The sequence below is a fragment of the Myxine glutinosa genome, chromosome 9 (assembly GCF_964187855.1).
Source record: "Myxine glutinosa chromosome 9, kmMyxGlut1.1, whole genome shotgun sequence".
In the NCBI taxonomy this organism is placed as follows: Eukaryota; Metazoa; Chordata; class Myxini; order Myxiniformes; family Myxinidae; genus Myxine; species Myxine glutinosa.
The window spans coordinates 132,295,975-132,407,695 of record NC_136269.1 but is presented as its reverse complement, the minus strand read 5'-3'; the positions used below and the strand labels follow the sequence as shown (position 1 = coordinate 132,407,695).

Here is a 111,721-nt window from a genome sequence, read left to right as displayed (position 1 = left end):
GCCCGCGGGCTGGCAGCGCCAGGTGTTTGACGCCGTCCACGGCCTGTCCCACCCGGGCGCGAGGGCCTCCCAAAGGCTGATCGCCGACAAGTTCGTCTGGCATGGCCTCCGGAAGGCCGTCCGCGGCTGGGCCAGGACATGCCTCGCGTGCCAGCGCGCCAAGGTGCACCGGCACACCCAGGCCCCGTTGGCCCCGTTCACGGTGCCGGAACGCCGGTTTGACCACGTCCACGTGGACCTGGTGGGACCTCTGCCCCCCTCGCGGGGTTTCACCCACGTCCTCACCATGGTGGACCGCACCACCCGGTGGCCGGAGGCCGTGCCCTTGGCATCGACAACGGCGGCCGATGTCGCGCAGGCTTTCATCGCCACCTGGGTCGCCCGGTTCGGCGCCCCCTCAGACATCTCATCCGACCGCGGCCCCCAGTTCACCTCGGAGCTCTGGGGGGCGGTTGCGCCGGGGCTCGGGGTCCGGCTGCACCGAACCACGGCCTACCACCCCCAGGCTAACGGCCTGTGTGAGCGATTTCACCGCTCATTGAAGGCCGCGCTCCGGGCCACCCTCCGCGACGGCGGCTGGGTCGACAGGCTCCCCTGGGTCCTGCTGGGCCTCCGGACGGCGCCCAAGGAGGACCTGCGCGCATCCGCGGCGGAGTTGGTCTTCGGGCAACCGCTGCAGGTGCCGGGCGAGTTCCTCCCCGACTCCACGGCACCATGGTCCGCGGCACAGCAGCGCTCCGCTCTGCAAGAGACCGCCCAGAGGTTCGCCCCGGTGCCAACGGCATGCCACGGGCACCCACCGACGCACGTCGCCCCGGAGCTTCGCACGGCGGAGTACGTCTTCGTCCGCCACGATGCCCATCGGACACCACTGCGGCCCCCGTACGACGGGCCTTTCCGCGTGCTGGAGACCGGGGCGAAGCACTTCACCCTGGACATCGGCGGTACTCCTGACCGCGTTTCGGTAGACCGCCTCAAGCCGGCCCACCTCGATGTGGACCATCCACCGCCAGTGGCCCGACCCCCACGTCGGGGCCGCCCTCCTGCGGGCGGACCCCCGGCACCGCCCAGCCCCGCCGCCACGGCGCCCCCCGGTCCTGCACCCATCCCAGGGGCAGCCAGGGGCATCCCACCTGGTATCCCTGCACCCCAGACGCCGCCGATCGCCAGGGGGCGCTTCGGCCGGGTCATTCGTCTGCCCCGCAAACTGGCCCTCCAGGTGCGCGGGAATTCTGGGGGGGCACGTGTGGCGGACACAAAAGCCCACTGGCGTGGTGACATCATTCCACGCACCAAGTGGGCGGTGGCCACGCCCGAGGGGTAGGCGTGGCCTCAGGATATACACCGGGCGACCAGCCCGGAAGAGTGGTGTTACAGTGTAGTCTTACAATAAAGACGTTCATATGTTACCGCTTGTCCGCTTCCTCCTTGCTCACAAGCAGCGCGCGTAACGCCGCGCTTTAGAAATACCTTTTTCTTGAGGACCAAATAAAATTAAAATGCAGGTTTAGCTCCATTTCACCGGATATTATTTTCTCTTTCGAATTTTTTATTTTATTGACTCGTTCCTCATGTTCGCTTACATTTTTATGCCTCCGTTGACGAAGAGGCTGGATACATTATGTTTTGAGGTTGTCCGTCCGTCCGTCCGTCCGTCCGTGATAGGTTTTCGTTACCGCAATAACTTGAGAACGGCTGAAGGGATCTAGGTCAAACTTGGTGCAGGTACGTATGTATATGAGGTAAAGATGAACTGATTCGAATTTGGGGTCAAGAGGTCAAAGGTCAGAGATCATGTTAGGTAAAAATTCTGCTACCACAATAACTTGTGATCCAGTGATGGGATTCTGACCAAACTTTGGTACAGGTATGTATAATGATGTAAAGATTAACTGATTAGAATTTGGGGTCAAGAGGTCAAAGTCTGTAATCGGTCTATAACTCGAGAACAGCTAAAGTGATCTAATTCAAGCTTGGTACAGGTATGTATAATGATGTAAAGATTAAATGATTAGATTTTGGGGTCCCAAGGTCAAAGGTCAGAGGTCATGTCAGGTAAAAATGTGATAACTTGTGAACAGCTCAAGGGATTTAAATTAAAATTTGCTACATGTATGTATAATAATGTAAAAATTAACTGATTAAATTTGGGGGTCAAGAAGTCAAAGGTCAACGGTCAGGTCAGGTAGAAATGTGATAACTTGAGAACAGCTGAATGGATTTTTAATCAAACTTGGCACAAGTATTTTAATGATGTAATAATGTGAGTGGAGGCATATCGGTCGACGTCGTGACGTCGGAGAATGTCGTTCTAGTTCTATCTGCATGTTGCCTGGTAGACTCGGGCACACAACTTTGTTCGGAGTTACTTTATCTGGAATAATTTTACTGTAGAGTCGAAAAAGGAAACTTTGGAACTTGAATCAGAACTTCACAAAACAGAGTAAGTGAAGACAAAACTGTGGCAAAGGCAAAAGTGGTGGTGGTGGCCCTAGGCCTAGAGCAAGGGAAGGGAACGCATTCCTTGGATCAAGATCACCCTCCATTAAAGCTAACACAATTTAAAAAAATTTAGCTTATTTCTTTACGAAACCATCTTTGGCGTCATCTCTGTTTGTTTTTTTTGGTTTTTTTTGTTTGTTTTTTTGTGTGCAAAATCGAGGCTCGTGTAAGAGCTAACATCAATGACAAAAAACAAACGGACACATAAGATGAAATAAAGGGAGCGGGAGACAAGATGGGGGAAGAAGGGGAAGCACACAAGTACAACATTTGACAGGAGGGACATCGGGAGATCTGTGGGAGGGAGAGGGCTTGGGCGGAGGAGGCGTGAGACGAGGGGGGGGGGGGGAAGAGGTTAAAAAAAAACGCATGGACACTTCCAGAGCTGTTCACCAGCAGTCATGTAATCCCAACCTTCTACAATATCACCGACCATTAACTTTGAACAGTGAGTTTGTAGCACTAATTATGATCAGGGAAACTTCGATTTACTTACAAACACATGTTGTATTTCCTCCCAAACCAACAGTAACATCTCCTCAGGAATTCTCCCCCGAGGATGGACCACCACACAGCCTCGTACAGGCTTTCCATAATGTGGTGGCCGTCACCGTCCTTCTCCATCTCAGATGGCACACCCCCTCAGCTCCCGTCAGTTCCGCTCCCCACTGAGCATGGCCAACTCTCCAGCTCTAACAAACTCCCTGTCTCCTTTGCTTAGAGTCACCCGTCCACAATGATTTTTGACTTCTTTCACAGCCTCTCTGAAAAATCCAGTGTTCACACTCGTCAGTAGCCGAGTTACAACCTCTGGACTTAAAGCACCAGCATTACAACTTGCACGTGGTTCCTGAAAGGGATTAGAATGAACACTGGCTGTTGACCTTCGGCTTCTGCGAAGGGCAGGGGCAGGCACATTCTGTAATTCCTGTATCTGAACGCACAGTTTGTGTGTCGATTTGCATCCCCCGTCCCTCCTCCACACCCTGTGTGCCCGTGGGTTCCCAAGATTCAAGGCCAACACCCTCTGTGGACTGACTCACCCTGGAAACGTCACCTCTTCCACAACAACAAAATCAGCATCAGGAGAATCCGACTGAGGCATGTCCTTGTAATTGACAGTAGGAGGGTTACTCCCTATATTCCGCTGATGAACAGTACCCCTTCTTGGTACTAGGATAGGTCCCACACAGGTCCTTACATTTCCCTGATACACTCTCCGGACTAGCCCCCCATGCACAGGTTCAACTGCACGAGTTGTACCCTGTATTTCAACCACTTGTTATCCTGTGAGGCCCCAAGCATCTTGGATTTTGGTCCTCCCCAACGGTCTGTTTACCATATAGACAAACTGACCCACACGCAGCGATGGACGGACAGTACAACTTGTCTTTCTAAGCAGGAATCCTTTCAGCTGCTTTCTTTTCAAAGTACTCTCTCACTTTGGCATGTGCTTCCCTAAAACACTCCTGGTGCATCACTAGCCAGTCATGTTTCTTATCCACCACTTCTGCCTGACATACCAAAGCATCAACAGGAAGATGTGGATTTACACGAAACAGCAGAAGGTCTGGTGAGCAAGCAGTGGTGGCATGGGGGGTCGCATTGTATACGTGGAGCAACTCAGGCTGATGGTTGCCGGCGGAGGGGGGGTTGACTCAGCCTGTCATCCTTCTGAGGTCGGCAAATTGAGTACCAGTTCATTGGTGTTGCAAGAGGCGACTAACAGGGTTGGCGGCAGGAAGGGCATCCGGCCATAAAACATTGCTTCAAAAAAGGGCACCATGGTGCCCCAAAAAGGGCAACCCCTACTCTGTGGGGGAAAATGGCCTCTTAAGATGTTCTTCATTAAATAAATCACTAAAGCTGCGATGTCCCCAGCAGGAACTCCCACAAGGTTCAGTCCATTCTTCGTCTGAAGACCTCACACGACCTGCGAACATCTCGACCCAAATATACGATTCACTTTTTGTGATACACATTTGTGTGATACACATTTGAGAGATTCAATTATACCTGCACCCTGGCAGGTGCTTTTGTTTCATTCCTATCGCCTCTTCATTCGAAATTGTTCGAGACCAAAGAGAAAATAAAATCCATCAAACTGCTCAGTAATAACCGCCAATGCAATAAGTGGTAGTTTGTATGCCTCGACGATATCCTTCATACCTGTAAGTTATAACTGACACGTTCATATTTGACAGTTATGAATGATCGTCCGGACGAGGCTCGAGAGGTAAAATAGGACATTTTGTGAGCAAAGCCATGACGGGTCACGAGTGCTCGTTAATCTAATGCGTCGTCTATGTGAGGGATCGAACTGCTGAGTCCAATCCAAACATCGATCGAGAATCTCGATGAACCGTTAATTATTCACCAACTCAACTGATTCGTAAACCGAGGGCATAAAAGGGAGATTTGGGTATAAAGGGGAATTCAGGGCAACAGGTTGTTGCCGTGCGGGAGTATTCACTTCTTGGACATTGTAGGTATATTTTTTATGTAATATAGTTATTATTGGAAACATGTTATCGTACGTGTGAAGTTGTTATTGTAAATATAGAGATGTTATTGTAAATGTAGGTATATTTTTATGTAAATATAGTTATTATTGGAAACATGTTATCGTACGTGTGAAGTTGTTATTGTAAATATAGAGATGTTATTGTAAATGTAGGTATATTTTTATGTAAATATAGTTATTATTGGAAACATGTTATAGTACGTGTGAAGTTGTTATTGTAAATATAGAGATGTTATTGTAAATGCAGGTATATTTTTATGTAAATATAGTTATTATTGGAAACATGTTATAGTACGTGTGAAGTTGTTATTGTAAATATAGAGATGTTATTGTAAATGCAGGTATATTTTTATGTAAATATAGTTATTATTGGAAACATGTTATAGTACGTGTGAAGTTGTTATTGTAAATATAGAGATGTTATTGTAAATGTAGGTATATTTTTATGTAAATATAGTTATTATTGGAAACATGTTATCGTACGTGTGAAGTTGTTATTGTAAATATAGAGATGTTATTGTAAATGTAGGTATATTTTTATGTAAATATAGTTATTATTGGAAACATGTTATCGTACGTGTGAAGTTGTTATTGTAAATATAGAGATGTTATTGGAAATGTAGGTATATTTTTATGCAAATATAGTTATTATTGGAAACATGTTATCGTACGTGTGAAGTTGTTATTGTAAATATAGAGATGTTATTGTAAATGTAGGTATATTTTTATGTAACTATAGTTATTATTGGAAACATGTTGCTGTTATCGTATTCTATAGACGTTATTGTACATGTGGAGTTGTTATTGTTAGTATAGAGATGTTATTGTAAATGTAGGCATTGTTGGAAATAAGTTGGTATTATTGTAAAGTTCAGATGTTGTTGCACATGTACTGGTGTTGTTGTGTATATATATATATATATATATATATATATATATATATATATATATATATATATATATATATATATATATATATATATATATATATATATGTATATACATATATATATGTATATATATATATATATATATATATATATATATATATATATATATATATATATATATATATATATATATATAGTAAATATGTTATTGTAAGTGTAGGTATTATTGTAAAATATGTTATTGTAAGTGCAGGCATTATTGTAAAATTTATGTTATTGTATCCATGTTAGTAGAAGTGTAGGTATTATTGCAAATATATGTTATTGTATGTGTAGGTATTATTTTAAATATATGTTATTGTAAGTATAGGTATTATTGTACTTATGCAGATGGCGGTAATATTGCAAATATACAGACTTGGCATTTAATATGGAATAATTTTTTTTTATTGACTTGGGTTTACTTTCTTAACTCAGTATATCAATCTGGTGAGTTTCTTTTACACTTTGGTGATTTATTTGTTAAAACAACCATGTCACTGATTGTCTGTCGCAGCAAGAAGTCAACAACAGGATTATATCACAGGTGGCGTGGCAAAATGTACGGACAGGTGCATTTGATGATTGGCTTCACAGTCGGGTATACAAGGGTTGTTGCGTTCTGTATTAGTGGAAAACAACTGCTGCACGTCTACAAAAGTTATTGCCGCTTCCTCTGGAGATGGTCCGTCAACTCGACAATGCTGTTTGTCATGGAGTGGTGGCTTTCCGAAATTACGGCATGAAACAGCGTGCTATTGCTCGGCAGTATGGCATCACTCAAGGTCAGGTGTCAAAGATCCTGAAACGAAATGCTCAGAGGGTTGTCCCTACTCCAATACCGAGGCCAGGACGTCCCCGCAGAACCACAAGGAGGGATGATCACCAGCTGCACCGGTTAGTCCGCAATGGCCGTACCAAGTCAGCTAATCGGCTTAGGGCTGAGTGGCAGCAACTGACAAATGTGCCTGTATCCAGAAGGCTAGTCAACCAGCGACTGGTTCAAGCAGGCTATCATGCCAGGCATCCCCTGAGAAAGCCACGCCTGACCAGACAACACCGCCAGCGCCGATTGCAGTGGGCCAGAGAGCACCGTCAATGGTAGCCAGGACACTGGAATCACGTGATCTTCAGTGACGAGTCTAGATTTCTGGTCTATCGTCAAGATGGCCACGTCCGAGTGCGCAGACAAGTGCATGAAGCCGACAACAAAGATTGTATAGTGCCAAGAGTCCAAGCTGGAGGTGGTGGGGTAACCGTTTGGGCTGCTTTTCATGCAGGGGGAAAAACTGACCTGGTTGTTCTGAATGGAAACCTGAACCAGTTCAAGTACAGGGCCATTCTGGAAGAAACATTGCTTCCATTTGCTCGTGCAGCCTTTCGAGGAAACTTTGTCTTCCAAGATGACAATGCATGGCCTCATCGTGCTCGCATGATCCAACACTTTCTTGCTGACCGTGGTGTGGAGCATATGGAGTGGCCTGCCATGTCCCCGGATATGAATCCGATAGAGAACTTGTGGGCAGAATTAACGCGTCAAATCGACCACTTGGACCAGCAGCCGACCTCTGTGCGTGAATTGCAGCAGGCTATTGTCACTGCATGGCAAGCGATTCCTGTCCAAACCTTGGCAAATCTCGTGAACAGCATGCCTCAACGTGTACGTGCTCTCCTGAATGCTCGTGGGGGTTACACGAAGTACTGAACTGTAATTTTACTGTCAATAATCCCAGTCGTAATTTCACTTTTGTTTTTGTTAAAAAAAAATTCGCTAATGTGCAAAATAAAGAGATACTTCTGCTGGAAAACGTACAGAAGTTTAACACAGTACTGTCCATGAATTGAGTTCGATATCAGTTTACATCACTTTCAAGGATCAATTTATTTGTTTCGAAATGTCAAATGTGGTTTTTGTTTCTTTTAAAGGTCACATTAACAAAATCTAGAATAATTTCAACATAATTCCAATGAATTTTTGGTTCTAAGACATCTTGAAAAGTAAGTTCACCCCCACAAAAAAAATATTCCATATTAAATGCCAAGTCTGTGTATATTATTATAAATGTAGGTGTTATTGTAAAATATATATGTTATTATAAGTGTCGGTATTATTGTAAAATATATATGGTATTGTAAATAGACATATTATTGTAAGTGTGGGCATTATTGTAAAATATGTTATTATAAATATACAGGTTATTATAAGTGTAGGTATTATTGTAAAGATATGTTATTGTAAGTTTAGGTATTATTGTACTTATGCAGATGTAACTATTATTGCAAATATATATGTTATTATAAGTGTAGGTATTATTGCAAATATATATGTTATTATAAGTGTAAGTATTATTGTAAAGATATGTTATTGTAAGTTTAGATATTATTGTACTTATGCAGATGGAGGTATTATTGCAAATATATATTGTTGTGGATATGAGGATTGTGTTTTTTTATTGTGTTTTTTTATTATTGCTTTATTCTGGACCCTCCTGCCTCCAGTCTGTGTATAAAGGTCAAAGGGCGTTCCCGTAGTTAATCCCATAAAACATACACGAAGGACACCATATATCCCTGTTCAGTAGTTATATCCTTATTATGTGTGTTAGTGTTAGGCTGTGTCTTCCATTCATTGACACTCCATTGCACTGCATTAAATAAAGTAGATCCCTCCGACATGGCATCTTCAAAGTGCCAGGTTTGCCAGGTTTGCTGCAATTGCCAACTGCATTTGGGTGGTTTTCTTTGTTCGCCATTGCTGCCCTTTGGCTGGGGCTAGCTCGAATCGCCCCAAAACCACCATTGGCCACGAGGTAAGGTCGGGGAAGGACACTGGAATGTCCTTCATTCTGTGTCTGTGAAAATTTGTGAAAAGCGTGTCTCCACCTCGTCATAGAGGGGAGGAGTGAACCAGCCCTTGCCGACCAACCCAGAACGAGGGGTTGGCTTTAGAGGGCGGAGAAAGAACGTTTGGGGGAGGTTCGCAAAAGGGTCAAGGGTGGGGCTTATATAACCCGAGGAAGACGCCCCCAGAGAGAGTGGAGGAGGGAGGAGATCAGAACACAGACAAGCCTGAAGAGAGTCCTGGAGTTTGTGAGAGAGGGAGAGAGAACCCGTCACGCCAGACCCCCCACCAGCAGCGTTGGCTCCACTAAGCAGCTCTGACCCATTACCCCGCGCACACGACAGGATCGGTGGCATCGGCGGCCGTCGAGGTCCAGCCCAACGTCCCGTGCGGGATCAAGCTCCAGCCAGCTCCGTGCCTTCCTCCCCCTCCAGCCACCCACCTCCTGTCATTCCTGCCTGCAATTTCCTCATTCGTGTACGTGAGTTTGTTCTGTTTGTCTTGTCCCTGGGTTAATTAAGACTGTAGGTAAGCTAGCATTGCACTGTGTCTCCTTGATTCCTTCTGTCTTTATTTTATTATCTTTCCTTCTTCCTTGGTTTCTTTGGTCCTGCACATAGTAATAAATGATATTCGTATTGCAAAACCTTTTTGTCTTCTTCTTCTCCTTCACATCCGTGTCGCTTTTGTCTTTTCCATATTGAATAATTGCGGCGCGATTTTGGCCAACATTCAGGAATTGGGTTAGTCGGGGTAACTGTTAGGGCCGCGGCGCCATCCGCTCGGCAAATTAACATCTTATCCGCGGTCCGTAACAATTGGTAGTCAGGAGTTGGGATTCGAACCTGGGACTAAATTTATTTAGCCCAAATTTTGGACACAATTGTACAATTGGCCGTAACAATTGGTGCCAGGAGCGAGAACGCACCTGAAGCGCTTCGTGCGCTCAAATTACGAGTGGGCCGAAATTTGTTTTGTAAAATCTTAAATTGAACATCGTGCCATGGATAGTCAAGGCGATCGGATGCAGGTGGGTGAGCTAGAAGAGGGGTTAGGGGTAACCCAGGACGAGAGGGAGGAAATGGAGGAGAGCAATGAGGAGGTGGTTGAGGAGGTATCAGGTGCACAAAATGGCGCTCTCGCGCACGTGGTATCAGACGCACAAAGTGGCAGCTCGCACGAGCGCGGGGTAGCCGCGCCCGCTGCGCAAATAGGGGGAATTGATGTGCGGGACCTCATGGCGCAGATTAATGCAGCCATACTAATGGCGAATATGGGGCTAGAAGCCAAAATGGGAGAAATGGGGGGCCAAATGGGAGCAATGAGGGACGAAGCGAGGGGTACCGGTGAACGGTTAGACAATAAATTTGAGGGGTTAGACAACGGGATAAAAGGGGTGAAAAATGGGTTAACGGGGGTGGAAGATAGAATGGCTGCCCAGGAGAATCAGATAGAGGAGGTGAAAAATGGTTTAAGGGGGCTAGAAGATAGGATGGAAGGTAAATTGTGGGAAGTAGGGGAGCAATCCGCCCGGGAAATCAAACGGATGGGGAACCAGATAGAGGAGGTGAAAATCGGGTTAGAAGGTAAATTGGATGCTCAGAGGGATGAATTGGGACAGATGAGGGTGGCATCTACAAAAGAGATGGAGGAGATGGGGGAGGAAATACGACGAGGTGTAAGCGAGGAGGTCTCGGGGGTACGCGAGGAGGTAAGGCGAGGTGAGAAGCGTATGGAGAAAGAGGTGAGGAATAATACGGCTAGGTTACAGGGGGGCATAGAGGACCTGACGCAGGAGGTGGAACAGCTGACGGTGGGACAGATGGAGTTAGTGGAGCAGGTACAAAGGAACACTGCGGTACTAGGAGGGTTAAAGGCGACACAAAAAGAACTAAAAGACGGCTTGATAGCGACGAAGAGGGAATGTCAGATGGTACGTGAGGGACTGACAACGAGGTTGGACGAGGTGACAGAAGTAATGGAGACAAAGGACCGGGAGGTGAGGACGCACATAGAAACGGTTAAGGTGGCGTTAGAGGAAGAGATAGAGGGGGCGCACCGGGAAATGAAGGAGGTAAAGGAAACATTAGAGGAGGTGGAAGAAGGGGTGATTGAAATTAAGAAGAGACGGAGGGAAACTAAGAGGGAGATAAAGGAGGAGGTGATGGAATATGTGCAAGGTCGGTGCTCAAATCGTGATGGTGTGCTCGCTGACCAAATAAAGAGTTTGCAGGTGGCGAAGGAGGTGCGGAGACGAGGTGCCAAGGTGAGTGGCGATATATTCGGAAATGTATATGATGTGAGGGGAGCTTCAGTCGGCTTGGGGGTTGCTTTGGATCCGGGTGTTCGTGAGAGGCCGTTGGTGAAGTGTGCGACAGGTACGGAGTACGAGAGAGGAGGTGTGCGAGAATGTCCGACTCTGGGGTGTGTGAGGAAACAGTGCGCGCCGAGGAGTGAGTGTGCTGTCGAGAGTGAGTTGGTCGTAGCGCGTGTGCGGGGGGGCACATGGAAGCGCGTAGTGGGGAGTGTTACAGGGGATGTAACGGAAGCATGCACACCTGTGGTGAGTGTTACAGAGGGTGTAACGGAAGAGTGTGCGCAAGAGGATGCACGAGAAAGGTGTGTAACGGACGGGTGCATGAGGAAAGAGTGCGCTGTCAAAAGTAAGGGTGAGTGCGCGACCGAGTGTGGAGGTGAGAGTAGTGAGAGTGACACGGAGCGTGAGTTGGTTGTGGCAGGTGAGAGAGGATGTACACCTGGAATGGAAGGATGCACACATGGAATGGTAGAGCGTGTGTGGGAATGCACACTGGAATTGGTAGTGAGGCACGTGGTTGGGTGTGCAAGTGAGAGCACACCTGTGGTTGTCACAGAGGAGGTGACCGAGGAGGGGGCGCGAAGAGGTGTGTTGGTGAGGTGTGCGAACGACGAGTGTGTGCAAAGGTGTGCGGTCAGGTGTGTGACCAAGTCTGTGAGCGAAAGAACGAGTGCAATAACGAAGTACGCGGGGTGTACGGGCGGCGTTGGAGCACCGAGCTCGGTGAGGGTGAAAGGGGTCGCGTATGCATGTGAGCATGCAGGTGAAGCATCGACGGTAACCGGGTTAGCGGTTAGAGCGACGTATAGCCGAATCGGGCCCTCGGGGCGCGCCGGGCAGCTTTGCGTGCCGCGGGGATCCGCGGCGGTTTCGAAAGAACCGCCGTGTGAGATCCACGCCGGGCCGCGCTTTGAACGGCCACGTCCGTGCTCCACTAAGCGGAGCGGGCGGCCCTGTAGGAAGGGTCGTCACGACAACCCTTTGTGGTTGAGGCGTTCCGGCAGGTCGAAATCGGGCCATTGGACGGCTCCGTGCCGAGATGGTGCGTGGGATCTCGGCCCTGGTAAGCCCCCGTCCCTGCACCGAATGCCGGACGCATCCAGCCGCCGGCACCAAGCAACCCGCATTCATTGCTCGGCTTTGCGAAGCCGAGCTTTGGAGATGAATTGGCGCACCGAGAGGCTCTAGTGAGTAGACGTGTGATGAGGATAGTGTTTTGGACCCGAAATTAGAAAAACAAAATTTGATGATTGGCAAAGGATTGGCAGAGTGATGATTGGTAATGGTAGAGTGATTGGTATTGATTGGCAAATTTTTAATTAGCTGGAATTTGGTGTGCAAAATTGGTAGTGGAAGATGCCCGATGTGGTGGGATGGCAACTCTGCCATCTCTCGCAACGGGGGCAAAGGAGCACTAGGTTATGGGGTTTATGGCAGTGAAAACTAGCCCGGGAGGGTTAGGATATAATGATAGGGATCTAGAGAAGATTGACAATAGGTAACGGTAAGGTTTAGGTAGTGACAATGATACCTGTAGTGGGGACGCAGGTAGATTAGTGTGGATGATAATGACGTGGTATGTGTTTAGTTTAAAGGGAAGACGGGGAGCACTAAGTTAGCAGGGCAACAGGTAGATTAGATGATGCCGTGTGTGAGGAACAGGTGTGATTGCACAGGTGTGCAACTGAACAGGTGTGTGGAGCAGTGTATGAGTGAGAGAAGGTGATTGTGCGTTGTGTTGACCAAATGGTCCAGGGACCAAGGAGGGTGCAGGTGGCACCAGGTGAGATTGCACAGGTGTGCAACTGCAGGTGTATGGAGAATGGTTGTGTGGAATATATGGAGTGTGGAGTATATGGAGTATTGGAATGGATGGTCGTGGAGTGAGTATGGTGGAAACTGTGGAGTGGAGTGGATGGTGCGAAGGTATGGATGGGGGAAAGGAGGATGGACCCCATCACGAATACCCGGGGAGAGTAGTGTAAGTGTTAGGTAGAGGGTCCAGGTAAATTGTGGTTGGATATTGGCATCTGTGGTGCGGGTAGTTGCACAGGAGTGTAGTGATGGGTGCATTAGTGTTGTGGAAATGGCTGGGCGTGTAGCCTGTTAGTGTGTGTAGTTGGTTGGGCACTCCACCACTGTGAGGATGTCGGCCAGGTGAGGCCGCAGGTGGGCTCTGGGAGCCGGCAGAGTTGTTGTGGATGGGGCCCGAGGATCCGGAGGACGGACCCGGGTAGCCCAGTGCCAGAGGGCACCGAGGGGTGACAGAGCCAGGAGGGGCCTTCCCCAATTAGATAGGTTAGGGTGAGGAGTTAGGTAAGCTCGGGTGGCAACTGCAATGGTGGAGGTGTGCAGGTGGGTAGGCCTGCTGGGAGAGCTACACGCCCCAGTCCTGAAATTGTGCAAGGGCACAGGGAGTTGCATCGGGGGAGTGAGACCCCAAATTGAGAAGCACCACAGTTTGGTCAATGGGAATTGGTTTTTAGAACCCATCATGTAAGTTGGCCAATGGATTGGCAGGGAAAGACCCCGGGTAGTGTAAAGTGTATTAAAGTCATTTAGAAAATAGTTAGGATGGAGATCTCCTCGCACCATCTACATCCACTCACCTGGGATGACGTACCTCCACACCATGCCAGGTTGTTTTTATTATTTTTATTGTGCAAATGTTTGGAATGTGAGATGCATCATGACGTGGGTGTGACATCGTGCTTGAAGTTCCATCTCTTCCTCCTTATGAGGATTGATGATGAATTGAGTGATGGCAAATTTTGGTTAGACGGATTGTGGTGACGAATTTGGTATAGAAGAGATATGGGGAGACGTGACAGTAGTGACGAATTTGTAAAGGTGTAGATTTTGTAAATATGGGGTAAGGGCAAGGGTAGAGTAGGTGACAGGGGGGGTGACGTACGGTAGGGACGAGCTTTTCTCCGCCCCGTCTCCATACGCACCTTGCCTTGCATTGCCTGTATTGATGTGTACCCTTGAGTCCTTACCCCTCGCTCATCTGTCTTTTCCTCCCTTTGTCTCCCACATGAGGACTGTGCGCCACTGGGCGCCGAGGGGAGCGTGCGGGAGTCCGCCATTGTGCGCCCGGAACTCCCAGAACCAGCTGTCTGCATCGATGCACCACATTATGGACCACATGTCTGTGGCTGAGCACCACTTATGGACCCCATGGGTTGGGGCATGGCCCCTCTGCTGGAACCGGCCATGAAGGCCCGAGATCTTGCTGGCGGACCTTGGTCACAGGGCACCTATGCCCCACAGGTGAACCACACTAGTCGGCCCTGTGGGCCATAAATAAATAAAAATGGACACGTTGGGTGCATTTTATTATTGCAAATAGGCCGCCAGCAAAGAAGATGACAACCTGGAAGATAGCAATAGCCAGCAGAGGGAGCCGAAGAGCAAGAGACCACCAGCAGGGTTTGTTTGGTTATTTTTATTGAGAATTGTAGTGACTATGCACCGATTGGTGCTTGAGGGTGCTTTGGTGCGTTTTTGGGTGCTTTCCTGGTGCATCGATGCAGGGCAGACTGTCTCCCCCCCCCCCCCCCCCCCAAAGAACGATCACAGGTCCTGGGTTGCGTTTTGTAAATAAAGTAGTCATTGTAAATAATGCGCCCCCACCGTAAATGTATAGTTTGAAGACAATTCCGCAATTCGGTTAGCTGTGGGCGTGAGTCTGTTAGGTAGGGTGCAATGGAGCAGCGGGACATATTTATTTATGTTTTTAAACTGTCACACTCAGGATCAGGTTAAATGTAGAGGGAACTACACCTACGTACCACACTAAAAGTTAAGAGGCCCGGGAGGTGCCTAAGAGGAGGAGGGTGCAGTGTTGTGGATATGAGGATTGTGTTTTTTTATTGCGTTTTTTAAATTATTGCTTTATTCTGGACCCTCCTGCCTCCAGTCTGTGTATAAAGGTCAAAGGGCGTTCCCGTAGTTAATTCCATAAAACATACACGAAGGACACCATATATCCCTGTTCAGTAGTTATATCCTTATTATGTGTATTAGTGTAAGGCTGTGTCTTCCATTAATTGACACTCCATTGCACTGCATTAAATAAAGTTGATCCCTCCGACATGGCATCTTCAAAGTGCCAGGTTTGCCAGGTTTGCTGCAATTGCCAACTGCATTTGGGTGGTTTTCTTCGTTCGCCATTGCTGCCCTTTGGCTGGGGCGAGCTCGAATCGCCCCAAAACCACCATTGGCCACGAGGTAAGGTCGGGGAAGAAGGGCATGTCTCCACCTCGTCATAGAGGGGAGGAGTGAACCAGCCCTTGCCGACCAACCCAGAACGAGGGGTTGGCTTTCGAGGGCGGAGAAAGAACGTTTGGGGGAGGTTCGCAAAAGGGTCAAGGGTGGGGCTTATATAACCCGAGGAAGACGCCCCCAGAGAGAGTGGAGGAGGGAGGAGATCAGAACACAGACAAGCCTGAAGAGAGTCCTGGAGTTTGTGAGAGAGGGAGAGAGAACCCGTCACGCCAGACCCTCCACCTGCAGCGTTGGCTCCACCAAGCAGCTCCGACCCGTTACCCCGTGCACACGACAGGATCGGTGGCATCGGCGGCCGTCGAGGTCCAGCCCGACGTCCCGTGCGGGATCAAGCTCCAGCCAGCTCCGTGCCTTCCTCCCCCTCCAGCCACCCACCTCCTGTCATTCCTGCCTGCAATTTCCTCATTCGTGTACGTGAGTTTGTTCTGTTTGTCTTGTCCCTGGGTTAATTAAGACTGTAGGTAAGCTAGCATTGCACTGTGTCTCCTTGATTCCTTCTGTCTTTATTTTATTATCTTTCCTTCTTCCTTGGTTTCTTTGGTCCTGTACATAGTAATAAATTATATTCGTATTGCAAAACCTTTTTGTCTTCTTCTTCTCCTTCACATCCGTGTCGCTTTTGTCTTTTCCATATTGAATATCTGTGGCGCGATTTTGGCCAACGTTCAGGAATCGGGTTAGTCGGGGTAACTGTTAGGGCCGTGGCGCCATCCGCTCGGCAAATTAACATCTTATCCGCGGTCCGTAACAATATGTTATTATAAGTGGAAGTATAATTGTAAAGATATGTTTTTGTAAGTTTAGGTATTATTGGACTTATGCAGATGTAGGTATTATTGCAAATATATATGTTATTATAAGTGTAAGTACCGGTGTGTACCCCGGTTTAGAATAGGTACACCGTATCCCTACGTGTCGTAAGAGGCGACTAAAAGGGTTGGCGTCAGGAAGGGCATCCAGCCATAAAAACATTGCCTCAAAAAGAGAACCATGACAATTTCAACTACATATGGGCAGGGTACAGCCCGAAGTACCCCGTGGGGGACCCCACTCCCTCTCGTCAAAACTCAAGGTGGGGAACCCGATCGAAGCAAGGGTGGAAATCATTCCATTTATGATGACGAAACGTCTGATGCCCGAAGTGGAGATCGGTTTTAGAGGTTTGGGACATGGAATGTAGGGACAATGACCAGGAGATCAGGAGAAGTGGTGGAAGTATTGGTCAGAAAAAGAGTGGACATATGTTGTGTGCAAGAGACGAGATGGAAGGGAAGTGGTGTGAGAATGGTGAAGGGTAGGCAGGGACAGAAATACAAGTTTATGTGGCAATGGTGCCCAGAAGGCGTGAATGGTGTTGGTGTCCTGTTTTCTGAGGAGTTTGTAGACAGTGTGGTGAGTGTGACTAGAGTGAGTGAAAGGTTGATGGTGAAAATGATGATTGGAAAGCTCTTGGTGAACGTCATCTCGGGATATGCTCCGCAGGTTGGTCAGAGCGATGAAGAGAAGGACAGGTTCTGGTGTGCTATCGAGAGGCTGATGGAAAACGTTAAAGAAGAGGAAGTTGTTGTGGTAGGAGGAGACCTAAATTGACATGTGGGAAGGAGTATGGACGGTTTTTAGGGAGTTCATGGGGGTTACGGATATGGTGTGAGAAATGGAGAAGGTGAAAGGATTTTGGAGTTTGCTGATGGAGCTGATTTGTTGATTTGTAATACTCAGTTCCAGAAAGAGGATAATAAGCTTGTTACATACACGTCAGGTGGGTCGACGACAACCGTTGACTACCTGATGGTGCGTAGGCGAGATAGGGGGCACCTCCGGGACACAAAGGTGATCCCGGGGGAGGAGGCTGTTTCACAGCACCACTTGGTTGTCGGCGACATAAGGGTGAAAGGTGCGAGGAGAGCTCGGCGGGTGAAGTACCAACCGAGAATGAAGGTGTGGAGCTTGAAAGAGGTGACAGTGAGGGAGGCATTAAAAGAGAGGCTGAGTAGGGTAGAGGATGATGTGGTTGAAATTGAACGTCGTTGGATGTCAATGAAAGATAGTCTGTTGGGAGCCGTTGGTGAGGTATGTGGATGGACAAAAGGACCACCGAGGCACTCGGAAACATGGTGGTGGGATGATGAAGTTGGAAAGAAGATTGGCGAGAAGAGGCAGAAGTTAAAGGAGTGGCAGAAGGCGAAGGGTATGGGGGCAGAAAAGGCAGAGCATGAAAGTTATAAGGCAGCCAAGAAGGCTGCAAAGAAAGAGGTCGCAAAGGCGCAGGAGGCATGCAGGAAAATGTTCGGAGAACGCTTGAATTTGGAAGAGGGTCAGAGAGCGGTATTCAGGATTGCAAAGCACATAGCGAAAGAGAGGTGTGATGTGATGGGGGTGAGTTGCTTGAAGGATGAAGTGGGACAAATCGTTGAGGACCCAGATGGAATTAAAGGAAGATGGAAGAGATATATAGAAAAACTGTTGAATGCAGAGAATGAATGGGATGGCAACATAGAGAGTAACCCAGTTTTAGGACCGGCAGAGAAGATAACTGAGAAGGAAGTTGAGGAAGCGATAAAAGCAATGAAGAGTAGAAAAGAGGGAGGGCCGACGGGAGTTGTGGGAGATATGTTGAAGGCAGCGGGAAATTGGGGTGTGAAGAGAATGACAGAGATCTGCAATCTGGTGGTGAAAGAAGGCCGCATCCCAGTGGATTGGGAACTGAGTACCCTCGTCCCTCTATACAAGGGGAAAGGTGACCCTCTGGACTGTGGCTCGTATCAAGCGATAAAGTTATTGGAGCGTGGAATGAAGGTATTGGAAAGGGTGTTGGAGAGGAGGGTAAGGAAGAAAGTGAAGATTGACGAAATGCAGTTTGGATTTACGCCAGGAAGAGGAACGACAGACGTGCTTTTTATTGTGAGGCAGTTGCAGGAGAAGTACATGGAGAAGAGGAAGAAGTTGTTTCTTGGGTTTGTTGATCTGGAGAAAGCATTCGATAAGGTTCCACGTGAAGTAGTGACATGGGCATTGAGGAAGTTAGGAGTGGAGGAATGGTTGATCAGAGTAGTGATGGCAATGTACAAAAGAGCACGCACAGCTGTAAGGACGAAGGACGGGAACAGTGGTGAGTTTGAGGTGAAGGTGGAAGTGCATCAGGGGTCGGTACTAAGTCGACTACTATTTGTAGCTGTGATGGAGGTGCTGGCTCGGAACGTAAAGGAGGGTTTACCGTGGGAGTTGTTGTATGCAGATGATCTGGTGTCAATTGCATAAAGTATGGATGGACTGAAGGAGAAGATGAACAAGTGGAAGGAATGTATGGAGACAAAAGGTCTGAAGGTGAATATCGGAAAGACGAAGGTGATGGCAAGTGGTAAAGCATGTGGTGAGGTGGAAAGAATTGGGAAGTGGCCGTGTGCTGTGTGCAGGAAGGGTGTCGGAGTGAATTCCATTCAATGTACAATGTGCGCTGAGTGGGTTAATCAAAAATGTCGTGGTCTGAGAGGGTCATTAACCAGTGTGGCAGCTACATTCAAGTGTAAGGTGTGCACAGATGGAGCTGCAGATGGAGGAAATGTTGAGTTGGATCTTGGAGACGGTATGAAGCTAGAAGGTGTGAAAACATTTTGTTACCTATGAGACATGCTGAATGGAGAAGGTGGATCAGACTCGGCAACGGTTGCTCGAGTGAGATGTGCATGGAAGAAGTTTCGGGAACTGAGTGGCGTGCTGATGAGGAGGGGAGTGTCACTGAAGCTGAAGGGAAAGGTGTATGCTGCATGTGTGAGAAGTGTTATGATTTATGGGAGCGAGACATGGGTAATGAACGTAGAGCAGCAACGAAGGCTGGAAAGGGTGGAAATGCGAATGGTTCAGTGGATGTGTGGAGTATCGTTGAGAGAGAGCAAGACCAATGATGAATTGCGAAAGATGATGGGAATAGAGCCTGTGATGGATGCTGTGAAGAGAAACAGGTTGAGATGGTTTGGTCATGTGTTGAGGAAGGATGAAAGTGACTGGTTGAGAAGAGTGATGGAAATGAATGTCGAAGGAAGTAGAGGACGGGGAAGACCGAGAAAGACTTGGCTAATGATGGTGGAAGAAGAAATGCGGGCAAGGGGGTTAACAAGGGGAGATGCAGAAAATAGGGCAAAATGGAGAAGATTGTCATGGGGACCGCAAGGCTAACCCCCGCTCTAGCAGGGAAAATGGCCTTAAAATGCCTGTTGTTGTATTATAAGTGTAAGTATTATTGTAAATATATGTTATTGTAAATATACATGTTATTGTAAGTGTAGGTATTGTTGTAAAAGATATATGTTATTGTAAGTGCAGGTATTATTATACAATATTATGTTATTGTAAGTGTAGTTAGTATTGTACATATATGTTATTGTAAGTGTAGGTATTATTATAAAATACATGTTATTGTAAGTGTAGTTATTATTGTACATATACAGGTGTTATTAGAAGTGTTGTATTATTGTAAATATATGTTATTAGTGTAAATATATATGTTCTTGTTAATGTAGGTATTATTTTAAATATATGAATGTAAAGATTCTCGGTTGGGTCCCCGTGCCCAATGTCATGTTACCTTGCTGATTGAAATCTGTGCTTGGGCGAGTCACGCACCACATGGGACATGACACATGGAACACATGGAACCACATGGAACATGGGACAAATCTTGTAGTCTGGCCGAGCAACCAGTGTTCGTGTGTCACCAAACTCTGAGCGGTTCACGACCGTGCCAATCTCTATCTCAAAAACATTTCTGGCCTAGCCACCAGATGGTACCATCATGAGTAAGCAGGATGAGTTAAAATCAAGGCAGGTGCAACAAATGCAGTTGTGTGATATAAACGAAGAAGAACATATACATACAATTATTGGAGTGACAGCGGCAATGTCCAGTGCTGATATAGCAAAGAGGGTGAAGAGTCACAGGCTTGTGGGGCAGGCAAGCGAGGCATGGTGCCGGCAATATATATAAATATATGGGCGGAGGTTAAGTTTTCACCCCTGACTATCTGTCTGTCTGTGCCGCGTGAATCTGTCTGGGTCACGATATATAGTATGCACGTTATTATTGCAAACAGGATGTCTCAAAAAGTTATGGACTGATTCGGACAAAACCTGGTGCACTGGTTCAGTTTATGATGAGGACTAATCAATTCGTTTTTGGTGAATACTCGAATCCGGATTTGGATTCGATAATTTTTTTAAATGCCAATGTGATTCTTCACCAATGAGAGATAGAGCCAAACTGATATATAGCATGATATCGCAAAAGTTGTGGACGATTTCAGACGAAGCCCGGTGGATGTATTGTGTCGATGACAAGAACAAGCTGATTCGATTTTGGTTGAGGTCTCGATCCAGATCCGGCCCATCAGTAAGATACAAAACGTAAACTGTTCAGCCTGCGGAGGTTTGCTCTCCATCGAGTGCCATTCTAGTTTTAAATGTATTACAGCTAGTACTGTAAATGTGTCAGTGTTATTGTAAATGTATAGGTAACGTAAATTTTCAAAAAGTGCAATCTTGAATTATTGCAGACTTTTTTGCAGTGATTGTTGAAAAGGTTTTATCGTTAATTGGTAGGTCTATAACAAAATGCATGGATTGTCAATGATAATATAATTTGCAACATGGTCCATGGACACCACAAGGTGAGGAGTTACTTTACTTTTTCCTGCATTGTTTCCCACAGTACATAAAATATCAGCACAGAGTCATGGGGACTCTCCATCTGCTGTGCCTCCTCTTCCTCATGTCCAATGTGCATGGGTCAGGCCCAAAGAACAGGCATCCTCATGATTGCCAGTGGACTGAGCAGGGGATACCTCAAAACTCCTCTGGTGAGAGCGAATCAATTGAAATGGATCGCAAATCTGAAAGCCTTGAGGAACAACCAACCCTTGCACCGGATGATGATGATATCGTGCCTGCATCGTACAAACTGGTCGAAATCCCCGACGCGAATGCGTGTCCTCAGGACATGAGCTGCCAACCACGGCGCTCCTCCCGCATAAAGCTCTTGACATCGGCCATCTCAATGTTTGGATTCGATCTCTACAAACAGATGCGTCGTGACAAGAGCGACCGTGGAAATGTTTTCTTCTCACCCGTGAACCTGCACACAGCACTGGCCGCGCTGTCCGTTGGAGCAAAAGGCAACAGCCTGAAACAAATCAATGCAAAACTAGACAACTGCGGATGGTTTAGAGGGCGCCTGATATTTGCACGAAGGAACCGGGCTCTCTTTCACCGGCTCTACCGCAAGCTAAACATCCTGCTTTACCACAAGCGGAAGGGTTACCAACTCTCCTCCAGTAATTGGGTTTTTTCAAAGCCTGGGTTAAAGATTCAGAAACGCTTTGTGGGCGTATCATCCCGGATATTCCGCTCCAAAATCGAAGAGGTGGACTTCACCAAGCGTGAGGAGGCCAAGCAACTTATGAACGACATGGTGAAAGAACACACAAATGGTACATTCCCAGCAGTGATCTCAGAGGTGGACCCGGAAGATGTTTTGCTACTTATCAACACCATATACTTCCAAGGTATGAGCTTTGTTCCACTTAACTCAACAAACTCCTCATGGTCTTTCTGTCTTCCACAGACTCCTCTCCGGCCTTGCTCCCCCAGCTCTATCTGTGCTCTGTCCCCCAAATATTCCTACAGGCCACACAGGATCTGCCAGCAACCCTCTTCTGGTGAAATTGCCAAAATCAAGACTCTGCTCACCTTCACTCTTTCATTCGTCTTTACTCCCACCTCTGGAACAAACTCCCTCACTCTCTTCAATCCCACTCCTCCCTCCAGGTCTTTAAAACAGCTGTTCACCACCATCTCTTATCTTCCCCCATCCAAAACCTTGATCTTTTCTACCCCCGCTAATTCACCCCAGATCCACTTTCTTTTTTTAAAATCCTCGACTTCTTTCTTTCCTGGAAGTTCTAGAAGTGTCCATGTGTTGTATACTTCCCCCCCCCCCCCCCCATTCCCGCCTTCCCATGCCTCCTTCCCCCAAGCCCTCTCCCTCCCACAGATCTTCCGATGTCCCTGTTCTCTGCTGTTGTACTTGTGTGCTTCGCTCTCTCTCCCCATCTTATCTCCCGCTCCCTTTATTGTATGTGTTGTGTGTCCGTTTTTTTTTTGTGATTGGTGTTAGCTCTTACACGAGCCTCGATCTTGTATACAAAAAAAAAGAAAAAAAGTCTTCTCTCTCGAATAATCAATCACTCAGGCCTTTATTGCCAATAAATGCGAGTCATTGTGAAGTCTCTCAGTGACCGTGTTCAAGTAATCAGAGACTCTCAGTGGAGTTTTGGATAAATCAAGTACAGGCCAAAGTCACGAGGAGACACATGTACTTTCACCTGCATAATACAAGACGATGGACAAATCAACATGTATGGCATGTAGGATTTGATCCCGAGATTCCAGTAGCATGAGCTATTGTACCTTGATGTTAATGCTAAAAAGAACAATCCATGTTTGGAATAAAAAGTAATCTGCTTACGAAACCTAATCTTCGGTCTGTGTAGCCGCTAATTGCTGAAGAAGTGCGAGGGAGCTTTTCGTGGAGAATTCTTGTGTATCGGAAATCTGGGCAATAACTGCTGGTTTGACCGACACCGCAAAGTAGATATTGGCAATAAACTCAAAAAATAAAGTCGAACAACCCATGATTAAAAATATCATTTATTTGTAATCACAAGGCGAGAAAAATATTTTTCGAGGCAAAAAACAGAAGTAAAACAAATTTCAACTTTTCAATGATTTTTCTCCAGGGAGCCCAGGGTGGGGGAACCGAAAGTCGAAGGAGCTCATGGTTCAAAAGGTTTAAAAAAAAACCCCACTGGTGATCCTACTATCTATACTATAATAGGGATGTTTGTCTGTCTGTGTCGCCATTTTTCTCAGAGATGGCCAAATACTTCTTCATCAAACGTTCAGAGGTTCATCAGTGAGTGCCGGACTGTTTTAGACAAAACAATATTTTTTGGAAAAAAAGTTGTATTTTTTAAATAATTGCTCTGTAGTGCCTAAATATTTGTAGCTATGTGCAAGGGTTTATTCAATGGTCCCCGACAACATTTCTTCGTGGGAGTAGGGAAGTGTTTTAGTCCCACACAAAAAAAATCGAAAAAACAAACAAACATTTGATTTCTTCAAAATACCAAATGAAGATTAGAATATCACTGAACAACGCCAGGTACCTCTGTTAGGATTAAATAAGGCAATTACCTGTATGTGTGTACATCTGAAAATCATAGAAAAAAACATGGCTGCGCCAATGTCCATCAAATCTTGTATACGTGTTGATATACATACTTGCTTACTTGTACATATTTGTATACATACTTGCATCATGATATACATACTTGCATATTGCATACTTGTATACATACTTGCATACTTGTATACATACTTGTATACATATTTGCATCGTGATATACATACTTGCATCTTGCATACTTGTACATACTTGTATACATACTTGCATCTTGCATACTTGTATACATACCGGCATCGTGATATACATACTTGCATACTTACCAGGGTGAAATCATGGGCACACAAACAAGAATCCTCCTCCCCTGCGAGGGGTGGGGGAAGAAGATGACTTACAATTTTTGCCTGTACATGTGACACAGTGCAAATGGTTTACTGAGCCCTGCTGCAGACAGAGGGGATTATTAGCCCCACCTCACCCACTATCCCCCCTCTCTCCTCTCGGCTTCTCCCGGAGGGAGTCTGTGTTTCTCATGGAATTAAATGCTGAAAATGTTCCTTCCAATGTTATCTGTAATGTGCGTTAACTTTCCTTGACCAACCCACTAAAGGTCGATGGCAGAAAGGATTCGATGCACAAGATACGGAAATGAGGCGATTCTGGCTGAACAGCCGGGAGCCTATACAGGTGGCCACCATGGAGCAGGAGGCGAAGCATTATTACGCCTTCGACAGGGAGATGCACTGCACACTCCTGCACCTACACTACCAAGGTGCTGCCAGTATGTTCATCATCATGCCAGATCGCACGGAGGATCTGGAAAAACTGGAGGAAGCATTGTCCACGGAGAAGCTGCACGAGTGGAGGACGATGATGACATTCGGGTAACCAATACTTTTGATGATCGGTGTAAAAACGCAGCACAAGGGTCTCGGTATGTGCAATTGCATAATTCATTTCAGCTTTAATTTTTTGCACGTCAGAGTTAGAGCAGAGATATAATAAAATTAACTTTTTTTTTTTTGTATACAAGATCGAGGCTCGTGAAAGAGCCAACATTAATCACACAAAAAATCAACCAGACACATAAAACACAAAATAAGGGGAGCGGTAGACGAGATGGGGACAGAGGGGGAAGCACACAAACACAACATTTGAGAGCAGGGACATCGAGAGAGATGTGGGAGGGGGAGGGCTTGGGGGGAGGTTGGAGAGGTATAAAACATATGGACACTGCTAGGGGTTCCAGGAAAGAAGTTGGTATTTCAAAAAAGTGTGCCTGGGGTGAATTAACAGGGGTAGAAAAGATCAAGGTTTTGGATGGGGGAAGATAAGAGATGGTGGTGAACAGCTGTTTTAAAGACCTGGAGGGTGGAGTGGGATTGAAGGGAGTGGGGGAGTTTGTTCCAGAGGCGGGAGAAAAGAGGAATGAAGGACTGAAGGTGAGCAGAGAGTCTTGATTTTGGCAGTTTAACCATAAGAGGTTTGCTGGCAGATCTTGTGCGACCTGTAGGAATATTTGGGGGACAGAGCACAGAGAGAGCTGGGGGAACAAGGCCGGAGAGGAGTCGGTAGAAGACAGAAAGACCACCAACCTGCCTGCGGTGAGTGAGTGAAAGGCCCTCGGAGTTAGCTTCATCGCAGGAGATTCCAATGATTCTGAAAGCTTTGGTTTCAACAGCGTGAAAAACACGAGTTTGTAGATGGAAGTGTTGTTGCTCAAAGCTTCTCCGAAGGTTGAAATGTTTGGAGCCAGATTGACAACTGCACAGAAGCATGATTGTTTTGTGTACTTTCATTTATTCAGTCCTATGCATCCGCCATATCTTCTCCTATTTTCCAACTGGATTCTGCTCCTTCTCTCACTTTGGCTCATCATGGAAAGTTGTCAACATTACTGATATCCACAAGAAGGGTTCCAACAGGCTTTCAACTCCAGATTGGACAACCTTTTCCATTATCATCATCATGATGATGCACTGTGCTCTAAGTGGAATGTCAGCGCTGTCAAATCAGTTTCCTGGCTCGGGATGCAATCCTGGACAAGTCGCCACTCGGACGCAGGATACTCGACAGAGGGTGGCAGGAAATATGTAATTTGTTTCGGGTGCTGACGATAGCTCACCTACTCTTCATGAAGAACTCCATGAGATCTTTAACGTCCACCAACTAATGCTGGTAGGCAGAATGCCCAGTTTAATGTCCATCTGAGTGACGGCACATATATTGATGCCTCGTCCTTTCTGTGAAGCACCAGGATGACATTTTGTAGCTAGACCGGTATTCAAACCCAGGCGAGACAGATCCGAGGCGAGTGTGCCATCCTACCAGCCCGGGCAATGTTGTGGCATCCGCTTACAAACCAAGTTGAAAGTCTGTAAAGCCGTATTCATCCCATCACTGCTCTATGCATGTGAGCCTTGGACAACATACAACCATCATCTGAAGAAACCTAACCATTTCGTCCCAACTGTCTGAGACGGCTGATGAAAATAAGATGGCAAGACAAAATCCCTGATCGAGGTCCATTTTGCCCATTTTGCCCCAAGATCTACAGCCATTTGCCCCAAACCCAGAGTTCACCTGAAGATCTACAGCCATTTGCCCCAAATCCAGAGTTCACCTGAAGATCTACAGCCATTTGCCCCAAATCCAGAGTTCACCCGAAGATCTACAGCCATTTGCCCCAAACCCAGAGTTCACCTGAAGATCTACAGCCATTTGCACCAAACCCAGAGTTCACCTGAAGATCTACAGCCATTTGCACCAAACCCAGAGTTCACCTGAAGATCTACAGCCATTTGCCCCAAACCCAGAGTTCACCTGAAGATCTACAGCCATTTGCACCAAAGCCAGAATTCACCTGAAGATCTACAGCCATTTGCCCCAAACCCAGAGTTCACCTGAAGATCTACAGCCATTTGCCCCAAACCCAGAGTTCACCTGAAGATCTACAACCATTTGCCCCAAACCCAGAGTTCACCTGAAGATCTACAGCCATTTACCCCAAACCCAGAGTTCACCTGAAGATCTACAGCCATTTGCCCCAAACCCAGAGTTCACCTGAAGATCTACAGCCATTTGCCCCAAACCCAGAGTTCACCTGAAGATCTACAGCCATTTGCACCAAACCCAGAGTTCACCTGAAGATCTACAGCCATTTGCCCCAAACCCAGAGTTCACCTGAAGATCTACAGCTATTTGCCCCAAACCCAGAGTTCACCTGAAGATCTACAGCCATTTCCCCCAAACCCAGAGTTCACCTGAAGATCTACAGCCATTTCCCCCAAACCCAGAGTTCAGCTGAAGATCTACAGCCATTTGCACCAAACCCAGAGTTCACCTGAAGATCTACAGCCATTTTCCCCAAACCCAGAGTTCACCTGAAGATCTACAACCATTTTCCCCAAACCCAGAGTTCACCTGAAGATCTACAGCCATTTGCACCAAACCCAGAGTTCACCTGAAGATCTACAGCCATTTGCCCCAAACCCAGAGTTCACCTGAAGATCTACAGCCATTTGCCCCAAACCCAGAGTTCACCTGAAGATCGACAGCCATTTGCCCCAAACCCAGAGTTCACCTGAAGATCTACAGCCATTTGCCCCAACCCCAGAGTTCACCTGAAGATCTACAGCCATTTGCCGCAAACCCAGAGTTCACCTGAAGATCTACAGCCATTTGCCCCAAACCCAGAGTTCACCTGAAGATCTACAACCATTTGCCCCAAACCCTGAGTTCACCTGAAGATCTACAACCATTTGCGCCAAACGCAGAGTTCACCTGAAGATCTACAGCCATTTGCCCCAAACCCAGAGTTCACCTGAAGATCTACAGCCATTTGCCCCAAACCCAGAGTTCACCTGAAGATCTACAGCCATTTGCCCCAAACCCAGAGTTCACTTGTGTAGAATTAAGGTTTCATGCAATAGTTGGGCTTATTAGCCATTCACGGGCACATCAAAACCCTGGGATGTAAATTACGGGTACCATCTTCACACTTGATGGACGAACACTCATTTATTTTGATTTGTCTTTCAGGATTGTCAGGATGTCACTTCCAAAGTTTAAGATCAAAACCTCATACACCATGAATGAGTTCCTCGAATCCCTTGGAATTTCAGACGTGTTCACGGCCGCAGCCGATTTATCCGGTATCACGAGCCAGATGAGGGTCAAGGTTGACAAGGTGAGGATAAGAACTACACTGGCAAAAATAATTTTCATCGGAAGAAAATGTTTTCTTTATAAAAAAAAAAAGTTTCTTCAAACAAGATAACCATGAGAAAAATTTCCTTGCAGCTAGAATAATTCAAGAAAACGTATTTTATGAAAATATATTCTCACGAAGAAAATTATTTTTGGTAGTGTAATGATGTCATTTCCAATCTCATGTTAGTTGGGTATTTTTCTTTCCTTGTTGTTTAACAAATGACTTAAAAGCAACAACAAAAAAATGTTTTTCACAATATACTAATCCGTGATATAATGTTATGGAGAAAACAGAACTTGAATTGCTATGGAAAAGCCCATTTTGGCTAAGGAAACACAATCCTCATGAATATATATATATATATATATATATATATATATATATATATATATATATATATATATAATTATATATATATATATATATATATATATATATATATATATATATATACACACACACATATATATATACACATATATACACACACACACACACACACATAAAATACACACATCACACATATATACACACACACACACACATAAACATATATACACACAAACAGATACACACACACACACACACACACACACACACACACACACACACACACACACACACACACACACACACACACACACACACACACACACACACACACACACACACACACACACACACAGTGAGGAAAAACCCTTTGCTGTTTCAAACAGGAAAGAGCTTACCTTATGTAGCCTTTCTTGGTTGCTTTATGCAGTGTTCTTTGAATCACATGGGTGTTTACTGTTTATATATAAATATATATATATTGTCATGTCCCCGGGGTTAAGACCCCTTGGTGACGGATGGCCAACCGAGCTTTAACTCCGAGGCATATACCCAAACTATGGCGGTATCCTTTGGCATGCAAGGGGGTGGAGGGTAGCAAGGGCTTACCTGCACGGATTTCACTGGGCGTCCTCAAACCACGAACAAATAAATGAGACTGAACACATGGGATTAAAAATGTAACAAATAAAGGTTTAATGAAAATAATGCAGGCAATAACAAAACGAAAGGTAAAACCAACTAATTCGTAGATTGAGGCACCTCCACTCGGACTCGTATACAACACAAGGGGATTATGAATTAAAAATAAAATGTGGTGTGGTGTGGTGCGTTGGCTGATACTCCGCCTGGTGTCCTTGACTGGTCTTGGAACCACCGCGTGGGAACCATACAAGATGGCGCACAGTCGCACCCGTAGCAGCCACCGACTCACGGAGCAATGGCCAAACTCCTGCCTCCTCCGATCGTCGAGATCCACCGGGCTCTACCACTCGCCTCTGTTGAGGGCACAGGGAGAGAGAGAGAGCAAAATGGGTCTGCCTTCCACGCAGCCAGGAACAGAGAGAGCGCGAATGTGACCGCCTGTGACCAGCCTGGGACAGAAAAAGGAGAGCAAAATGGCAGTTGCTTCGCCTTTTTGCTCTTGGTGCTCGAATGTTCGATGATGACGTCACACTCTGACCAATCACCAAGCGCTACTCGATCGTAACTTCATTCCTTAACCAATCGTTCTTCGGGGTGTGGCCTCACGGCCACACTTGGCGCCAATCGAGAAGATTTGGCTGGGTGGTGTAGTCATATCTGGGTACCCTCGGCGATTGCGTTGTTTTAATTAGGTGCTGATCGCATGGTTGGCCGAATTAATGTCATAAGAACAAAGGGAAAAATCACAGAGGCGATCACACACTGGGAATTTACCCCTATGCCCTAACTAATGAGCATAGCTCCACCCCTCGCATGGAGACACGTAACGCTTACACGGACATCCGGCCCGGACTTAAATACATGAGGTTTCTTCTTCGCGACATTCGGAGCACACTATCTTACTATAATTCACCAAATGTCTGTCCATCTGTTCGAAGGTACCGCAAAAACGGCTGAACCAATCGAAACGATATTTTGTGGGGGTAATCCTGGGATCTCCAGGAGTAAAATAGGCTATTTAGTTTTCCCAATTTCAGCTTTGGTCTCCAGTATTCTCAGGTTTGGTCTCCCACATAACATTCACATTCGCATAACGTCCATTGTGACGATGTTCTCATTGTGACGATGTATGTGTTCACAGTAGTGTTTGACGTGACGGTGTGAACGTAATTTCGTAATGTTTTTCGTTTCGAAGTCCTTTAATGAACGTTTAATGCCCTTCGATGTCCGGGGCCGCACGCGCGCTACACTGGACGGGCCAGCGTGTACCTTGCCCTTCGCCGTCAGGCTCGGGTAAACCGCTGAGCCCCATCCGTGATGGGGACTGGGGCTTGAGACAGTGTCCTTCATTAAAAGTATAATAAACGCTGTCTCCCTCGATCTTGCCCAGGCCGTAACAGCCATAACGTTTAATCTCGACATGAGAGAATTCCACATAGCTATTTGGGCGGTGAATACGCCAACAGATCGCTGTCTCCATCGATCTTGCCAAGACCGTAACTGCTATCGGCTCAAAATCCTTTTAACTGTTGATTTGGTACAGTTACACGTATTGGGAATTTGGTACACGTATCGGGAGTACATACGACATAGCGATTGTGAACACCATTATCGATCACGATCACGATCATCACGATCATAGTGTATCGATCACGATTTGAAACACGATGGAATAATATTTACCGATATGAACAGTGATGTGGCTTTTATTGAAATTCGAAAGATACTGTTTAGATTTTGATGATTTGCGTGTGATATGATTCAACGGATGTTTATATGAATCATTTAAAATTAAAAAAAACCCTTCAATTTCTGATATTTTGCCTTTTCATTTGGGCTTCCCAATTGGAGCCCCGCCCGTAGGGCGGGTACCGTTGCTAGTTCTGTACAATTCTACCTCAACTGAGGTATTTCATTACCTACCCCCACACACGTAACAATATATATATATATATATATATATATATATATATATATATATATATATATATATATATATATATATATATATACAGCAATACCCCGTTTTACGCCATTTCGACCGACGTCAAATCCGACTTTACGCCACTCTTCGAGAGTAAATTTCAGTTCAGCGAACGTCATTATGTGCAACTTTACGTCACTCCTACATCATCATCTCCTTTATCTCGAAGGAGGAGTAGACCATGCCAGGCTACAAAGTTGCGAAGGAGTGGCTAACGCTAATGCTTTGGGGTAATTACACCGGTGACTTCAAGCTGAAGCTGCTCTTGGTGTATCATGCGGCGAACCCCCGGGCGTCTCTTCCCGTCATTTGGATGAATAATATGAAGGCATGGGTAACCGTCATAATTTTTGAAGGACGGTTCATCAATCATTTCATCACGGCTGTCAAGAGTTATTGTCGAGAGAAGAAAATTCAATTTAAATTGCTGCTGATTTTTGACAATGCACCTGGCCATCCCACTAACCTCGGTGATTTCGACCCCAATGTGAAGGTGGTGTACTTGCCACCCAACACCACATCGCTCATCCAGCCTATGGACCAGGGTGTGATAGCGCTTTTTAAGTGCTACTATCTCCGCCGCACTCTTCGTCAGGCTGTCGATGCAACGTCGGAGGAGGAAGGCATCAACATCCGGCAGTTTTGGAAAAACTATAACATCTACCAGGCAGTGCTTAACATCAATGCTGCATGGTTGGAGGTTACGCAGTCGGCGATGAATGGGGTGTCGAAGCGTTTGTGCCCCCACCTTGTTAATGATTTCACGGGGTTTGATGCGCCAGTCAAGGCTGTGCCTAAAAACTTGGTTTCCCTCAGCGCTGACCTGGAGATGGAGTTGGAGGAGGAGGATTTCGACGGTTTGATCGAGGCAGACAAGCAGCCTTAAACTAATGAAAACTTAATGGCGTTGAAAGAAGAGCGCTGCGAAGAGGATGAGCTTCCAGAACCAGAGCCAAGGAAATTCACCGTAGCCGAAATGCAGAAAGGTTTTTACGGTGTTACGGTGTTTGTCTTCATTTTAAGGCATTTTTAAGGCATTACGCCCGGTTTACGTCAAAAACCGAGTTACATCATGGCTTATGGAACTAATTAATGACGTAGGCCGGGGTATTGCTGTATGTATATATATACATTACACTGTAAATATAATTAGGTTCAAAAAGCATTATATATAAAACATTATACATATATGTATAAATTTTGCCAAAGGGCAAAAAACTAAATATGTAAAGATATAATCTGGAATCTGTTTGCAACCTCATCGAACAGCATGGATTAAACTGTGCTGAAAGACAAAAATGAAAGATATTTGGGAAAAGGTGTAGCATCTTATGATATATATATATATATATATATATATATATATATATATATATATATATATATATATATATATATATATATATATATATATATATATATATATATAGTATATATATATATATATATATATATATATATATATATATATATATATATATATATATATATATATATATATACACACATCATATCATATACATCATATCATATATATATACCATATATATATATATATATATATATTGTTGCGGATCTGCCGCTGGCCTTCTCCCCTTACCAAGGAGGGATTAGTCCCCTTGTCTTTGACTAGCCTAGCGGGACCCGGGACCTATGACGTCCCTTCCGGACAGCGCGAAATAGGGTATTAGGACTAGAATTCGCTATTACCTAATTAATCTATTTCGCGCTGTCCGGAAGGGACGTCATAGGTCCCGGGTCCCGCTAGGCCAGTCAAAGACAAGGGGACTAATCCCCCCTAGGTAAGGGGAGAAGGCCGGCGGCAGATCCACAACAATTGGTGTCAGGAGTGGGATTGGGACCCGAAGTGCGCTTAACGCACTCGAAAATTATGAGTGACCGAAATTTAGTTATTAACATCTAAATTAAATTCGTGCCATGGCTAGCCAAGACGGTCGAATGCCGGTGGGGGTAAATGAGGAGGATGAGGAGTTAGAATCAACCCAGGACCCACGGGAAGAATTGGGAGAGGAAGAGGACGTTGATGAAGGGCTGGCAGTAGGGGAAGAAAATGGCGGCGCCTCGCGCATGGCGACGAAGCCCGCGCCCGCTGCGCAAGTGGGGGTTATGGACATACAAGCCTCCATGGCGCAATTCATGGCGCAAATACAGGCATCCATAGAACTGGAGGGGGACAGATCCACCCGGGAAAGGAAAGAAATGCGGGACGAAACAAGACGTAACGGGGACAAATTAAGGGCAGAAATGAGAGAATTTGGGGACAAAACCACCCGGGACATTTTAAAAAATGGGTGGCCAATTGGAAGAAATGGGGGGCCAATTGAAAGAATTGGGGGACAAATCCACCCGGGAATTGGAAGAGGTAAAAAACGGGCTGGAAAGCAAAATGGACGCCCAAAAGAACGAATTGGAAAAAATGAGGGTGGCATCTAAAAGGGAAATAGAAGAGATGGGGGAAGACATAAGGCACGGGTTGAGCGAAGAGGTCGCATTGGTACGCGACGAGGTAAAGCAGTGCGAGAAGCGCGTGGAGAAGGAGTTGAGGAAGAGTACGGCTAGGTTACATGGGGGTATCGAGGAATTGACGCGGGAAGTAGAGAAGCTGACGGTGGGACAGCAGGAGTTAAGGGAGCAAGTGGGTAAGAACACGGACGTGATAGGGGGGCTGAAAGCAGCACAAAAGGAAATAAGAAGGGAGGTAATAGCGACGAAGGAGTGTCAGGTGGTACACGAAGGGCTGACAAAGAGGTTAGATGACGTGGTAGAGATGTTGGGGACAAGGGAACGTGAGGTTAGGACCCACATAGAGACAACCAGGGTGGCTTTAGAAGAAGAAATCGTGGGGGCGCACCGGGAAATAGAAGGGGTGAAACAAAAGTTAGAGGAGGTAGAAGAAGGGGTGAGTGAAATTAAGAAGAGACGGAAGGAGACTAAAAAAGAAATAAAGGAGGAGGTGATGGAATTTGCGCAAGGTCTGTGTTCACTTCGTGATGACGTGCTTGCTAACCAAATAAAGAGTTTGCAGGTGGCGGCGGAGAAGCGAAGAGGAAGAAGCGCCGAGGTGAGTGGCGATAATGTTGGAAATGTGTATGGTGTGAGGGGAGGTTCGACGAGCTTGGGAGTTGGCATAGACCCGGGCGTTTGTGAGAGGCCGATGGTAAGGTGTGCGACTGTTCCGGAGTGTGTGGAGAGAGCATGTGCGCAGGGATGTCCGACCATGGGGAGTGCGAGAGGTGTTGGTGAGCCGGGGTGTGCGAGTATGGAATGGGTAGCGGGTTGCGACGAGGCGACCCAAGCATCGACACCGACCGGGGTAGTCTTTAGAGGGACGGGGGACGCACGCGAGCCCCCAGGGAGTTGGAATCCGGACGAAGGTGGGGTACACCTTGTGGGAGCACTGCGCGGCGCGGCGGCAGAGATTCTGACGGCCTTACCACCGGGTGCTATCACCCTGCCAGATCTCCGTGCAGCCCTAATTAATCGATTTGGCGTTGAACAGCAGAGCGAGCTTGTTAAAGCTCAGCGTGCGGTGCGAAAAAGAAAGCCCCAGGAGACCATCGGGGAGCCAGTGTATGACATTCGCCGCGCAGTGGCGATAGCACACGCAGACATGGCCGCGAGCTCCCAGGAAAGCTTGGCACTGGACCATTTCATCCAGGCCTTCCCGGACCCCGAGCTTCGGCAACAGCTCGCCATGTGGCGCCCGCGGACCTTGAGCCAGGCGGCCGACGCTGCGGCCCGTTGGGAAGCAGCGAGGCCCCTGGCGCGGGGGAGCGAGCACCACGCAGTGGTGGTGAGACAGGTGGGGCCCATGGCTGGTGGCGGCCCCCTGAGAGGGTCCGCCCCCGAAAGGGGCCCTGACCTGGAAAACATGGTCCGAAGGCTGGTGGACCAGCGCCTGGCGGGATCTGGACCACGGCAGGCGGCTCCGGAGGTGGCACATGGTAGGCCACGATCAAATGCCCCAATTAAGGCATACAGGGGGGGCAATTTGGAATTCCAGAGGCAGGCACCTTACCAGGTGAGGTGCTTTAATTGTAACCGGGGGGAGTGCCGAGCCCCGCGCTGGGACTGACCCCGGCAACCAGGACCATCAACTCCGCCTCGTACGGGCCGGACTAGCCGACCCCAGACACCCCCCCACCCCCCCCCCCCCCCCCCGCCAGGGCCCGGGAAACTAATATGTGCCGAGCATGCAGGGCCGTGTTCAGTAGTAGGGGATGGAGAAGAGCCCTCATTGACGCGACAGGTCATCTATTGTGGCCAAATTGGTACTGGTAGTTTGACAATTCGGTGCAAAATTGCCGGCGTGGGGGTAGACGCCGTAGTGGACACAGGAGCTAGCGCCACGATCATCAGCCCTGTGATCCTTAATTTGAGTGCAGACGGCTGGGATAAAATCCAGCATCTGGAAAATCATAGTTTGCAGTTGGCTACCGGGGTAACGGCCCCCATCATAGGGCGTGGTTTTGTAACCCTCAAGTTGGGGTCGGTAAAGAGGGAGATAGAAATTTGGGTGGCAGAAGTGTGTGACCCATGCCTAATCGGGTTGGATTTGTTGATTGCCAGCGGTTGTAAAATCGATTTGTGCCGGGGGACCCTGCAAGCGGGAATAGATGAGCTGCAATTGGGTGGGGTGAGCACGGCCGAAAGGACGAAGCTGGAGGCTTCTGAGGCCGTGACCATTCCCCCAAGGGCCGAGGCCATAGTGCCGGCCCGATGGCTAGCTCGCCCAACATGGCAGGAGTCCTGCGGCCTAGTCGAACCGGTGGCAGCGCAGTCCATTCCGGGTTTAGTCGTGGGCCGCACCCTCGTAAAAACGGATGGCCCGGTGGTGGCCGTCCGAGTAATTAATATTAGTACAGAACCATGCACTAGAGGATGGGGCACGAAGATAGCCGGCTGCACCCCAGTTAATAAAGTCGTGGCAGTGAGTGGCGAGAACGTACAGCCGAGCCGGCCCCGGAGGGAGTCTTTAGTGAATAGTAAGAATTGGCCCGATCCCATTTGTGAGATGGTAAATCGAAGTAGCGTAGAGTTGGAGGAGACCCAGAGGGAGGCCTTACACAAATTAATTGAGACACATTTGGATATCTTCTCCTTGTCCTCCGAGGATATTGGACGTACGGGCCTGGTGAAACATCAGATCCACACCGGTGAGGCCCGGCCTATTCGTCAGCCCGCCCGACGGCTCCTTTGGAGCAAGAGGGAGGAAGCTGATGAACAGGTAGAAAAGATGCTCAATGCAGGTATCATTAAGTCCTCGGGAAGTCCTTGGATGTCACCTGTTGTGTTGGTCAAAAAGAAAGATGGGACCACGCGTTTCTGCGTGGACTATCGCCAACTAAACAACGTGACACTCAAAGACTCATATCCCCTGCCAAGAATTGACGATACCCTCGATGCCGTTGCGGGCTCAAATTGGTTCTCAACCTTGGACCTCAAGAGTGGGTATTGTCAGGTGGAGATTGATAGGGCAGGGAAGGAGAAAACGGCATTTTCGACAGGTAAGGGGCTGTATCAGTTCACTGTGATGCCGTTTGGTTTGTGTAACGCCCCCGCCACCTTTGAACGATTGATGGAGCATGTACTGGGCGGCATGCCATGGCAGTCATGCCTGGTGTACCTGGATGACGTCCTGGTGCATGCTAAAACATTCCCCCAAGCCATAGCTAATTTGGACCAGGTGTTTGGGTGCTTCCGGTCCTTCCGGTCCCTCGAGCGACGGGGCTTGCTTCGATCTCTCCACGGCATCAAAGTTTGAGTGTTTTCCCGTTCGTTTCTTTGTCAAATTTCCGCTGCGTATTTTGTTGTGTATGTGTTATTGTGTTTCTATTTGGTTTTGGTTTTGTATTTGTTGCAAATTTGTGTGTAATTAGTCGTTTCTTTGTTCGCGCCTCGTGCGCCTCGTGTCTCGTGCGGCCTCCTCGTCTCGACTTGTGCCCCGCCCCCTATATCTCGTTTTTCTTTCACCTCTGCTCCTGCTTTCTCAAATCCACGTTCTCACTTAGAGACTTTTCCCAGATTGTTTTTCATGGTTTTGTTTAAATATTTATTTAAATATGTTTAAACCGCAGCCGTGATGCTGACGCCGCCCCCCCCCCCACCCCCCATAATTTCCATGTTTTAAACGTTTCCCAGTGTGTACCCTGGATAAGAATAGGTACGCCGTATCCCTGCGTGTCGTAAGAGGCGACTAAGAGGGTTGGCGTCAGGAAGGGCATCCGGCCATTAAAAAAAAACATTGCCTCAAAAAGAGAACCATGACAATTACAACTACATGTGGGCAGGGTACAGCCCGAAGTGGAGATCGGTTTCTGAGGTTTGGGACATGGAATGTAGGGACAATGACAGGGAGATCAGGAGAAGTGGTGGAAGTATTGGTCAGAAGAAGAGTGGACATATGTTGTGTGCAAGAGACGAGATGGAAGGGAAGTGGTGTGAGAATGGTGAAGGGTAGGCAGGGACAGAAATACAAGTTTGTGTGGCAAGGGTGCCTGGAGGGCGTGAATGGTGTTGGTGTCCTGTTTTCTGAGGAGTTTGTAGACAGTGTGGTGAATGTGACGAGAGTGAGTGATAGGTTGATGATGGTGAAAATGATGATTGGAAAGCTCTTGGTGAACGTCATCTCGGGATATGCTCCGCAGGTTGGTCGAAGCGATGAAGAGAAGGACAAGTTCTGGTGTGCGATAGAGAAGCTGATGGAAAACGTGAAAGATGAGGAAGTTGTTGTGGTAGGAGGAGACCTAAATGGACATGTGGGAAGGAGTATGGATGGTTTTGACGGAGTTCATGGGGGTTACGGATTTGGTGTGAGAAATGGAGAAGGTGAAAGGATTTTTGAGTTTGCTGATGGAGCTGATTTGTTGATTTGTAATACTCAGTTCCAGAAAGAGGATAATAAGCTTGTTACATACACGTCAGGTGGGTCGACGACAACCGTTGACTACCTGATGGTGCGTAGGCGAGATAGGGGGCACCTACGGGACACAAAGGTGATCCCGGGGGAGGAGGCTGTTTCACAGCACCACTTGGTTGTCTGCGACGTAAGGGTGAAAGGTGCGAGGAGAGCTCGGCGGGTGAAGTACCAACCGAGAATGAAGGTGTGGAGGTTGAAAGAGGTGACAGTAAGGGAGGCATTAAAAGAGAGGCTGAGTAGGGTCGAGGATGATGTGGTTGAGCTTGAAAGTGGTTGGATGTCAATGAAAGCTAGTCTGTTGGGAGCCGTTGGTGAGGTATGTGGATGGACAAAAGGACCACCGAGGCACTCGGAAACATGGTGGTGGGATGATGAAGTTGGAAAGAGGATTGACGAGAAGAGGAAGAAGTTCAAGGAGTGGCAGAAGGCGAAGGGTACGGGAGCAGAAACAGCAGAGCATGAAAGTTATAAGGCAGCCAGGAAGGCTGCAAAGAAAGAGGTAGCAAAGGCGCAGGAGGCAAATGTTCGGAGAACGCTTGGATTCGGAAGAGGGTCAGAAAGCAGTATTCAGGATTGCAAAGCAGATAGCGAAAGAGAGGTGTGATGTGATGGGGGTGAGTTGCTTGAAGGATGAAGTGGGATAAATCGTTGTCGACCCAGATGGAATTAAAGGAAGATGGAAAAGATATATGGAAATGCTGTTGAATACAGAGAATGAATGGGATGGCAACATAGAGAGTAACCCAGTTTTAGGACCGGCAGAGAAGATAACTGAGAAGGAAGTTGAGGAAGCGATAAAAGCAATGAAGGGTAGAAAAGTGGGAGGCCGACGGGAGTTGTGGGAGATATGTTGAAGGCAGCAGGAAGTTGGGGTGTGAAGAGAATGACAGAGATCTGTAATCTGGTGGTGAAAGAAGGCCGCATTCCAGTGGATTGGGAACTGAGTACCCTCGTCCCTCTATACAAGGGGAAAGGTGACCCTCTGGAGTGTGGCTCGTACCGAGCGATAAAGTTATTGGAGCATGGAAAGAAGGTATTGGAAAGAGTGTTGGAGAGGAGGATAAGGAAGAAAGTGAAGATCGACGAAATGCAGTTTGGATTTATGCCAGGAAGAGGAACGACAGACGCGCTTTTCATTGTGAGGCAGTTGCAGGAGAAGTACATGGAGAAGAGGAAGAAGTTGTTTCTTGGGTTTGTTGATCTGGAGAAAGCATTCGATCAGGTTCCACGCAAAGTATTGACATGGGCATTGAGGAAGTTAGGAGTGGAGGAATGATTGATCAGAGTAGTGATGGCAATGTACAAAAGAGCGCGCACAGCTGTAAGGACGAAGGACGGGAACAGTGGTGAGTTTGAGGTGAAGGTGGGAGTGCATCAGGGGTCGGTACTAAGTCCACTACTATTTGTAGCTGTGATGGAGGTGCTGGCTCAGAACGTAAAGGAGGGTTTACCGTGGGAGTTGTTGTATGCAGATGATCTGGTGTTGATTGCGGAAAGTATGGATGGACTGAAGGAAAAGATGAACACGTGGAAGGAATGTATGGAGACAAAAGGTTTGAAGGTGAATATCGGAAAGACGAAGGTGATGGCAAGTGGTAAAGCATGTGGTGAGGTGGAAAGAACTGGGAAGTGGCCCTGTGCTGTGTGTAGGAAGGGTGTCGGAGTGAACTCCATTCAGTGTACAATGTGCGCTGAGTGGGTTCATCAAAAATGTAGTGGTCTGAGAGGGTCATTAACCAGTGTGGCAGCTACATTCAAATGTAAGGTGTGCACAGAGGGAGCTGCAGATGGAGGAAATGTTGAGTTGGATCTTGGAGACGGCGTGAAGCTGGAAGGTGTGAAAACATTTTGCTACCTCGGAGACATGCTGAATGGAGAAGGTGGATCAGACTCGGCAACGGTTGCTCGAGTGAGATGTGCATGGAAGAAGTTTCGGGAATTGAGTGGCGTGCTGATGATGAGGGGAGTGTCGTTGAAGCTGAAGGGAAAGGTGTATGCTGCATGTGTGAGAAGTGTTATGATTTATGGGAGCGAGACATGGGTAATGAACGTAGAGCAGCAACGAAGGTTGGAAAGGGTGGAAATGCGAATGGTTCGACGGATGTGTGGAGTATCGTTGAGAGAGAGGAAGACAAATGATGAATTGCGAAAGATGATGGGAATAGAGCCTGTGATTGATGCTGTGAAGAGGAACAGGTTGAGATGGTTTGGTCATTTGTTGAGGAAGGATGAAAGTGACTGGTTGAGAAGAGTGATGGAAATGAATGTAGAAGGAAGTAGAAGACGGGGAAGACCGAGAAAGAATTGGCTAAAGATGGTGGAAGAAGAAATGCGGGCAAGGGGGTTAACAAGGAGAGATGCAGAAAATAGGGCAAAATGGAGAGGATTGTCATGGGGACCGCAAGGCTAACCCCCGCTCTAGCAGGGAAAATGGCCTTTAAAATGCATGTTGTTGTTGTGTTGTTGTTTGGGTGCCTCAGACAGGCAGGGTTGAAATTGACCCGAGTAAGTGCACTTTGTTTGCTAAAGAGGTGGCCTATCTAGGTCACGTCATTGGTCGCGAGGGGGTAAAAACAGACCCAGGATTTTTGGGACTCTGCTCCTACTACCGGCGTTTTGTGGCAAAATTTGCAGAGTTGGCCCGGCCCCTTCACCGGCTTACGGAGAAGGGGATGAGATTTAATTGGACAAGGGAGTGCCAAGAGGACTTCCTCGCATTGAAGGGGTGTTTGACATCCGCACCCATTCTTGCGTACCCCACTAGGGATGGGACATTTACCCTGGACACGGATGCAAGCCAGGAAGGATTGTGCGCAGTTTTGTCCCAGACACAGGAGGGCGTGGAGAGAGTGATTGCGTATTGTAGTCGGGCCATGAGTTGGCCCGAGCGAAATTATTGCGTCACTCGTAAAGAGTTATTGGCTATGCTGGCTGCCATGAGCCATTTCCACTCGTACTTGTACGGGCAGAAATTTCTGGTTCGAACTGACCATTCCTCCCTGCAATGGCTCCTCCGGTTCACGGAGCCGGAGGGCCAAATTGCAAGGTGGTTGTAGAAGTTGCAGCAGTACGATTTTAGTGTGACCCATAGGGCCAGGAAGGCCCAAGGGAATGCCAATGCACTCTCTCGACGTCCTTGTTTTTTTTGTTTTTTTGTGTATACATAATCGAGGCTCGTGAAAGAGCTAACATTTATCACACAAACAAATCAAACAGACAAACAAACAAAGTGTATAAAAGGGGGAGCGGTAGACAAGATGGGGAGAGAAGGGGAAGTACATAAACACAACATTTGTGAGGGACATCGGGAATGTGTGGAAGGGAGAGGGCTTGGGGGGAGGCAGCGTGGGAAGGGGGTGGGGGGGAGCAGTACAAACACAAGGACACCAAGGACTTCCAGGAAAGAAGTTGGTACTTCAAAAAAGAGGATTTGGGGTAAAATTAGCGGGGGTAGAACAGATCAAGGTTTTGAATGGGGGAAGATAAGAGATGGTGGTGAACAGCTGTTTTAATGACCTGGAGGGAGGAGTGGGATTGAAGGGAGTGGGGGAGTTTGTTCCAGAGGTGGGAGAAAAGAGGAATGAAAGAGTGAAGGTGAGCAGAGAGTCTTGATTTTGGCAGTTTAACCATAAGAGGGTTGCAGACAGATCTTGTGCGACCTTTAGGAATATTTGGAGGACAGAGCCCAGAGAAAGCTAGAGTTTGGGGGAAAACTGTAAATTTTGTGCGAGACACGAGGAGAGGGAACAATTGGCAGACTCCACCCCTACCCTCGTAGTCCGTGCAACCCGGGTGAGAGGGCCAATCTTGCCACTAACCGCCGATGAAGAATTTCGAACTTTGGCTTGGAGCACGGCCCAGCGGGAGGATCCCGTACTGGGACCAGTGTACGAATGGGTTCGATTAGGAAGAAGACCTAATGGGGAAGAGGTCACCCCCCTCGGGGCGCCAACAAAGGCATATTGGGCTCAGTGGCAAACCCTGGAATTGAAAGGTAACATCTTGTATCGCAAATGGGTAGAGATTCCCTCTGAGAGAACTTCCTGGCTGGTGATAGTCCCAGAGAAATTCAAAAACACCATATTACAGCAGGTGCATGGTACCCGCCCTGGCGGCCATTTGGGCAAGACAAAGACAACATCTCGGGTCCGCCGGAGGTTCTATTGGGTAAATATGGGGCACGATATACAGGACTGGTGTCGGAGATGCAACGCCTGTACTGCTAAAAAGGGACCAGCACGGAGGATGAGGGCCCCCCTTCAATTACACCAGGTGGGGGCCCCCCTTGAGCGGGTGGCTATGGATATTCTAGGACCACTACCCCGCACCCACCAAGGTAATAAGTACATCCTCGTTGTAATGGACTACTTCACCAAGTGGCCGGAGGCCTATGCCCTCCCCAACCAAGAAGGCAGGGTGGTGGCACAGGCCTTCGTGGAAGGATTTGTATGTCGGTATGGGATTCCGGAGGAGCTGCACACCGACCAGGGTCGAAATTTTGAAAGCCAATTACTAAAAGATGTGTGCAGCCTCCTGTCAATTAGGAAAACTAGAACAACGCCCTTCAGACCTCAATCTGACGGGATGGTGGAAATATTCAACCGAACCCTGGTTCAACAATTGGCATTGTTCACCACCACCCGTCAGGACGACTGGGACGAACATCTCCCGTATTTGTTGATGGCCTACCGAACTAGCCAGCACGGGGCCACCGCATGCAGTCCAGCGTTGCTCATGTACGGGCGGGAGTTGCTGGCTCCCGCCGACCTGCTATGCGGTCCCGTGCCAGAGACCTCTAATAGACCGCCGGGGGAGGGCAATGCACGTCACCTGGAGGAAGGCATGGAGAGGGTCCATGCCTTCGCACGCCGCCAGCTTGAGCTGGCGGGTGCCAAAATGAAGCGCAGGTACGACCACCGGAGCCAGGGGAGTCAGTACTCTCCGGGGATGAAGATTTGGTTCTTCAATCCCGGGAGGCGGAAGGGCAGGTGTCCCAAACACACCTCACCCTGGCAAGGCCCGGGGGTCGTCCTGGCGCAAATTTGTGATGTGGTCATTAAGATCAAGATGGGGCCACGAGCCCTCCCTCGGATCGTCCACGCCGACCGGGTAAGACCCTACACCGGCGAGCAGGCGCCCCCATGGATCGCCTCGGCTCTAGAGGCCGAGGCAGGACCCAGTACCTCTGATGACGGGGGCTCATAGTGCAGAGGCCTGGGGGGTGATAGTGATGGGAAATGGTGTCCAGTGTAGAAGGATGGTAAATCTACCATCCCTCACTTTGGGGCACATGAGCTCTAGATTATGGGGTTTCAGTGAAAACTAGCCGAGGGCGGGCTAGGATATTGTTAGGGATTTAGAGATGACAATAAGAGACACAAGATTTAAGTAGAGACATTGGTACAGGTAGAGGGGACGTAGAGAGATTAGATGGATGTTAATGACGAGGGAGTGCTTAGTGTAAGGGAAGACGGGAAAGCACGAGTATTAGGGGGAAAAGCAGCTAGTTAGATGATGCTGTGTGTGTGTAGTAGTGTGGAGAAATTGTGGGTGTGTCTTGGGCTTGAGCAAATGAGGAAATGAATGGGAATCACTGTGCTTGGGCTTGAGCAAATGAGGCATTGGTCGGGGATGACCAGAGGTAGTGTATGAGTGGTGTATTGAGGACAGATGGAGTTGTGTTGGAGTGTATGGAAAAAGGTGCAAGAGCACAAGAAGTGTGCAAGAGGACTTGGGGTGTGGAATGAATGGTGTGGAATGAGTGGTGTGGAGTGCATGGTGCGAAGGAGTGAATGGGGGAAGATGGACCCCTTCACGAATACCCGGGGAGGGTAGTTTAAAGTTAGGTAGAGGGTTTAGGTAAATTATTGGATATTGACACCTGTGGTGCAGGTAGTGGCAATGAAGTGCTTGGATGGGTGCATGAGTCTGTGGAATGGCTGGGCGTGTGGGCTTTGTTGGTGCATATGGTTATTGGGGCACTCCGTCACTGGTAGTCTGTCGGCCAAGTGAGGCCGCAGGTAGGCTCTGGGAGCCAGTCAGAGTAGTGTTCAGTGGGGCCCGAGGATCCAGGAGAAGGACCCGGGTAGCCCAATGCCAGAGAGGGCATCAGAGGGGTGAGAGAGCCAGGAGGGGCCTTCCCCGATTTAGGGTAGTCGCAAGGAGCAAGGTAAGCTCGGGTGGCGACTTCAGTGGCGGAGGTGCGCAGGTAGGTAGACCTGCTAGTGGAGCCACACGACCAAGCCCCGAAATTGTGCAAAGGCACAGTAGTGAAAAATTGCGGAGTGAGACCCAAATTGGATGGCATCACAGGATGGTCAATGGGAATTGGTTTTTAGAACCACATAGTTTAAAGATGCCAATTGGCAGGGCAAGACCCTGGGTAGGGTACCTGAGTTAATGTTATTAGAGTATAGTTAGGATGAGGAATCTCTTCGCACCATCCACATCCACTCACCGAGGGAGTCGGAACTCCACACCAGGTTTTGTAAATGATTTGAGTGGGTGAGACGCATCTCGATGGGATGTGAAATTGTGTGTAATTCCATCTTTTCATTCTTGGGAGGGATTGGACGACGAATTTGTCTTAGAGGGGGATATGGGAGACAAGACGTAGTGACGAATTTGTAAATTGTAAATACAGAGAAGGGCAAGGGTAGTGTAGGTTGACATGGGGATGGGGGGGGGGGGGGGGTACGAATGGCTAGGGACGAGCTTGCTCTGCTCGGTCTCCCGCGCCCCTCATGTTGCATTGCCTTGTATTGTGTGTACCTTTGTGCCCTTTCCTCTGCCAACGGTGCTTTGTCTTCCTCCCCACCCATGGACCCATTTTGGAGGGCAGTGTGCAGGAACCCTGAACTGTGCAGCTGCAACTGGCTACACTATGCGGTGCTCCTGCTACCTTTTGCTGCACCAATACACCTTATGGACCACACGTTCTGTGGCCTGGCATCTTTGCTGAGCGGTCATTTGCTGCAAACGTTACCTTGCACCTGCGGACCACTGGCTTTAAGTGGCGTCAATGTCATGCAGATGGACCTAAGATTGGCCCTGCTGGTAAATAAAAACGAACACTGTTTGTACATTATATTCTGGTGTGTCAGGAAAGAAGACCTTTAAGTTTTTATTATGGCACACCGAAGACGAAGCAGGAAGCAAGAAGATGCAGCCAAGCAGCAAATGTGACAATTAATATGACATTTGAAATGGTGAACTGTGCATTTTTGTGTATTGGTGTATTGGTGCATTGCTGTGTTTTCTCCCCTCCAAATTTCTTTCCACAAAAGAACAGGTCCTGGGTTATAGAGATGTAAATAATTCATTTAGTGTTGTAAATAACATGCTCCCCACCGGCTTTATGTGTAGTTTGAGAATCAATTCCGCAATTCGGTTAGCTGTGGGTGTGAGTCTGTTAGTTAGTTACACAGCTCAGTAGGTGGGACATATCTAGTGTTGTAAAACTGTCACATACAGGGTGTTAAGCCCAAGTCACACATAGGCGGATATTTTGGCGACTACTGGCGACTGCCGGCGATCAAGATTTTTCGGCGACTACTGGCGATTTCGGGCGGTCAAATATGGTCAGGCGGCAGTATGGCGACTGCAGGCGGCCACATTGCGACTGCATTGCGACGACGCCCCGAGTGGGATGGCGACTGTTGAAGATCGACGACGACTGCATTGCGGATGCACGGCGGCAGCGTGGCGACAGTCTGGCGGCTAGATTACGACCGATGGCGGATCGCGGCGACTGCATTGGGGCCGGATGGCGGTTTACTCCGACGTCGGCAAGACTGCAATAAGACCGCCGGCGATTGGAGACGATTCACACAACTTTTTAAATCTTTATATGTCTATTTTACATTTCACTTTATTCATTTCAATGATGTATGACATGAAGCATAAAGATGTTTGATGTACAATAAGAAAGTTAATAAAGATGTATTGTAATGTAATAATCAAACTTTTCTGCAGGGAGAGAGAATGGAAATAAAGTCCAACAAATTATTTCCACTGGTCCCAAGTCCCATAAATAAAGTTTCCAAAGGACCGAAGTCCCAAAAATAATGTTCCCAAAAGTCCCAAGTCCAAAGAATAAAGCCATATCCTTGTCGGCACCACAGGACCTCACTCCACGGAGACCCTCACACCATCCTGTCTTGCCATGGAATCGTGGTATGTCGTAATGCAGTCGCCAGGCAGTCGTATCTCTGTCGCCAATGGCCGTAACTCGGCCGCCACTAGTCCTACTGCTGTCGTCGTCAGTCTCCCATAGCTGCAGGGGAGACGTGGCAGTTCTTCTGTAGTCGATATGCAGCCGCAACAGTGTCGACCCGTAGTCAGGAAGATGCCGCAGGAAGGCCGTATGGCATTCGCATCTCTGCCGTGCTAGCTGGTGGGGCGATGCTGGGGCGATTGCGGAAGACTATGAGCGACTGGGTTGCGGCCGCTTTACGGTCTTATTACGGATACCGACGACAGCATGGCGGTTCCATCATGACAGCATGGCGGATCTTTTTTGAGGACGACTGAGCGCGCCGTTTTTAAACATTTAAAAAAATATTTGGCCCCTTTGCGGCTCTTGCTGACTGCAGCCGACCTGGGGAGGATAACCACGACTACAGAAGACCGTCCATTACAGTTTCATTACGATTGTCGGCGGGTGGTGGCGATTTTTCCAGTCGCCAGTAGTCGCCGACAAATCCGCCTATGTGTGACCTAGGCTTTAGATTAAAAGTAGAGGGAAACCACATCTAAGTGTCACACGTAATTTTTAAAACTAGTCCCAAACCTTTCTCAAAACCGGTCGTTCTCACCTGTGTGGGTTCGACTCGGGGACGAGTCTGGCAAGGGAGGGGGGACAGTGCTACGGGTTTGAGATTTGCACATATTGATCATTAAAGGTTAAAGGGTTGCCCCCCATAGTTAGTTCCACGAGCAACACGTAGGCCCACTTGTACTATTAGTTATGTCATAGTATGTGTAAGTATAGGCCATTTCCCCTATTAATATCTGTGTTGTGTAAAGACATGAGATTAGGTCCCGCTCATTTTGCGTCCACCCTCCAATTCCACCTCGATGGGCGTAATTGATCCCGCACCCCATTTGGCTGCCAGCTCAGTTTGTTACGCTTTGGCTGCCCACTCAGGTTGCTGCCCTTTGCTCGCTCACTAGTCGAGTAACACGAGGTAGGCCTGAGGAGGAGCGCGAGGTCGGGGAGGGGGTGCCATCAACGCAGAGCGTCAGAGGCGATGACGGTAAAAGCCACCAGCCAATCAAGGCTCGAGCGGCATGGCATGGGAGGGCGTGGAGAGGCACGTCTGGTGAGTTCGAGAAGGTTCGCGGGGCGTGCCTATATAACGCGGTGCACAAAGCCCTTAAACATGACTTGGTCAGGACTGACTCGCAGAGGAGAGAGAGAGCTATAAGGACTTAACAGCAGACCAGCAGTTTACCAGCAGCAGCTTGCTTACCAGCAGCTTACTTACCATATAACGTACGAGCCAGAGGAGAAGAAGAAGAGGCGTTGGCGATACGAGTACACGGCTGCAGCCAGACGTGCCGGTGGCGAATAGCGCCTACTTCAGCCACGCGGGTAGACGCGGATAAACCTGTGAGTGATTCACCGCCAACCGCCAGAGCCCACACCCTACCGTTCGCCCCGTAATTACCTTGTGCGTCCAAACGACACGCGGAGAGCTCCTGCCTTCTCTTCTTACCATCTGCACGGGACGAGCCGGAGACCAGAGGGAGCTGCACGGGAGTCATCCCTGGACGCGCGGACCATCATCCTCACCTGCAAGCCCCGTGTGTGTGTGTGTGTGTGTGAAACGGGCCCGTTTGTCCTGGGTATTAAGTAAGACTGTTTAAGGCTGCACTGTGTCCCCATGCATTAAAATGCATGTTGTTGTGTCCCCTTTTTCTGGAATGATTGTATTGTGTAAATAAACCTGTTATTCCTTTTTCCAATTCGATCACCTCTGTGATTTCGCCATTGACTAAGCATGGCACGAATAAGAACGCTAGAATCGGGTTCACCATCTAAACGACACGGATCGCGTGTACGCACCGCTCGGCGTCTCAACACGCGTGGTTCATGCGGGGCTTATTTCCTCGTTTCAGGGCAGCGCGAGTAATTAGGTAATAGCGAATTCTAGTCCTAATACCCTATTTCGCGCTGCCCGGAAGGGACGTCATAGGTCCCGGGTCCCGCTAGGCCAGTCAAAGACAAGGGGACTAATCCCCCCTTGGTAAGGGGAGAAGGCCGGCGGCAGATCCGCAACAATATATATACCATATATGCAGTTTTGGGAATAAAGGCAAACCCCCCTCTTAGTTAGTTGCACCACAACATGTAGCCTCGCTTAGTTCAGTTATTTCTTATTAAATGTAAGCAAAGTCTCCTTTCCTGTGTTAGTATGCGTTGGAGCAGGCAAGAAAAGTGTAGGCTTCATTGTTCATTGGGCTGGAATGCCATGTGCTACGCCCAGAACAAGTCTGGGAGGCCCGAGGAAGGAGCTGTAGGGGAGTGGCCGGTAAGCAATAAGCAGCCAATTGGAGCTCAAGGGGAGTGGCTAACAACGGCATCCAGGGGAGGTGCTTCGAACTTTCGGGTGGGACTCTGGGGAGCGGCTATAAAACCCTGCCCCGGTCCCCCAAAACTCTCTGTGGTTCTCTCTGTGATCGAGTCTCTCGGTGGTAACGCCCCCCCTCCGTGGCCAAGCTCCCAGCGCGCTATCTGTCTCTGAGTTCTCTGTCCCGGGATTCTGAAGGACTGTGCGTGTGATAGAAAGCACGAACTCTCCCTGCCCTGCGCTCTGCTGCCTGTTAATAGCGCTTGCGAGGACGATCTCTCCCAGGGCCACAGACGCCAACGATCTCCCTGCCCGGGGCTCCCTGCACGTGCCGCGAACATCCCAGGGACACACCCAGCTAGCTGACCGGGGCGAACAGCACCAACGGCCACACTTTGAGCGCGTCCTTCTTCCTTCCTTTCCCCGCGTGAGTGAAAGGGCCCTTGTCCTGGGATTAAGTTAAGGACGATAAGTTTCTGCCCTGTGTCTCTTTGCCCTGATCATTGTAAATTGTTCATTCTAATAAACCTGTGTTCTTTTGCATCCATTTGGCCGTTCACGTCATTTCACACTATTGGCTTCGCATTGTACGACATAAAACCGTTCAATCGGGTTCAATAATAATTAACGGCACGAGTCACGTGACACGCAAACCGCTCGGGCATATCAGACTAGCGTAACTCGTGCGAGGTCCAGTCCCCATTCTCGTGGCGGCGTGTGTATAGAAGGTACTTGGGGATTCGACCGGATACCCTTGCGCACGCTCGCTACGGGGGTGGCGGGTGGAATTGCTCCGCAATCCGCCCCACGAGTGTAAAGTGGGTAGTGGCCTCGTGGACTCGAAGGCCCGAGGGGGAAAAGGGTTTAACCCCCCCCCCCCTCTGTACATCGACGGGCTCGAGATCCGCAACAATATATATATATATTGTCGTGTTCCTGGTGATTAAAATCTTCCAAGGAAATGGATTTCCGAACGGGCTTTAACTCCGAGGCGTTCAGTCAAAATATAGCAGAGAATATGAGTGGGGGAGGGACGGTGGGTTGTGGGGGGGGGAGGGGAGAGACCGTAGAGCGATTACCTTCACGGATCCCACCGGCAGTCCTCAAACCTGCAATAAATCAACTCAAACCGACATGGAATTAAACTGTACAAAAATACCGGTTTTATTAAAGAAAATGCCGGTAATGAAATAAAACACGGCAAAATAAAACTATGATTCCTAAATGGAGCGCTCCCAAACAGACCCGAATACAGACAAAGGGAAATATAATTGAAAATAAAAATGTGTTATTTATTTAGGCACTTAGCTCAAATCAGCTGGTGTATCTCATCAGGAATCGTCAAAGATTGTCTTAGGCCTTGGCAGGAAAGGCACGTTCGTTGGCGCGAACTAGGCCTCACACGTGAAGCAAATGAGCAGGCGCGCAGCTCGCTCTTCCAGTCGTGCTTGTCCTCACAATCCCTGCACAGAAAACCACAGTTCCCGGCCCGTGGCTCTTCCTCCTCACGACCACCAACAAGATGTCCCAACACGGCCACTCGCGATGGTATCCAAAATCAGAAGGGGTGAGAAGATGTCGGCACACGACCGCCCATGATCAAATCCACAACGAGGACAGAGAGAGAGAGAGAGAGAGAGAGAGAGAGAGAGAGAGAGAGAGAGAGAGAGAGAGAGAGAAAAAAAAAAAAAAGACGCCACACAGGGGATTAATTTACCCATAATCCCTCGCTAATTAACAAGCCCCACCCCTCTGATGGGGACGAAGATATGCTCTTCCACGACACATGGTCTACCGGATCCCTACTTATGGTACATCGAGGTTTCTTCTTCTTCACGGCAGTCGGAGCACACTAATCTCTACACTCTACCTGACCTAAAGTATCCCTACCCCCCACAAATGTAACAATATACTATATATATGTATATGTATATGTATGTGTATATATATACAGTATATATATATATATATATATATATATATATATATGTATATATATATATATATATATATATATATATATATATATATATATATATATATATATATATATGTATATATATATATATATATATATATGTATATATATATATATATATATATATGTATATATATATATATATATATATATATATACATATATGTATATATATATATATATATATATATATATATATATATATATATGTATATATATATATATATATATATACAGTGGGGAGAACTTTATATTTTGCGTACTTACTTTTTCACGTGACTATATATATATATATATATATATATATATATATATATATATATATATATATATATATATATTATATATATAATATATATATATATATTATATATATTATATTATATATATATATATATATATATTATATATATATATATATATATATATATATATATATATATATAATATATATATATATATATATATATAATATTAATATATATATATATATATATATATAATATATATATATATATATATATATATATATATATATATATATATATATATATATATATATATATATAGTCACGTGAAAAAGTAAGTACGCAAAATATAAAGTTTTGACTTTTTCAACATATTTCAACATACAGCTATTTGATCTTCATTTGAACAATATTGACAGATAAAGGTGATATAATATAACAAATATCATGAAACATTTACATTTTGTAGTTCATTGTATAATTTAAGTAAACATAAGTGCAAATTTCGCATGTGGAAAAAAGTAAGTACACCCCTACATTTATCACTACTTCAAATACCTTGGGCTAGCAGCTAGGGTGCCGGCTTAGGATCCTAGGATCCTGGGTTCGTAATCCCGGTCGATCGCTGAATTAACACGGGGGGGGGGGGGGGGGGGGTTGACTCAGCCTGCTTCATCCTTCTGAGGTCGGCAAATTGAGTACCAGTTCACTGGTAATTCCCTGCTTGTCGTTAAAGGCGGCAAAAAGGGTTGGCGTCAGGAAGGGCATCCGGCCGTAAAACATTGCTTCAAAAAGGGGACCAAAAAACAACAACAACCATGGTTCCTGAAAAAGGCCTTTGTGGGGAAAAATGGCCTCTAAACGTGGTTATTATATTTATTATTAAATACCTAAAATTAGAATCGGGTGCACCAGCTCAGGTGCAAATGATTAGAACATCGTTAGAGAGGATCTTGGAGGAACCTGTCTTAATTAAACCTCAGACATTTCGCTCAGACCGAGTTGTTAGGGTTACTTACTTACTTTTTCTTAAACTTAAACTTTACATGGGGGTGTACTTACTTTTTCACGTGACTGTACATACATCTATCTATAATTCCAGTAATCTCTGTCTGTACGTTTGTCTGTGACCGCTGTTTCTCGACAACCACGGGTCCGATATACTTTTAACTTGCCAGGTATATTGCTGGGGACCCGAGGATGTGCCTTTTCAAGGTTTCATATTAATCGGACAATTACTTACCGAGCTATGTCCAAAAAACGATTCAACCAATCAGAGAGCAGCGAACGATCGCGTGTGCCGGCGTTGCGAATGGACCAAACCATTCCATGTAAATAGAGGGGGGGGGTTCTGTGGTCGTTGCGAATGGACGAAACCATTTCATGTAAATAGAGGGGGGGGATTGTCACTGTACTCGCAAGCCGTTCGCCGTTCGCTTTGGCGTTGCGAATGGACCAAACCATTTCATGTAAATAGAGGGGGGGGATATAATTTTAGATAGATATATAGTACGGGCATATATATAGTACGGGCATGCCCTAGTACATACAAAAGGTGTAGCAAATACAGTCTATTTTCGATTTTTAAAGGATCCAGTGATGGATTTACTTTGCTAAATAAGCAGGACAGTTGCTTTTGGGAGGATGAGAAGGGGTAGGTTGAAAAAAGAGGACCATAGGGAGAAAATGGTTATGGTTTGGAAGACTAATATGGGGAAGGTACACACACATGTTCCTGTGTTTGTACATATAGATCAGACCAAGTGGTGAGGATATTAGACTAACATGCCAGAGATTTTGGGTTTTTATTTGGAGGAAGGCAGCACTATTAATCATTTGGTCATTAAAATGTCAGCCGGCTCATTAATGCCATCCAGGGAGGGGATAATCTGCCTCCCCCACCTGGTCGGGTTTACATATTGTGCTCTATACATTGTGATTGAGTCATGCCCTCAAGCAACTGAGGATGGGCATCAAAGGGCTACCTATGAAATGGAAGTGCAATCTCCCACACTGAATAAATCCTACTATTCATTTGTAATTGGTCACTGGATTTGACAACAATACAAATTTTTATTATGGACCCTAGACATCAAAAAGCTCCAGCTTTCGAAGAAACATTTTCAAATGGAGCACCTCACCATCATTAGGCCATTTTAATTGCATCAGATGTGGCAAAAAATGCGAATTGTTGCTCCCGGCTATCCGGCTTGATGACAGAAAACGCCATTTTTTTTTTTTGCATCGGACCTACATAATTACCCATTTCTAGTGACTCCAATACTTAGGTGATGACTCTCCTGCATTTTGTCCGCCATTTTGAATACAAACAAGCAGTGCGTTGTATCATGAAAGCTAATAGTCAGGTTCACTGTTTTTTCGTTCAAAATCATGGTAGATTAGCAAACCTATACATTTTTGGAAACGTTATTACATGGAAAATCTGAAAATCAATGTTTACATTTGCCAATTCCGCCCAATTCGATTCGACCAATTCGACCAATTCGACCATTCGACCAATCGCTTCGATCGACCATTCGACCAATTCGATCGATTCATCGAATTCGATTCGATCGACCATTCGACCAATTCGATTTGCCAATCAATTTGACCGACCTTTGCTTGTGTGGAACGGACTGTGAAAACTATGCGGACTATATTGTCGGATACGACACACAGGACAGTGATGACGAACTCTAAATGGCATGTTCTGTAATCGTGTATGTTTGATGCCATTGACTGCCTGTGTATATTTTGTCATTGACTGCCTGTGTAGATGTGAAGTTATACTGACTGCATGTGTATATACGATTTTACTGACTGCCTGTGTATGTTTGGTGATATGAATTATTGTGACACATTTTGATGTTATTAACTGCCTGTACAAAATGATAACATGTATTTGATTATGCAACTTATCGCGAATATAAAGACAGTATTTTGCAATTCAAAACCTTTGATTCGTGTCATACCATTCCCCATAGCACTAATTTGATACTTTCATTGGATTCCTTGTCCCTGAAAATATAGGTTTAGTATATTTTAAAAAGTTTTTAGGGTAATTAGAGGCAGAAATAGAACAAAATATGTATTTTACAGTGGCCATTTTGAAAATCCAAAATGGCCGCCATACAGGTATCTCTCCAAATGTAAACATTGATTTTTAGTTACCTTCGCAAAAGCGGAAGGTTATGTTTTGATCGCTGTGTATTTATTTGTATGTCTGTGTGTGTGTGTGTGTGTGTATGTTATTCGCATAACTCAAAAAGTATTCAACCGAATTGCATGAAATTTGGTGGGATGATTGGTTATTATACGGGACACATTTGATTAGATTTTGGGAGCAATCGGGTCAAAGGTCAAGGTCAAGGTCACGAAAAGGTCAAAATCGTATTTTAGTACAGTACAGAACAGTAGCTGCGGCGAAGGTATGCGCTCTACCGAGTGCCCGTTCTAGTTTCCTTATGCTATAACCTTTCCAAAAATGTATAGGTTTGCTAATCTACCATGATTTTGAACGAAATATAATTTATTGACATGGTGAACCTGACTATAACATCATGTTTCTGAACAGATCTATCATGAAGCAAGTGTCAACGTGAATGAAGAAGGAACGGAAGCAAAAGCAGACACGACGATCAAAATCAAACCAATAAGCATGCCGCCATCCGTAATGATCGACAAACCGTTCCTTTTCATCATTGACGACATTGCGAGTGGAGCGCCTTTGTTCATGGGTCGCCTGAGTGACCCCCGTGAGACGTAGAAAGGTGCTATTTGGTTTCTCCACTCTCACCATTGATTGCAAGCTATGTATTGAATACTAGGCCCTTCAAAGCAGGCTGCTCCTGGATTCACCATGGCAACAATCAGGTGCAGTTATTATTTGTCAAAAATGTTTCTCACATCTAATGGAAATTGGAATAAAACTTGTGAAAAGGCTGAAGCTTTGTCGTCTTGTTTTTGTATTAATGTTTTGAAGAGAGTGTGTGGTTATCAATACATCATCACACATCATATAAGTGACAAGTTAGGTCAAATCTCCGACTGGTAAAGTACAAGGGTCACCCCAATACTGTCACCTCTCATAAAAGACAGATTAGTAACAACGACAAACTTTATTCATGCCATTATATATATATTGTTGCAGATCTCGGACGTCGGCTCTCCCCTTATCAAGGGGGGGTAGGGGGGGGTTTATCCCCTTGTCCTTTTATCTGGCCGACCTGAGTCCTGGAAGTTATACGTTCCTTCCGGTCGGTATTAGATCGGGTTATTGGTCGACCTAGTCCTAATACCTAATTCCTAACACCGGCCGTGAAGCAAGGAAATAACTCCCGCCCGAACCACGGCGTTAGTGGACACGCCGAGCGAAGCGAGCCGCGATTCGGGCCGTTAACAGGGACTAAACCCGATTATGGCGGTTCCGATCGTGCCACATTTACCAAATGAGAGAAAAGACGGATGCGATCGAATAAGAGGAAACCCAGAAAATAGGAAGAACAGATTGGCTTATTAATTATGTACAAAGAAAAAAGAGGAAACGAAAGAAATGTACAGGATAGGAAGAGGAAGAAGAAGCACACAAGGCAGCCTTAAACAGTCTTATTCTTAATACCCCGGACAAACGGGCCTGTCTCAGACACTCACACGGGGATTGTAGATGGTTGATGGTCACCAACGCGTCCAGGCTCCAGCCCAGCTCCGGTCCAACGGACGAAACCCGGCAGGCAGCTTTGCGTGTAGTGGAACGCGAACGGACAATTATATAGCGGGGGGAAGGCTGGTGTGCTGCGTACGTAATATGCGTACTATTCGCGCCAAACGCCCCCTCTCCAATGTCCTCTTAATCAGCGTGCTTCCTTGCAGTCCTCACAGTCCTCCCTTATGAACGCTCTCCCAACCAGTTCTCTTGCAATCACGACAGTCCTCTACGCGCAGTCCTCTTTAACAACGCACGTTTCCCAGTAAGTCCTTCTTTAATCAGCGCCAGCGAGTAAGTCCTTTCACAAAGCGCATATAACCACGAGTTCTTTAACCAAGCGCGCTCCCAACAAGAGTCCTCTGGTAAGTTCTTCTCAATGCGCTCTCTCCCAAAAAACCTGTGAAAGGGCTTTGCGTTCGCGCTTTTATAAGTCAAGCAGCGATCGCTACGCGAGCCCAAAAACCACGCCTATCAGGCGATCCGACCTCAGCCCTGGTTGGCTGGGCATCGCTTACCGGCCACGCCCTGATGGTGGGTTGACGTGGCCACACCTTCTTCCTGGCGCTCTGCCCCCTTTCTCGGGCCTCACCTCGTGGCTTATGGCGGCGTTTGGGCGGAAGCCCAGCGAGGTTGCGAGCAGCTAAGGCTGCTGCTGCTGGCCGAGGAGCGTACCAATTTGGGAGGGCCATGGGGCAGACTGGAGGGCGCGTAATGGCGTCGCTTGGAGAGGGAGGCTTGCAAAATGAATGGAATGAGCCTACTTCTTATTTGATTGACACAACGCAGATTCAACTATAGGAAACATGGCCTTACATATACACATACTAATGAAACAAGTGAATCCTCTTGGATTGCGCTGAGGTTTGGGCATGGAATTTCTAGGAGGAAGTATAATTTGTATGCAATGAAAGTACATGTAATATGGGATCGAGTAAGCTTCACCAGTGCGCGTGCGCGAATTTACGTCACGTCGGCAGCGAGAAGGCGTTCCCCAACACGAACCAATCAGGAACTGCCACGCCCACTTATATGATCTCAGAATTCCTGTGACAGGAATTAGCGTTACACTGGCTGGAAGTCATTCGCTAGAGGCGCTTCCTCAGCGCCAATCACCAGTGCGCGTGCGCGAATTTACGTCACGTCGGCAGCGAGAAGGCGTTCCCCAACACGAACCAATCAGGAACTGCCACGCCCACTTATATGATCTCAGAATTCCTGTGACAGGAATTAGCGTTACACTGGCTGGAAGTCAATCGCTAAAGGCGCTTCCTCAGCGCCAATAACTGAAGTCCTATGATGACCTACGTGTTGCTTGTGGCCTAACTATGGGGTGCTACCTTTAACCTTTTATTGATGTCATATTTACAAGTGTGGGTTCTCAAAACCACAACAATATATATATATATATATATATATATATATATATATGCACTACATGGCCAAAAGTATGTGGACATGTATGTGCTCGTCGAACATCTCATTCCAAAATCATGGGAATTAATATGGAGTTGGTCCGCCCCTTTGCTGCTATAACAGCCTCCACTCTTCTGGGAAGGCTTTCCACTAGATGTTGGAACATTGCTGCGGGGATTTGCTTCCATTCAGCCACAAGAGCATTAGTGAGGTCGGGCACTGATGTTGAGCGATTAAGCCTGGCTCGCAGTCGGCGTTCCAATTCATCCCAAAGGTGTTCGATGGGGTTGAGGTCAGGGCTCTGTGCAGGCCAGTCAAGTTCTTCCACACCAATCTCGGCAAACCATTTCTGTATTGACCTCGCTTTGTGCACGGGGGCATTGTCATGCTGAAACAGGAAAGGGCCTTCCCCAAACTGTTGCCACAAAGTTGGAAGCACACAATCGTCTGGATTGCATGATGTAGCATTAAGATTTCCCTTCACTGGAACTAAGGGGCCGAGCCTGAACCGCGAAAAACAGTCCCAGACCATTATTCCTCCTCCACCAAACTTTACAGTTGGTACTATGCATTGGGACAGGTAGCGTTCTCCTGGCATCCGCCAAACCCAGATTTGTCCGTCGGACTGCCAGATGGTGAAGCGTGATCCATCACTCCAGAGAACGCGTTTCCACTGTTCCAGAGTCCAATGGCGGTGAGCTTTACACCACTCCAGCCGATGCTTGGCATTGCACATGATCTCAGGCAAAAATGATCATGATCTTGTGTGCGGCTGCTCAGCCACGGAAACCCATTTCATGAAGCTCCCAACAAACAGTTGTTGTGCTGACGTTGCTTCCAGGAACAGTTTGGAACTCGGTCGTGAGTGTTGCAACTGAGTACAGACGATTTTTACACACTACGTGCTTCCGCAGTCGGCGGTCCCGTTCTATGAGCTTGTGTGGCCTACCACTTCGTGGCTGAGTTGTTGTTGCTCCTTGAAGTTTCTATTTCACAATAACAGCACTTACAATTGACCGGGGCAGCTCTAACAGGGCAAAAATTTGATGAACTGACTTGTTGGAAAGGTGGCATCCTATGCCGGTGCCACATTGAAAGTCACTGAGCTCTTCAGTACGACCCATTCTACTGCCAATGTTTGTCTATGGAGATTGCATGGCTGTCTGCTTGATTTTATATATACGTCAGCAATGGGTGTGGCTGAAATACCTGATTTTCACGAATTATAAGGGGTGTCCACATACTTTTGGCCATGTAGTGTATATATATAACGAGCTTGCTTGCTTAATGCAAGCTCCATCGCTCTCCTCAGCCAGACATGAGTACGTCTATTAAGTATGTAGTAGAACCCCTGCAGGGATTCACTGTAGTTCATATTAAGAGATATGACCAAGATCAATATGAGGGACCTATTTACTTCAAAGGAAGGGAGAAAGGGAAATGGGGGTAGGGGGAGGGAGTGGTGGGGCGGTATCCTAGTGTTGTTAAAAAAAAAAAACTCAAAAATAAATGGCCATAATATCAAGTACCCAAACGAAGATTTGACTTTTACAACCAGAATACTTAAAGAAAATGATCTTTCAGTAAAACTGTTGACATGATAATCCTTTTTTTATCTGTGAAAGTGATGAGGATGGTGTCGTCACCTCTTTTTCCAAAGAAGATGATGTTATGCTTGAAAGCACTGAAAATATTAAGTGAGGTGTGTTGGGAAAAAGGCACCCACACTTTTTTTTGACTTCTCACTGGTCAAAGTCCTGGAGGAGCCATCTGACGCTCAAAAAAAAAAAAAAAAAAAGAAACGGACAAGTCTGGTCTTCGTCAAAGCTTGAGGTCTTTTAGGATTATTGAAATTGTGTGATGTACAGTCACGTGAAAAAGTAAGTACATCCCATGTAAAGTTTTGACTTTTTCAACATATTTCAACGTACAGATATTTGATCTTCATTTCAACTATATTGATGGATAAAGGTGATATAATATAACAATCATGAAACATTTACATTTTGTAGTCCATTGTATAATTTAAATAAACATAAATGCAAATTTCGCATGTGGAAAAAGTAAGTACGTATAAATGTATATATAATATATATAAATAAATAAATAACTAGATGGTGTTCATAGAATACTTACCCTGCACATTCAACTTGGTGCGAGCTAACTCTTCTGTTTTTGAAGGTTGTTTTTTTTTTGATCCAATATGGCTGCCAGACCACGTGAGCGATGACATCATAAGTTTACATTCTCTAATATAATTGTTGTGTAGATCATGCTCAATACATTTCAAACTGATCAGACTAAGCGTTGTCCCTGTCAAATTATGACGTCATAATTAAGACACCAATGACGTTGTCGTTAACACTTATTCCCCAACTTCTTCCCCCCATTTAGCGGTTTTGGAGATAGAGGTGCAAGGTTTTTCGATTTTTCCAAGGTCACATTCCTTCCACGTACATATGACGTCATAATTATGAATAAAAAATTATACAGGAGGCACTCTTATGGTAAAATTGCATATCAATCAGACCAACAATTACTGAGAAAATGATATATTTTTTAATGCACATACGCACGTACGTATGCAAAACGTATGCCACATGTACGCAACTGAATGCCTAACCCTGACTTTCGCTTCGCAAGCGCAGGGTAAATATTCTACTATATAAGAGAGCCGTTGGTCTGTCTGTCTGTCCTTGTGTCGCCATTTTTCTCAGACATGGCTGAACGGATCTTCGTCAAACTTTCAGAGGTTCATCAGTGAGTGTCTGGGAATGTTTTAGGCCAAAAAAAATAAAAAATTTTAAGTTGGTTTTTTTAGGATAAAAAAAAAAATCGCTCTATAGTGCCTAAGCTATTTGATTCATGACAATTGTATACAAGTACACATTCGCATAAATAAATACAAAACAATCACCAGACATTTGAACACAAATATAATCAAACTATTCCAGAAGCGGTTGAAGTTGGAAGCAAAAAATTTGATTGGTCGAGATATAAAATATCATAACATTTTGTCCAACTACTGCTGAACAGACGGGTTTTTGAAAGTAACGAAAAGGGATTTGTGTTCTACAGTGTTGAAGTATAGAATCAAGTTAAAAAAAATAAAACATTTTAAATTGAGCAATAAAACATTGTCGTTGATGTAGAGTCTTTTACACCACCTTATTTAACACGTTACACAAGTTCTTCATACATAATGTTTGTGTTTTTGTTGTAATTTTTGCTACAGCTCTAAACATCAATCTTCATGATATTTTGCTAAAGTCTAAATAACCTGATCTTGATCAGGTGACCAAAGTTGTACACCAATAAGAGTGTGGTAGAGGGCACCAACACGTGACAGCAATACAACAGGCTGATAGTAATAGTGGATTTATGAACCAATCATTATTAATGTCTCAGAACTGTCTACTCTGCATTTACTCCTCCGCCTGACAATAAACTATCGGATTGGACCTTCGCAGGCAGGTGATGCATCATAAATTGTACCGTCTCCCTCGGATGAACGTTAGGCCGTGTCCCGAGCATTAGTTCGTGGACGATAAAGATCCCACAGTGGTTCTTCGCTAAGAGTTGGCGAGTTATCATCCACACCAGGGGTCGGCAACCTTAGGCACGCGTGCCACCATTGGCACGCGGCAGCGTAATCATTGGCACACTGGCGAAAGCAGTGCCCTCTCCGCTGCATGCCAAATCACTTCTTGAACAGCCATTGGCTGTTGCGCGTGTTGCACACTTGCACTATAATAGTATTCCGGTGTGATTGTGCAGGGTGATGAGGTAGATGGATCAGAGCAGAGTCACCATTCCAATTCCAAATTCTTTCACTGGAATAATAATCAAAGATGCACAACATGAGATGCCGGCCTGGCGCATTCAAACACAATATTCGCGGCAACAGGATGTGCTGTAAGAACAGTGGTGTTGTTCACAGCAGATGGTCCGAGGCTGCATCTCCACTCATTATTATTATTCGGACTGGTTTCTGAGTTTTAATATTAATCTCATCATTATTCTGAATTGTATAATAATCGCAGATATAAAACAGGAGATGCAGGCTTGGTGCCTTCCGATACGCCGTTCATGGCAACCTGAGGTGCTGTAAGAGCAACTGTTGTTAACATCCGGTGGTCAGCGGTTGCATCTCCACTCTTTATCATTCAGGCTGCCTTCTGCGTTTTAATATTAATCTCGTCATTATTTTGAGTTTTTTTTATGGGGTGGTAGTAATGAAAATGGGGGTAGTAGTTTTTCTCGTAACACGCGGCCTGTCTTATTTAGTTTGATTGACGGTACGGCCTCCCGGCTCCCGCTCACATTTACCACAGGAATTGCAGTGAAGCGGTTCAGGTTCGGTAAAAAAAAACACCTTTAGAGGCCATTTTTCCCCGCAAGCGGGGGTTGGCCTTTTTCTGGGACCGTGGTTGTTGTTGTTTTTTGGTCCCCTTTTTGAAGCAATGTTTTACGGCCGGATGCCCTTCCTGCCGCCAACCCTGTTTGTCGCCTTTTTACGACACACAGGGAATTACCAGTGAACTGGTACTCAAGGTTCGGTAGATGTTCGGTAAATGTTTCTTTAAAATGTTGTTGCAATGCATATGGCCTATATGGATGGAATAAAATTCCATGTCTGTTGGAAATATTTTTTTGATGTGGTGTCATAATTAAACTTAATGTTGAACTTAATGTTGATATGGCACACGAATTAACAAGAACATTTCAAACTGGCACTTCATGTCAAAAAGGTTGCCGACCCCTGATCCACACCCTGGAACAAATTCCAAATTCCTGCCCATATCACTCTCAGTCGAACTCCAGGACAAAAATTCGCCTCCGCAGACCCCACAAGATGGACTGTTAACGAATAGGTGGTGGTGGTAGCAATAGTAGTAGTAGTAGTAGTAGTAGTAGTAGTAGTAGTAGTAGTAGTAGTAGTAGTAGTAGTAGTAGTATTTCTTTACCAAGCTGCCCCTATCTGGAGAGAATCCATATCATGAACATAGTAAAGTGTTATCAGGTGATGTTTATACAAAAGGTCAGGGGGGCAAGCGCAAGAGATTAGAATATGCTAAATCAACAGGATGATTGGACATTGTAACATTCTGTTCAAATGCGTCAACAGAACTTTCACTGAGAAATTGCCTTCTGCACAAAACGTATTCAGCACATCACAAATCCTGGCAGTTACTGTGTTACTATCATTTGCAATGGGGGAAGGATTGAAAATGGTGGAATACCTGCACAAACATACCTGGAAATGTGTAACCAACACTTTCACTAGGTATGGAATAGCATGCACAGGATTATTTCCATGTAAAGGTTTTCCCGAAACAGGGTATAACTAGAACGGCACTCAGTAGACAGCATACCTCCACCTGGTTGACCATATCACTCAATGGTGAAGAATCACTTAAAAAAATTCTACTAGCTGGTTCCAGATCCGGATCTTCACCAAAATTGAATCGATTCTTCCTTGTCAGAGACACAACCTGTCCAACAAGTTTCATCCAAATCCATCCATAACTTTTTCACATATTCTGCTATGTATCGTTTTTGGCCCGATCTTCCAATTGGGAAGAATCACTTAAAAAAATTAAATAATTCTCATATCCGAATCCATATTCAGATCTTCACCAAAATCGAATCTATTTGTCCTTGTCACACACACAACCGGTCCAACAAATTTCGTCCAAATCCGTCCACAACTTGAGATATCCCGCTATGTATCGTTTTGGCCCTATCTCCCAATTGTGAAGAATCACTTAAAAATTCTAGTAGCCGGATCCGAATCCGGATGTTCACCAAAATCTAATCATTTCGTCCTTGTCACATTCGAGACATCTCTGCCAAATTTCGTCCGAATCCGTCCACAACTTTTTGAGATATTTTGTTCACAAACGGACAGACAAACAAACAGACAGACAGACACTGGTGAAAACATAACCTCCATCCACCTATGGTGGCGGAGGTAAAAATGAAGATACTGTATAATAAATAATTAATTAAATTAAAAAGATATCGCCAAATGGGGATTGTATGCTCTATGACAAACTAATGGGAGGCAAGATAATAAGAATAGAAAATATACTAGAGATGTATAACATGGCATGAAGGGAACATCAAAAGAAGAAAACTGCAACGCAATCGGTAGAGAGCACACCTCCGCCAGGTTGAACAGTTTATGTTTTGTATCAACTGATAGGGCGGATCTGGATCCGGACCTGAACCAAAATCGAATTGGCTTGTTTTCGTCACATAAGCAACTCATCCACCTAGTTTTGGCTTAATCCATACACAACTTTTTGAGATATCGTGAATATTGAGGATGTTAAGAATTTCACCTAAGTTGTTGACTTTTGGCCTATGTTTACCTTTTGACCTCAAAATCAATAGGCTTCTTGCTCATGACCAACTGTACCATTTGGTGAAGTTTCTTGAAGATCGTTTTTTGCTCCATTTCTTAATGGTGAAGAATCAATTATAAAAATTTAAAAAATTATTGTATCCGGATCCGGATCAAATCACCAAAATCGAATCAATTCATACACCCAACCTGTCCACCAAATCTCGTCTGAATCCATCCTCAACCCCGTTCGCAGACAAAGAAAGAAAGACCATGCAGAGCAGGATAATTGAAAGATCTCTAAAACAAATATTACCTTAAACGAATTGGTGGTTGAATTCAATGACCAAACATCCTCTTCAAATTTCAAGTCAATTGGATGAAAATTAACAATTTCAGAAATTTGGCCTATCTTGACCTTTAGACCTCAAAAATTATTGGTGGTTGAATTCAGTGACCTGATATGCAAATCCTCTTCAAAATTTCAAGTCAATCAGTTGAAAATTGAGCATTTTAGAAACCACCTAAGTTGTTGACCTTTGGCCTATGTTGACCTTTTGGCCTATGTTGACCTTTTGGCCTATGTTGAGCCTTTTGACCTCAAATGAATAGGCTTCTTGCTTATGACCAACTTCGCCATTTGATGAAGATTTGTTTAAATTTGTGACCTGGAGATTTGTTTAAAATCGTGATTGTGACATACAAACATAAATAGCACACGTGACCAACCAATATACTTGAAAAATCTTTGATTTTCACACGTAACAATTGGTGGTTGAATTCAGTGACCTGATGTGAAAATCCTGTACAAATTCCAAGTCAATCAGATGAAAATTGAGCATCTTAGAAACTTCACCTTAGTTGTTGACCTTTGGCCTTTGATGACCACAAAAATAATTGGTGGTTGAATTCAATGACCATACATGCAAATCCTCTTAAAATTTCAGGTTAATAGGACGAAAATGGACAATTTTATAAATCTAGCCTATGTTGACCCTTTGGCCTATGTTGACTTCAAAAATAATTGGTGGTTGAATTCATGAACATGATTCGCAAGTTCTCTTTAAATTTCAAGTCAATCAGATGAAAATTTACGATGTTAGAAATTTCACCTAAGGTGTTGACCTTTGGCCTATGTTGACCTTTTGACGTCAAAATCAATAGGTTTCTTGCTTATGTCCAACTGCACCATTTGGTGACGTTTCGTGAAGATTAGTTTAAAATTGTGACAAATAGGTGATGAACATACAAACAGACTGATGGGTGAAAACATAACCTCCACCACCTCCTTTGGTGACCAGGTATGCAAGGAAATAGGAAATTGTTCACCTTTGGCGGCAGAGGTAATAATCATGTGGACAATTGCAGTATGCAGGTAGGTATACAGTACAATGATTTGGGAGATTTTTGTGGTGTCGTCACTTGTAGCTGATGATAATGTTTGAGTACATACCCTTTGCATAGCGTTGCCAAATAGTCAGGGCCCTTCGGGATATTTTGGTTCAAATTCTTCCAAAAGCATCAAATTTGACGCAGATGTTGCCCATGCCATACTCTTTCGATTTTTGACGGGTGCCAAGATCCGGGGACCATACCGGTCCATCCCGCCATGTCACCTGACCTATGACGTCATAATTAGGATATGCATCCAATCACATGGCGTACTATAAGTGGTCAAAGTTCAAAATGAATCGATCGAAAAATGAAGGCAGGGATCCATTTTTAAGGTTTTCATAAAATCTAATATGGCCGCCAGGTCACATGACCTATGACGTCATATTTATGACATGTATACAATCATGTATACATGAACCCGGATCATGATCGCACAAAAATTAAACACAAGGATATGGCATACAGCTCATAAAACATCAAAATCCGTACCTTTGTAATTAGACTGATGAACTGCATATGCCTGAAAATTAGGAAATAGACATGTAAATATTTCCTCTAATTGTCAAAAATAAGGTCGGAGTTCGATTACCCAACCCAGAAACATAAAATGGTGAACCTCGCGTAAATCTTGACAAAAAACTCAAAAACCGACATGTTTGACTCAAAAATGACCTTGAAGATGACCTTGACCTCGAATCATCAAAATAACATCATAATTGGATTCCTCGACCTCGAAAATCCCTGAAAAGTGGTGGAAAAGTGGAAAAGTGAAAAAATTACAGGTTGCTTCTGACAATCCAGATTTGATCTGCTTAACAGAGACTTTCCTCCTTCAAGATGTCTCTGATTCCTCAATATCTCTTCCTGGTTACTCCCTCTTCCGGTATGATAGACCTGAGCCTCGTCCTGGTGGTGGGGTGGCTATCTTTATCAAAAACTCTCTTCCTCATTCTCCTTGCACTGCCCTCTCTCCTCCTCACCCCCAGGAGTACCTCTGGCTACGGGTTCCTCTCCGCTCCCACCTTTTGTTCATATGTGTTCTGTACCGTCCCCCAAACAGTGATGACTCAATTTACATTTCATTTTCTGACAACATGGACCACCTTCTATCCACTCATCCCAACTCTCTCTTCCTCATATGTGGTGACTTCAACTGTCATCATGCCACCTGGTTGGGTGTGGGTTCCTCTCTCACCAGTCATGGAACCTCAGCAAAGGACTTCTGTGACTCACTGGGATTGACGCAATCTGTCAATTTCCCGACCCGGATCTCAGCCAATGGAGTTTCTTCTCTTCTAGTTTCTTCTAGTTTGTTATGACAAACTTCCCTGCTAATGTCTGCTGCTCTTCTTCTGCTCCAATCGGTTCTTCTGATCATGTGCTTGTCAAAGTGGACATCTCTCTGGCCATTCTCAGAGAGCCTCCTCAGCGTCGAAGAGTCTGGCATTTCACTCAGGCCGACTGGGACGGGCTTCAAGCAGCCATCAATCGTCTGGATTGGTCTCCCATCTCCACTGCCTCTGACATCAATTCTTCCTGGGAATTCTTCCAAAGCAAACTGATCTCTCTCATGCACAGATTTATCCCATCTCGTCTTCAGTTGTCTTACCCTTCCTCCCGTCCATGGTACACCGAATCTTGTGGTGAGGCAGTTGCCCTGAAACAACTTACCTTTACCTCTTGGAAGGCTAATCCAACTGAAGGCAATCTCAGTTCCTTCCACCAAGCTCGGAACAAGTGTGTGTCTACCCTCAGGAGTGCCAGGAAGCACTATCTCTCCTCACTCAAGAACGAACTCTCAAACCTGTCTCCTTCCTCCAAATCATGGTGGCGTCTGGTCAAATCCGTTTCTGGTGTTTGTTCCCCCTCCATCCCCTCCCTTACCTCAAATGGCCACACAGTTGACATCGCACGTGACAAAGCCGAATGCCTCAACTCTGTGTTTGCCTCAAAATCTTTAGTCCCAAACCCATCTCTCTCTGTTCCCACCTTTCCCAGTCGAACCCAACTGCTCCTGGACTCTGTGTCCTTCTCTCCTGACAAGGTGGAGGAGTTTTTGTCTAACCTCGACTCTGATTCTGCAACTGGACCAGACGGCATCAGCCCACGGGTCCTAAAATCCTGCTCTGCCGCTCTATCTCACCCTCTCTCTGTTCTTTTCACCCTATCTTTTGCTCAAGGTCATCTGCCAGCATCCTGGAAATCAGCAAACATTACCGCTTTACACAAAAAAGGTGCAAAAACAGATCCTTTTAACTACAGACCAATCAGCCTGCTCCCAATTATCAGCAAAGTCATGGAATCCATCATTGCTTCGGATATGAAATCTTTCCTCTTCTCCAATGGCTTGATCTCTGATCATCAATTTGGATTCAGACCAGGTCACTCTACTCTGGACATGCTGCTTCTCCTGTCTCAACAATGGATGGAGGTCCTCAATGCCAAACAGGAAATCAGAGCTGTCTCCCTCGACATATCACGTGCCTTCGATACGGTCTGGCACCCAGCTCTGCTCACCAAACTCTACTCCTATGGTATCCATGGAAATCTCCATGCATGGCTTGCGGACTTCCTCTCTGGTCGTAGTCAACGTGTGGCCCTGAATGGATTTCTCTCATCTCCCCTTCCTGTTCAGGCTGGAGTTCCCCAAGGCAGTGTGCTGGGCCCTGTGCTTTTTCTGGTCTTTATCAATGATCTCTCCGACTCTCTGGAAAATCCTCTCTATCTCTTTGCTGATGACTCCACTCTCTGCCGCTCCATTCCTCTTCCCTCACATCGGCAGTCTGCAGCCTCCTCACTCTCTGAAGACCTGGACAAAATCACAGACTGGTCAAACAAGTGGAACATGTCTTTCAATCCTGACAAATCTCACACTCTTACTATGTCTCTCCGAAAAGATCGACTGGACAACCCTCCCATCTACTTTCTCAACAATCCTCTCCAAGAAGTTCTGTCGCTGAAGCTTTTGGGTCTCACTATCTGCCATGATCTTTCTTGGGAAAACCACATTTCCAAGCTGGCCTGCAAAGCCAGTCGCCGACTGGGCATCCTCCGTCGTGCGAAGTCCTTCCTTGGCACACCTGAGCTCCTCACCACGTACAAGGCTTTCATCCGCAGCTCAATGGAATACTGCTCTCCCCTCTGGGCTGGTGCTCCTGCCTCACACCTAGCTCGTCTTCACGCTGTTGAAAGCAAAGCATTCAGAATCATTGGAATCTCCCGTGATGAAGCTAACTCCAAGGGCCTCTCACTCACTCACCGCAGGCAGGTTGGTGGTCTTTCCGTCTTCTACCGACTCCTCTCCGGCCTTGCTCCCCCAGCTCTCTCTGTGCTCCGTCCCCCAAATATTCCTACAGGTCGCACAAGATCTGCCAGCAAGCCTCTGATGGTAAACTGCCGAAATCTCGGCTCTCTGCTCACCTTCACTCCTCTTTTCTCCCGCCTCTGGAACAAACTCCCACACTCCCTTCAATCCCACTCCTCCCTCCAGGTCTTTAAAACAGCTGTTCACCACCATCTCTTATCTTCCCCCATCCAAAACCTTGATCTTTTCTACCCCCACTAATTCACCCCAGATCCACCTTGTTTGTAATTCCAACTTCTTTCCTGGTAGTCCTGGCAGTGTCCATATGTTTTATGCCTCTCCCACCCCCTTTCCCATGCCTCCCCCCCAAAGCCCTCTCCCTCCCACAGATCTCTCGATGTCTCCATGTCTCTCGGTTCCTGCTCTAAAATGTTGTGTTTGTGTCCTTCCCCCTCTCTCCCCATCTTGTCTACCGCTCCCGATGTTATTTGTTCTATGTGTCGGTTTGTCGGTTATGTGTCGGTTTGTCTTTCTGTGTGATAAATGTTCGCTCTTTCACGAGCCTCGATCTTGTATACAAAAAAAAAGAAAAAAAAAAAAAAAAAAAAAAGTGGTATCATACATGATTCCAACCCTTTTGGTTATTTAACTGATTTTCCTCTAATCCGGGTGGCGGCCATTTAGTATTTCGCCAATATGGGGCCCCTGGGGGGGGGGGGGCGCCCGTCAAAAATCGAAAGAGTATGGCATGGGCAACATCTGGGCCAAATTTGGTGCTTTTGGAAGAATTTGAACCAAACGGCCCCAAAATATCCCTAAGGGCCCTGACTAAAAGGATTATGTTATGCGGTTTAGCATTGCCTTATTAGCAGGTCAGGAATTAGGAAATTTGGCGGAAGAGCTCCGGAGTATAATGGACTACTCTTTGGGAAGGACACCAAAAGATCCTAAAAGGTCCGTTAGCAGCAACTTCTGGAAGAATGAATATCAGTTGAACATCTCATCTGACGGACACCGCGTTGACGTAACGCCCTGCCTGTGAAACACGGTGACAGGTTATAGGCGGGTCGGGAACCAGATACGGGAAAATACGGGACTTACAAAATGACCTAATCTGCCACAGAATGCTCAGCACGCATGTGCAGAAACCCATAGCAACAAGGTTCATCAGGATGGCCGAACATATATCGTGTGTGAAGATAAGGAATGTAACATAAAATGGCTCACAAAGCTTGTAAAAGAAGCCGAAAATACTTGGAAAGGTACTTGAGAGAAATGGGTGTGCCTCAGCACAACAAAAGATTTGGAGAACTTTCTGATCAACTCACCCAAAAACTTGATATCGTGCAGCCCATACTGCAAAGACTCCAGGTGATGTGGGCCCGTGCGAGGCCTGTGGGCGGGCATGTTCTACCCGACCTCCCTGATCATCCCTACCAGTGAGTGGACTTTGAACCTTGTGGGACTAACTCGTGTGAACATGGCAGGCTTGTTGCTTTATGTAATGGGCCTCCTCAATCAATACCAACATTCAGGCAAACTTCCCAGAGGGAGACACCATATCTGGTTTGGATGCTTAAAACCGATGGGAAGGTCATATCTGGGGCTTGTCAATGCACAATGTAAGTTAAAAATGATGATGTTTACTATAAATCACGTTTGGGAGGAGGGGTGGTGGGAATTATTTGGGCTTTGAAGCTGTTATAAATATACATTTTTGTTTGGTTCCAGTCACAAGAGAAACTAGAAAGCATCTGAAAATGTAAAGCCCGTCCGCATCCGTTTGTACTAAGACGTCCTCTTCTTCTTCTTCTACACTCCAGATGCTCAAAATAAGGAAACCAGTTTTAAAAAAATAAAAAATTAAAATTGATGATTTTATGCAGCCTTGACCTTTAGATCTAAAAAAAAATCAGCTTCTAGCTTTTGATTGGTAAACCAATTTTGTGACCCAATATGCAAAATCTTAAACTTTCAGGTCAATTGGACGAAAATTGACAATTTTATGCAACCTTGAACTTTGACCTTTTGATCCAAAACAAAACAAAACAATCTATCCTTGTGATCAGTGAACCAATTCAGTGACCCGATATGCAAATCGTTTAAATTTCAGGTCAATCGGCTGAAAATTGGTGATTTTACGCAAAGTCGACCTTTGACCTCGGCTTGTAGCTTTTGATTGGTGAACCAATTCAGTGACCCAATATGCAAATTCTTTAGATTTCAGTCCAGTTGGGTGAAAACTGAGTTTTTTTGTTGTTGTTTTTGTATACAAGATCGAGGCTCGTGTAAGAGCTAACATTAATCACACAAAAAACAAACTGACACATAAAACATAAGATAAAGGGAGCGGGAGACAAGATGGGAAGAGAGAGGGAAGCACACAAGTGCAACATTTGAGAGCAGGGACATCGGGAGATCTGTGGGAGGGAGAGGGCTTGGTGGGAGGAGGCACGGGAAGGGGGGGGGGGGGGTGGGAGAGGTATAAAACACTGACACTGCTAGGACTTCCAGGAAAGCAGTCGGAATTTCAAAAAAGTGCATCTGGGGTGAATTAACGGGGGTGACCTTTGACGATATTTGTGATGTTGACATTTGACCTTTTGGCCAAATTATTTAATTTGCCTTGTCCATATTCTCATAACTAGGGCATGCCCGTACTATATATATGCCCGTACTATATATCTATCTAAAATTATATCCCCCCCCTCTATTTACATGAAATGGTTTGGTTCATTCGCAACGCCAAAGCGAACGGCGAACGGCTTGCGAGTACAGTGACAACCCCCCCCCTCTATTTACATGAATGGTTTGGTCCATTCGCAACGACCACAGAACCCCCCCCTCTATTTACATGCAATGGTTTGGTCCAAAGCGAACGGCTTCCGGAGTTTGGTAAAGCAATCGCCATCGCGTGCACAAACGCGTGGTTGCCCGTTCCTTGCCAAAAAAAAAAAAAAACGCTACCCGTACGCTCTACCCCGCCCGTACGCCCGTAAACAAAAAATACAACGCTCTTCGCTTCCGCCCTTCGCTCTGACTGAATTGGGAGAAATAATGCGCATAAGAAATCGAATTACGTACCGTAATGGCGGTCAGCTCGTAACGCGCTCAGCTCCGCTCGTCTCACATCGGCCACGCCTACGCAACAAAGCGTTCTGTGATTGGCTGCCGGAAAGCGTGCTGCCGGACAGTCTTCACTGTCCGGAAGTTCGCAAATCGCAGTTAGGATGAATCGTTTTAATTTAATCGCAGTTTGAATTCGTTTTAAAACATAGTTTAACGGCAACATAGTTTTCCAACGTGAAATAAATGAATACGCTGTCAAATGTGCCGTCCGAGGCAGAGTCTGATCGCCACGTTCGGCACACGTGATAGCTCGCTGCTCTCTGATTGGTTGAATCGTTGTTTGGACATAGCTCGGTAGGTACTTGTCCGATTAATTTCAAACCTTGAAAAGGCACATCCTCGGGTCCCCAGCAATATACCTGGCAAGTTTCAAGTATATCGGACCCGTGGTTGTCGAGAAACAGCGGTCACAGACACACAGACACACAGACAGACACACAGAGATTGCTGGAATTATAGATAGATAAAGCTGTCTCCACATCCGTGGCCTTGTTGTCCTCACCTCATTAGGCCTATTTGAAAAGTGCTGTCCATCGCTGTCTCACGTACGCCCATGGACATCCACGATGTCTTCTATCCATGCTGATTCGTCCCCATTCTGCCTCACTCTACAAAAAATAGCTGCAGTATGCGTACAAAGTGCTGAGACTTGAGGCCTTCATACCTAGAGAATCTGTAGGTATTTTTCACATAATCTTTGATTCTATTTGGTGGTTGTCGGAGCTTTAAACTTTGTTGGATCGGACGAAACGTAATTTTATAAAATGCTTTCCTGCCAGTTCAGAACTTGGGGTGTACAGTAAGGAATTTGACCAACTACCTCCCACTATACTAGCAGCATCAGTTACTTAGGTGTGTGTGTGTGTGTGTGTGTGTGTGTGTGTGTGTGTGTGTGTGTGTGTGTGTGTGTGTGTGTGTGTGTGTGTGTGTGTGTGTGTGTGTGTGGCATGTAACCTGTGTTGAGCAGAATGCACGTGCGCACACTACGAGGTAAACATGGCCATTCCCAGGTGCATGCTGCTGCTGTAATGACCGAGTGCCAATAAACAGGCCACACGTCTCTCACCAAGCCTCGTTGTCTGTCTGTCTGTCTGTATGTATGCATCCACTTGATCGAGCGAGGGCATTACGAAAGGGATGCTTACAGGAGCTGAAATGGGTTCAGGTAAAGGTGGGCAGGGGGTGGGGGGCACGCAAAAGATAAAGACGCGAAACATTTATTTCCTTACAATTTTTCATCATACAATATTCGATGAAACCGATTTGCTGTACGATTGATCGCTGGCAAAGCTCTGAGCACAAAGCATGCAGTTTGCATAGAGGTAGACATGTCTGCACCATTGTTAAACACAGAACACACAATGCTAATCACGTCCTCAACTGTTTACGGGTTCCACATCACATGCATTTTGTAATCAATCATCATACACCTTGCATATGTATTACCCACCACGCACAGCGCGAAGCAGGGGTTGTGTTTTTGTTTTATACAAGATCGAGGCTCGTGTAAGAGCTAACATTTATGACAGAAAAAAAAAAACGGACACAAGACAAAACAAAGGGAGCGGGAAACAAGATGGGAAGAGAGGGGGAAGCACACAAGCACAACATTTGAGAGCAGGGACATCGGGAGATCTGTGGGAGGGAGAGGGCTTGGGGGGCAGAAGCGTGGGAAGGGGTGGGGTGGGGGGTGGGAGAGGAAAAAGCACATGGACACTGCTAGGATTTCCAGGACGGAATTTCAAAAAAGTGGATCTAGGGTGAATTAACGGGGGTAGAAAAGATCAAGGTTTTGGATGGGGGAAGACAAGAGATGGTGGTGAACAGCTGTTTTAAAGACCTGGAGGGATGAGTGGGATTGAAGAGAGTGAGGGAGTTTGTTCCAGAGGTGGGAGTAAAGAGGAAAATGAAGGAGTGAAGAGGTTAACCAATTGGTTCACTCTCTGTCAGTCTGTGATCAAAGAACTACTTAATTTCAATTGAATCATATATTTTGTACACTGCAGAACACGAACCTGCAGCTTAGAGGTATTTTGGCTCCGAATTTGGCAAATTGTACGCAGTCTTGTCCGGATCGCACATGCACAGCGAGAAACTTTTTAAAGTCTGTCTGGCAGTCAAACTAAACTGAAAATGATTCCAAACAAGAAACCTGTGGCTTTTATGGACATCATGTCAAACATGACATGCTGTAAGCCAAAACAATATATAGCATGATATTCAAAAAGTTGTGGACGGATTATGATGAAACGTGGTGGATGAGTTGGGTAGGTGACAAAAACAAGCCGATTCGATTTCGCTTCACTGTGTGGATGCAGATCCGGCATATTATTGGGATACAAGATGTAAACTCTTCAGCCTGGTGGAGAAATGCGCTCTTCCGAGCTGGTGGCAGTGGTGTGGTGTACATCAAAAACACCCTATCCAATCGTCTCTTGTCTGTAGCCTGGTGTTGGCTTAGCGGTTAGGGTGCCGGCTTGGGATCCTAGGATCCTGGGTTCAAATCTTAGCGGTTAGGGTGCCGGCTTGGGATCCTAGGATCCTGGGTTTGAATCCCGGTTGATCGCTGAATTAACGCCAGGCGCAGCCTGTCATCCTTTCAAGGTCGGCAAATTGAGTACCAGTTCACTGGTAATTCCCTGTGTGTCGCAAGAGGCGACTAACAGGGTTGGCGGCAGGAAGGGCATCCGGCCATTAAAAAAAAAACATTGCTTCAAAAAGGGGACCACGGTGCCCGAAAAAGGCCAACCCCTGCTCTACGGAGAAAAATGGCCTCTAAAGGCGGTTCAATTGTCTCTTGTCTGCCATCCCCACCCTGCTCGCCAAAATCCCGATGTAATATCGCTGGATCTGTGTCCATCTCTGTCTTATTTATGTACATTGTGGGACTCATTCCTCTCCTTCTACCCCAAATCTCTTCCAAATCTGCAGTGACTTCACCAACACCATTCTAACTCGCTTGGCCTCGGTTCACACATGGCTGTCCAGAGTGCCGCAGCCAAGGCTTTTGTGACATTTCTGGGCCTATCCAATCTGTTGGATTCCCAACTATGTCTACCAATGGCTCCCAACTCTCTCCTTGACTTGATCATGTCCAACTTCTCTACTGATTCTTAGATCATGTACTCTTAACGGTGTCCATCTCTCTGGCGGTCTTCAGGAAACAACTGAGGCACCACCATTTTGTCAACAGGGTCTATCCTGAAGTCCACCATTTTGTCTACCACCTGGTGAACTATCCACTTCTGGATTTAAAATTATAGAGTCCCAGAGACTTGTACCTCAATAAAATATTCTCTCTCCATTGCTCATACGTCTGACAGCGGGCAAACTTCCCTCCTGCCAAGATTAGGTGGAGAAAATCCCTGCCATGCACTACTCCTGGTCCTAATGACATCATTGCTTTCTTCCTCAAAACAAAAGTGTTTATCTGTTCTGTCCACTCTTCTTTTTATGCCATTTTCCAGGTTGTTCTCCGATGGCAGAATTGCCAACTTGACCCATTTCACCAGAATGGTGCCAAAACAAAGCCTCTCAGTCAGCATTCTCCCCATCATATGAAAATGGAATCAAGCATTACAATCGATCTCAAGATTAATATCTTCTGCATTTCTGACTTCCGATCGACAATCTGACTTCTGCCTAAGTCATTCGACCTTGCGCATGCTGTTTCTTCAACGTCAATGATGGACGCTCTCAAACAAGCCAGAACTACCTCTATTGGCAATCGTATGGTCATTTGATGATCCGTCTCCTGCCCTGATTTCCATAATGGAGGGTAAGAGGGGGAAGGAGGAGAGTGGGAGGTTGAGGGAGGGGAAGGGAAAGGGGGGCGGGGGGGAGGGGATATTCTGAATATATGTTTTTGGGGAGGAGGCTTTGACAAGCCTCTCTGCTTGGAGGGGAGGGGGGGGAAGAAGGGAAGGGAAGGACAAATTTACCCATTTAAAGAGTGCTTTAACCTCAGCTTTGCCCAGATAAAAAAGGAATTTGTAATACCCTCTGCCACCACCACAAGGTGGTGCGACGTGGTACACATTTACATAGAGAATTTACACCCCCTCCCAACCCCACACCCCCGCATTTGGCAAAGGCCACATAGCCTATGTTACTCCTCCCTCCCCTCTGCCCAGCCCCTCCCCCCCGGCACACACACACACACACACACACACACACACACACACACACACACACACAATCGTATTTGTACCTCGAATTTGGAGTCTGTAACTTAACTGATGTGGCCGTGCATAAGGAACAAAGTCACAGAGCGTGAGAGAGAGGGAGAGAGAGAGAAAGGGGAGGCGGGGGGAGAGAGAGAAGGGGGCGAGTGAGGGGGAGAGAAAGGGGGGGGGGGCGAGAGAGCGAGAGAGGGATTGAGAGAGAGTGAGTGGCCTTTATAAATGTACACTCTGGGGGGAGGGGGCTGGGGGGAGAGCCAACTCTATTTTATATTAAAAAAATTGTTATAACTATATTACCAAAAACACCAAAACATGCAGAAATAACTACAAATCAGCGTGTCCCTACACTTTCTTTAAATAATCCAGAGTTCTGGCCAAACTTTCACAAAGCTTCTTACACCGAGAAATGTCAATATTGTCCCATTCATGTTTTAAAGTTGATCAGAATTTGTAAATTTCTTTCCAATAGGTTTGTGTTGAATATAGGCCCAAAGATTCTCTATGGGGTTCAAATTGAGACTCTGACCAGGCAAGAACATAAATCTCAGGGACTTTTTCTCCAACCACTTTTTGGTGGTTTTTGCATCTTGTTGAAAAATAACTTCTTTGATTTTCTCTCCAAAAATAACTTTTGGCGATTGGGAAATAATGCTTTCTCTAATATTTCTGGTAAATTCCTTAGCAGTAATTGCAGGTTCACACCTTATCATCTCACCAACACCAGCAGACAAAAATGCACCCCAGACCATGATTCCACCTCCCCCATGCTTCACAGGTGTTGAAATGCACTCAGGGTTGAATCTCTCACCAGATCTGCAAAGGCAACGTTCTGGGGCATCACTGCAAAGCCGAAATCTTGATTCTTCGCTTCCCAGAACTCTCTGAAACCAGTCTGAATCACAGCTCCCATATTCGGCCAAAAAGTGCAATCTGTCCATGGAAATCTTCACGCCACTGCATACAATGACATTCTAGAGTCTAGACGAATGTGTGCTTCCAACTTTGTGGCAACAGTTTGGGGAAGGCCCTTTCCTGTTTCAGCATGACAATGCCCCCGTGCACAAAGCGAAGTCCATACAGAAATGGTTTGTCGAGATCGATGTGGAAGGACTTCACTGGCCTGCACAGAGCCCTGACCTCAACCCCATCGAACACCTTTGGGATGAATTGGAACGCCGACTGCCAGCCAGGCCTAATCACCCAAAATCAGTGCCCAACCTCACGAATGCTCTTGTGGCTGAATGGAAGCAAATCCCCGCAGCAATGTTCCAACATCTAGTGGAAAGCCTTCACAGAAGAGTGGAGGCTGATATAGCAGCAAAGGGGGAACCAACTCCATATTAATGCCCATGATTTTGGAATGAGATGTTCGACGAGCACATAAGGGTGTGATGTTCAGGTGTCCACATACGTTTGGCCATGTTGTGTATCTTGCCCCCTATATGAAACCAAGCAATTCAATTTTTAATATCCCCATAAACATGAAACTTTTCTTTGGAGGGATTTCTAAATTGAAACACAAAAAACATGACTGACACTACCTGCACAAGACATAAATTAGAGCAATTTAGGCACTACATATGCACTAAACAGTCAAAAACCATGACAACACCCTAAAAATGCATTGCAGATCTTTAAAAGTGTACTTCGAACAGTAAACAAAAAATGAGCTTTTTTGTGACACAGAACTCAAAACAGTCCTATCTTCCTTTTTTATGTGTAAAATTTTGATCTATTTTGTCTTACCTGAAATATTGGCCTTTGAAAAGATGAAAGGCGAATATACGGAAATGTCGTAATTCATTAAAAAAAAATTGCTGTAAACCGCACGGATGGCTTTTAGCTACTGTTGCGAGTAATAAATTTAAACTGGAATATATACTGCACATTTATGGATCCAAATTTGAAAAAAAAACAACAGCTTGCCTCATTTTTTGCCCCAGAGTGTATATAGAAGAAGAAGATTGTGTAGAAAATATTTTCTCATTTTATACTTATAGATTGAAAAATAAAAACAACTGACGTGTATTGGACTACTGCGAGCATATGCTCTCACATTTTGAACACCCCATGCAACGACCAAATAGCATTTTTATTTGTTGCAGCCACGACTGACGGTCACGTGATCACAAGTTGTTTCCATGTGTGCTGGAAACAACAACTTATGATCATGTGACCGTCAGTCGCGGTTCTGAGAGCATATACTCGCTCTCTTTTTAATGTTGAACTCAAGAATTTATGGCATGTGTTATATTTTCATATAATACATGCGTTGTGTTAATATCAACCCTTTCTTGGCTTTGTGTAAGTTGTACTTACAGTGTAAGCTGCTGGATCCTAAATCTACATTGGTGAAACACTTATGTGACTCGGTGCTTCAGGGAAGCTTGCATCGAGAAGCGAAGAAACGCCAGCGTCCTCTTGCATGAGCACTAAGCATTACTCCATGTGCACAATTCACGAATTACTTCATGGAGACGAGGTGTACCAGGGTCTGTAACAATTAAAGTTTGTATTAACGATTTCCCCCCTAATGTGTGAAGAGTATTCTACCATTTTGGTGTACTTTGATCCAAATTCGACATTCTTGAGTAATGTGCTTACGTAAACGGCCTTAACTAGTTGAGTATTTTTGTGTTTGCATGTTGCTAGCCAGCAGCCTGCTTGATAAATGTTGGACAAATGTAATATAAAATTGCTGGTTTCATATTTACTACAAGAACAAAGAAAACATGCAGTGATTATGTCATCAAGAACCAATCTGACTCTCTCCCCTCTCTCCCACGTGGGAAGCATGGGGCTTGGAACCTGCCAAATGGTGGAAGTCTGGCACATATAGAATTGAAAAAAATTGCAGGTAGAATCCTGTAAACCATAAATCTCAGTCTAATACTCGTACATTTGGCAGTGTTCGTGTGTTTGGACGATTACGGAGTATCAAATTTGAAGGACGATGTCCAACCTGCTTTGGGAATGCACAATTACAACAGCACAAGTGGACACACATCAGAGCATATATAAATTGGGGTATTTTTAGATCTCCCCACCAAAAATAAATAAATAAAAAGCACAAACACTGCTAATTCAACAGGTAAAAATAAAATAAAAAAATGGAAAAACATAGCAAAACCTGAAAACACAAAATGATCCCACATCCTACAAGGCCATCAAGATAACACAGTTTACATTATTTTCAATTCACATTGCTGGAGCATAATGAAACTTCACTAAACATCTTTTGTTTGCATTTAATTGAAAACATGTCCTTTTCTCCCTAACCCCCTTTCCAAACAAAAAACGAAACCAACATGGCCACTTAATAGAAACAACAACGGCAAAGTAGAAATTTAGCCAAAAGGACGACTTTTGACGGCTGGGTTACAGGAGAACGGCATATGCAATGGGGGACCACGACTGCACATGAGCAGCACAAGCAGAGATGAAGTTTTTACAATTTACAGATTATAGGAGTGAGTACGTAGCTTCTGCTGATAATCCAACTCCATGTGGCACAGAAAGCACTGAACTTGGGGAACAGAGGGTGGGGAGGAACGAACCCCAACATTGTAAAAGCTACTACCAACAGCACATCGATGTGCCAGCTATACCCTTCTACAAGAGCCTGCATTCCAATCCAAAGTCACGCCATCAACAATTAACAAGCGACTGAAGTACTCGAGTCCACCGCGGAATAGTGATGGACAAAATGCAGAAAATTTTGTCGACAAAACAATCTCCGAAGCAGCAAACGGTTCGTGCGCTTTGCTCGGAGTAAAGAAGCACATTTGACGGAGGAGGGATCTTGGACCGTTCCCACCGTTTAGAGGCCATTTTTCCCCGCAAAGCGGGGGTTGGCCTTTTCGGGGACCGTGGTAGTTGTTGTTTTTTTGGTCCCCTTTTTGAAGCAATGTTTTACGGCCGGATGCCCTTCCTGACGCCAACCCTTTTTGCCGCCTTTAACGACAAACAGGGAATTACCAGTGAACTGGTACTCAATTAGCCGACCTCGGAAGGATGACAGGCTGAGTCAACCCCCCTGGCATTAATTCGGCGATCGACCGAGATTCGAACCCAGGATCCTAGGATCCTAAGCCGGCACCCTAGCCGCTAGCCCAACACCAGGGATCTAAATAAATGCTCTCACCGTTGGACCTAAATCTTGGACCGTTCAAAGTACAGTATATATTTGTTTGGATTACATGAGCTAGCATTCATAGCAATCATAACTTTAAGGTAGAACATCAAGTTTTCATTCGCCTAATGCAAATGTCCAGTTGCGCTCGTTTCTCGGTGCACACCGAGCAGTTTGTCATTTTGAGACAACGAGAAGAATAAATAATTGTGCATTATATGGATGCTTGCCTATTTTATTTATACTCATGCTCCATCAATTTATTTTCCGCACTAAGCATCTGGTCAGGAAAGGGTCATCATCAGGTATCTGAATTAGGCTGATGTTACACATCTGGTGACGAACATGCTGACTGATGAGCGGCTCAATCGGAGAAAGCAAACGATAAAAACAGGTTATCAAATTCCCAGATGAAGGAGGGGGGTGGAGAAAGAAAATGAAATTAAGTTTCAGACATTTGCAAACAATAACTATAATTAGAAAAAATTAACACCAGCAAAAAAACAGCAATTATGATAGCTCAGCAAGAGAGGGCAAATGGTTGCAACAATAATATAATAGACAACTTGTACACAAATCATCGCCGTGTGCCATTTTGCAACGTTCATCACACTTCTTTAAAATAAAAACAAAAACAGCAGTTTATAGTCAAAATTTGTTTTGCTGCTAAATCCTAGTGGAAAAGCTCAACAACAGGCAACTATGACAGGTACATAGTAGCAACCAGCATCGCACAGCCAAGACAAGAGGTCCAATCGTCGTATACTGGCAGCACCAATGTGCGAATGGTAGGGCTGGAATGGCGTGCATGACCTGAGTGAGTGCTCTGTACAAATGTGCTGCCTAATGATGCTGGTGGCCCCGCGGAGCTCGTGTTCCTTCCTACACTCCGCCACGAAGAAGGCCCCCCTCCCACCCCAGCCCCAGTTTCTGCAGGCAGTCTGTCACAGCTTGTAGAGGATATCGTAGTGGCCCGGGCGATACAACAGGAACACACCGGGGCTTGAACCTTCGGGAAAATCGTGTTGATTTACGCCCCCGCAATCTCCCCTGTCCATGTATTCGACGCGGATGGAGATGTTCAGAGCCTGGGCCAATGCGATGATGTGGATGTGGTCACTCTCCTTGGCCATGGGTTCCACTTCCTGGCAAGGGTTGTGGTGGTACAATGTCTTCAGATGATCTGGCTTTAGCTCCACCCCCATACCAACAACACTTGTCAGCTTACGGGCATCATTGTTGTCAGTAAAAGATCTGCCCCATCACTATGTACTGTACGTAAGATGGTACATTTCTACACATCAGTGGTATTCTGGGAAATTTAAAGCATTGCAGAATCTCAACCTTAAAGTTGGGATTTTAAACTTTATTCATATAAAAAAATTAATTCTGCGTAAATGGTTGGGCGTAGAACTTGAGATGTCATAACCTGTTTAATGCAATTTAAAATGTGATGACATTAGTTATCAAAATTTAGCCAATCTTTTATTCGCCCCAAACATACAACTGCAGACTAACTAAATAAATAAATACATTTAAAAGCCGTATGATACAATTTGATTAAATTGTATACAGCACACACACACACAACCACAATATGCACTAAAAGTAGTGAGAGAAGCTGTCATTACGAATAATAAGAATATTCGTTCTTCCTTGCGTAATGAGCCATCACAAGTGATGACGTCACTTATTCCTTCAGCTGTGCCGGGAATTGCGAGTGCATGCACACAATTCCCATGCACACACGGAAAATGATGATTGTCCATATTTCCTACATCAGAAATGTCTTAATTCAGTCAGAATTTAAAATGTCATATTATACTTCCTTGTCTTTCATCAAGTCAGCGAGTTATCCCCGGCACACTAAGCAAATTCCAAATTCCTGCCCCTGGGAAGGCAAAAGTAAACCACTTGGTGTAATCCTTGCCATGGGACTGCAGCAGCCTAGTTGACAGGCGTAAGCTTAATATTTTGATTACATTCATTACCGTAGCGTTTAACTCAGGACAGGTAAACCAATTCAATCACTTTTGAAGTGTTTCACTTTTAGAGATGATGGGACAAGGTCGTAAGGATGTCCACAGGTAGTGGCACATGCTAACAACACAAGCACAACATGACCAGTATTGTGCAGGGTATATGGAATGGCATCACCACCCATGAAGAAGCAACTGAGCTAATCATCATCAGGAATGTCCTCTTGTCCTATTCTACCAATAAAACGTCTTTATAGCCTGTTGTTATTAACACTTCTTCATAGACAATGGTTAATTTCTGAAGACAACCACACATGGCCCCCACACCACCTTATGCTGTGCTTTCATAAAATTACCTGACTGCAGAATTCTTTAACAGTTCGCCCGCCCTCAACAAAGTGCTCAAAGAAAGCAGACTCCTTCTGCAGGTAGCCCGAAGTAAGGAGGCGGAGATAAACCACCACGTAGTCCGAAGTGTTTTGCTCGTTAAAGGCAGCGAGCAGCTCGGCTTCAGATATCTGCCGCTCCACCATCTCAATGAGGTCCATGAACTGAAGTGAAAGGGAATTTGTTCAACCAAATTCAGTGGAATCCCAGCCGGAGAACGTTTCCGTAACTGTTCAGTCTTACCGTGCTATGAAAGTCTTCTATTGTAAACTCTGGAAAACCCAGCGCCACAAGGTCATTTTTGCTCTTGGCTGCCACGGCTTTGAACCTGGGAATGAGAAGACATCCACATAACAAAAATGCACTGCAGGGTTCTATCCAGGTAAGTATGCATATTCTGGTGCCTTTACCCTCATTTATTGATATACTGTCGGACCCCGCTATTCACGGGTTCTGCATATTCACGGTTGATAAAATGCAACCTGTTTCTCTATTCACGGAAAAGTGTCCCGCAAATTTGCGTTTTTTTCTATTTGCATCCGTGTTCCGCGAAATCGCGGTTTTTTTTGTTTTCCTATTCACGGTTGTGGTCCACGAATTCACAGTTTTTCAGTGGCATTGAAACAATGCCGCGGCATACATTCACGGGATTTTCATCGACCTTCGTGGATTATCGTCGACATTCGCGGGATTTGCCTCGCCATTTGCGGGACTTTCATCGACCTTCGCGGATTATCGTCGACATTCTCTGGATTTGCCTATCTATTTGCGGATTTTGCCTCAGCATTCGCGATTTCATCCTCTCTATTCGCGGATTTTCGCGACTTGGGAACCTATCCACCCTTTGTCCATTGAAACAATGCCCCACTATTTGCGATTTCGCTATTCACGGATTTTCCAGGACCATATCCCCCGCAAATAACGGGGTCAAAGGGTATTTTTATACAATGCAACATACACATTTTGTATTATGTACTAACTAGCAAAGAACTGAACCTTATATACGGGTTAACTCCCCCACTTCTGTGATTTATAGTGTAATGTATTATGACTTGTAATACCGGCTCCCACCACTTCCTGAAGTATGATTTTTTTTTTTGGCAAGTCTATCTTCATGATGCTCATCATGCTCAGCATCGATACTTTCTTGGGTACTCCTATAATGTAACTATTAAAACATTTTGGCATCCATAACAATGATTTTCTTGTTATCACCGAAAGCGTTCCTGTGCACACCCCAAGTACAACCATTGGTTTCAACTAATTTTGTCCTGCGGTTCAGAAGTGCATAGAAGTCAAACATACAAAACCATGCTCGCACACATGCACACACAAACAAATGGACAGACGGACACAAGCAAACGGGCAGACGGATGGACACACAAAAAAGGACAGACACACACATATAAGCTGACAGACACAAACAGACGGATACGTAACTAACAGTCACACAAACAGACAGACACACAAACAGAATAACACAGACGGGTAGACGGACACACAAACAAACACGAGATGGAAACACAAACAAACAGAGAGAGGAAAATGCAAACAGACAGACGGACAAATGCACAGATGCACGCACAAATGGACAGACGTACGCACAGGCATACGTACAAACAAACAAACAGACGTATGCACAGACAGATATACACACAAACAAACAGACAGCGGTACACACAGATGGACAGACGTACGCACAAACAGACATACGCATAGACGGACAAATGGACAGAAAGGCAAAGAGACAGACACCCAAACAGACGGACACACAAACAGATGGGCACACAAACAGACGGACACACAAACAGACGGACACACAAACAGACGGACACACAAACAGACGGACACACAAACAGACGGACACACAAACAGACGGACACACAAACAGACGGACACACAAACAGATGGACACACAAACAGACTAACTGATGCACAAACAGATGGATGGACACACAGACAGACAGATAGATATGCAAAGACACTTCTTGAACTTGAGTGAAGTTGAGCGAAGTTGATAGCACGCCATTACAAACCCCCACGCTTCCCACCAATAGCAAAGTTGAAAGATGGTAAAAAGTTCCACCAGGATTGACCGAATATCAATATTTGAGTTTTAAAAAAATGTGCCCGTTTTTGCCCCTATAACCACAAGTCCCCACTTCTTGGGGAATGAACTGGGGTTAAATCCAAAAAGATTATTACATATTCCATGCATCCCCCAATGTTGATTGCATATACAAAGTTTCATGAAAAAAAACGTTTACAAATGTGCCCTTAATTGGTGAATATCTGCACAATCGTTACAGAGATAGCATGAACGACAGACAGATGGACGGAACCGATGACAATATCCTGCCATTTATTTTTCATTCTTTATACTCAGTAGTATGGTGTAAAGCTCGATTTCAAAATTTACTGTTGATTTAATCGTACAACGAAAAGTTTATCAAAGAGAATTTGTAAACTTCAGAGTAGCAATACTTATAACTATTTTGGGGAATGTAGTGAGGACAATAACTCCAACATGATTTTCAGAATCATTGGAATCTCCCGCGATGAAGCTAACTCCAAGGGCCTTTCACTCACTCACCGCAGGCAGGTTGGTGGTCTTTCCGTCTTCTACCGACTCCTCTCTGGCCTTGCCCCCCCAGCTCTCTCTGGGCTCTGTCCCCCAAATATTCCTACAGGTCACACAAGATCTGCCTGCAACCCTCTTATGGTCAAACTGCCAAAATCAAGACTCTCTGCTCACCTTCACTCCTTCATTCCTCTTTTCTCCTGCCTCTGGAACAAACTCCCTCACTCTCTTCAATCCCACTCCACCCTCCAGGTCTTTAAAACAGCTGTTCACCACCATCTCTTATCTTCCCCCATCCAAAACCTTGATATTTTCTACCCCCGCTAATTTCACCCCAAATCCTACACTTTTTTGAAATACCAACTTCTGTCCTGGAAGTCCTTGGTCTCCTTGTGTTTTACACCTCTCTCCCCCCCCCCCCCCCCGCCCTTCCCACGCCTCCCCCCCCCCAGGCCCTCTCCCTCCCGCGCTTCTCCCTGCTCTCAGGTGTTGTGTTTGTGTGCTTCCCCTCCTCTCCCCATCTTGTCTTCCGCTCCCTCTTTTTGTATGTTTTGTTTGTCTGGTTGATTTGTTTGTGAAATAAATGTTAGCTCTTTCACGAGCCTCGATTCAGTATACAAAAAACAAAAAACAAAACAAAAAAAAAACATATGTACCATTATTATACAGTTTGTACATTATTATACAGCAGGCTCAGTCAGGGTCACCCAGATAACTCAGATTGCAGAGCACTGGTACGGTTTTCCAGAGGACCTGGGTTCGATTCCTGGTCTGGGCGTGTAAATTTCCCACATATATCAATTAATTATTTAATAACAACAACAACAACAGGCATTTTAAGGCCATTTTCCCTGCAAGAGCGGGGGTAGCCTTGCGGTCCCCATGACAATCTTCTCCATTTTGCCCTATTTTCTGCATCTCCCCTTGTTAACCCCCTTGCCCGCATTTCTTCTTCGACCATCTTTAGCCAAGTCTTTCTCGGTCTTCCCCGTCCTCTACTTCCTTCTACATTCATTTCCATCACTCTTCTCAACCAGTCACTTTCATCCTTCCTCAACACATGACCAAACCATCTCAAACTGTTTCTCTTCACAGCATCCATCACAGGCTCTATTCCCATCATCTTTCACAATTCATCATTTGTCTTCCTCTCTCTCAACGATACTCCACACATCCACCGAACCATTCGCATTTCCACCCTTCCCAGCCTTCGTTGCTGCTCTACGTTCATTACCCATGTCTCGCTCCGATAAATCATAACACTTCTCACACATGCAGCATACACCTTTCCCTTCAGCTTCAACGACACTCCCCTCCTCGTCAGCACGCCACTCAGTTCCCGAAACTTCTTCCATGCACATCTCACTCTCGCAACCGTTGCCGAGTCTGATCCACCTTCTCCATTCAGCATGTCTCCTCGGTAACAAAATGTTTTCACACCTTCCAGCTTCACGCCGTCTCCAAGATCCAACTCAACATTTCCTCCATCTGCAGCTCCCTCTGTGCACACCTTACACTTGAATGTAGCTGCCACACTGGTTAATGACCCTCTCAAACCACTACATTTTTGATGAACCCACTCAGCGCACATTGTACATTGAATGGAATTCACTCCGACACCCTTCCTGCACACAGCACACGGCCACTTTCCAGTTCTTTCCACCTCACCGCATGCTTTACCACTTGCCATCACCTTCGTTTTTCCGATATTCACCTTCAGACCTTTTGTTTCCATACATTCCTTCCACTTGTTCATCTTCTCCTTCAGTCCATCCATACTTTCTGCAATCAACACCAGATCATCTGCATACAACAACTCCCACGGTAAACCCTCCTTTACGTTCCGAGCCAGCACCCCCATCACAGCTACAAATAGTAGTGGACTTAGTACCGACCCCTGATGCACTCCCACCTTCACCTCAAACTCACCACTGTTCCTGTCCTTCATCCTTACAGCTGTGCGCGCTCTTTTGTACATTGCCATCACTACTCTGATCAACCATTCCTCCACTCCTAACTTCCCCATTGCCCATGTCACTACTTCACGTGGAACCCTATCGAATGCTTTCTCCAGATCAACAAACCCAAGAAACAACTTCTTCCTCCTCTCCATGTACTTCTCCTGCAACTGCCTCACAATAAAAAGCACGTCTGTCATTCCTCCCTCTTCCTGGCATAAATCCAAACTGCATTTCGTCAATCTTCACTTTCAATTAATTATTTAATCCTGTTCATAAACCTTTTGTTGCCTTGTAACCCGGAATTAAAATGCATTAAATCAGACTTTTTTCCACCTTTATTTTTACATTGTAACCCAGAACTTCCAAGTGAAAAACAAATTCTACAAATTTCAGAAAATTAATTCGAATGAATGAAATGTAAACTGAATGAAATGGAATGAAAAATAAACTCAGAATGAAAGAAAAAGAACATCGATACACAAGCAATTAAAAAAAACATAAAACAAAGAAACAAACAAACAAAATTATTACCTTTGCAATAAAACATACCTTTGGAGTTCTTTCGGATTGTCCATCAATGCCTCCAGTTGGGAATAGCCAAAGGCTCGATAAAAGCAATTGCCATCCCTCCTCGTTGTCCGTACATGACCATACTTGCTGCCAAGATCCTGCAAAAATTATTGAATAACAGAAAGGGACTTGCATATCGAATGAATGACATCAAATACTCCTCCTGACATCGATGATTGAAAGGATCCTTCATCAAGTAGTGGAGGCATTCAAATGGCAATCCAGGAACAAGTAGAAACTCCAACACCGATGAACTCACCGCTGTGACAATTTGCAGATACTCTATTTGAATCTTGAATACAAAAACAACTATTTCCACAGATTCTTTAGCAATTAAATAAATATTAATAAACAATGGGCAAAGGCTGATGCTTGGCTTTTCTATAATAAATCAACACTTTTCTTGCCTCAACTCTGTCTTTTCCTCAAAATCTTGTGTCCCAACCCCATCTCTCTCTGTACCCACATTACCCAGTAAACCCCAGCTGCTCCTGGACTCTGTGTCCTTCTCTCCTGACAAGGTGGAGAAGTTTCTGTCAAACCTCGATTATGATTCTGCAACTCTCCCCTCTGGGCTGGTGCTCCTGCCAGCTCGTCTTCACGTTGTTGAAACCAAAGCGTTCAGAATCATTGGAATCTCCCGCGATGAAGCTATCTCCGAGGGCCTTTCACTTACTCACCGCAGGCAGGTTGGTGGTCTTTCCGTCTTCGACTGACTCCTCTCCGACCTTGCTCCCCCAGCTCTGTCTGTGCTCTGTCCCCCAAATATTCCTGCAGGTCGCACAAGATCTGCCAGCAACCCTCTTCTGGTGAAACTGCCAAAATCAAGACTCTCTGCTCACCTTCACTCCTTCATTCCTCTTTTCTCCCACCTCTGGAACAAACTCCCTCACTCCCTTCAATCCTACTCCTCCCTCCAGGTCTTTAAAACAGCTGTTCACCACCATCTCTTATGTTCCCCCATCCAAAACCTTGATCTTCTTTACCCCCGCTAATTTCACCCCAAATCCACTTTTTTGAAATACCAACTTCTTTCCTGGACGTCCTTGGTGTCCTTGTGTTTTATACTTCCCCCCTTCCCACGCCTCCTCCCCCCAAACCCTCTCCCTCCCAAACATCTCCCGATGTACCTGCTCTCAAATGTTGTGTTTGTGTGCTTCCCCTTCTCTCCCCATCTTGTCTACCGCTCCCCTTTTTATATACTTTGTTTCTCTGTTTGATTTGTTTGTGTGATAAATGCTAGCTCTTTCACGAGCCTCGATTCTGTATTTAAAAATAAATAAATAAAATAAATAAAGAAATGGAAAAGACGGCATCAGCCCACATGTTCCAAAATCCTGCTCTGCTGCTCGATCTCACCCTCTCGCTGTTCTCTTCACCCTTTTTGCTCGAGGTCATCTGCCATCAGCTTGGAAATCAGCCAACATCACGGCTTTACACAAAAAAGGTGCTAAAACAGATCCTTGCAACTACAGACCAATCAGCCTGCTTCCAATAATCAGCAAGGTCATGGAATCAATCATCACGGTCATGGAATCAATCATCACTTCTGATATTAAATCCTTCCTCTTCTCCAATGGCCTGATCTCTGATCATCAATTTGGATTCAGACCAGGTCACTCTACTCTGGACATGCTGCTTCTGCTGTCTCAACAATGGATGGAGGTCCTCAATGCCAAACAGGAAATCAGAGATGTTTCCCTTGACATATCCCCTGCCTTTGATATGATCTGACACCCCGCCCTGCTCACTAAACTCTCCTCCAATGGTATCCATGGAAACCTCTACATATGGCTCGCGGACTTCCTCTCCTGTCGTCGTCAACTTGTGGCTCTAAATGGAATTTGTCATCTCCTCTTCCTGCCCAGGCTGGAGGTCCTCAAGGCAATGTTCTGGGTCCTGTGCTTTTTCTTGTATTCATTAATGATCTCTCCGACTCTGGAAAATCCTCTATCTTTTTGCTGATGACTTTCCCCTTTACTTTATCCATACCCTTGATCTTTTCTACCCCCGTTAATCCACTCCAAATCCACCTCCTTCAAATTCCGTTTTCTTTCCTGAAAGTCCTTGTAGTGTCCATCTTGTTTATCCCGTGTACTCCGCCCCAGCCCTCTCCCTTCCACAGATCTCCTGATGTCCCTGTTCTCTATTGTTGTTGTGTTTCCCTCTCTTTCCCCCTCATGTCTCCCGCTCCCTTTATTATATGTTCTATGGGTTAGCTCTTACACAAGCCTCAACTTAGTATACCAATAAAAGCAAAAAAACACTTGGTATGACCAATATACATTATAGTCACTACCTGTATTTTCCTTTGGTAGACATTATCATCGTCCGTGTATTCTTTGTTCAGAAAAGAAATGTTAACTTTGTTCGATACAAGAGGAGTGGAAAGTGCAATCTGAAACGAAAGTATGAAAAGTAAGTCACTTCAAAAGAAAGACAAATTTGAATTCAAACAAGACTGAGCATTTGATAATGCTGAGCCGAGTTGGTGTACATAGATCATTGTACATCTGAGATTAACAATCTATATTAAAGTGGATCTGGGTGAGGGCACATACACAACAATCACCTCTCTGGTCCCGTTGGAAACAGGCAAGACTAATTAATGCTCAAACAAGTTGGTTAATGAGAACGGTTTAAAAAAAAAATTAATAAACCTTGACTTAAAGGGTACAGCACACAGACATTTATATCCTGAAATGTTATGAAAAGGAAGGTTTGAAATAAAACAAAAACTGAATCACCATTATGTAGAGATAAAATACTCATTTGGAGATTCAGAAATAACTAGAACGGCACTCAGAAGAGAGCATACCCTCCCACCTGCTGAACACTTTACGTTTTGTATCCCACTGATAGGCTGGATCTGGATTCGGACCTGAACCAAAATCTAATCGGCTTGTTCTTGTCATAGACCCAACTCATCTACCAAGTTTATTCATGTCATCCATAACTTTTTAAAATATGTTATATATCGCTTTTCACCCGATCTCTCAATGGTGAAGAATCACTTAAAAATTATTGTAGCCGGATCCGAATCCGGATCTTCACCAAAATCTAATCATTTTGTCTGTGTCTCATACACCACCTCTCTGCCAAATTTTGTCCGAATCCGTCCACAACTTTTTGAGATATCTTGTTCACAAACGGACAGACAAACAAACTAGAAATCTGTCAGAGACCGAGGACATGCCGGAATGTACTTTTTTTCAGGGGTGTTGGTTAGAAGGGAATCTGATAATGTTTGACAGAGTTATTAGTAAAAAAACAATGTTTGACCTTGAGTTCGACCTTTCAAGGTCACTCAAGATCAAAGGTCATGGTGCCAAATGAAATGTCGTATGTGACTTCCTATATGTCAGTAACAGTAAGTGTATGCATATATCTTGTACGTTTAGAGTTATAGTGGTTTGAAATATATTTCAAATGAAAACTCGACCCCCCTGATTTCACATTTTGGGTGACCTTGAGCTTGAGCTTGGACCGAGAGAGTTAAAAATTGGGCACAGTCTATTCCAGGGCAAGGCGAATATGTGTGTAAAGTATGGCGATGCTATGTGCAACGATGTAGATGTAGTACTGCGCACAAACAGACAGACAGACAGACAGACAGAAAATCAGTCAGAGACCGAGGACTTGCTGGAATGTACTTTTTTTAAATCGGCCATTTTGGATGAAGTTTTTCGGTTTTTCCCAGATGACGGCCAAACCACTTGACCGATGACGTCATCATTAATTGTTTTCTAAACTAATTTATTCCTAGATTATGCTCAATAAATATCATCTTGATCGGATGAAGTTTTGTACTTGTCGGAATTATGACGTCATAATGGAGGCACCTATGACATCATCATTAACATATTTTATTCCCCATGGAGAGTTCTTTACAATGAGCCATGTCTCAATTTTTTCTATTCACCACTTTCGGAGATGGTAGAGGTGCAAAGTTTTTCGGTTTTTCCAAGATGGCGGCCGAACCACGTGACCGATGACATCACCTTTTTTTTTTTCTCCACCAGTTTATGCTGACATGGCACTCAAGAAATTGCATCTTGATTGGATGAAGTTTTGTACTTGTCGAATTATGACGTCATAATGGAGGCCTTGGGCCTAGAGAGTTAAAAATTGGGCACAGTCTATTCCAGGGCAAGGCAAATATGTGTGTAAAGTATGGCGATTCTATGTGCAACGATGTAGACGTAGTGCTCCACACAAACAGACAAACAGACAGACAGACAGACAAACAGACAAACCAACCAACCAACATACTTGCCGGAATTTTTTCCGGCAAGTAACAAACAGAGACAGACAGACAGGGGTGAAAACACAACATCCATCCACCTTTGCTGGCAGAGGTAAAAAGAAAGTCCTTCGTTTGTGGGGATTTTGTCATCGTAAAATGGCTTTTCTGCCATATAATTTGGCAAAATTGTATCTCATCCTCACTTACCTCGTGCTGTATCCTTTCCTGCTGAGCCATTATTGCCTCGTCATATGCCTGAGTATCATCTGAAACATAAAAGGCAAGTTTATGTAACTTATTTTAAATTTATGTCATGTTATGGATAAAGATCATACAACTTTAATGATCTACACCAAAATGACATGTCAGCTCTGAGAACCATGCCGCCACTCACCACCAAAAGCCCTTCAAACACCCAAAGGTTCCAGAGCCATTCTTACCAAATATTCCCGTCTCATCACTATCCCCCCTGGCCTAGCGGGATAGCTGTCTACCCTGGGTTTGAATCTCAACCCAGGTATAAACTGCCAACCTATGGGTTCACATGCATGGCAAGACATCTATGTGTGTGCCGTACATTGGGAGAACGTTAAGCCGGATGAGCAATCTGTCAGCACTGGGAAGTTAACGGATGTTAAAAATCTCATACGGATCAATGCGGATGCTCACACAAATAATACACAATGTCCCAACCGCCCCAGGCCCTCTGCCTCCCACACATCTCCCGATGTCCCTGCCCTCAAATGTTGTGTTTGTGTGCTTCCTCCCCTTCTCTCCCCATCTTGTCGACCGCTCCCATTTTTATATATTTTGTTTACTTGTTTGTTTGATTTGTTTGTTTGATAAATGTTAGCTCTTTCACGAGCCTCGACTCTGTATACAAAAACAATAAAAATACGGATCCACTGTCAAGTCATCGATGCACCTCGAACTTGATGTCAAGTGTTATGTAAATTGTTATCCTTATGCTTCTTCATGTGAGGCTCTTAACCACTTGTAGGACCGTTTGGCGGGTGCCAGGATTCAAAAAGGATATCACTCGGCGTGCTCCGAGGATGCGTTTATTGGTGCTTGGGTGGGATTTCCCATGATGCAAGGTGGCATGGGAGGAGCTCGGCACAGAGTCTGAAAGGAGGTGCTTGCTTAGTTCTCGCCAAATCGTTTAGAAATCGTTTAACTCTGAATTTGTTTCAAGTAAAGTCGTTAAAAGTGAGGAATTACTGAATAAGAAACGAATAGAATAAAAAGGGTGTACCTTGATTTATCAATCAGCCAAAGCAAAAAACAACAACAACAAACCGACACATAAAACATACATTGAAGGGAGCGGGAGACAGGATGGGGAGAGAGAGGGAAGCACACAAGTACAATAGCAGAGAACAGGGACAACGGAAGATTTGTGGGAGGGAGAGGGCTTGAGGGGAGGAGGCATGGGAAGGGGGGTGCGAGAGGTATAAAACACTGATACTGCTAGAACTTCCAGGAAAGAAAGAAGTCGGGATTTCAAAAAAGGTGGATCTGGGGTGAATTAATGGGGGTAGAAGAGGTCAATTTAAACGCTGAAGCAGTTTCTAGGCTAATGGGCACAATCCTGGACGGGTCGCCACTCCAACGCAGGATACTCCAATGGCTCATTCATGGTACTCATTTTGTTGACTTCAGAAGGATGACGGGCTGAGTCAACCCACTTGGTGTTAATTCAACAGCATGGCAGGGGACGTTGGTGGACGTTAAAGTTCCCTTAATATATAAAGAGTGGGCGAGTTGTCACCGGCACCCTGAACAAATTAAAAATTCCTGCCCAAACTACTGCTGGGAGAGGGATCGCAAACTGCCCAGCATGACTCCAGGCATGGAAACTGCTTCGGTAGAACCAACGCTCTGTATCAGAGTATGCTACATCTCTGATCTGAAGATACCCAACAATCACTGTCATCAGCAAATTTCAGTATGACATTATCCAATCCAATCCCTGGTGTTGGTCCCTGGTGACAACATCCAATCCTGGTGTTGGGCTAGCGGCTAGGGTGCCGGCTTAGGATCCTAGGATCCTGGGTTCGAATCCCGGTCGATCGCTGAATTAACGCCAGGGGGGTTGACTCAGCCTGTCATCCTTCCGAGGTCGGCTAATTGAGTACCAGTTCACTGGTAATTCCCTGTTTGTCGTTAAAGGCGGCAAAAAAGGGTTGGCGTCAGGAAGGGCATCCGGCCGTAAAACATTGCTTCAAATAGGGGACCGAAAAACAACAACAACCACGGTTCCCGAAAAAGGCCAACCCCCGCTTTGCGGGGAAAAATGGCCTCTAAAGGTGGTTATTATCCGGTTTTTAGCTGCGACAAGCAGACAAACAGGACCGCGTTGTTGTTCTTGTTGTTGGGGTGCCTTTTTGAATAGCGCATGCGCATACACTCGGACATGCGTTGGTATGAAGTAAGAACATCGCGGACTAAAATCGCGATTTGTTTGAATTTTGTTTGAAAGACAAAAAGACGCCAGCGCATGCGTATAATTTAATGACTGGTCGAATTTGGTAGCGCATATTGCAACGGATATCCTCATGATTCTACACGTCGCAGCTGGTGACCACACTGTGGTCATTTTTTTTTTAAACATAGTCCGGCAGATATGTGAAGAATTGTGGTAGAATTGTGCCTTTGATGATACAAGCATGAAACTTGGCACACAGTTAGGGCATACCCTTACAGTGAAATTTGGATGTAGGGGCATTCCAGATTTCTCCTTGGCCCAAAATGGCGGCTAAGAAGGACATATTTACCTATTATTTCAGACTTGTCATTTGTGCTGCTATTGAAACACAATGTAATGAGCATATTATAAATTGTCATGTACATGCTATGCAATACCTTCATACTGGGTTCAAAATTGGAATCTACGGTGGCCTATAAGGGGCAGAACAAATGGTTTACCATTGCAATAGACAGGACTGGTCTCGCGGTGTAATTATTTAACTTTGCATGACTATCTGATTTCTCCTGGGTGTAATTTTGGTTCAATACCTTTATATGAACAACTTTGATGTAGCTTTATGAACTTTCCTATCATAGACTAGGTGACTATAAGGAACAATGCAAGGCTAGTGAAAAGTTACGAAAGCGAATTACTATATTTATGATAATAATGTATGTATTTCTTTTTCAGATGATAACTCGACTGCACTGCACCTTCGCTCATTGACTGTAGTAGCTACCTAGATTTGGTTCCCAATTTGTATATTGATTGGATGGTGGTGGTGGATAATGCTTAATTGACAATGGCCAACAAAAATTTCAAGCTATTAGACCCCCAAAGCCCTAGTACATCTGGAACAAACATGCCTTATCTGACAGATTGGGAGAAGTGTGTGTTATGTCAGGAGGTCACCGATGAGGCCCTTGCCTGTCCAGCTGATTCCAAGCGAACCACAGGGTCCGGATACCAAACTCTTGCAGATTATCTCCTCACCTTCAGCCAGATGGGCTGCCTGCCAAAATCTCTAGAACTGTCCCGCCTGGACGATGGTGAAGGTATCCAGTCAACCTTCCAGAGCCACAAGGCTAAGTGGCATGATTCATGCAGACTGAAATACAACAAAACTGAACTGCATCGGGCACAAAAAAAGAGAAACGTCTAGTGAAGAAACCGCAAGTGTCTCAAGAAAGTACACCCGTCACAGAGTACATGTAGACCACACACAGCCACAGCCTGAAAAGTGTTTCTTTTGTGACAAACCAGCGGGTACTAATTCTCTGCGAAAAGCTTCCACCTTCGACCTCGATAAACATGTCAGGACAGCTGCCCTGAAACTAGGAGATCAGGCACTTCTTGCTAAACTGAGTGCAGGTGACCTTATAGCACAAGATGCACAGTACCACGTGAAGTGTCTGGTGTCACTTTATAGCAAAGCAAGGGCCACAAGCACAACACTGAATGAACAAGATGATATCAATCACGGTATAGCACTTGGAGAGCTAGTGTCCTACATCGATGATGCCCGCACAGATGCTCTTGTGACACCAGTGTTCAAGCTGGTAGACCTAGCAAGACTATACACCACCAGGCTGGAACAGCTTGGAACAGTCTTGACCAGGCGTGTCCACTCCACCAAACTCAAAGATCGAATCATGACATATTTTCCAGACCTAGAGGAGCACATGTCCGGTCGAGATATTCTGCTTGCTTTCAACCAGGATGTTGGCTCAGCCCTTCAGAAGGCATGGGATCACGACACTGACAGTGATGGAGTTTGTCTTGCTAGAGCCGCAAATATAGTTCGTAGAGACATGTTGAAAATGAACTCAACATTTAGTGGTTCATTTGAAGCCCACTGCCAAGAACATTCGGTACCTAATTCGCTTGTATCACTAGTTTCTATGATCTTGAATGGTCCTAACATCCAAGAGCAGTCAAGCCACTCGTCGGTATCAACACCTACTCTCACAATCTCACAACTCCTTATGTTCAACAGTTACTCACGCCGCAGAGAGAGTAGCAGTACTACCACGTCCACGAGGCACAGTCACAATCGGGAGACTCCCCTGCCTGTGTACCTGGGCACCCTTATCCACACAAAGACTCGAAAAAGAGACCTGGTTGATACTATGTTCAACCTGGGTCTCTCGATCTCCTATGACAGGGTGCTTAGCATCTCCACGGACTTGGGGAACAGAATCTTCCGTTTCTTCCAAAATGAGGGTACAGTTTGCCCCCCTGAGCTAAAAAGTGACCTCTTCACAACTGGGGCAGTGGATAACATTGATCATAACCCCAGTTCAACAAGTGCCCACGACTCCTTCCATGGCACTGGCATTTCACATTTCCAGCACCCAAATAGCGATAGCCGTGGAGTTCAACGGGTAAACCCAGATGACACATCAACAACAGATGCACACCTGCCACAGTCATACACCATCGTACCTCCTGTTGTTCTGGGTAAATGTGACCCACCTGTACCCAAGCTAGCGGGTCCCAACAAAAGCAACTGCCAACTCATCCCTGAAGCAATGCAGATTGAGTACAGGTAACTAATTATTGTGTTTGAACTGTGGACAGTTATATGTGTACCTAAATAACCAAGACTTGTTAACTTGTGTGGACTTGTTTGTTCTTAATTGTGTTCATTATCTTGCATTTTGACAGGTGGCTGGAGCAGATGGAGAAGACAGTGCTATCTGACACACCACTTAAGGGAGACGAGACAGTATCATGGGCTGGATACCATGCCAGCAAGCAGTCTATTCCAGAAGAACCAGAGTGTAGTGTGGCCTTAACTTCATTGCTGCCTCTCTTCTATGACCAGGCAAAATCTGTGGCAATGATTCGTCACTCCATGGATGTCATCAAGAAAGCAATCGATATTCTGAATCCAGGTCAGATCCCTGTAATCACACTTGATCAGCCACTGTACACACTTGCCAAACAGATCCAATGGAGATGGCCAGAAACACACGGAGAAGATCACTTCGTCATGGTCTTTGGTGGACTCCATATTGAGATGGCAGCATGGAAAACCCTCGGTGACCTTCTGGATAGCAGTGGGTGGACAGGCGTTCTGATGCTTGCAGGGGTTGCTACAAGTGGTACTGCTGATTCCTTCCTGAAAGTGACCCATGTGACACGCACACGACGAGCACACCAAGTCACAGCCAGTACTCTCTATCTTCTCCTGAAGGAAGCCTACAGCCAGTACACCAGTGGACTAGATGAGGGACAGGATACGATACCACTAGATGACTGGTGCGGTGAACAAGCCAATGCAAGTCCACAGTTTCAGTTCTGGTTCCTAATTATGCAGCTAGAACTGGCAGTCCTGATCTATGTGAGATCCGTCCGTGAAGGAAACTTCCAACTGTACACTGATGCCCTGACCAAGCTTGTACCATGGTTCTTCGCCTTGGGACATACAAACTATGCCAGGTGGATCCCAGTTCACTTGCGCGACATGGTGACACTTGCAACAAAGCATCCAACTGTATACGCACAGTTTCTGGCAGGAAACTTCACCATGAAGAAGACTACACGTGCATTCTCTGCCATAGCCTTAGACCAGGCACACGAGCAAAATAATGCATTGGTGAAAGGTGATGGAGGGGCTGTAGGTCTTACGGAGAATGCTGCAGCTTTGCGCCGATGGATGGTGTCTGGTCCAGAGATGGCCAAACTGATCTATAAGTTCGAGGCCACAACAGAAAAAAGAATTAGGAAAACTGAACTAAAACACCATGAACAGACAAAGCACACGCAGGTAGCCTTTGCTCGAGATGTGAGAGCACTCACCCGTGTCATAGGAGAGATGGGGAACCCATTCTGTGACGACAGCAAAGATCTCTTGGTGCTAGACAGCAGAGACCTGGCAGACCCAGCAGTCATCAACACCCTTTACCAGATCGAGAAGCTGGGAAAAGAACAGTATGACACATATGTGAACGAGAGGCTTGTACATCAGACAAAGCCTATCACTGACCCAATAAAAAGAAACAATCTCCCTCTCTTCAGCCGACCCCCAGTCAGAGAGAAGTCAAGAACAGAGTTGAAGGTGGTATCTCTGAAGAATGACTGCGTTCTGTTCTCCAGGCTGTTTATTGCATCCCAGACACGGAATGGAGATCTTGATGAATTCTTTGCACATGAAAACCAAGCTTGTCCCCCTGCATTGTCACAAATGGGCAAAATCCGGCTTGGAACCAAGTCTGATCTGGTTGGGTGCTTCGAAGATCTGATCACCTCACGGGAAAATGATGATGTAAGCCCCCCTGTTGAAGTCATGATCCTGGATGGAGCAGCCATCGTGAACATGCTGGCACCTCGTAATGCGAAGACCTTCTCTGAGTATGCATCACTAGTATTCTTGCCATACATCACATCTCAGATACAAAATAAGAGCAGGGTTGATATTATCTGGGATGAATATTTCCCAGACAGTTTGAAAGCCGACACCAGGAAGACGAGGGGTAAAGGCACCAGGAGACGAGTTGAGCCATCTAGTTCCATCCCTCGAAACTGGCAGGCCTTCCTTCGCATAGACGAGAACAAGGTGGAGTTGTTTGACTTTCTAGCAACGAGGATAGCAAACATTGAGACTGACAAGCAAATCGTCACCACAAACCACAAATAAGTTTTTTGTACACAGCCACGAGATGTTACTGGTCTTTCCCCGTGTAGTCACGAGGAGGCAGATACAAGGATACTACTCCATGTCCAAGATGCAGTCAGACAGGGCTATACCAAGGTGTCAATCTGCACAGTGGACACAGATGTTTTGATCCTTGCAGTGGCAGCAACTGGATATCTTGACATCGATGAACTCTGGGTTGCTTTTGGCACAGGGAAGAATTTCAGGCACTTGGCAGCTCACGAGATGGCTGTGGCACTGGGACCAAACAAGTGCCGAGGGTTGCCATTCTTCCACGCCTTCACTGGGTGTGACACCGTGTCCTGCTTCGGCGGAAGGGGGAAGAAAACAGCATGGGAAACATGGAAAGCCTATGATGAGGTCACCTCAGCTTTCTGCGCACTGGCTGCCACACCAACCATTTCAACTGCAAATGACAACATGGATCCACTGGAGCGTTTTGTTGTTCTGCTCTACGATCGAACAAGCAGCCAGGAACATGTTAACGATGCCCGCAAGCATCTCTTCACCCAGACTGGTAGATCAATAGAGGCTATCCCACCAACGCAAGAAGCCCTCAGACAACACATCAAGAGAGCTGCCTACCAAGCCGGCTTTTGTTGGGGCCAGATGATGATTTGCGCACCTGAGCTCCCATCGCCAAGTGAATGGGGTTGGAAACAGAGTAATAACGGCTGGGGGATATATTGGACAACCCTCACAGAGGCAACTGAGGCATGCCGACAATTGATTAGATGTGGATGCAAGAAGGGTTGCAGGAAACAGTGCAAGTGTGTTAAGGCCGCACTCCAGTGCTCAGCTCTGAGTGTCACTGTGCAGGGGAGTGCACACGATAGTATACAGGAGGAATAACACACCTGTTACATATACACAAACATGTGGAAGACTGTTTTGTAGACTGTTTTTATAGTGAAAGTCACTTCCACAGCGTTAATGTGGCATTTTCACTTCATTTCCATTGTGTTTCTGGAGTTTGCTCAAAATAGCTCAAAAAGTAATTATTTTTGTAAAGAATAAGGACCAAATAAATGTTATGTGAGTTTGTTGACATTTAATTATGATCTTACAACCTGTTTACGTGAAAAAAACATCATAGGTGTGCTTGAGCAATAAGTAAATCTAGTTTTATAGACATCGGTACTGTGTATCTTATTATCCGTAAACGGCCATTTTTAAAATGGCCGCCATTTTGTCCCTAGGAAAAGATTTGAATGCCCCTATATCCAAAAATCTTCCTAGTAGTATGCTCTATCAGTGTTCAAAATTTCATGCTTGTATCACCAAAAGCACAATTTTTTCACATATCTGCTGGGCTACAATAATAATTCATATGGAATAAAAAGCAAAGGGGATAACACACAGATTTGTGGAGTTCCAGTGTTAAAAGCAAATGTTCTGAAAGAAGGTTCTTGACAACATCCTATTGAATTTGGTCCTGTAGAACATCGCTGATCCACAGAATCAACACCGATACACCAAGATTCTGCATCTTCAGGATGAGACGATGTGTTTGAATCGTATTGAACGCAGAAGTCAATGAATGTTGCTCGTGCATAGCAACCATCTTGCCCATATGTTGTTGACGACCATTTGCCAAAGTCAAAGCTGCGTCATGGCCAGGTTTGCTTTTATTCCTGAAATGTCAGGTTTGCATTCTTGTCATATTTTGACAAGTTTTGAATGAGGGATATCAAGTAAACTTGAAATTGTAGGATAAAGTTGTTATGCCTACTACTACTACTACTACTACTACTACTACTACTACAACTACAACAACAACAACATGCATTTTAAGGCCATTTTCCCTGCTAGAGCGGGGGTTAGCCTTGCGGTCCCCATGACAATCTTCTCCATTTTGCCCTATTTTCTGCATCTCTCCTTGTTAACCCCCTTGCCCGCATTTCTTCTTCCACCATCTTTAGCCAAGTCTTTCTCGGTCTTCCCCGTCCTCTACTTCCTTCTACATTCATTTCCATCACTCTTCTCAATCAGTCACTTTCATCCTTCCTCAACACATGACCAAACCATCTCAACCTGTTCCTCTTCACAGCATCAATCACAGGCTCTATTCCCATCATCTTTCGCAATTCATCATTTGTCTTCCTCTCTCTCAACGATCTCCTTGAGTACCAGTTCACTGGTAATTCCCTGTTTGTTGTAAAAAGGCGACAAAAAGGGTTGGCGGCAGGAAGGGCATCCGGCTGTAAAACATTGCTTCAAAAAGGGGACCAAAAAAACAACAACAACCACGGTTCCCGAAAAAGGCCAACCCCCGCTTGCGGGGAAAAATGGCCTCTAAAGGTGTTTTTTTTTTTTTTTCTCTCAACGATACTCCGCACATCCACCGAACCATTCGCATTATCCCTACGATTGGTTATCCAACTACAAAGTTGTTATCCCTACGATTTTTGAAAATTGTAATCGGCTCTGTCCATCCGCCCATCATGCTCTTTTTGATATTGGGTCATTCCTGATGGAACCTTTTGCAATTTAAGATTTCCTTTAGGTGGGAAGTGTGGGGACTTATGATGGCGCGCCATAAAATTCACGAATTGGGCAAGTTGTCAAGCTCAAACCTAACTGTCAAAATAATAAATTCCAACCAACTGTTGTTGTGGGTTTGTTGTGCAGGCAGAGCACTCCTTGGAGTAATATTGAGTGGAGCACCGCTGGGACTGAGGCCGTATGGAGCACCCAGGACTGACGTGATGTGGAGCATCCGGGACTGACGCAGAGTGGAGCACCCCTGGGACTGACACAGTGTGGAGCATCCGGGACTGACGCGGAGTGTAGCACCCCTGGGACTGACGCGGAGTGGAGCACCCCTGGGACTGACGCGGAGTGTACCACCCCTGGGACTGACGTGGAGTGGAGCACCCCTGGGACTGACGCGGAGTGGAGCACCCCTCGGACTGACGCGGAGTGGAGCACCCCTGGGACTGACGCGGAGTGGAGCACCCCTGGGACTGACGTGGAGTGGAGCACCCCTGGGACTGATGCGGAGTGGAGCACCCCTGGGACTGACGCGGAGTGGAGCACCCCTGGGACTGACGCGGAGTGGAGCACCCCTGGGACTGACGCGGAGTGTACCACCCCTGGGACTGACGCGGAGTGGAGCACCCCTGGGACTGACGTGGAGTGGAGCACCCCTGGGACTGACGCGGAGTGGAGCACCCCTGGGACTGACGCGGAGTGGAGCACCCCTGGGACTGACGCGGAGTGGAGCACCCCTGGGACTGACGTGGAGTGGAGCACCCCTGGGACCGACGTGGAGTGGAGCACCCCTGGGACCGACGCGGAGTGGAGCACCCCTGGGACCGACGCGGAGTGGAGCACCCCTGGGACCGACGCGGAGTGGAGCACCCCTGGGACCGACGCGGAGTGGAGCACCCCTGGGACCGACGCGGAGTGGAGCACCCCTGGGACCGACGCGGAGTGGAGCACCCCTGGGACCGACGCGGAGTGGAGCACCCCTGGGACCGACGCGGAGTGGAGCACCCCTGGGACCGACGCGGAGTGGAGCACCCCTGGGACTGACGCGGAGTGGAGCACCCCTGGGACTGACACGGAGAGCAGTACCCCTGGGACTGGCGGGGAGTGGAGCACCCCGGGACTGGCGGGGAGTGGAGCACCCCGGGACTGGCGGGGAGTGGAGCACCCCGGGACTGGCGGGGAGTGGAGCACCCCGGGACTGGCGGGGAGTGGAGCACCCCGGGACTGGCGGGGAGTGGAGCACCCCGGGACTGGCGTGGAGTGGAGCACCCCGGGACTGGCGTGGAGTGGAGCACCCCGGGACTGACGTGGAGTGGAGCACCCCTGGGACTGACGCGGAGTGGAGCACCCCTGGGACCGACGCGGAGTGGAGCACCCCTGGGACCGACGCGGAGTGGAGCACCCCTGGGACCGACGCGGAGTGGAGCACCCCTGGGACCGACGCGGAGTGGAGCACCCCTGGGACCGACGCGGAGTGGAGCACCCCTGGGACCGACGCGGAGTGGAGCACCCCTGGGACCGACGCGGAGTGGAGCACCCCTGGGACCGACGCGGAGTGGAGCACCCCTGGGACCGACGCGGAGTGGAGCACCCCTGGGACTGACACGGAGAGCAGTACCCCTGGGACTGGCGGGGAGTGGAGCACCCCGGGACTGGCGGGGAGTGGAGCACCCCGGGACTGGCGGGGAGTGGAGCACCCCGGGACTGGCATGGAGTGGAGCACCCCGGGACTGGCATGGAGTGGAGCACCCCGGGACTGGCGGGGAGTGGAGCACCCCGGGACTGGCGGGGAGTGGAGCACCCCGGGACTGGCGGGGAGTGGCGCACCCCGGGACTGGCGGGGAGTGGAACATCCCGGGACTGGCGGGGAGTGGAGCACCCCGGGACTGGCGGGGAGTGGAGCACCCCGGGACTGGCGGGGAGTGGAGCACCCCGGGACTGGCGGGGAGTGGAACATCCCGGGACTGGCGGGGAGTGGAGCACCCCGGGACTGGCGGGGAGTGGAGCACCCCGGGACTGGCGGGGAGTGGAGCACCCTGGGACTGGCGGAGAGTGGAACATCCCTTAGGACTGATGAGGAGTGGAACATCCCTTAGGACTGATGAGGAGTGGAACATCCCTGGGACTGATGAGTGGAACATCCCTGGGACTGGCGCAGAGTGGAGCACCCTTGGGACTGGTGTGGAGTGGTACATCCCTGGGACTGGCGTGGAGTGGAACACCCCTCTGATTAACGTGGAGTGGGTGTGAGAGTTTTCCAAATTGTCTTTACTCCCTCCACTCCTACCTGCAACTCCCGCAGTATATTCTCCCAACTATTGATAATTCCCCTGACTGTTCGTATATAAATATTGAAGCAAGATAATTATTTAAGAATCTTGCAATCTCACTTTCATCACTAACCAATCTCCCTGTACTATTCCGCAATGGGCCCACACTTGCCTCAACCTTTTATTCACCTTCCTGCAAATATGTTTCATATTCTTAGCCATCCATAAAGTTTTCATATTCTCCCTTGGCTTGTCTAGATATTTGCTTAACGAACCTGTTTACTCCTATATTGATCTAAAAGCGACTCCAGCCATGCTGTATTATACCTAATAATCAATAGCATTCCTGACATCCTTCTGCCTCAAGATTTTGACTCCTCATTGGAATAAACTTGCCCTGTGTCTTTGTGATGCTGATTGGGGCCTCCTCCATCTTGTCCCAAACGCCTCCTCACGTCCTCAAGCATCTTAAAAGCCAATAAGCTCACTCTACTGACTACTGTCCGCAACTATATTATCTCTAGTCCCTAAACTAGCTCCGACTCACATCTTCTCCACCATATTCGGATCAATATTTAAAAAGAGGTTTTCCAATGCACTCCATATTGACTATGGTGGGATTAGCTCCAAACTGACTGAAAAAAAAAAAATCAATCGTCGACGAGAGTGGAGGAAATCGCTCCATGTTCAAATCCAACCCCGCACATCCCTCTCCGACTCTGGCAAACTGTCACTGGTCCCAAAATTCCCAAGGCTCCATGTCCCCGTTCCCAACCTCAGAGGCACGATCCGATTCGCTTCCCATACGTCTTTAAAAATCGTTTCATCCGACAGGAATGACAGAAACACAAGGCCGTTGTCGTTGATGTGACCGTGACAGCAAATGAATCAACCTCAACCAACCAGCAAAATCAACAACCGCCCGACGATCCCCTCACGCTCGAAACCATAAACACATCACAAACTACCACGAACCTTGCACCTCAACTTTAACCCGAGCCGACCCCACCGGCTGTTCTTGCTTTAGGTCCTTTGGCTGTTTCTGTTGCCTCTGTTCACTCGCCATCTTGGTGAAGTAAACGTCCGGGCGGTGTATGATCAGCAACCGCTGGTGGGTTGATTTGATTTTCTCGTTAAGATTAATTGTTTTTCTGTTTCTCAGATTAATTAAAGTTATATGTCTGCATACAGTAACTTGAAGAAATTATAATGCGATTTCGCCCAATAACGACTCATTCACTAAATCGGCGGTGTAATAATAAATAAATATCATGGAATGTATTTTTCCCTTCCAGTTTCAAATTTTCCAGTATGCTTAACGGTCATTTTAAAAATAAACAACTTTAACCTCCTATATGACGTCATATTTATGAGTAAAGTATTCACAACAATATGCTGTTGAGTTTATTTAGGGTCTCTTGGGGAAGTACGATTACGTGTCCTTCCACGTGGTATGAAGGCATGAATGAATGAATGAATTTTATTGACGCTTCGACCTCTTTCAGCGCATGAGAGCAACGAAAGCACAAGAATATTATACAAATGTCCACAAAACAAGAGACATTCAAATAACTCTTGATCAAATATGACATACAAGCGCGAACTATACTGCCATGGCCACCATAGATTGCACAGAAGATAAAAATGCAGACAAAACTGAACTCTGGTGCAACCAAAGTAAAGTAGTGGTAAAAGATACAAAGACCCAACACTCAAACAAACCAATCAAACGTTATATCTCGGTCATATTTTCAATATTTCCCCCCCTTCATTTAAGGCACATGAGAGTAGACTCGTGGAGTCTAAATACAAGGCAAAGACCTAATGGACCCCAAAGAGGTACAATATGACCTCTATATATACATATATATATATACACACATATAAAACACATTGTGTGTGTTTGTGTATGTGTGTGTGGTCTGTCCCTGTCCCCCTTCATAAATGTAGGTTTTAAAGGCTTTGAGTAGTGCTTTAGGAGTGATTTGAGTGGGGAGGAGGGGGGGGGCGGGTTAATGGGCAATCTTTGAACACGGCTGTGTGTCCCCCGGTTAACAGACCTTGAAGGAACTGCGCTCCAACGCGAGTCGAAAGAATTGACGCGACCAAAGACGGAATTCGTCCGAGTTGCTTTATTGAAACAAAACAGCTCAGGTATTCTCACAAGCCCGTTTATCGGGCAACAATATATATACACATTTATGTCGGGAAGTTTGCCCGGCAAAAGCTATACCGGGCATGCCCGGGTGTCAAGGGCGAGCCTTGGAAAGGCGAGTCTGGACCTGCCCGGGCGTGTTTGGCTGCGGCCTGGCAAGTCGAGGCTGGGCGTGCCCGGGCGCTCTGGGCGAGCCCTGGAAAGGCGATAGCGGGCATGCCCGGACGCTCTGGGCGAGCCCTGGAAAGGCGATAGCGGGCATGCCCGGACGCTCTGGGCGAGCCCTGAAAAGGCGATTGCGGGCATGCCCGGACGCTCTGGGCGAGCCCTGGAAAGGCGAGAGCGGGCATGCCCGGGAAAGACGAGACCGGGCGTGCCCGGGAACAGTGAGTCCGGGCATGCCCGGGAGAGGCGCGTCTGGCCGTGTTCTGGCCGGTGCAAGGCGATTGTGTGCATCCAGCTGTAACCGCTACACACGCCCCTCCAGAATCGACCTGCACCGGCAGGGTCAATTTAAGGGGGGTCCGGATGACCCGACCGAAGCGACCCCTGGAGGGTCGTGGGGAGGGGTCCGACGTGGTGGTGGGTGGTCGAGCGGGGGGAACTGTGGACGGGGGGCGGCCTCGCCGCGGAGGAAGGGCCAACCGTGGTGGTCGGTCGACGTCCATGTGCGCCGGTTTGAGGCGGTCCACAGAAATCCGGTCCGGCCGGCCGCCGAAGTCGACGATGAAAGACTTGTCGCCCCGTCGCAGGACCCGGAAGGGCCCGTCGTACGGCGGCCGGAGTGGCCCCCGGTGCGCGTCATGACGCACAAAGACGTACTCCGCTGTGCGAAGCGCCGGGGGGACGTAGGAATGGGGGCCACCGTGGCGGGACGTCGGCACGGGGGCAAATCGTCGGGCGGCCTCCTGGAGGTCCGAGCGCTGGCGAGCGGCGGACCAGGGACTGGTAGCGTCGGGCACGAATTCGCCCGGGACGCGGAGCGGCTGGCCGTAGACGAGCGCGGCGGCGGACGCCTGGAGGTCTTCCTTGGGGGCCGTGCGAAGGCCCAAAAGGACCCACGGCAGCCGGTCGGCCCAACCGTCGTCCTGAAGGCCGGCCATGAGTGCGGCCTTCATGGAGCGGTGAAACCGCTCGCACAACCCGTTGGCTTGGGGGTGGTAGGCCGTGGTGCGGTGCAGCGTGACCCCCAACGAACGGGCGACCGCGCCCCAAAGCTCAGACGTGAACTGTGGGCCGCGGTCGGACGAGATGTCCGCTGGTGCGCCGAAGCGCGCGACCCAGGTGGCGATGAACGCCTGCGCCATGTCAGCGGTGGTGGTGGAGGCGAGGGGCACAGCCTCCGGCCACCTGGTGGTCCTGTCCACCATGGTGAGCAGGTGGGTGAACCCCCGCGAGGGGGCAGGGGACCCATCAGGTCCACGTGGACGTGGTCAAAACGCCGTTCAGGCACGGCGAAAGGTGCCAGCGGGCCTGGGTGTGGCGGTGGACCTTGACCCGCTGGCAGGCCGTGCAGGCGTTGGCCCAGTCGCGGATGTTTCGTCGAAGGCCGTGCCAGACGAAACGCGCCGACACCAGCTTCTGAGAAGCTTTCCGGCCCGGGTGAGAAAGGCCGTGGATGGAGGCGAAGATGCGGCGCTGCCAGGAGACGGGCACGATGGGGCGAGGCTGGCCCTGGGAGACGTCGCAGAGCAGGATGGTGCCCGCGAAGGGAATGTCGGCCAGGCGGAGGCCCGTGTCCGCCGCACGGAGTGCCTGCACCGAGGCGTCGGTGGTCTGGTCGGCCGCCATGAGCGCGAAGTCCACGCCGAGGTGGACCGCTTTCGCGCTGGCCCGAGAAAGACAGTCGGCCACGGCGTTGTCTTTGCCGGCGACGTGCCGGATGTCCGTGGTGAACTCCGACAGGGCGGAGAGGTGGCGCTGCTGGCGGGCCGACCACGGCTCTGTGACCTTAGCCATTGCGTAGACCAACGGCTTGTGGTCGACGAAAGCCGTGAACGGGCGGCCCTCCAGGAGGTGTCGGAAATGGCGAACGGCCAGGAATAGCCCGAGCAGGTCGCGGTCGAACGTGCTGTAGTTTAACTCGTTCGGCCGGAGTTGCCGGCTGAAAAAGCGAGTGGCTGCCAAACCCCGTCCACCCATTGCTCATGGACGGCGCCCACCGCGTAGTTGGAGGCGTCCGTAGTGAGGGCAATGGGCGCGTTGAGCACCGGGTGAGCCAGCAGCGTTGCGTCGGCGAGGGCCCGTTTGGTGCTGGCGAAGGCCGCGTCCATGGCCGCGGACCAAACAATGTCATGCTTGGCCGGCTTGCCCCGGAGGGCCTCGTAAAGGGGCCGCATGAGCTGAGCAGCGCGGGGCACGAATCGGTGATAAAAATTCACCATGCCGAGGAACTCTTGGAGGGCCTTGATGGAACGGGGACGCGGGAACGTGGTGATGGCCTCGACCTTGGTCGGCAGCGGCACGGCCCCGGTCTTGGTGATGCGGTGGCCCAAAAAGTCAACGGTCATCGCGCCGAAGTGGCATTTGACCGGGTTGACAATTAAGCCGTGCTCGCTGAGGCGACCGAACAGTGTTCGGAGGTGGAGGAGGTGCTCGGCGCGGGACGTGCTGGCGACGAGGATATCGTCCAGATAGACGAAAAGAAACGGCAGGTCGCGCAGCACGCCGTCCATCAAGCGCTGGAACGCCTGGGCCGCGTTCTTGAGGCCAAACGGCATCCGCAAAAATTCGAACAGGCCGAACGGCGTGATGACGGCCGTCTTCGGGACGTCGGCCGCCCGGACAGGTACCTGGTGGTAGCCCCGTATCAGGTCAATTTTCGAAAAGATGACCCGTCCCGCCAAACGGGCGTAAAAGTCCTGAATATGCGGGATCGGGTACCTGTCGGGGGTGGTAGCGTCGTTGAGACGGCGGTAGTCGCCACACGGGCGCCATCCACCCCCCGGCTTTGGCACGATGTGCAGTGGCGAGGCCCACGCGCTATCGGAGCACCGCACGATGCCGAGGTGCTCCAACGCGTCGAACTCGGCCTTCGCCACGGCGAGCTTGGCCGGGTCGAGGCGGCGGGCCCTGGCGTAGACCGGCGGGCCCATAGTGGGTATGTGGTGCTCGATCCCGTGCCGCACCGCGACGGCCGAAAACGTCGGCCGCGTGAAGGCCGGGAATTCCGCGAGCAGGCGAGCGAACTCGTTCGCTGCCGGGAGGGCGCACGCCAGTTCGGTCGGTGCGGAGCTGCTCATCATGCACGCCAGGGAGCTGAAGGTCTCGGCGTTGACAAGGCGACGACGTTTGACGTCGACCAGCAGCCCGTGCGCGCAGAGGAAGTCGGCGCCCAGCAAAGCCATGGGGACGCAGGCGGTCACAAAGGTCCATTGAAAACGCTGGCTGCCGAAGCAGAGGGTGACGACGCGTGGGCCGAAAGTGCGTATGGCCGAGCCATTAGCAGCGACCAAAGAGGGGCCGCAAACGGCGTCCCGCCTGTCCTGCTCGGAGGTGGGTATGACGCTCAGTTGGGCGCCGGTGTCACACAGGAAACGCCGCCCAGACGCTTTGTCCCGAATAAACAGCAAGTTGCCAGAGTGGCCGGCGCTCATGGCTGGGAATGAACGCCGGCCCGGCCGTTTCCCGACCTGCCGAAAGTGCACGGGGGCCGGCACGTCCGAGCCTTGTGTCCGAACCTGGCGTGGTAATAACACCACGCACGGTCAGGTGGAGGCCCCGGCCGTCGTGTCGGAAGCGGGCGGTGCGGCGTGGCGGCCGCCAGTTGCACCGGCAGTTCGGCCTCCAACCGCGCAGGGCGCTCGGGCGTCGTGGGCGTCGCCTCGGACGGCGGCAGGCTCCAGGTAACCGCGCCGATGTGCTGGCCCGCCGAGGAGATCTTATCGGCTTCCCTGGCGAGGGCGCGGGAATCCGTGATCAACGTGCCAGCCAGGGCGAGGCGTACCGGGTGAGGCAGCTGGCGAAGGAACAGCTCGCGGAACAGAAAATCCGGAGAGTGCTCACCGAGCAACGAGAGCATATAGTCCATGCGCTCTGACGGGCGCGTGTCGCCGAGCTCGGGCAGAGCGAGCAGGCGCCGTGCGCGTGCTGCCGGTGAGAGGGCGAAAGCGTCGAGGAGGAGTGTCTTCAGCGTGTCGTATTTGTCAGCAGCCGGCGGGTGCTCGAGGAGGCTCAGGGCGCGGGCCGCGGTGGCGGAACCGAGCGCTGCCACGACGTGGTGGAAGCGGGTGTCGTCCGCGGTGATGCCTCGCAGGGTGAACTGAGAGTCCGCCTGAGCGAACCAAACAGCCGCGTGAGCCTCCCAGAAGGTAGGCAGTTTAAGCGTCACTGCCGTATCCATGTCGGTAGGTCACCAATGAAGGAACTGCGCTCCAACGCGAGTCGAAAGAATTGACGCGACCAAAGACGGAATTCGTCCGAGTTGCTTTATTGAAACAAAACAGCTCAGGTATTCTCACAAGCCCGTTTATCGGGCAGCAATATATATACACATTTATGTCGGGAAGTTTGCCCGGCAAAAGCTATACCGGGCATGCCCGGGTGTCAAGGGCGAGCCTTGGAAAGGCGAGTCTGGACCTGCCCGGGCGTGTTTGGCTGCGGCCTGGCAAGTCGAGGCTGGGCGTGCCTGGGCGCTCTGGGCGAGCCCTGGAAAGGCGATAGCGGGCATGCCCGGACGCTCTGGGCGAGCCCTGGAAAGGCGATAGCGGGCATGCCCGGACGCTCTGGGCGAGCCCTGAAAAGGCGATAGCGGGCATGCCCGGACGCTCTGGGCGAGCCCTGGAAAGGCGAGAGCGGGCATGCCCGGGAAAGACGAGACCGGGCGTGCCCGGGAGGTTCGGGCGTGCCCGGGAACAGTGAGTTCGGGCATGCCCGGGAGAGGCGCGTCTGGCCGTGTTCTGGCCGGTGCAAGGCGATTGTGTGCATCCAGCGGTAACCGCTACAACCTAAAAGACTCTGAGGACCCAAAAGACCCCGAAGGCCCAATGAAACCCAAACACCCAAAATACCCAAAATACCATGTAGACTGTTAAGGACACAAAAGGCCATGAAGACCCAGAAGACCCCAAGGACTGAAAAGACTCTGAAGACCAAATGGACCACCCCAAAGAACCAAAATACCCCGAAGACCCAAAATACTCCGAAGACCCAAAATACCCCAAAGTCTGAAAAGACCCTGAAGACCAAATGGACCCCAAATAACCAAAAGACCCTGACGACCCAAAATACCCTGAGGATCCAAAAGACCCAGAGAATCCAAAAGACCCAAACAACCACAAGGACCCAAATGACAAAGAGGACCTTAAAGAACCCAAGAAATCAGAAGACCCCCAAGGACTCTGAAGATCCAAAATACCCCAAAGACCCAAAAGATCAAAAATACCCTGAAGACCCAATGAACACCAAACACCCAAAATATTCCGAAGACCCTGAAGACTGTTGAAGACCCAAAAGACCCAAAATACCCTGAAGACCAAAAATACCCCAAATACCCCCAAAGACTCAAAAGACTGAAAAGACCCTGAAGACCCAATGGACCCCAAAGACCCAAAAGACCCCGATGATCCAAAGGATCCCAAAATACCCAAATGACCAAAAAGACCCTGAAGACCCAATGGACCCCAAACACCCAAAATACCCTGAAGTCCCAAAAGAACCTGAAGTCCCAAAATATCCTGAAGACCCAATGGACCGCAAAAACCCTGAAGACCCCAAAGACTCTGAGGATTCAAAAGACCCAGACAACCCAGAGGACCCAAACAACCCGGAGGACTCAAAAGACTCCAAAGAGGTGGAAGACCCCCAAGGACTCTGAAGACCTAAAATACCCTGAAGACCCAAAATATTGAAAAGACCCTGAAGACCCAAATGGATCCAGAAGACCCAACAGATCCCGAAGACTCAAATGATCCCAAAGACCCAAAAGCCCCTGAATATACAAAAGACACAGAGGACCCAAAAGACTACAAAGATGCAAAAGATCTCCAAGGACTCTGAAGACACAAAATACCCTGAACACTGTTAAAGATCCAAAATACCCCAAAGACCCAAAATACCGCAAAGACCCAAAATATCCCAAAAACCCTTAAAGACCCTAAAGACCTAAAATATCCCAAAGACCGAAAATACCCCAAAGACCCTTAAATAGACCGTTAAACACCAAAAAGAGCCCAAATACCTCAAAGACCCAAAAGACTCCGAGGGCCTTTCACTTACTCACCGCAGGCAGGTTAATGGTCTTTCCGTCTTCTACCGACTCCTCTCCGGCCTTGCTCCCTCAGCTCTCTCTGGGCTCTGTCCCCCAAATATTCCTACAGGTCGCACAAGATCTGCCTGCAACCCTCTTATGGTTAAACTGCCAAAATCAAGACTCTCTGCTCACCTTCACTCCTTCATTCCTCTTTTCTCCCGCCTCTGGAACAAACTCCCTCACTTTCTTCAATCCCACTCCTCCCTCCAGGTCTTTAAAACAGCTGTTCACCACCATCTCTTATCTTCCCCCATCCAAAACCTTCATATTTTCTACCCCCGCTAATTTCACCCCAAATCCTCTTTTTTGAAATACCAACTTCTTTCCTGGAAGTCCTTGGTGTCCTTGCGTTTTATACCTATCCTGCCTCCCCCCAAGCCCTCTCCCTCCCACAGATCTCCCGATGTCCCTGCTCTCAAATGTTGTGTTTGTGTCCTTCCCCCTCTCTCCCCATCTTGTCTACCGCTCCCCTTTTTATATACTTTGTTTGCTTGTTTGTTTGATTTGTTTGTTTGATAAATGTTAGCTCTTTCACGAGC

At 46.9% G+C, this 111,721-nt stretch overlaps 2 protein-coding genes and 2 long non-coding RNA genes across 7 annotated transcripts; 1 reads left to right on the top strand and 3 right to left on the bottom strand.

The window, feature by feature from the left end:
- Nucleotides 1–2,885: 2,885 nt before the first annotated feature.
- Nucleotides 2,886–4,809, bottom strand: LOC144893675 (uncharacterized). The gene is made up of 2 exons (XR_013624614.1): nucleotides 4,672–4,809; nucleotides 2,886–4,435 (listed from the first exon to the last, which is right to left on the bottom strand). It is a non-coding gene; the product is annotated as an uncharacterized LOC144893675 (long non-coding RNA).
- On the top strand, nucleotides 4,734–54,495 carry LOC137434911 (alpha-1-antitrypsin homolog). Of its 3 annotated transcripts, none has more exons than XM_068128126.2 (5): nucleotides 4,734–4,991; nucleotides 21,106–21,958; nucleotides 24,248–24,521; nucleotides 27,679–27,826; nucleotides 54,124–54,495. In XM_068128126.2, exons 2-5 carry the CDS (start codon nucleotides 21,130–21,132, stop codon nucleotides 54,313–54,315), a joined length of 1,443 nt encoding a protein of 480 aa, XP_067984227.2. In that variant the 5' UTR covers nucleotides 4,734–4,991; nucleotides 21,106–21,129; the 3' UTR covers nucleotides 54,316–54,495. The 3 variants fall into 3 exon arrangements, with proteins under 3 accessions (XP_067984227.2, XP_067984228.2, XP_067984226.2); XM_068128127.2 differs by having other exon boundaries at nucleotides 4,895–4,987; XM_068128125.2 differs by lacking the exon at nucleotides 4,734–4,991 and adding an exon at nucleotides 14,292–14,387.
- Nucleotides 54,496–59,207: 4,712 nt separating this feature from the next.
- LOC144893674 (uncharacterized) lies at nucleotides 59,208–70,865 on the bottom strand. The gene is made up of 2 exons (XR_013624613.1): nucleotides 70,800–70,865; nucleotides 59,208–60,500 (listed from the first exon to the last, which is right to left on the bottom strand). It is a non-coding gene; the product is annotated as an uncharacterized LOC144893674 (long non-coding RNA).
- Nucleotides 70,866–78,261: 7,396 nt separating this feature from the next.
- OTUB1 (OTU deubiquitinase, ubiquitin aldehyde binding 1) lies at nucleotides 78,262–103,867 on the bottom strand. Of its 2 annotated transcripts, none has more exons than XM_068128128.2 (7): nucleotides 103,753–103,867; nucleotides 91,092–91,150; nucleotides 88,938–89,036; nucleotides 86,618–86,736; nucleotides 81,770–81,854; nucleotides 81,496–81,690; nucleotides 78,262–80,305 (listed from the first exon to the last, which is right to left on the bottom strand). In XM_068128128.2, exons 1-7 carry the CDS (start codon nucleotides 103,841–103,843, stop codon nucleotides 80,105–80,107), a joined length of 849 nt encoding a protein of 282 aa, XP_067984229.1. In that variant the 5' UTR covers nucleotides 103,844–103,867; the 3' UTR covers nucleotides 78,262–80,104. The 2 variants fall into 2 exon arrangements, with proteins under 2 accessions (XP_067984229.1, XP_078641081.1); XM_078784955.1 differs by lacking the exon at nucleotides 103,753–103,867 and adding an exon at nucleotides 100,049–100,163.
- Nucleotides 103,868–111,721: the final 7,854 nt, after the last annotated feature.

Bases quoted from the DNA above. Each gene is read 5' to 3' on its own strand.
- LOC137434911 (XM_068128125.2), top strand. From the start codon at position 14,295: ATGGGTTGGGGCATGGCCCCTCTGCTGGAACCGGCCATGAAGGCCCGA. The intron at 21,959-24,247 runs GTATGAGCTTTG...AACCCACTAAAG, and splicing joins CAACACCATATACTTCCAAG to GTCGATGGCAGAAAGGATTC. The intron at 27,827-54,123 runs GTGAGGATAAGA...GTTTCTGAACAG, and splicing joins TGAGGGTCAAGGTTGACAAG to ATCTATCATGAAGCAAGTGT.
- OTUB1 (XM_068128128.2), bottom strand. From the start codon at position 103,843: ATGGCGAGTGAACAGAGGCAACAGAAACAGCCAAAGGACCTAAAGCAA. The intron at 89,037-91,091 runs GTAAGTGAGGAT...CTTTCGTTTCAG, and splicing joins AGGAAAGGATACAGCACGAG to ATTGCACTTTCCACTCCTCT. The intron at 81,855-86,617 runs GTATGTTTTATT...TCTCATTCCCAG, and splicing joins AATCCGAAAGAACTCCAAAG to GTTCAAAGCCGTGGCAGCCA.